Raw genomic sequence first — 117,929 nt, 5'->3', positions numbered from 1 at the left:
TCCACCGCACCGTCTTGTACATAACAAGAGTCATCGGGGATAAATATAGAGTATAATTATCCTGCTTTGTCAGGCAGTTTGCAAAAATTAACTCACTAATTATCGCCCGTTCCAGGAAGCGATTGGGTAGTGAACAAGGACCCCACAGGCCTTCTCTCCTGAATTTTGGCCTATTTACCAGTCTTACTCCTCCTTTCCTAATAATAATAATGATGATGGTATTTGTTAAGCACTGTTCTAAGCGCTGGGGTAGATACGAGCTCATCAGGTTGGCCCACGTGGGGCTCACAGTCTTAGCTCCCATTTTGCGGATAATAATAATAATTGTGGCATTTATTAAGCACTTACTACATGCAAAGCACTGTTCTAAGCACTGGGGAGGATATGAGTTGATCAGGTTGTCCCACAAGGGGCTCACAGTCTTAATCCCCATTTCCAGATGAGGGAACTGAGGCCCAGAGAAGTGAAGTGACTTGCCCAAAATCACACAGCTGACAAGGGGCAGAGCCAGGATTAGAACCCATGACCTCTGACTCCAAAGCCCGGGCTCTTTCCACTGAGCCACGCTGCTTCTCAGGGGTTAAGGGTAACCCTTATGTTACCTCAGTTCTACATTCATATCTTATCAATCAATCAGTGGAGTTTATTGCATGTTTACTGTGCGCAGAGCACTGTACTAAGTGTTCTGGAGAGGGCAATACAATATAGTTGGAAGACACAGATCCCTGCCCTCAAGAACTTGCAATTTATTACTTCCCCCTCTTTTTTTTTTTGTGGTATTTGTTAAGAACTTACTCAACTCCGGGACAGATATCAGGTTGGACACAGTCCCTGTCCCACAGGTGGCTCACAGTCTTAATTCCCATTTTCCAGATGAGTTCACTGAGGCCCAGAGAAGTGAAATGACTCGCTCAGGGTCACCCCCCCACCCCCCCCCCAGACTGTGAGGCCGCTGTTGGGTAGGGACCGACTCTATTTGTTGCCAACTTGTACTTCCCAAGCGCTTAGTACAGTTCTCTGCACACAGTAAGCGCTCAATAAATACGATTGAATGAATGAATGAATGAGTGGCAGAGGAGGGATTAGAACCCAGGTCCTTCTGACCCCCCAGGCCCGTGCTCTATCCACTAAGCGCTCAATAAATACGATTGAATGAATAGGCCACACTGCTTCTCTAGCAGTAATTTCTACGCCTGCCTTCCCTGCTAGATTGTAAATTCCCGGGGTTGAGGAAGCAGGTTTTTGGAACTCTGCTGTACTCTCTGAAGTGCTCAGTACAGTGCTCTGTGACTCCTGCTCTGAGAATATGCAGGTCCCTTTCCCCTTCCCTTCACAGGTCCAGGAGTCCTGTGTTCCCAGAGGGTATCGTACTGGCATTTGCTAAGCGCTTAATAATAATAATAATAATAATAATGGCATTTGTTAAGCACTTACTATATGCAAAGCACTGTTCTAAGTGCTGGGGGGGATACAAGGTGATCGGGTTGTCCCTCGTGGAGCTCACAGTTTTAATCCCCATTTTACAGATGAGGTAACTGAGGCCCAGAGAAGTTAAGTGACTTGCCCAAAGTCACACAGCTGACAAGTGGCGGAGCCGGGATTAGAACCCATGACCGCTGGCTCCCAAGCCTGGGCTCTTTCCACTGAGCCACTTAGCTGTGCCAGGCACTGTACTAAGCACTGGCAAGCTAATCGGATTGGACACAGTCCGTGTCCACGAGGGGCTCACTGTCTTAACCTCCATTTTACAGATGTGATAACCGAGGCCCAGAGAAGGGAAGCGACTTTCCCAAGGTCACACGGCCGACGAGCGGCGGAGCCAGGATTAGAACCCAGGTCTTCCTCTCCCCCTCGTCCCCCTCTCCATCCCACCATCTGACCTCCTTCCCTTCCCCACAGCACCTGGATAGATGTATATATGTTTGTACATATTTATTACTCTATTTATTTTTTTATTTATTTTACTTGTACAAATCTATTCTATTTATTTTATTTTGTCAGTATGTTTGGTTTTGTTCTCTGTCTCCCCCTTTTAGCCTGTGAGCCTGCTGTTGGGTAGGGACTGTCTCTATATGTTGCCAACTTGGACTTCCCAAGCACTTAGCACAGTGCTCTGCACACATTAAGCGCTCAATCATCAATCGATAAATAAATAAATAAATAAATAATCAGCTCAATAAATACGATTGATTGATTGATTGATTGATTCTGACCTCCAGGCCCGGGCTCCTTCCCCTAGGCCATGCTACTTCCTCATCCATCAGATAGAAGAATCAATTTTCGTCTCTCCCAGACATTAGTCCAGGAAGCGCTCAATAAACTGCACTGATGAATCACAGGGGCGCGTTGCGTGAACACACCGCTCATTGCTGTGAAAGTGCTTTGGGGAGCAAAGTTCTGCCGTAAATGCGAGGGGGTTGCACTTTCTTTTTAATGATGTACTTCCAAGGATTTGACTCCACACTTTGGACTTTGTCAGGTCCTCTCTGGAAGCTGACGGAAGACAAAAATACTCAGAATCCTCCCTGATATCCTACGCCAACCCAGACCGCGCTCTCCGCTCCTCTAACGCCAGTCTAATAATAAAAATAATAATAATAATGGCATTTATTAAGCGCTTATTATGTGCAGAGCACTGTTTTAAGCGCTGACTCCACCTCAATCAATCAATCGTATTTATTGAGCGCTTACTGTGTGCAGAGCACTGGACTAAGCGCTTGGGAAGTCCAAGTTGGCAACATATAGAGACGGTCATCATCAATCGTATTTAGTGAGCACTTACTGTGTGCAGAGCACTGGACTTAAGCGCTTGGGAAGTCCAAGTTGGCAACATATAGAGACGGTCATCATCAATCGTATTTATTGAGAGCTTACTGTGTGCAGAGCACTGGACTAAGCGCTTGGGAAGTACAAGTTGGCAACATATAGAGACAGTCCCTACCCAACAGTGGGCTCACAGTCTGAAAGTAATAATGGCATTTGTTAAGCGCTTACTATGTGCAAAGCACTGTTCTAAGCGCTGGGGAGGGGAAACAAGGTAATGAGGTGGTCCCATGTGGGGCTCACAGTCTTAATCCCCATTTTACAGATGAGGTAACTGAGGCTCAGAGAAGTTAAGTGACTTACCCAAGGTCACACAGCAGACATGTGGCGGAGCCAGGATTCGAACCTATGATCTCTGACTCCAAAGCCCGAGCTCTTTCCACTGAGCCACGTCCCTACCCAACAGTGGGCTCACAGTCTAGAAGATCTCTCGTCACCGACCCGAGATCTCGATCTCGTCACCGACCTCTCGCCCACGTCCTGCCTCTGGCCTGGAATGCCCTCCTTCCTCATATAATAATAATAATAATAATGACATTTATTAAGCACTTACTACATGCAAAGCACTGTTCTAAGCGCTGGGGAGGATACAAGTTGATCAGGTTGTCCCACGAGGGGCTCTCAGTTTTAATCCCCATTTTACGGATGAGGTAACTGAGGCCCAGAGAAGTGAAGTGACTTGCCCAGAGTCACACAGCTGACAAGCAGCGGTGCAGGGATTTGAACCCATGACCTCTGACTCCAAAGCCTGTGCTCTTTCCACTGAGCCATGCTGCTCCTCATACCCCACAGACAATTCCTCTTCCCCAGTTCAAAGCTTTATTAAAGGCCCACCTCCTCCCAGAGGCCTTCCCTGACTCAGTGGAAAGAGCCCGGGCTTGGGAGTCAGAGGTCATGGGTTCTAATCCCGGCTCCACCAATTGTCAGCTGTGTGACTCTGGGCAAATCACTTCTCTGTGCCTCAGTTACCTCATCTGTAAAATGGGGATTAAGATTGTGAGCCCCACATGGGACAACCTGACCAGAGAAGCAGCGTGGCTCAGTGGAAAGAGCCCGGGCTTTGGAGTCGAAGGTCATGGGTTCAAATCCCACCTCCACCAATTGTCAGCTGTGTGACTTTGGGCAAGTCACTTCACTTCTCTGGGCTTCAGTTACCTCATCTGGAAAATGGGGATTAAGACTGTGAGCCCCCCATGGGACAAACTGATCACCTTGTATCCTCCCCAGTGCTTAGAACAGTGCTTTGCACATATTAAGCGCTTAATAAATGCCATCATCATCATTATTATTGTAACCTCCCCGGTGCTTAGAACAGTGCTTTGCACATACTAAGCGCTTAACAAATACCGAAATTATTATTATTATTATTATTTCCTCATCTCCCACTCCCTTCTGCATCCCCCCGACTCGCTTCCTTTATTCATCATCAATCGTATTTATTGAGCGCTTACTGTGTGCAGAGCACTGTACTAAGCGCTTGAGCACTGTACTAAGCGCTTCCCCATCATTCATTATTCATTATTATTCATTATTATTATTATTATTATTATTCAGTATTCGTTATTCATCATTCATTATTCATTATTATTATTACTCATCATTATCCATTATTCATCCCCCCCTCCCAGCCCCACACCACTCCTGTCCACATCTCTAATTTCTTTATTTCTGTCTCCCCCAGCTCTAGACTGTAATCTCGTTGGGGGCATTCAATGCGTCCCTTTATTGTTGCGTTGTGCTCTCCCAAGCGCTTAGTACAGTGGTCCGCACCACAGTGAGGGCTCAATAAGTACGACTGACTGACTGAATGAATGAAACCAGCATTTTCTGTGCCACCTCAACCCTTAAAGGATTTCCAACCACTCCAAACGTGTATCCACATACCTTGCGGGGGCTATTTCTTAAACTCCAATTTGTGCAACTCCCCTCTTTCCTTCCTCCTCCCACCTGCAATTTATTTCAGTGTCTTTCTCCCCGGCTAGATGGGAAACCCCTAGAAGGCAGGAATCACCCTCACTGTTGTATTGCGCTTCCCCAAATCCAAGGAGGGATCTCCAAATCAGCTTTCTCTGCCCTCAAGGAGCCTACAATCTGATGATTCTCCCTTTTATAAATCCTGAGGCATGATGATTCTCCCTTTTATAAATCCTGAGGCATGAAAAGCCCCTCCCGGCCCCTCCCTGATGGCTTTCTTTTTTAATTCATTCCACAGAATTTAAATGAATTTGCAAGCGTACACAGTAAGTACTCAGTAAACGGGCCAGGAATTGTCTGCTGTGGGCAGGGAATGTGTCTGTTATATTGTTATCTCCCCAAATAATCAATCAATCGTATTTACTCATCATCATCATCATCATCATCAATCGTATTTATTGAGCGCTTACTATGTGCAGAGCACTGTACTAAGCGCTTGGGAAGTACAAATTGGCAACATATAGAGACAGTGCTTACCCAACAGTGGGCTCACAGTCTAAAAGGGGGAGACAGAGAACAGAACCAAACATACTAACAAAATAAAATAAATAGAATAGATATGTACAAATAAAATAAATAAATTTTTGAGCACTTACTATGTGCAGAGCACTGTACTAAGCGCTTGGGAAATACAAATTGGCAACACACAGAGACAGTCCCTACCCAACAGTGGGCTCACAGTCTAAAAGGGGGTCTAAATAGTGGTACTTCTGAAGCGCTTACTATAGGCCAAGCACTATTCTAGAGAAGCAGCGTGGCTCAGTGGAAAGTGCCCGGGCTTTGGAGTCAGAGGTCATGGGTTCAAATACCACCTCCTCCGCTTGTCAGCTGTGAGACTTTGGGCAAGTCACTTCACTTCCCTGTGCCTCGGTTGCCTCATCTGTAAAATGGGGATTAAGATTGTGAGCCCCACACGGGACAACCTGATCACTTTGTATCCTGAACAGTGTTTTGCACATAGTAAGTGCTTAACAAACACCAAAATTATTATTATTATTATTACTCTAAGCGCCAGCAAATACAAGCTAAGCAGGGTGGACTTTGGGCAAGTCACTTAACTTCCCTGTGCCTCAGTTACCTCATCTGTAAAATGGGGATTAAGATTGTGAACCCCACATGGGACAACCTGATCACTCTGTATCCTCCCCAGCACTTAGAACAGTGCTTTGCACATAGTAAGCGCTTAACAAACACCAAAATTATTATTATTATTATTACCCTAAGCACCAGCAAATACAAGCTAAGCAGGGTGGACACAGTCCCTGTCCAAAAGGGGGCTCACACTCTTCATCCCCACTTTACAGATGAGGGAACTGAGGCCCAGAGAAGTGAAGTGACTTGGCCAAGGTCACACAGCAGACATGTTGGCGGGCCCGGGATTAGAACCCAGGTCGTTCTGACTCCCAAACCCTGGCTTTATCCACTAAGCCACCCTGCCTTCGGTCTCTCCCCTTAGTCTTCTGCCATCAAAGAATCTCTTTTTGTTCCCACTTACTGCTGTCTGCCAGGGTGGGGGGATCTTAGTTCCCTCATATGTAAAATGGGGATGAAGACTGTGAGCCCCACATGGGACAACCTGATCACCTTGTATCCCCCCCAGCGCTTAGAACAGTGCTCTGCACATAGTAAGTGCTTAACAAATGCCATCATTATTATTATCTTTGCTCTCTTAAGTGGATACAGCACAGGCCCTGGAGTCAGAAGGTCATGGGTTCTAATCCCGGCTCCGCCACTTAATAATAAGAAGAATGATGGTTTTTGTTAAGTGCTTACTATGTGCAAAGCCCTGTTCTAAGCGCTGGGATACAAGGTGATCGGGTTGTCTCACGTGGGGCTCACAGTCTTCATCCCCACTTTACAGATGAGGGAACTGAGGCCTAGAGAAGTGAAGCGACTTGCCCAAAGTCACATAGCTGACAAGCGGAGGAGCCGGGATTAGAACCCACGACCTCGGACTTCCAAGCCCAGGCTCTTTCCACTGAGCCCCCTCCTTCCTCTCCCCCTCTTCCCCCTCTCCATCCCCCCCGCCTTACCTCCTTCCCTACCCCACAGCACCTGGATATATGGATATATGGTTGTACGGATTTATTACTCTATTTATTTATTTTACTTGTACATATCTATTCCATTGATTTTATTTTGTTAATATGTTTGGTTTTGTTCTCTGTCTCCCCCTTCTCGACTGTGAGCCCACTGTTGGGTAGGGACCGTCTCTAGATGTTGCCAACTTGGACTTCCCAAGCGCTTAGTCCAGTGCTCTGCACACCGTAAGCGCTCTATAAATACGATTGATTGATTGATTCATTCTCTGGGCCTCGGTTACCTCATCTGTAAAATGGGGACGAAGACTGTGAGCCCTCTGCGGGACAGGGACTATGCCCAACCCGATTTGCTGGTATCCACCCCAGCGCTTAGTCCAGTGCCTGGCGCATAGTAAGTGCTTAAAACAGATACTATTATTATTATTTTAGTTATTGAGCTTTTCGTATTCTGTCCCCGAACATCTTACTAGTCCTCCATTCCCCCGGCTTGCGATCGGCCCGCTCTTCACTTCCCGTGACCTTCCCGATCGTCCTTCAGGTTGCTGTTTATCCCATTCCGCATCTGGTTTCCCTCCTCCTCCTCCTCTTCCTCCTCCCATCCCTCGATCCTGTTCTTGGGATCATAGAACAAGGTGTCTGAAAAACCTCCAATTGTGCTGAATTTCCCCCCGGCCTCTCCGACTCCCTCGCCCTCTAATCCTTGCCAAGAACTTGCCACAGCCTGACTCCTCGGTGTTCATCGTCTCCAACTTGCTGGGTGATTCCCCCCCTTCTCAATAAATACGATTGAATGAATGAATGAATCATCATCAATCGTATTTATTGAGCGCTTACTATGTGCAGAGCACCGTACTAAGCACTTGGGAAGTACAAATTGGCAACATATAGAGACAGTCCCTACCCAACAGTGGGCTCACAGTCTAAAAGGGGGAGACAGAGAACAAAACCAAACATACTAACAAAATAAAATAAATAGAATAGATATGTACAAGTAAAATAAATAAATAAATAAATAAATAGAGTAATAAATATGTACAAACATATATACATATATACAGGTGCTGTGGGGAAGGGAAGGAGGTAAGATGGGGGGGATGAAGAGGGGGACGAGGGGGAGAGGAAGGAAGGGGCTCAGTCTGGGAAGGCCTGGGAATGAATATGTTTGTACGTCTGTATTACTCTATTTATTCATTTATTTTATTTGTACATATTTATTCTATGGATTTTATTTTGTTAATATGTTCTGTTTTGTTCTCTGTCTCCCCCTTCTAGACTGGGAGCCCGCTGTCGGGCAAGGACCGTCTCTATATGTCGCCAACTTGTGCTTCCCAAGCGCTTAGTCCAGTGCTCTGCACACAGTAAGCGCTCAATAAATACGATTGATTGATTGATTGATTCTCTGTATGTCCTGCCTTTCACTCATTCCTATTTACTGAGCACCTGCTGGGTGTGGGGCGGTGTATTAAACGCTTGGGAGAGGCCACTATAAGAATAAACCAGCACTTAGAACAGTGCTTTCATTCATTCATTCAATCGTATTTATTGAGCGCTTACTGTGTGCAGAGCACTGTACTAAGTGCTTGGGATGTACAAGTTGGCAACAACGTGTTGCTTTGCACATAGTAAGCGCTTAATAAATGCCATCATTATTATGATAATAAACAGACGTGTTTCCTGCCCACAGTGAGCTTACAGTCGCCGATCCTTAGCCTTTCCCTGCCTGGAATTCCCTCCCCGTCTACATCAGTAGGGCGCTCTCCATCTTCAAAGCCCTCCTCGTGGTCTACCTCCTCCAGGAAGCGCTCCCTGATTAATTTCTCTCCTCCCGAGACTAACAACAATAATAATAGAGAAGCAGCGTGGCTCAGTGGGTAGAGCCCAGGTTTCATTCATTCATTCATTCAATCAATCATATTTATTGAGCGCTTACTGTGTGCAGAGCACTGGACTAAGCGCTTGGGAAGTACAAGTTGGCAACATATACAGACGGTCCCTACCCAACAGCAGGCTCACAGTCTAGAAAGGGGAGACAGACAACAAAACAAAACATATTAACAAAATAAAATAAATAGAATAGTAAATAGGTATAAGTAAAATAAATAGAGTAATAAGGAGTCAGAGGTCACGGGTTCTAATCCCAGCTCCGCCACTTGTCCACTGGTGACCTTGGGCAAGTCGCTTCACTTCTCTGGGCCTCAGTTCCCTCATCTGTCAAATGGGGATGAAGACTGTGAACCCCACATGGGACAACCTGATCACTTTGTATCTACCCCAGTGCTTAGAACAGTGCTTGGAACATAGTAAGCGCTTACCAAATATCATCCTCATCATAATTACGGCATTTAATAATAATAATAATGGCATTTATTAAGTGCTTACTATGTGCAAAGCACTGGGGAGGTTACAAGATTATCAGGTTGTCCCTCATTGGGCTCAAAGTCTCAATCCCCAATTTAATAATAATACTAATGATGACATTTATTAAGCACTTACAATGTGCAAAGCACTGTTCTAAGTGCTGGGGAGGTTACAAGGTGATCAGGTTGATCCTGGTTGTCCCACAGGGGGCTCACAGTCTTCATCCCCATTTTACAGATGAGGTAACTGAGGCACAGAGAAGTGAAGTGACTTGCCCAAAGTCAATCAATCAATCAATCAATCAATCGTATTTATTGAGCGCTTACTATGTGCAGAGCACTGTACTAAGCGCTTGGGAAGTACAAATTGGCATCACATAGAGACAGTCCCTACCCAACAGTGGGCTCACAGTCTAAAAGGGGGAGACAGAGAACAGAACCAAACATACCAACAAAATAAAATAAGTAGGATAGAAATGTACAAGTAAAATAAATAAATAAATAGATAAATAGAGTAATAAATATGTCACACAGCTGACAAGTGGCAGAGCCGACATTTGAACCCATGACCTCTGACTCAATCAATCAAGTGTATTTATTGAGCGCTTACTGTGTGCAGAGCACTGTACTAAGCGCTTGGGAAGTACAAGTTGGGAACATACAGTGGGCAAAGCCGGGGCTCTTTCCTACTGAGCCACACTGCTTCTCATTTGCTAAGCACTTATTATGTGCCAGGCACTGTTCTAAGCACTGAGGGGGCTTAGAACAAGGTAATCAGGTTGGACACAGTCCCTGTCCCACATGCGGCTCACCCTCTTCATCCCCATCTAACAGATGCAGTAACTGAGTCTTAATCCTCATTTTACAGATGAGGGAAATGAGTCCCAGAGAAGTGCAGTGACTTACCCAGGGTCACACAGCTGACAAATGGCAGACTCAGGATTAGAATAATAATAATAATTATGGTATTTGTTAAGCGCTTACTATGTGCCAGGCACTGCACTAAGCGCTGGGGTGGATACAAGCAAACGGGTTTGGACGCAGTCCCCGTCCTACGGGGGCTCACAGTCTCAATCCCCATTTTACACTCGTCCCCCTCTCCATCCCCCCCATCTTACCTCCTTCCCTTCCCCACAGCACCTGTATAGATGTATATATGTTTGTACATATTTGTTACTCTATTTATTTATTTATTTATTTATTTATTTTACTTGTGCATATCTATTCTATTTATTTTAAGTTTGTTAGTATGTTTGGTTTTGTTCTCTGTCTCCCCCTTTTAGACTGTGAGCCCACTGTTGGGTAGGGACTGTCTCTATATGTTGCCAACTTGTACTTCCCAAGCGCTTGGTACAGTGCTCTGCACACAGTAAGCGCTCAATAAATACGATTGATGATGATGATGATGATGATTTTACAGAGGAGGGACATGAGGCCCAGAGAAGCTCAGTGACTTGCCCAAGGTCACACAGCAGACAAGAGGCAGAGCTGGAATTAGAACCCAGGTCCTTCTGACTCGCAGGCCTGGGCTCTAGCCATTAGGCTACGCTGCTTCTTGCCCATTGGAGTCAGAAGTTATGAGTTCAAATCCAGAGTGGCTCAGTGGAAAGAGCACGGGCTTTGGAGTCAGAGGTCAGGGGTTCAAATCCCTCCTCCGCCAATTGTCAGCTGTGTGACTTTGGGCAAGTCACTTCACTTCTCTGTCCCTCAGTTACCTCATCTGTAAAATGGGGATGAAGACTGTGAGCCTCCCGTGGGACAACCTGATCACCTTGTAACCTCCCCGGTGCTTAGAACAGTGCTTTGCACATAGTAAGCACTTAGTAAATACCATTATTATTATTATTATTAAATCCCCGCTCCTCCAATTGTCAGCTGTGTGACTTTGGGCAAGTCACTTCATTTCTCTGGGCCTCAGTTCCCTCATCTGTAAAATGGGGATTAAGGCTGTGAGCCCCCTGTGGGACAACCTGATCACCTTGTAACCTCCCCAGTGCTTAGAACAGTGCTTTGCACATAGTAAGCGCTTAATCAATCAATCAATCAATCGTATTTATTGAGCGCTTACTGTGTGCAGAGCACTGTACTATGCCATCATTATTATTATTCTCGCTCGAACTCTATTTTATTCATTCATTCATTCATTCATTCAATGGTATTTATTGAGCGCTTACTGTGTGCAGAGCACTGTACTATGCCATCATTATTATTATTATTCTCGCTCGAACTCTATTTTATTCATTCATTCATTCATTCATTCATTCAGTGGTATTTATTGAGCGCTTACTGTGTGCAGAGCACTGGACTAAGTGCTTGGGAAGTCCAAGTTGGCAACACCTAGAGACGGTCCCTACCCCACAGCGGGCTTACAGTGTAGAAGGGGGAGACAGAGAACAAAACAAAACATGTTAATCATCATCATCATCATCATCATCATCATCATCATCATCAATCGTATTTATTGAGCGCTTACTATGTGCAGAGCACTGTACTAAGCGCTTGGGAAGTACAAATTGGCAACATATAGAGACGGTCCCTACCCAACAGTGGGCTCACAGTCTAAGAGGGGGAGACAGAGAACAAAACCAAACATACTAACAAAATAAAATAAATAGAATAGATATGTACAAGTAAAATAAATAAATAAATAAATAAATAGAGTAATAAATATGTACAAGCATATATATATATATATGTTTGTACATATTTATGTAAACATATATATACAGGTGCTGTGGGGAAGGGAAGGAGGTAAGATGGGGGGGATGGAGAGGGGGACGAGGGGGAGAGGAAGGAAGGGGCTCAGTCTGGAAAGGCCTCCTGGAGGAGGTGAGCTCTCAGCAGGGCCTTGAATAAAATAAATAGAATAATAATAAAATAAAATAAAGCATATTAATAAAATAAATAGAATAGTATAGAAAATAAAATAGAATAGAATAGTATAGTATTTTAGCCACCCAAGAGCCTAGTTCTTTGTTCTGCAAACTGTAGGTGAGTGATAAATACTGTTCGTTGACCAAAATGGGCTGGAAAAGCTTTCTGTTGGGCTGCGGATCCTTATCTAAGGGCTTATCAAGATGTCGATCTCCAAGAAATACAGCCCAGCCCTCAGAGCAAATGGGTTTTCCTGGAACCCCCTGTTCTCATCTTCCTGTTTTCAATTTGTAGGAAGCTATCGATTCCTACCTAAGTGCTCTGGCTTTTTTATCTGTCTTATCCTCACCGTGGCTCAGAGGCAGAGCTGGAAACCCTGCGTGGGACAGACACTGGGTCTGCTCTGATTGCTCTGGATCTCCTCCAGGGCTCCGTTTGGCAGATAGGGAAACTGAGGCCCAGAGAGGTTCCGCAACCTGCCTGAGGTCACACAGCAGGCCAGGGGCAGAGCCGGGACTGGAATCGGGGTCTCTGAAACGCCCCCATCCTGACTCTGTCCTCTCTATCAATCAATAAATCAATCAATCGTATTCATTGAGCGCTGTGTGCACAGCACTGTACTATGCCATCATTATTATTATTATTCTCACTCGAACTCTATTTTATTCGTTCATTCATTCATTCATTCATTCAATGGTATTTATTGAGCGCTTACTGTGTGCAGAGCACTGTACTATGCCATCATTATTATTATTATTCTCGCTCGAACTCTATTTTATTCATTCATTGTTGGGTTGGGTCCCTACCCAACAGCGGGCTCACAGTCTAGAAGGGGGAGACAAACAGAATAAAACATATGAACAAAATAAACTAATACATATATTCATTCATTCATTCATTCAATCGTATTTATTGAGCGCTTACTGTGTGCAGAGCACTGGACTAAGCGCTTGAGAAGTCCAAGTTGGCAACATATAGAGACGGTCCCTACCCAACCGTGGGCTCACAGTCTAAAAGGGGGAGACAGAGGACAAAACCAAACATACTAACAAAATAAAATAACCAGCGCTTAGTACAGTGCTCGGCACACAGCAAGCGCTCAGTTCATTCATTCATCCAATCGTATTTATTGAGCGCTTACTGTGTGCAGAGCACTGTATTAAGCACTTGGGAAGTACAAGTTGGCAACATATAGAGATGGTCCCTACCCAACAGCGGGCTCACGGTCTAGAAATAAATACTATTGAATGAATGAATGAATGCTTTGGGGTTCGGTTTTTTTTTTTAATGGTATTTATTTATTTATTTATTTATTTTATTTGTACATATTTATTCTGTTTATTTTATTTTGTTAATATGTTTTGCTTTGTTCTCTGTCTCCCCCTTCTAGACTGTGAGCCTATTGTTGGGTAGGGACCGTCCCTAGATGTTGCCAACTTGGACTTCCCAAGTGCTTAGTACAGTGCTCTGCACACAGTAAGCGCTCAATAAATATGATTGAATGAATGAATAAATGAATTTGTTAAGCGCTTACTATGTAATAATAATAATGATGGCATTTATTAAGCACTTACTATGTGCCACACACTGTTCTAAGTGCTGGGGAGGTTACAAGGTGATCAGCTTGACAGTCTTCATCCCCATTTTCCAGATGAAATAACTGAGGCCCAGAGAAGTGAAGTGACTTGCCCAAAGTCACCCAGCTGACAGTTGGCAGAGCCAGATTTGAACCCATTACCTCTGACTCCAAAGCCCGGGCTCTTTCCACTGAGCCACGCTGCTTCTCTATGCGCCAAGCAAAGTACTAAGCACTGGGGTAGATCTAAGCTAATTAAATTAGACACGGTTCATGTCCCACACGGGGCTCACGGTTTTAATCCCCATTTTACAGATGAGGGAACCGAGGCCCAGAGAAGTGAAGTGGTTTGCCCAAGGTCAGGCAGCAAGTGAGGGGCATAGCGGGGATTAGAACCCAGGTCCTCTGATCCCCAGGCCCTGGGTTTTTTCCGCTAAACCACGTTTCTTCTCAGCCACGCTGATTCTGCCCCAGTTTTCGGTATATCAAGTATATACTAAGCATACAAGTATGTGGAGTCAGAGGTCATGGGTTCAAATCCCGGCTCCGCCAATTGTCCGCTGTGTGACTTTGGGCAAGTCACTTCGCTTCTCTGTGTCTCAGTCGCCTCATCTGTCAAATGGGGATGAAGACTGTGAGCCCCCCATGCGACAACCTGAGCACCTTGTAACCTCCCCAGCGCTTACACAGTGCTTTGCATATAGTAAGCGCTTAATAAATGTCATTATTATTATTATTATTATTATTATTATTATTGTAACCTCTCCAGCGCTTAGAACAGTGCTTTGCACATAGTAAGTGCTTAATAAAGGCCATTATTATTATTATTATTGTAACCTCCCCAGCACTTAGAACAGTGCTTTGCACATAGTAAGCGCTTAATAAATGCCATTATTATTATTATTATTGTAACCTCCCCAGCACTTAGAATAGTGCTTTTCACAAAGTGCTTAATAAATGCCATTATTATTATTATATCAAGCAGTATCAAGTTAAACAGTGTTTAACATACACTACAATTACGATCATTCTATTCATTCCTTCAATCATACTTACTGAGCACGTACTACGTTCAAAGCACTGTACTGAGCGCTTGGGAGAGTACGAGATGATCATTCCTTTTCAGAAACTAGAATGTGGGTCCCACAGCTTCCCATCTTGCAGAGAAGCAGCGAGGCTCAGTGGAAAGAGCTCGGGCTTTGGAGTCAGAGGTCATGGGTTCAAATTCCGGCTCCATCAATTGTCAGCTGTTGGACTTTGGACAAGTCACTTCACTTCTTTGGGCCTCAGTTACCTCATCTGTAAAATGGGGGTGAAGAATGTGAGCCCCCCCATGGGACAACCTGATCACCTTGTAACCTCCCCAGTGCTTAGAACAGTACTTTGCACATAGTAAGTGCTTAATAAATGCCATTATTATTATTATTATTGTAACCTCCCCAGCACTTAGAACAGTGCTTTGCACACAGTAAGCGCTTAATAAATGCTATTATTATTATTATTATATCAAGCAGTATCAAGTTAAAATGAGTGTTTAACATACACTACAATTATTCAAATCCCGGCTCCACCAATTGTCAGCTGTGTGACTTTGGGCAAGTCACTTCACTTCTCTGGGCCTCAGTTCCCTCATCTGTAAAATGGGGATGAAGACTGTGAGCTCCCCCCCAAGGGACAACCTGATCACCTTGAAACCTCCCCAGTGCTTAGTACAGTGCTTTGCACATAGTAAGCGCTTAATAAATGCCATCCTTATTATTAGATCCGGGGCCTGGGAGTCAGAAGGGCCTGGGTTCCAATCCTGACTCCGCCACGTGTCTGCTGTGTGACCTCGGGCAAGTCACTTCACCTCTCTGGACCTCAGTTAACTCATCTGCAAAATGGGGATGAAGACCCGTGACCCCCCCCCACGGGACAGGAACAGCGTCCAACCGATTAACATGTATCTACCCCAGCCCTTAGAGCAGTGCTCGGCACCAAAAAAGCGCTCAACGAGTACCATTATTGTTATTGCTATTATTTCCGGCAGTCCTATTTTTTGGACTCCTTCCCATCCCTTTATGAACTCCACCCGAGCTTGGGTCGGCCTGGGGCTCATCTCTGGAAGTCATTTCCCCTAAATTCAGGCGAGTCCGGACACATTTACCCCTGTTCATTACATTACCCAGGGAACTTGGGGTGGGGCGAAGATCGTATTTATTGAGCGCTGACTGTGTGCAGAGCACTGTACTAAGCGCTTGGGAAGTCCAAGTTGGCAACATCTAGGGACAGTCCCTACCCAACAGTGGGCTCACAGTCTAAAAGGGGGAGACAGAGAACAAAAAACCAAACATACTAACAAAATAAAACTACTGCAGGATTTGCAGAGGCCCCTTGCCCTGCCTCACCCCCCTGCTGGGTTTTTTTTTTTAAATGGTATTCATTAAGCGCTTACTACGCAGCCTGGCTCAGTGGAAAGAGCCCGGGCTTTAGAGTCAGAGGTTATGGGTTCGAATCCCGGCTCTGCCACATGTCTGCTGTGTGACCTTGGGCAACTCACTTCACTTCTCTAAGCCCCAGTTCCCTCATCTGGAAAATGGGGATTAAGATTGTGAGCCCCCCGTGGGACAGCCTGATCACCTTGTATTCCCCGGGCGCTTAGAACAGTGCTTTGCACATAGTAAGCGCTTAACAAATGCCATCATTATTATTATTATTATTAATTATGGTAATTACAGTAAAAGCATCAGACAGGAACAATGATAATAACAAATTGGAGATGCAGTAGGTCTTCCTGGGGGCCTTTCTTGCAGGGAGATGAAATAATCATAATAATTAATAATAATTATGGTATCTCTTATGCGCTTACTGTGGGTAGGGACTGTCTCTATATGCTGCCCACTTGTACTTCCCAAGTGCTTAGTCCAGTGCTCTGCACACAGTAAGCGCTCAATAAATACGATTGATTGATTGATTGATTGCCAGGCACTTTACTAAGCACTGAAGTGGATTCAAGTAAATTGGGTTGGACACCGCCCCGTCCCATGTGAGGCTCACAGCCTCGATTCCCCATTTTACAGATTCATTCAACTGTATTTATTGAGCGCTGACTGTGTGCAGAGCACTGTACTAAGCGCTTGGGAGGTACAAGTCGGCAACATATAGAGACGGTCCCTACCCAACAGCGGGCTCACAGTCTAGAAGGGGGAGACAGACAACAGAACAAAACATGTGGACAGGTGTCAAGTCGTCAGAACAAATGGAATTAAAGCTAAATAATAATAATAATGATGGTATTTGTTAAGCGCTTACTCTGTGCAAAGCACTGTTCTAAGCACTGGGGGGATACAAGGCAATCAGGTTGTCCCACATGGGGCTCACAATCTTAATCCCCATTTTACAGATGGGGTAACTGAGGCACAGAGAAGTTAAGTGACTTGCCCAAAGTCACACAGCTGACAATTGGCGGAGCCGGGATTTGAACCCATGACCTCTGACTCCAAAGCCCATGCTCTTTCCACTGAGCCACGCTGCTTCTTCCACATCACTGGAAGAAGCTAAATGCACATCGTTAACAAAATAAAATGAGATGAGGAAACTGACGCCCAGAGAAGTGAAGCGACTTGCCCAAGGTCACACGGCAGACAAGTGGTGGAGCCGGGATTAGAGAGAAGCAGCGTGGCTCAGTGGAAAGAGCCCGGGCTTTGGCGTCAGAGGTCATGGGTTCAAATCGCGGCTCCGCCAATTGTCAGCTGTGTGACTTTGGGCAAGTCACTTCACTTCTCTGTGCCTCAGTTACCTCATCTCTCAAATGGCGATTAAGATTGTGAGCCCCACGTGGGACAATCTGATCACCTTGTATCCCCCCCAGTGCTTAGAACAGTGCTTTGCACATAGTAGGCGCTTAACAAATACTATTATTATTATTATTATTATTATTATTATTATTGTTATTATTATTATTATTATCCATGCTGCCTCACTGGGGACACTTGGGGACCGAGAGGGGAGAGCCAGGGGGTGTTGGATGGTTTCAACAGAATTAGCAGAATTAGCAGACACATCCCCAGCCTACACCGAGTTTATGGACTAGAGCGGGAGACAGAAATCAATACCGATAAATAAGTAATTGATAATATATAATTTAAAGACGTTTACGCAAACGCTGTGAGGTTGGGGCGAATATCAAATATCCAAAGGCCATAGATCCAAGCGCAGGCCAAAGCCTCTGTTCCCTGGGCCAATCCTTCTCTGGATAATAATAAGAATAATGGCATTTATTAATATAATAATAATAATAATGACGGCCTTTATTAAGCGCTTACTATGTGCAAAGCACTGTTCTAAGCACTGGGGGAGGATACAAGGTGATCAGGTTGCCCTCGTGGGGCTCACAGTCTTCATCCCCATTTTACAGATGAGGGAACTGAGGCCCAGAGAAGTGAAGTGACTTGCCCAAGGTCACACAGCTGACAATTGGCAGAGTCGGGATTTGAGCATTTACTATGTGCAAAGCGCTGGGGAGGTTACAAAGTGATCAGGTTTTGGGGGGAGGGTTTTGATGGCATTTGTTAAGCGCTTACTATGTGCAGAGCACTGTTCTAAGCACTGGGATGGATACACAGTGATCAAATTGTCTCACAGTCTTAATCCCCATTTGACAGATGAGGTAACTGAGGCTCAGAGAAGTGAAGTGACTTGCCCAAGGCCACACAGCAGACATGTAGCAGAGTCGGGATTCGATCCCACGACCTCTGACTCCAAAGCCCGGGCTCTTTCCACTGAGCCATGCTGCTTCTCTTTTGTCCCATGGGGGCTCACAGTCTTCATCCCCATTTGACAGATGAGGGAACTGAGGCCCAGAGAAGTGAAGCGACTTGCCCAAAGTCACCCAGCTGACAATCGGCGGAGCCGGGATTTGAACCCGTGACCTCTGACTCCAAAGCCCGGGCTCTTTCCACTGAGCCACGTGCGCTGTTTACACAGAGCTTTAGGTTGTTATGGCAGTATAAGGGTTCAGAAGGGTGGGTGTTAGTGGGTGGAGAAAATTTATCAGGGAAGACTTCCCAGAGGAGGTAGTGGGGGAAGATGGGGGGATCTGGGATCTGAAGGGGGAGGGAATTGTAGGGAGGTGGGGGCTGGGATGGGTGACAGCTGGGAAGGCTTCCTGGAGGAGGAGGAGGAGGAGGTGGGGTTTGGGAAGGCTCTGATTCAGGCCAGAGGCAGGATGTGGGCGAGGGGTCGGACACGACGATGGAAGGACAGAGAGAAGGAGGGTCAGATCTAGATTTAGAGAAGCAGCGTGGCTCGGTGGAAAGAGCCCGGGCTTTGGAGTCGGAGATCATGGGTTCGAATCCCGGCTCCGCCACGTGTCTCCTGTGTGACCTTGGTTAAGCCAGTTAACTTCCCTGAGCTTCAGTTACCTCATCTGTAAAGTGGGGATTAAGACTGTGAGCCCCACGTGGGACAACCTCGTTACCTTCTTTCCCTTCCCCAGCGCTTAGAACAGTGCTTTGCACATAGTAAGCGCTTAACAAATGCCATCATCATCATCACCTTGTAACCTCCCCAGCGCTTAGAACAGTGCTTCGCACATAGTAAGCGCTTATAAATGCCATCACTATTATTATTATTACCAGAGGTTTTTTTTTTATAGTATTTGTTAAGTGCTTACTATGTATCAAGCACTATAATAAGCCCTGGGGCTCACATACTGAACCCCCATGGAAGCAGCGTGGCTCAGTGGAAAGAGCCCGGGCTGGGGAGCCAGAGGTCATGGGTTCGAATCCCGGCTCCGCCACTTGTCAGCTGTGTGACCTTGGGCAAGTCACTTGACTTGAGAAGCAGCATGGCTCAGTGGAAAGAGCCCGGGCTTTGGAGTCAGAGGTCATGGGTTCAAATCCCGGCTCCGCCAATTGTCAGCTGGGTGACTTTGGGCAAGTCACTTCACTTCTCGGGGCCTCAGTTACCTCATCTGTAAAATGGGGATGAAGACTGTGAGCCCCAAGTGGGACAACCTGATCACCTTGTATCCTCCCCAGCACTTAGAACAGTGCTTTGCACATAGTAAGCACTTAACAAATGCCATCATTATTATTATTCCTTGGGTCTCAGTTCCCTCATCTGTAAAATGGGGATGAAGACTGTGAGCCCCATGTGGGACAATCTGATTCCCTTGTATCTCCCCCAGTGCTTAGAACAGTGCTTGGCGCATAGTAAGCGCTTAGCAAACACCAACATTCATTTTATTTTGTAATTGGGGAAACTGAGGCTCAAAGAAGTTCAGTGATCATCCAAGGTCAAACAGCAGCCAAGTGGCGGAGACGGGATTAGAACCCAGGTCCTTCAGTAGGGCTTCATTCAGCAGGCCGTGCTGCTTCCCGCAGGTTGGCTTAGGTTGCCAACTTGTACTTCCCAAGCGCTTAGTCCAGTGCCTTGCACACAGTAAGCGCTCAATAAATACGATTGATTGATTGATTCCCCTGGGCCACTGTTGAGACAGTTATTTGGGTGGATGGACTGGCCCACAGTCAATCAGTCTAGAAGGGGGGGACAGAGAACAAAACAAAACATATTAATAAAATAAAATAAATAGAATAAATATGTACAAATTAAATAAATAAATAGTCACTTAGCTGTCAGCTGCCACCTGTCAGCTGTGTGACTTTGGGAAAGTCACTTCACTTCTCGGACTCAGTTCCCTCATCTGGAAAATGGGGATTAAGTCTGTGAGCCCCACGTGGGACAACTTGATTACCTTGTATCTACCCCAGCGCTTAGAACAGTGCTTTGCACATAGTAAGCGCTTAATAAATGCCATCATTATTATTATTATTAATCAGTCAGTGGGATTTATTGAGCATGTGAGTGCCCAGAACTGTACTAAGTGTGTGGGAGAGTACAGTAATCTGACACAATCCCTTCCCTTAGAGTTGACAAACCAGCGGGGGAGACAGACATTAAAATAAATTATAGGCAGAAGCAAATGAGTATGAAGACCTGTCCCATACGTGCTCTAGAGAGGCCTTGTAGGTTTTATAATAATAATAGGTATTTGTTAAGCGCTTACTATGTCCAAAGCACTGTTCTAAGCGCTGGGGAGGATACAGGGTGATCAGGTTGTCCCACGTGGGGCTCACAGTCTTCATCCCCATTTTACAGATGAGGGAACTGAGGCCCAGAGAAGTGAAGTGACTTGCCCAAGATCATCCAGCTGACACGTGGCGGAGTCGGGACTCGAACCCACGACCTCTGACTCCAAAGCCCGTGCTCTTTCCACTGAACCACGCTGCTTCTCTAATGGGCTGTCTATCTGCTTGGAGGATACAGTCTCAACATAGCAGTTGTCTTACAATAAAGCATATTTTTTCCTACATCGTTTGCCACCCGATTTCTGATTGTCCAAGTCTGAGTGAAAAACAAATAGCATGCTCCCTTCAAAGCCCTACCGAGAGCCCACCTCCTCCAAGAGGCCTTCCCAGCCCGAGCCCCCTTTTTCATCATCATCATCATCATCAATCGGATTTATTGAGCGCTTACTGTGTGCAAAGCACTGTACTAAGCGCTTGGGAAGTACAAATTGGCAACATATAGAGACGGTCCCTACCCAACAGTGGGCTCACAGTCTAAAAGGGGGAGACAGAGAACAAAACCAAACATACTAACAAAATAAAATAAATAGAATAGATAGGTACAAGTAAAATAAATAAATAAATAGAGTAATAAATCTGTACAAACATATATGCATATATACAGGTGCTGTGGGGAAGGGAAGGAGGTAAGATGGGGAGATGGAGAGGGGGACGAGGGGGAGAGGAAGGAAGGGGCTCAGTCTGGGAAGGCCTCCTTTTTCCTCTCCCCCTCCCCATTCCCCCCACCCTACCTCCTTCCCCTCCCCACAGCACCTGTCTATATGTTTGTACAGATTTATTAGTCTATTTGGCTTGTACATATTTACTATATTTTGTTAATGATGTGCATTTAGCTTTAATTCTACTTGTCCTGACGTCTTGACACCTGTCCACTTATTTTGTTTTGTTGTCCGTCTCCCCCTTCTAGACTGCGAGCCCACTGTTGGGTAGGGACCGTCTCTCTATGTTGCCAACTTGTGCTTCCCAAGCGCTTAGTCCAGTGCTCTGCACACAGTAAGCACTCAATAAATACGATTGATTGATTGATTGATTGATTGGGCACCAAGGATTCTTCCCTGGTGGGACTGTTGGGAGGAGAGGGATGGGGTGGAGATAGACAGAGAAGCGCCCAGTGACATTTTCCAGTTCCGGAATCGACTTTATGTAACCGGCTGGGCCGGGGTGATACCAAGGGCTGATGGAAATTTCCCACTTTCTTCCCCCCCACCGCACGACGGTTTAACTTCTTACAAAGGAAAGCAGAGCAAACCAGAGAGAAGCAGCGTGGCTCGGTGGAAAGAGCCTGGGCTTTGGAGTCGGAGGTGGTGGGTTCAAATCCAAGCTCTGCCAACTGTCAGCTGGGTGACTTTGGGCAAGTCTCTGGGGCTCACATTCTTCATCCCCATTTTACAGATGAGGGGACAACCTGATTGCTTCGTGTCCGGAACAGTGCTTTGCACATAGTAAGCGCTTAACAAATACCAAAATTATTATTATTCTCTGGGCCTCAGTTACTTCATCTGTAAAATGGGGATGAAGACTGTGAACCCCCCGTGGGACAACCTTCTAACCTCCCCAGTGCTTAGAATAGTGCTTTGCACATAGTAAGCGCTTAATCAATCAATCAATCAATCGTATTTATTGAGTGCTTACTGTGTGCAGAGCACCGTACTAAGCGCTTGGGAAGTACAAGTTGGCAACATATAGAGACGGTCCCTACCCAACAGTGGGCTCACAGTCTAGAAGGGGGAGGCAGAGAACAAAACAAAACATATTAACAAAATAATCAATCAATCAATCGTATTTATTGAGCGCTTACTGTGTGCAGAGCACTGTACTAAGCGCTTGGGAAGTCCAAGGTGGCAACACATAGAGACGGTCCCTACCCAACGGTGGGCTCACAGTCTAGAAGGGGGAGACAGAGAACAAAACAAAACATATAAACCAAATAAAATAAATAGAATAGGTATGTACACTACTAATACTAACATTTATTAAGCACTTACTATGTGCAAAGCACTGTTCTAGCACTGGGGAGGTTACAAGGTGATCAGGTTGTCCCACGGGGGGCTCACAGTCTTAATTCCCATTTTACAGATGAGGGAACTGAGGCCCAGAGAAGTGAAGTGACTTGCCCAAAGCTGACAATTGGCAGAGCCGGGATTTGAACCCGTGACCTCTGACTCCAAAGCCCGGGCTCTTTCCACTGAGCCACGCTGCTTCTCTAAGTACAAGTAAAATAAATAAATAAATAATAAATAAATGCCATCATTATTATTAAAGGAGCCCACTGACTCCCGCGGGACCCTGTCATTCGTGTAAATTCCTATCGATAAATAATAAATAAATAAATGCCATCATTATTATTAAAGGAGCCCACTGCCCCCCGCGGGACCCTGTCATTCGTCTAAATTCCTATCGATAAATAATAAATAAATAAATGCCATCATTATTATTAAAGGAGCCCACTGCCCCCCGCGGGACCCTGTCATTCGTGTAAATTCCTATCGATAAATAATAAATAAATAAATGCCATCATCATTATTAAAGGAGCCCACTGACCCCTGCGGGTTTGTTTAAATTCCTACCGAAAGGCGCCAAACTGTTTAATTCTACCACAATGCGGGCTGTCAAAAGGGTTTTCTTCCAAATTTCAACATGGGACACAATATACGGATTAAAAGCGGTTCACGGGGGCTGGCACAAGGATCACATTCCCACAGGGAGCGGGACAGCAGGGCCCAGAGGGGTTTGGGCAGATTTAGATCCCGGGATTTATTATTTATAATCCAAGGATCATTTATTGATTTATTTATTTTACTTGTACATATCTATTCTATTTATTTTATTTTGTTAATATGTTTGGTTTTGTTCTCTGTCTCCCCCTTCCAGACTGTGAGCCCACTGTTGGGTAGGGACTGTCTCTAGATGTTGCCAACTTGGACTTCCCAAGCGCCCTGCACACAGTAAGCGCTCAATAAATACGATTGATGATGATGATGATGATGACCGTCTCTATATGTTGCCAACTTGGACTTCCCAAGCGCTCTGCACACAGTAAGCGCTCAATAAATACGATTTATGATGATGATGATGATGACTGTCTCTATATGTTGCCAACTTGGACTTCCCAAGCGGTTAGTCCAGTGCTCTGCACACAGTAAGCGCTCAATAAATATGATTAAGTGATTGATTGATTGATTGATTGATTGAAGGATGAGTGTCCCTGAGGGGTCATTGGTGGGGGGAATCAGGGGTGGGGAGGGTCTGTGGTGACATCTGGAGAATCAAATTCACTCTGCGTGGGGACTGTTTCCCACCAGCTCTTCCAGGGAGGTGGGTACCTTGAGGGAAAACTTTGAGGACCCCAATCCTTTCCCTCATTTCAGAGGCCCCCCAGCCCAACTGCGACTGCTAGGGTGGGAGGGGGTTTGAAGACCCCTGGGGACCACCTCCCCCAGCCCAAAGTAGGGAGGTGGGAGTGGGGGGCTACTGGAGGAGGGACACCCAAAGGGCCATCGGCTGTGTGTGTGTGTCATCCCCAGCCCTTAATTGGGGGGCCCTCCCCCTCCCCTTCCAAGGCTCTTCCTGCCTCAGGGCCACTTGGAGGGGCTCACATATGGGGGTCCCTACGGTGGAGGGGGGTTGGGGGGGGTCTCAGAGCCAGCAGCATCCCTCCCTCCTCCCCATCCTAGGATGAGACGTGGAATTGCAGGCTTGGAATGGGCAGTCGTCTCTGCAGAGGGCCCGGTCTTGGGGGCGGGGGATGGAGGATTGGAGGGAGGGGGGGCTGCGGATCCAGTGGGCTGGGGAGGAGGGGGGTAAGGCGCTCCTTTTTTCTCCCCCCCCCGCCCCCCCAATTATTCGGTGGGTCATTCCAGGGGAGTGGGCGAGGCCTGGCTCTGCGGGGGAAATGGGCAGAGGCCTGGTGGGCTACCCGCGGCGGGGGGGGGGGGGGATTGGAAATGATCGCCCCGGTTGACCCAAATGCTCAGGGACGGACCCCTCCTCGGCTCCAAAGCCTCGCTAAGAGACAGCCCCCTCCCCACCTTGCTCAGAGACAGCCCCCTCCCCATCCTGCTCAGAGACAGCCCCTTCCCCACCTTGCTCAGAGACAGCCCCCTCTCCACCCTGCTGACAGCCCCTTCCCCACCTTGCTCAGAGACAGGCCCCTCCCCACCTTGCTCAGAGACAGCCCCCTCCCCAGCCTGCTCAGAGACAGCCCCCTCCCCACCCTGCTCAGAGACAGCCCCCTCCCCAGCCTCTCTCAGAGACAGCTCCCTCCCCATCCTGCTCAGAGACAGCCCCCTCCCCACCCTGCTGACAGCCCCTTCCCCACCTTGCTCAGAGACAGGCCCCTCCCCAGGCTGCTCAGAGACAGCCCCCTCCCCACCCTGCTGACAGCCCCTTCCCCACCTTGCTCAGAGACAGCCCTTCCCCACCTTGCTCAGAGACAGCCCCCTCCCCATCCTGCTCAGAGACAGCCCCCTCCCCACCCTGCTCAGAGACAGCCCCCTCCCCAGACTCTCTCAGAGACAGCCCCCTCCCTACCCTGCTGACAGCCCCTTCCCCACCTTGCTCAGAGACAGCCCCCTCTCCACCCTGCTGACAGCCCCTTCCCCACCTTGCTCAGAGACAGGCCCCTCCCCATCCTGCTCAGAGACAGCCCCCTCCCCAGCCTGCTCAGAGACAGCCCTCTCCCCAGCGTCTCTCAGAGACAGCCCATTCCCCACCCTGCTCAGAAACAGCCCCCTCCCCACCCTGCTCAGAGACAGCCCCCTCCCCAGCCTCTCTCAGAGACAGCTCCCTCCCCATCCTGCTCAGAGACAGCCCCCTCTCCACCCTGCTGACAGCCCCTTCCCCACCTTGCTCAGAGACAGCCCCTTCCCCACCTTGCTCAGAGACAGCCCCCTCCCCATCCTGCTCAGAGACAGTCCCCTCTCCACCCTGCTCAGAGACAGCCCCCTCCCCAGCCTCTCTCAGAGACAGCTCCCTCCCCATCCTGCTCAGAGACAGCCCCCTCCCCACCCTGCTGACAGCCCCTTCCCCACCTTGCTCAGAGACAGCCCCTTCCCCATCCTGCTCAGAGACAGCCCCCTCCTCAGCCTCTCTCAGAGACAGCCCCCTCTCCACCCTGCTCAGAGACAGCCCCCTCCCCATCCTGCTCAGAGACAGCCCCCTCCCAACCTGCTCAGACAGTCCCTTCCCCACCTGCTCAGAGACAGCCCCCTCCCCACCAAATCCCAGCAGATTCCCAGATTCAATACAGGCCGGGGCCTTGGCAATCAGTGCGTCGGCCGCCCATTCCCCTCCTCTCCCGTAGCCCCCTGAGCACGAAGCTGGGGAAGGGGCCCAGGAGACCACCCTGGGGGGGAAACTCCCCCTTCCTCGGTCCTTCCCTCCTTCCCCCTCGGCCCCTCCCAAGGGAGGCAGATGGCGGCAGCAGCCCCTCCCGTCCCTGCGCTAAAACCTCTGGTTCCTCTCCAACGCGCTTGACTCACTTTTGTGAGTTGTTTATACAGCGGAGATGGATTTTCTCACAATAGGGCCGGGGAGGAGGAAGGGAGGGGCAGGCCGTTCCCATGCAAATCCAAAAAGGCTCTCCCTTTCCTGTGGAAACCCCAAAAGACTCCCCCTTTCCCTTGGAAACCCCCAAAGGCCCTCCTTTCCTATGCAAACCTAAAAAGGCTCCCCCCTTTCCCGTGGAAATCCAAAAAGGCTCCCCTTTTCCTATGCAGACCCAAAAAGGCTCTCCCTTTCCTGTGGAAACCCCAAAAGATTCCCCCTTTCCCTTGGAAACCCAAAAAGACTCCCCCCTTTCCTATCAAGTGCTTAGTACAATGCTTAGTGCAATTAAGACTGTGAGCCCCACAGGTGGACATGGACTGTAGACTCTAGACTGTAAGCTCATTGTGGACTGGGAATGTGTCTGTTATATTGTTATATTGTACTCTATTATGTCCCATGTGGGGCTCACAGTCTTAATCCCATTTTACAGATGAGATAACTGAGGCACAGAGAAGTTTAGTGAGTCATACATCAGGCATGGGTGAAGCTGGGATTAGAACTCAGGTCCTCTGACTCCCAGGACAATGCTCTTTCCACTAGGTTACATTGCTTGTCTCCCCTCTTTCCCGTGGAAACCCAAAGAGGCTCCCCCCTTTCCTATGCAAACCCCAAAAGACTCACCTCTTTCCCGTGGAAACCCAAAGAGGCTCCCCCCTTTCCTATGCAAATCCCTAAAGGCTCCCCTCTTTCCCGTGGAAACCCAAAAAGGCTCCCCCCTTTCCTATGCAAACCCCAAAAGACTCCCCTCTTTCCCGAGGAAACCCAAAAAGGCTCCCCTCTTTCCTATGCAAATCCCAAAAGGCTCCCCTCTTTCCTGTGGAAACCCAAAAAGGCTCCCCCCTTTCCTATGCAAACCCAAAAAGGATCCCCCTTTCCCGTGGAAATCCAAAAAGGCTCTCCCTTTCCCTTGGAAACCCCAAAAGCCCCCCCTTTCCTATGCAAACCCAAAAAGGCTCCCCCCCTTTCCTATGCAAACCCAAAAAGGATCCCCCTTTCCCGTGGAAATCCCAAAAGGCTCCCCCTTTTCCTTGGAAACTCCAAAAGGTCCCCCTTTCCTATGCAAACCCAAAAAGGCTCCTCCTTTCCCATGGAAACCCAGAAAGGCTCCCTCACTCCCGTTCAAGCCCAAAATAATAATAGAAACAATGATGCTATTTGTTAAGTACTTACTATGTGCCAAGCACTGTTCTAAGCACTGGGAGAGATACAGGGTCATCAGGTTGTCCCACTTGGGGCTCACAAGTCTTGATCCCCATTTTACAGATGAGGGAACGGAGGCCCAGAGAAGTGAATTGACTTGCCCAAAGTCACACAGCAGACAAGTGGAGGAGCCGGGATTAGAACCCACGACCTCTGACTCCCAAGCCCGGCCTCTTTCCACTGAAGCACGCTGCTTCTCTGCAAACCCAAAAAGGCTCCCCCGTTCCCATGCAAACCCAAAAAGGCTCCCCCTTTCACGTGGAAATCCAAAAAGGCTCCCCCTTTTCCCATGGAAACCCCAAAAAAGGTCTCCCGTTTCCATGCCAACCCAAAAATCTCCCGTTGGCCTTCTCCCAGGCCCGGCCGGAGAAGCCACCGCTCAAAGGGTGGCAGCAGCCGGGATTGCCAGAGAACCGGGGTGGGAAGGGAAGTGGGAAATAATAATAATAATAACAATAATAATAATAATAATAATTATATAACTGTGGAATTTGTTATAATAATGATGGCATTTGTTAAGCGCTTCCTATGTGCAAAGCACTGCTCAAAGCGCTGGGAGGATACAAGGTGATCAGGTTGTTCCCACATGAGGCTCACTGCGTGGCTCAGTGGAAAGAGCTCAGGCTTGAGAGTCAGAGGTCATAAATTCTAATCCCACCACCGCTGCTTGTCAGATGTGTGACCTTGGGCAAGTCGCTTGACTTCTCTGGGCCTCAGTTCCCTCATCTGTAAAATGGTAAAAGACTGTGAGCCCCCCGTGGGACAACCTGATCATCTTGTATCCTCCCCAGCGCTTTAGAACAGTGCTTTGCACATAGATGCCATCATTATTATTCATCCCCATTTTCCAGATGAGGGAACTAAGGCCCAGTGAAGTGACTTGCCCAAAGTCACACAGCTGACAAGTGGCGGAGCCAGGATTAGAACCCACAACTTCTGACGCCCAAGCCCAGGCTCTTGCCACTGAACCACCCTGCTTCTCTAAGAGTTATGCGCTTCTCTAAATGTTATGTGCTTAAGAGAAGCAGCGTGGCTCAGTGGCAAGAGCCCGGGCTTGGGAGCCGGAGGTCATGAGTTCTAATCCCGGCTTTGCCACTTCTCAGCTGTGTGACCTTGGGCAAGTCACTTCACTTCTCTGGGCCTCAGTTCCCTCATCTGGAAAATGGGGATGAAGACTCTGAGCCCCCCGTGGGACAACCTGATCACCTTGCATCCCTCCCGGCGCTTAGAACAGTGCTTCGCACATAGTAAGCGCTTAACAAATGCCATCATCACCATTACTATGTGCCAGGCGCTGTTCTAAGTCCTGGGGTAGATACAAGATCATCGGGTTGGACAGAGTCCTTTGTCCCACGAGGGGCTCTCGGTCTTCATCCCCATTTCACAGACGAAGGAACTGAGGCCCAGAGAAGTGAAGTGACTTGCCCAAAGTCACACAGCTGACAGTTGGCGGAGCTGGGATTTGAACCCACGACCACTGACTCCAGTGCTCTTTCCACTGAGCCACGTTGCTTCTCTGTTAAGCGCTTACTATGTGCAAAACACTGAGGGACTGAGTCCAACCCAATTTGCTTGGATCCACCCCAGCGCTTAACACAGTGCTTGGCACGTAGAAAGGCTTAACAAATACCGACATTTTCCTCTAGACCGTAAGCTCGTTGTGGGTGGTGAATGTGTTTGTCCATTGTCTATCGTGTTGTACGTTCTCAAGCGCTTAGCAAAGGGCTCTGCACACAGTAAGCGCTCAATAAATATGACTGAATGAAGGGACGGAGGCCCGTAGATAGGCTCTAGACTGTGAACCTGTTGTTGGGTAGGGACCGTCTCTATATGTTGCCAACTTGTACGTCCCAAGCGCTTAGTATAGTGATCTGCACACAGTAAGCGCTCAATAAATATCATCATCATCATCAATCATATTTATTCAGCGCTTACTGTGTGCAGAGCACTGTACTAAGCACTTGGGAAGTACAAGTTGGCAACATATAGAGACAGTCCCTACCCAACAGTGGGCTCACAGTCTAAAATATGCCCGAATGAAGGGACGGAGGCCCGTAGATAGGCTCTAGACTGTGAGCTCGTTGTTGGGTAGGGACCGTCTCTATATGTTGCCAACTTGTACTTCCCAAGCGCTTAGTATAGTGATCTGCACACAGTAAGCGCTCAATAAATATGACTGAATGAAGGGACGGAGGCCCGTAGATAGGCTCTAGACTGTGAGCCATTGTTGGGTAGGGACCGTCTCTATATGTTGCCAACTTGTACGTCCCAAGCACTTAGTATAGTGATCTGCAATCAATCAATCAATCGTATTTATTGAGTGCTGACTGTGTGCAGAGCACTGTACTAAGCGCTTGGGAAGTCCAAGTTGGCAACATCTAGAGACGGTCCCTACCCAACAGTGGGCTCACAGTCTAGAAGGGGGAGACAGAGAACAGAACCAAACATATTAACACCATCCCCCCCATTTTACCTCCTTCCTTTCCCCACAGCACCAGTATATATGTATATATGTTTGTACACATTTATTACTCTATTTATTTATTTATTTATTTTACTTGTACATATCTATTCTATTTATTTTATTTTGTTAGTATGTTTGGTTTTGTTCTCTGTCTCCCCCTTTGAGACTGTGAGCCCACTGTTGGGTAGGGACTGTCTCTAGATGTTGCCAACTTGTACTTCCCAAGCGCTTGGTACAGTGCTCTGCACACAGTAAGCACTCAATAAATACGATTGATTGATTGATAAAATAAATAGAATAGATATGTACAAGCAAAATAAATAAAGTAATAAATATGTACAAACATATATCCATCTATACAGGTGCTGTGGGGAAGGGAAGGAAGTAAGGCGGCGGGGAGAAGAGTGGGAAAGGTAGGGACCGTCTCTATATGTTGCCAACTTGTACTTCCCAAGTGCTTAGTATAGTGATCTGCACACAGTAAGCGCTCAATAAATACGACTAAACGAATGAATGTGGTGTTGACAGGCCCGCGGTCATTTAATGGCCCCTTCCATCCATCCATTCATTCATTCAATCGTATTTATTGAGCGCTTACTGTGTGCACAGCACTGGACTAAGCGCTTGGGAAGTACAAGGTGGCAACATACAGAGACGGTCCCTACCCAACAGTGGGCTCACAGTCTAGAAGGGGGAGACGGACAACGAAACAAAACGTATTAACAAAGTAAAATAACATCCATTTCTGCTTCTCCCCGCCTTCCCATGTCCGGGCCCACGCCCTTCTCCGGGCCGTGCTCAGCCAAGGCTCCCGGTACAGTGGCGGGGGACAGCCCCAGAATCCCGCGCCCACGGCGAGGGCATCTGTCAGGACGCCAGCCGTCCTAGGCCGTCTCAGTCTGTCCAACTTGGACTTCCCAAGCGCTTAGTCCAGTGCTCTGCACACAGTAAGCGCTCAATACATACGATGATTGATTGATTGATTGTCCAGGCCGGAAGGGCTCCCAAATATTAGGCCAAGCCGGGAATTCCGGCCGGGATGCCGAGGGGCCCTCCAGCCGGCTCCGACTGACCGGCCCACGATGGACGGCTTCGTCCCGTCCTTCCACCCGTCCTTCGGGTGTGGCCGAAGGGAAGGGCATCCGCGGTCTCCACGGGGGCCAGTTTGGGCCGGGTCCGGCGGGGGCCCACACGGGCAAGGCCAACTCGCCCCTGACCCAAGGAGAAGGTCTGCCGGGTCAACAGACCCTTCACCCGCTCTGCTTCCTCAGTATCAATCAATCGTATTTATTGAGTGCTTACTGTGTGCAGAGCACTGTGCTAAGGGCTTGGGAAGTACAAGGTGGCAACATATAGAGACAGTGGGCTCACAGTCTAACCGGCGTGGCAAGGCCAGATCCTAAAAACCGGCCAGTTGGGCTCCCTGTAGGAGTCCAAGCCCCGCCGGGCCCCTCCGGCCCCCCAACAGTCCGGAGGCCATTCCGCCGAAGGGACGTCTGGCGATTCCGGCCCGGTCGGGACGTTGGCAAAGCCTCATCCGACTTGGTCTGGGCCCTGCGGTTGCCCAGAAAAGCAGCGAGGCGGAAGGCGGTGGGAGGGATCCCATCGGAGGACCCCCTTCCCGGGGCGGGATGGGGGGAACTTCATTCCAGGCCTAGCGTGGGATCTTCCAGGAAGAGGCCGAGACGCCAGGCCACGGCGTCCAAGTCGCCGGGGCTGCAGAACTGGAACAGGTTGTGTCCCGGCAGGAAATAGTGTCTCAGGAAGCGCTGCCTCAGACACTTGTGAAGCCGCCGTGCCAGCCTCAGGAACGCCTCGCGGAACACGCGCCAGTGTCGTGCCCGCGGGTACTTCTCGCAGGTCCAAAACAGCACCGTCTGGGAAAGGGAGAGGCGGAATAATAACAGTAATAATGATGGCATTTGCGAAGCGCTTACTACTATATCCCAGGCACTGCTCAAAGCACTGGGGTGGATGATACTAACAATAATAATGGGGTTTTTTTCATGGTATTTGTTAAGCGCTTACTATGTGCCAAGCACTGTTGTAAGCTCTGCAGGAGATACAAGGTTGTCAGGTTGTCCCAGGTGGGGCTCACAGCCTTCCTCCCCATTTTACAGATGAGGTAACAGGCACAGAGAAGTTAAGTGACTTGCCCAAAGTCACCCAGCTGACAATTGGCGGAGCTGGGACTTGAACCCATGACCACTGACTCCAAAGCCCGGGCTCTTTCCACTGAGCCACGCAATGTTGGCATTTGTTAAGCGCTTACTCTGTGCCAAGCACTGTTCTAAGCGCTGGGAGGGGATGTAAGGTAATCAGGGCTGTCCCACGTGGGGCTCACAGTCTTTTCCAAGCGCTTCGTACAGTGCTCTGCACACAGTAAGCGCGCAATAAATACGATTGATCGATTGATTGATTCATCCCCATTTGACAGATGAGGGAACCGAGGCCCAGAGAAGGGACGTGGCTTGCCCAAGGTCACACAGCAGACGAGTGGCGGACCGGGATTAGAACCGCGCTCCCAGGATCGACCTCTATCCACTAGGCCGTGCTGCTTCCTACAGCTTCTCTAATAATAATAATGATGATGATATTTGTTAAGCGCTTTACTACCTGCCAAGCACTGTTCTAAGCGCTGAGGTAATAATAATAATAATAATGACGGTATTTGTTAAGTGCTTACTATGTGCAAAGCACTGTTCTAAGTGCTGGGGAGGTGACAAGGTGATCAGGTTGTCCCCCGGGGGGCTCACAGTTTTAATCCCCATCTTACAGATGAGGGACCTGAGGCCCAGAGAAGTGAAGTGACTTGCCCAAAGTCACACAGCTGACAGTTGGCGGAGCTGGGATTTGAACCCATTACTCTATTTATTTATTTATTTATTTATTTATTTTACTTGTACATATCTATTCTATTTATTTTATTTTGTTAATACGTTTTGTTCTCTGTCTCCCCCTTCTAGACTGTGAGCCTGCTGTTGGGTTGGGACCATCTCTATATCAATCAATCAATCCATCGTATTTATTGAGTGCTTACTGTGTGCAGAGCACTGTACTAAGCGCTTGGGAAGTACAAGTTGGCAACATATAGAGACAGTCCCTACTGACTATAGACAGTCCCTCTATATGTTTGGTTTTGTTCTCTGTCTCCCCCTTTTAGACTGTGAGCCCACTGTTGGGTAGGGACTGTCTCTATATGTTGCCAATTTGTACTTCCCAAGCGCTTAGTACAGTGCTCTGCACATAGTAAGCGCTCAATAAATATGATTGATGATGATCATGATGATATGTTGCCAACTTGTACTTCCCAAGCGCTTAGTACGGTGCTCTGCACACAGTAAGCGCTCAATAAATACGATTGATTGATTGATTGATTGATTGAACCCATGACCTCTGACTCCAAAGCCCGGGCTCTTTCCGCCGAGCCGTGCTGCCAAATGTGAGCTTCTGGTAGGAAGCGCGTCCGATCGGATCAACTCGGCATCTCCGCCCGGGCTCCGGAAATACAAGAGAAGCAGCGTGGCTCGGCGGCAAGAGCCCGGGCTTTGGAGTCAGAGGTCGTGGGTTCAAATCCCGCCTCTGCCACTTGTCAGCTGTGCGGCTTTGGGCGAGTCACTTCACTTCTCTGGGCCTCAGTTCCCTACTCTGGAAAATTGGGATGAAGATGGAGAGTCCCACGTGGGGCAACCGGATTACCTTGTGTCGACCCCAGCGCTTAGAACGGTGCCTTGCACGTAGTAAGCGCTTAACAAATACCAACATTATTATTATTATTAATAATTACAGACGAGGTGGTGGATGAAGAGAGCAACCGGAGGTTCCGTCCCCCAAAGTCGCACCTGTAGGTGATGCGTGGTGACGACGGGCCTGGTGTCCGGGCACCAGTGGCCCTCCTTCAACCGTCGCAGGATCTGGAAACATTTCTCCCGGCAGCCCCCGTCTTCATCCAGCCGCTCCATCAGCAGGCTCTCCGCCCTCCCGAAATTCAGCTGCCAGTGGAAGCGGGAACGGGCCATCAGGGCGAAACCCGAAGACTGCAAGGGGCGAGAAACGGGTCGGCCGCCGACAGAAAACCGGTCTCCTCCGAGTCGACGGCACTAAGGAGGATGGTATTTAGACTGTGAGCCCACTCTTTTAGACTGTGAGCCCACTGTTGGGTAGGGACTGTCTCTATATGTTGCCAATTTGTACTTCCCAAGCGCTTAGTACAGTGCTCTGCACATAGTAAGCGCTCAATAAATCCGATTGATGAAGCAGCGTGGCTCAGTGGAAGGAGCCCCGGCTTTGGAGTCGGAGATCATGGGTTCAAATCCCGGCTCCTCCAATTGTCAGCTGTGTGACTTTGGGCAAGTCACTTCACTTCTCTGGGCCTCAGTTACCTCATCTGTAAAATGGGGATTGAGACTGTGAGCCCCCCGTGGGACAACCTGATCACCTTGTAACCTCCCCAGCACTTAGAACAGTGCTTTGCACATAGTAAGTGCTTAATAAATGCCATTATTATCTGCACTGCGCTGACTAGAGCAGCAGCGTGGCTCAGTGGAAAGAGCCCGGGCTTTGAACAGTGCTGTATATATGTATATATGTCTGTACATATTTGTTACTCTATTTATTCATTTATTTTACTTGTACAGATCTATTCTATTTATTTTATTTTGTTAGTATGTTTGGTTTTGTTCTCTGTCTCCCCCCTTTTAGACTGTGAGCCCACTGTAGGGTAGGGACTGTATATGTTGCCAAGTTGGACTTCCCAAGCACTTAGTACAGTGCTCTGCACACAGTAAGCGCTCAATAAATACGATTGATGATGATGATGATGATGATTTGCACATAGTAAGCGCTTAATAAAATGCCATTATTATTATTATTATTATGTGCCAGGCACTGTGCTGAGCAAAGCAAGCTGGACGCCGTCCCTGTCCCGCGTGAGGCTCGCGGCCTCAATCCTCATTTCACGAAGGAGGGAACTGAGGCCTTCCCAGACCGAGCCCCGTTTTTCCTCCTCCCCATCCCCATCGCCCTTGCCCTACCTCCTTCCCCTCCCCACAGCGCCTATTTATATTCATTCATTCAATCGTATTTATTGAGCACTTACTGTGTGCAGAGCACTGGACTAAGCGCTTGGGAAGTCCAAGTCGGCAACATATAGAGACGGTCCCTACCCAACAACGGGCTCACAGTCTAGAAGGGGGGGGACAAAGAACAAAACAAAAACATATTAACAAAATAAAATAAATAGAATAGATATGTACAAGTAAAGTGAATAAATAAATAGAGTAATGGGTTCAAATCCCAGCTCCGCCAGCTGTCAGCTGTGTGACTTTAGGCCAGTCACTTCACTTCTCTGGGCCTCAGTTCCCTCATCTGTCAAATGGATAAATAAATAAATGGAGTAATGGGTTCAACTCCCAGCTCCGCCAACTGTCAGCTGTGTGCCTTTGGGCCAGTCACTTCACTTCTCTGGGCCTCAGTTCCCTCATCTGTCAAATGGATAAATAAATAAATGAATAGAGTAATGGGTTCAACTCCCAGCTCCGCCAACTATCAGCTGTGTGACTTTGGGCCAGTCACTTCACTTCTCTGGGCCTCAGTTCCCTCATCTGTCAAATGGATAAATAAATAAATGAATAGAGTAATGGGTTCAACTCCCAGCTCCGCCAACTATCAGCTGTGTGACTTTGGGCCAGTCACTTCACTTCTCTGGGCCTCAGTTCCCTCATCTGTCAAATGGATAAATAAATAAATGAATAGAGGAATGGGTTCAACTCCCAGCTCCGCCAACTGTCAGCTGTGTGACTTTGGGCCAGTCACTTCACTTCTCTGGGCCTCAGTTCCCTCATCTGTCAAATGGATAAATAAATAAATGAACAGAGGAATGGGTTCAACTCCCAGCTCCGCCAACTGTCAGCTGTGTGCCTTTGGGCCAGTCACTTCACTTCTCTGGGCCTCAGTTCCCTCATCTGTCAAATGGATAAATAAATAAATGGAGTAATGGGTTCAACTCCCATCTCCGCCAACTGTCAGCTGTGTGACTTTGGGCCAGTCACTTCACTTCTCTGGGCCTCAGTTCCCTCATCCGTCAAATGGGGATTAAAACTGTGAGCCCCCCGGGGAACAACCTGATCACCTCGTCACCACCCCAGCACTTAGAACAGTGGCCTGAACATAGTAAGCGCTTAATAAATGCCATCATCATTATTATTATTATTATTATTATTTGCCAACTGTCAGCTGTGTGACTTTGGGCAAGTCACTTCACTTCTCTGGGCCTCAGTGAATAAATGCAATTGTTATTATCACTATTAAATACCCCAGTTATTGTTATTATTATCATCAGACCATGCTGCTTCTCTCGGCTTAGAACAGTGCTTTGCACATAGTAAGCGCTTAATAAATGCCATTATTATTATTATTATTATTATCTCTGAGCGAGGGTCGGCCTTCCGACGCCTCCGTCTCTCGAACCCGGGCAGTACCTTGACGAAGTCCACCCTGTCCGCAGCCGGCCAACGCTTCCGACACCGTGGCCAGCGGGCCCTCCGGGGCCAGCAGCCGGGGACCTCGACCGTCGGCGCCAACTCCACCTCCACCGGGGAGCCCGCCGTCTCCACGGCCACGCGCACCGTCTGGTCCAGGCTCTCCAGGAGGCTGACCCGGCCTGGCGGGGGAATAATAATAATAATAATGGTATTTGTTAAGCGCTTACTACGTGCAAAGCCCTGTTCTAAGCGCTGGGGTAGATACAAGGTAATCAGGTTGTCCCACGGGGGGCTCACAGTCTTCATCCCGGTTTGACAGATGAGGGAACTGAGGCCCAGAGAAGCGAAGTAATAATGATGGCATTTATGATCAATCAATCAATCAATCAATCAGTCATATTTATTGAGCGCTTACTATGTGCAGAGCACTGTACTAAGCGCTTGGGAAGTACAAATTGGCAACACATAGAGACAGTCCCTACCCGACAGTGGGCTCACAGTCTAAAAGGGGGAGACAGAGAACAAAACCAAACATACCAACAAAATAAAATAAATAGGATAGAAATGTACAAGTAAAATAAATAAATAAATAGAGTAATAAATATGTACAGCCATAATAAATATGATGGGAAGTGACTTGTCCCAAGTCACCCAGCTGACAAGTGGCGGAGCCGGGATTTGAACCCACGACCTCTTGGCTCCAAAGCCCGGGCTCTTTCCACTGACCCACCCTACCCTACTTTCCCCTCCCTTCTGCATCCCCTACGCACCTGGGTCAATCAATCAATCGATCAATCGTATTTATTGAGCGCTTACTGGGTGCAGAGCACTGTACTAAGCGCTTGGAACACATAGAGACAGTCCCTACCCAACAGCGGGCTCACAGTCTAGACTCCTTTAAGCGCTTTGATACCCCAACTTCAGACAGCACTAATGTCCATATGCTAATACTAATTAATTTTATACTGTCGGTCTCCCCATATAGACCGCAAGCTCCTTGAGGGGGGGGATTGTGTCCACCGACTTTATTGTACTCTCCCAAGCACTTAGTAGAGTGCTCTGCATACATTAAGCACGCAGTAAGCGCTCAATAAATACAATTGATTGATTGATTGATTGATTAAGCGCTCAATAAATACCACTGACTGATTGGTTTAACCACCGCACAGAGTACAGTTTTTGGAATAAATTCCCGGGAGAATATAGAAGAGAAGCAAAAAAAAAAAAAAGACAGCAGATGAAGTACAAAGATGACAATAGTAAGAATATTCATTATTTTTTTTTAAAACTGGACCTAACTTCCAGAAACCAGGCAAAGTAACCGGTTCCAAATCAAGCAATTTAGTAAGTCCAATTTAATTCCAATGTTCTGAGTAGCAAATTCTTCCTGGTAGTTTCTGCGTGAACAAAGTATAAGTCCAAAAGTCTGTGAGATAACGGTTACTTACTTTCTGTCATCATCATCATCATCAATCGTATTTATTGAGCGCTTACTATGTGCAGAGCACTGTACTAAGCGCTTGGGAAGTACAAATTGGCAACATATAGAGACAGCCCCTACCCAACAGTGGGCTCACGGTCTAAAAGGGGGAGACAGAGAACAAAACCAAACATACTAACAAAATAAAATAAATAGAATAGATATGTACAAGTAAAATAAATAGATAAATAAATAGAGTAATAAATATGTGTGTTATATATAACATATATATTATATATATGTTTGTACATATTTATTACTCTATTTATTTATTTGTTTATAAATAAATTTATAAATAAACATTTATTTATAAATATGTGTGTTATATATAACATATATTATATATATGTTTGTACATATTTATTACTCTATTTATTTATTTTACTTGTACATATCTATTCTATTTATTTGATTTTGTTAGTATGTTTGGTTTTGTTCTCTGTCTCCCCCTTTTAGACTGTGAGCCCACTGTTGGGTAGGGACTGTCTCTATATGTTGCCAATTTGTACTTCCCAAGCGCTTAGTACAGTGCTCTGCACACAGTAAGCGCTCAATAAATACAATTGATGATGATGATGATTATTATATTAATGTCCATCTCCCTCTCTAGACTGTAAACGCGCCGTGGGCAGGGAATGCGTCTGTCTATGGTTATAATAATAATAATGGCATTTGTTAAGCGCTTACTGTGTGCAAAGCACTGTTCTAAGCGCTGGGGAGGATACAAGGTGATCGGGTTGTCCCATGGGGGGCTCACAGTCTTCATCCCCATCTTACAGATGAGGTAGCTGAGGCACAGAGAAGCAAAGTGACTTGCCCAAAGTCACACAGCTGACAGTTGGCAGAGCTGGGATTTGAACCCATGACCTCAGACTCCAAAGCCCGGGCTCTTTCCACTTGAGCCACGGTTATATCGTACTCTCCCAAGTGCTTAGTTCAGAGAAGCAGCGTGGCTCAGTGGAAAGAGCCTGCGGGCTTTGGAGTCCGAGGTCATGGGTTCGAATCCCAACTCTGCCACATGTCTGCTGTGTGACCTTGGGCAAGTCCCTTAACTTCTCTGAGCCTCAGTGACCTCATCTGCAAAATGGGGGTTAAGACTGTGAGCCCCATGTGGGACAACTTGATCACCTTGTACCCCCCCAGCGCTTAGAACAGTGCTCCACACATAGTAAGCGCTTAACAAATGCCATCATCATTATTATTATTTATTTATTATATTAATGTCCGTCTCCCTCTCTAGACTGTAAACTCGCCATGGGCAGGGAATCCATCTGTCTATGGTTATATCGTACTCTCCCAAGCGCTTAGTTCAGAGAAGCAGTGTGGCCCAGTGGAAAGAGCCCGGGCTTTGGAGTCCGAGGTCATGGGTTCGAATCCCGACTCCGCCACATGTCTGCTGTGTGACCTTGGGCAAGTCCCTTAACTTCTCTGAGCCTCAGTGACCTCATCTGCAAAATGGGGGTTAAGACTGTGAGCCCCACGTGGAACAACTTGATCACCTTGTATCCCCCCCCAGAGCTTAGAACAGTGCTCCGCACATAGTAAGCGCTTAACAAATGCCATCATTATTATTATTATTATTTATTTATTATATTAATGTCCGTCTCCCTCTCTAGACTGTAAACTCGCCGTGGGCAGGGAATGTGTCTGTCTATGGTTATATCGTAGTCTCCCAAGCACTTAGTTCAGAGAAGCAGCATGACCCAGTGGAAAGAGCCCGGGCTTTGAAGTCCGAGGTCATGGGTTCGAATCCCAACTCTGCCACATGTCTGCTGTGTGACCTTGGGCAAGTCCCTTAACTTCTCTGACCCTCAGTTACCTCATCTGTAAAATGGGGATTAAGACTGTGAGCCCCACGTGGGACAACTTGATCACCTTGTATCCCCCCCCAGAGCTTAGAACAGTGCTCCGCACATAGTAAGCGCTTAACAAATGCCATCATTATTATTATTATTTATTTATTATATTAATGTCTGTCTCCCTCTCTAGACTGTAAACTCGCCATGGGCAGGGAATCCATCTGTCTATGGTTATATCGTACTCTCCCAAGCGCTTAGTTCAGAGAAGCAGTGTGGCCCAGTGGAAAGAGCCCGGGCTTTGGAGTCCGAGGTCATGGGTTCGAATCCCGACTCCGCCACATGTCTGCTGTGTGACCTTGGGCAAGTCCCTTAACTTCTCTGAGCCTCATCTGCAAAATGGGGGTTAAGACTGTGAGCCCCACGTGGGACAACTTGATCACCTTGTATCCCCCTCCCAGAGCTTAGAACAGTGCTCCGCACATAGTAAGCGCTTAACAAATGCCATCATTATTATTATTATTTATTTATTATATTAATGTCAGTCTCTTAACAAATGCCATCATTATTATTATTATTTATTTATTATATTAATGGCCGTCTCCCTCTAGACTGTAAACTCGCCGTGGGCGGGGAATGCGTCTGTCTATGGTTCTATCGTAGTTCAGTGCTCCGCACGCGGTAAGCGCCCAATTAATATTACAGCACGAACGATTGAACGGAACGCCGGGTGTCTCTCCTCGGGGCCAGGAGCTGCCTCGGGATTCTCCCACAACTCCCGCTGGGGACAACGGGAATCCCAGCAGGGCTTCCCTGTTCCGTGCCCGGCCCTGACAGGGCGGACGAGGGCACCGCCCGGCCCACCGGACTGGCACGGTACCCGGCGGGAATCACGGGCCGGGCCCGGTCGCCGCCGGCCTTCCGACCTCACCGGAAAGGTCACAGGCCGGGATGGCGTCCTCCAGCAGGCCCCGGAGCAAGGCCGTGACCTTGGCGGGCACGATGTCCCCTTCCACGTTCACGTCGGCGTCGTGCCACTGGCACAGGCTCTTGGAGAACTGGTCCGCGGCCAGCCACTGCTGCCGGGAATCCGGATCCCGCAGAGGGGTGGGCAGGCGCGGCCCTCGCAGGCTGTAGTAGCGCCAACGCCGAGGCTGGCGATCCCGGTAGCCGGCCAGGCCGTGGAGGGGCACGGGGACCAGGAATTGGCCTGGGGACAGGATCTGGAGCCGGGAGAGAGACACAGACAGAAAGGGGGAGAGAACTGGAGAGAGCCAGCGTGGGATAATAATAATAATGGCATTTATTAAGCGCTTACTATGTGCAAAGCACTGTTCTAAGCTCTGGGGAGGTTACAAAGTGATCAGGTTGTCCCACCGGGGACTCACAGTCTTTAATTCCCATTTCCTGGATGCCCAGAGAAGTGAAGTGACTTGCCCAAAGTCACCCAGCTGACAAAGTGGTGGAGCCGGGATTCGAACCCATGACCGCTGACTCCAAAGTCCGGGCTCTTTCCACTGAGCCACGCTGCTTCCGGGCCTGAGAATCAGAAGGACCTGGGTTCTAATCCTGGCTCCGCCGCTTATCTGCTGCGGGAGCTTGGGCGAGTCGTTTCACTTCTCTGGGCCTCAGTTCCCTCACCTGGAAAATGGGGGTGAAGTCTGTGAGCCATATGTGGGACAGGGACTGTTTCCAACCTGATTACCTTATATCTCACCAGCTCTTAGAATAGAGCTTGGCACATAGTCAGTGTTTAACAAATACATTTCACTTCTCTGGGCCTCAGTTCCCTCATCTGGAAAATGGGGGTGAAGACTGTGAGCCCCACGTGGGACAGGGACTGTTTCCAACCTGATTACCTTGTATCTCACCAGCTCTTAGGACAGAGCTTGGCACGTAGTCAGTGTTTAACAAATACATTTCACTTCTCTGGGCCTCAGTTCCCTCATCTGGAAAATGGGGGTGAAGACTGTGAGCCCCACGTGGGACAGGGACTGTTTCCAACCTGATTACCTTGTATCTCACCAGCTCTTAGGACAGAGCTTGGCACGTAGTCAGTGTTTAACAAATACATTTCACTTCTCTGGGCCTCAGTTCCCTCATCTGGAAAATGGGGGTGAAGACTGTGAGCCCCACGTGGGATAGGGACTGTTTCCAACCTGATTACCTTGTATCTCACCAGCTCTTAGAACAGAGCTTGGCACGTAGTCAGTGTTTAACAAGTTATGTTGCCAACTTGTACTTCCCAAGCGCTTAGTACAGTGCTCTGCACACATTAAGCGCTCAATGAATACGACTGAATGAATGAATGAAGGATCTGTTTTGGGTCATTCGGGGGAATCAGGGATGGAGAGGGGAAGACTTAGGGTTATTGGAAAGGTCCTTGCGTGGTCACTGGAGGAGAGTCAGGATGGAGAGGGGAGAGTCAGAGGTGTTGTTGGATGCTGTGTTTGGACTCATTCGTTTTATTTTTGTTATTATTATATTATTTTGTTAATATGTTTTGCTTTGTTCTCTGTCTCCCCCTTCTAGACTGTGAACCCACTGTTGGGTAGGGACCATCTCTAGATGTTGCCAACTTGGACTTCCCAAGCGCTCTGCACACAGTAAGCGCTCAATAAATACGATTGAATGAATGAATGAATGTCTCCCCCTTCTAGACTGTGAGCCCACTGTTGGCTAGGGACCGTCTCTAGATGTTGCCAACTTGGACTTCCCAAGTGCTTAGTACAGTGCCCTGTACACAGTAAGCGCTCAATAAATACGACTGAATGAATATGTTGCCAACTTGTACTTCCCAAGCGCTTACTACAGTGCCCTGCACACAGTAAGCACTCAATAAATACGATTGAATGAATGACTGGGGGATCCAACCCCTACTGAACAAGACAAGCGTTTTTGTGCCACCGTTGGCCCGAGTCCTGGGCCGGATGGATTACGGGGCTGACCCGAGGGGGACGTTACTCAGGGCCTCCCTCGTTTTCGGAGACGATCCCCTCCTCAGATGCCCAAATCCAGAAGACTGGTGCCCGTCTCGGAGCCCCATTACCTGGATGGTTTCGTTCCGGGCGTCGGTGTCGGCTTGGAAGCGCAGGTCCCTGGCTCCGATCTCCGCGGTCAGCTTCTGGATGACGCTCTGGACCTCCACCACTGCCTGCCATTCCTGGTGACATCCCAGGTCTGCCTGGGCCCGGGAAGGTTGGCAAACACACGGAAAATCAGTCCCGTCGAGCACACGGCCTCCACGAGGGAACTCTGCTCTCCCGGTGGCTTTCTGCATTTGGGTTCTTTATTCACTCCACCCTATTTATTCAATCGTACTTATTGCAAGGGAACTCTGCTCTCCCAGTGGCTTTTGACATTTGGGTTCTTTATTCACTCCATCCTATTTATTCAATCGCATTTATTGTGAGGGAACTCTGCTCTCCCGGTGGCTTTCGTCATTTGGGTTCTTTATTCACTCCACCCTATTTATTCAATCGTACTTATTGCGAGGGAACTCTGCTCTCCCAGTGGCTTTTGTCATTTGGGTTCTTCATTCACTCCACCCTATTTATTCAATCGTACTTATTGCGAGGGAACTCTGCTCTCCCGGTGGCTTTCAGCATTTGGGTTCTTTATTCACTCCAACCTATTTATTCAATCGTACTTATTGCGAGGGAACTCTGCTCTCCCAGTGGCTTTCGGCATTTGGGTTCTTTAGTCACTCCACCCTATTTATTCAGTCGTACTTATTGCGAGGGAACTCTACTCTCCCGGTGGCTTTTGTCATTTGGGTTCTTTATTCACTCCACCCTATTTATTCAATTGTACTTATTGCAAGGGAACTCTGCTCTCCCAGTGGCTTTCAGCATTTGGGTTCTTTATTCATTCCATCCTATTTATTCAATCGTATTTATTGTGAGGGGACTCTGCTCTCCCACTGGCTTTCGTCATTTGGGTTCTTTATTCACTCCTCCCTATTTATTCAATCGTACTTATTGCGAGGGAACTCTGCTCTCCCGGTGGCTTTTGTCATTTGGGTTCTTTATTCACTCCATCCTATTTATTCAATCGTATTTATTGTGAGGGAACTCTGCTCTCCCAGTGGCTTTTGTCATTTGGGTTCTTTATTCACTCCACCCTATTTATTCAATCACACTTATTACGAGGGAACTCTGCTCGCCCGGTGGCTTTTGGCATTTGGGTTCTTCATTCACTCCACCCTATTTATTCAATCGTATTTATTGAGAACCTACTGTGTGAAGAGCACTGTACTAAGCACTTGGGAGAGGACAATAGAACAAGAGAAACGTACAGGGAATGTGTTTATTGTTATAAACACATTCCCTGTACGTTTCTCTTACCTATTTCTGGCACTCTCCATTTCCTTAGTTTGTGTAACCATCCACACACACGCGCCCATGCTCAGCGTTACCACAGCTGTTATTTATCTATTTATGTTAACGCCTGTCTCACCCTTTATTCATAATAATAATAATAATAATAATAATGATGGCATTTGTTAAGCGCTTACTATGTGCAGAACACTGTTCTAAGCACTAGGGGGGATACAAGGTGATCAAGTTGACCCACATGGGGCTCACAGTCTTAATCCCCATTTTACAGATGAGGCCCAGAGGAGTGAAGTGACTTGCCCAAGGTCACACAGCAGACATGTGGTGGAGTCGGAATTCGAACCCATGACCTTTGACTCCAAAGCCCTTGCTCTTTCCACTGAGCCACGTCATTCAATCGTATTTGTTGAGCGCTTACTGTGTGCAGAGCACTGTACTAAGTGCTTGGGAAGTACAAGCTGGCAACGTATAGGGACGGTCCCTTCCCAACAATGGGCTCACGGTCTAGAAGACCTTTAGATGGTAAGCTCACTGTGGGCAGGGAACACGTCTACCGACTCCACTGTATTATACTCTGAACCCACTGAGTGCTCTGCTGTGTGACCTTGGACAAGTCACTTCACTTCTCTGTGCTTCAGTTCCCTCACCTATAAAATGGGGATTGAGACTGGGAGTCCCAAGTGGGACATGGACTCCAACCTGATTTGCTTTGATCTACCCTAGTGCTTAGTACAGTGCCTGGCACATAGTAAGCACTTAACAATCAATCAATCAATCGTATTTATTGAGCGCTTACTGTGTGCAGAGCACTGTACTAAGCGCTTGGGAAGTACAAGTTGGCAACATATAGAGACAGTCCCTACCCAACAGTGGGCTCACAGTCTAAAAGGGGGAGACAGGGAACAAAACCAAACATACTAACAAAATAAAATAAATAGAATAGATATGTACAAGTAAAATAAATAAATAGAGCAATAAATATGTACAGACATATATACATATATACAGGTGCTGTGGGGAAGGGAAGGAGGTAAGATGGGGGATGGAGGGGGGACGAGGGGGAGAGGAAGGAAGCGGCTCAGTCTGGGAAGGCCTGCTGGAGGAGGTGAGCTCTCAGTAGGGCCTTGAAGGGAGGAAGAGAGCGAGCTTGGCGGATGAGCAGAGGGAGGGCATTCCAGGCTCAGGGTATGACGTGGGCCGGGAGTCGATGGCGGGACAGGCGAGAACGAGGTACAGTGAGGAGATTAGCAGCAGAGGAGCGGAGGGTGCGGGCTGGGCTGGAGAAGGAGAGAAGGGAGGTGAGGTAGGAGGGGGCGAGGGGATGGATGGACAGCCTGGAAGCCCAGGGTGAGGAGTTTCTGCCTGATGCGCAGATTGATTGGTAGCCACTGGAGATTTTTGAGGAGGGGAGTAATATGCCCAGAGCGTATCTGGACAAAGATAATCCGGGCAGCAGCAGGAAGTATGGATTGAAGTGGGGAGAGACACGAGGTTGGGAGATCAGAGAGAAGGCTGATGCAGTAGTCCAGACTGGATAGGATGAGAGCTTGAATGAGCAGGGTAGCGGTTGGGATGGAGAGGAAAGGGCGGATCTTGGCGATGTTGCGGAGGTGAGACCGGCAGGTTTTGGTGATGGCTTGGATGTGAGGGGTGAATGAGAGTGGAGTCGAGGATGACACCAAGGTTGTTTAGTATGTTTGGTTTTGTTCTCTGTCTCCCCCTTTTAGACTGTGAGCCCACTGTTGGGTAGGGACCGTCTCTAGATGTTGCCAACTTGGACTTCCCAAGCGCTTAGTACAGTGCTCTGCACACAGTAAGCGCTCAATAAATACAATTGATTGATTGATTGATTGAATGAATGACGAGCCCTTCTAGCCTGTGAGCCCACTGTTGGGTAGGGACCGTCTCTAGATGTTGCCAACTTGGACTTCCCAAGCGCTTAGTTCAGTGCTCTGCACACGGTAAGCGCTCAATAAATACGATTGATTGATTGGATTGATTGATTGATGATTGATTGAGCCCCTCAAGGCCCTGCCCTTCCCAGCGGGACTTGGCGGCCGGCGGTCCCCTCGGCGCCCCCTGGCGGCAGGGCGCCTGACGTTTACCGTATTCACCGTATCAGTCACGCCCAAAAATATTCCGCAGGCGCGCGCGCGCGCTCAGGGCTTCCCCGCCGCCCGGTAGTTGGGGAGTGCGGACTGCGGCTGCGCGAGACCGTCCTGGCGGGCCCCGAAGGCGGCGAGGGACGGCTCTGCGCATGCGCAGGCCGCCCCCCCCACCCGCCCCGTGATGTGCGCATGCGCCCTCAGAGCGCGGGCTTTTTAGCTCGCCTCACAGGTGGGGGGGCAGGGCGGGCCTCGTCTGTGGTGAGGGCCGAGGCGCTTAGTACAGCGCCTCGCGCTCAGGGGCGTTCAATAAACCTCCCTCCCCTTACTAGCAACCCCCACTATTGCTGTTTATTGCCCATTTTGTTCCCCTTTCTGGAATCATCATCATCAATCGTATTTATTGAGCGCTTACTGTGTGCAGAGCACTGTACTAAGCGCTTGGGAAGTGCAAGTTGGCAACATATAGAGACAGTCATCGAGGCGGAGAAGAGAATAATAATAATAATAATAATGGCATTTATTAAGCGCTTACTATGTGCGAAGCACTGTTCTAAGCGCTGGGAAGGTTATAAGATGATCAGGTTGTCAATCAATCAATCAAACGTATTTATTGAGCGCTCCAGTCCAGTCCAGCGCTCAGTCCAGTGCTCTGCACACAGTAAGCGCTCAATAAATACGATTGAATGAATTGGTGGAGGCGGGATTTGAACCCATAACCTCTGACTCCAAAGCCCAGGCTCTTTCCACTGAGCAACACTGCTTCTCTTCGCCTCGACTGTGGCGGTTGCCACGGTTGCAGGGTCCCCACCTACAGAACCTCGTTCTTCATAGAGAAGCAGCGTGGCTCAGTGGAAAGAGCCCGGGCTTTGGAGTCAGGGGTCGTGGGTTCAAATCCCGGCTCCGCCACTTGTCAGCTGGGTGACTTCGGGCAAGTCACTTCACTTCTGTGTGCCTCACTTCCCTCATCTGGAAAATGGGGATGAAGACTGTGAGCCCCTTGGGGGACAACCTGATTACCTTGTATCTACCCCAGCGCTTAGAACAGTGCTTGGCACATAATAATAATAATGGCATTTGTTAAGCGCTTACTATGTGCACAGCACTGTTCTAAGTGCTGGGATACAATGGGATCAAGTTGTCCCACATGGGGCTCACAGTGTTAATCCTCATTTTACAGATGAGGTAACTGAGGCTCAGAGAAGTGACTTGCCCAATAAGCGCTTAATACCAACATTATTATTAGATGAGGGAACTGAGGCCCAGAGAAGTGACGTGACTGGCCCAAAGTCACACAGCCGGCAATTGGCGGAGCCAGGATTTGAACCCACGACCCCGGGCTCTTTCCACTGAGTCACGCTGCTTCTCTGTACAGTGCTCTGCGCACAGTAAGTGCTCAAAACGTACGACCGACTGACCCCCGTCCTTCCCCTCCCATCGGGAAAGGGTCGGCCCACTGTTGGGTAGGGACTGTCTCTATATGTCACCAACTTGTGCTTCCCAAGCGCTCAGTCCAGTGCTCTGCACACAGTAAGCGCTCAATAAATACGATTGATTGATTAGTCCGGTGCTCTGCACTCAGTAAGCGTTCAATAAATACGATTGAATAAATGACCTCTGACTCCAAAGCCCACGCTCTTTCCACTGAGCCACACAGCTATCAAGCTAGGTATTTAAAGAGAGTTTACTGAGTGCCGAGCACCGTACTAAACGACTGTGACTAAATGACTATACGTTGCCGACTTGTACTTCCCAAGCGCTTACTCCAGTGCTCTGCACATAGTAAGCGCTCAATAAATACGATTGAAATAAATGACCTCTGACTCCAAAGCCCATGCCCTTTCCACTGAGCCACACAGCTATCAGGCTAGGTATCTAAAGGGCGTTTACTACGTGCCGAGCACCGGACTAAACGACTGTGACTAAATGACTATATGTTGCCGACTTGTACTTCCCAAGCGCTCAGTCCAGTGCCCTGCACACAGTAAGCGCTCAATAAATACGATTGATTGATTAGTCCGGTGCTCTGCACACAGTAAGCGCTCAATAAATACGATTGAATAAATGACCTCTGACTCCAAAGCCCACGCCCTTTCCACTGAGCCACACAGCTATCAAGCTAGGTATCTAAATTATAATAATAATAATTGGCATTTGTTAAGCGCTGACTATGTGCAAAGCACTGTTCTAAGCGCTGGGGAGGATACAGGGTGATCAGGTTGCCCCACGTGGGGCTCACAGTCTTCATCCCCATTTTACAAATGAGGCTAACTGAGGCTCAGAGAAGTTAAGTGACTTGCCCAAGATCACACAGCAGACACGTGGCAGAGCCGGGATTCGAACCCATGACCTCTGACTCCAAAGCCCGGGCTCTTTCCACTGAGCCACGCTGCTTCTCTGTTTACTGCGTGCCGAGCACCGTACTAAACAACTGTGACTAAATGACTATACGTTGCCAACTTGTACTTCCCAAGCGCTCAGTCCGGTGCTCTGCACACAGTAAGCGCTCAATAAATACGATTGAATAAATGCCCTCTGACTCCAAAGCCCATGCCCTTTCCACTGAGCCACACAGCTATCAAGCTAGGTATTTAAGGGGTGTTTACCGCGTGCCAAGCACCGGACTAATCGACTGTGACTAAATGACTATACATTGCCAACTTGTACTTCCCAAGCGCTCAGTCCAGTGCTCTGCACACAGTAAGCGCTCAATAAATACGATTGAATGAATGATCTCTGACTCCAAAGCCCATGCTCTTTCCACTGAGCCACACAGCTATCAAACTAGGTATTTAAAGAGCGTTTACTGAGTCCCGAGCACCGTACTAAACGATTGTGACTAAATGACTATACATTGCCAACTTGTACTTCCCAAGCGCTCAGTCCAGTGCTCTGCACACAGTAAGCGCTCAATAAATACGATTGATTGATTAGTCCGGTGCTCTGCACACAGTAAGCGCTCAATAAATACGATTGAATAAATGACCTCTGACTCCAAAGCCCATGCTCTTTCCACTGAGCCACACAGCTATCAAACTAGGTATTTAAAGAGCGTTTACTGAGTCCCGAGCACCATACTAAACGATTGTGACTAAATGACTATACATTGCCAACTTGTACTTCCCAAGCGCTCAGTCCAGTGCTCTGCACACAGTAAGCGCTCAATAAATACGATTGATTGATTAGTCCGGTGCTCTGCACACAGTAAGCGCTCACTAAATACGATTGAATGAATGACCTCTGACTCCAAAGCCCATGCTCTTTCCACTGAGCCACACAGCTATCAAGCTAGGTATTTAACGGGCGTTTACCGCGTGCCGAGCACCGTACTAAACGACTGTGACTAAATGACTATATGTTGCCGACTTGTACTTCCCAAGCGCTCAGTCCAGTGCTCTGCACACAGTAAGCGCTCAATAAATACGATTGAATAAATGACCTCTGACTCCAAAGCCCACGCTCTTTCCACTGAGCCACACAGCTATCAAGCTAGGTATTTAACGGGCGTTTACCGCATGCCGAGCACCGTACTAAACGACTGTGACTAAATGACTATATGTTGCCGACTTGTACTTCCCAAGTGCTCAGTCCAGTGCTCTGCACACAGTAAGCGCTCAATAAATACGATTGATTGATTAGTCCGGTGCTCTGCACACAGTAAGCACTCAATAAATACGATTGAATGAATGACCTCTGACTCCAAAGCCCACGCCCTTTCCACTGAGCCACACAGCTATCAAGCTAGGTATCTAAATTATAATAATAATAATTGGCATTTGTTAAGCGCTGACTATGTGCAAAGCACTGTTCTAAGCGCTGGGGAGGATACAGGGTGATCAGGTTGCCCCACGTGGGGCTCACAGTTTTCATCCCCATTTTACAGATGACGCTGAGGCTCACAGAAGTTAAGTGACTTGCCCAAGATCACACAGCAGACACGTGGCAGAGCCGGGATTCGAACCCATGACCTCTGACTCCAAAGCCCGGGCTCTTTCCACTGAGCCACGCTGCTTCTCTGTTTACTGCGTGCCGAGCACCGTACTAAACAACTGTGACTAAATGACTATACGTTGCCAACTTGTACTTCCCAAGCGCTCAGTCCGGTGCTCTGCACACAGTAAGCGCTCAATAAATACGATTGAATAAATGACCTCTGACTCCAAAGCCCATGCCCTTTCCACTGAGCCACACAGCTATCAAGCTAGGTATTTAAGGAGTGTTTACCGCGTGCCAAGCACCGGACTAATCGACTGTGACTAAATGACTATACATTGCCAACTTGTACTTCCCAAGCGCTCAGTCCAGTGCTCCGCACACAGTAAGCACTCAATAAATACGATTGATTGATTAGTCCGGTGCTCTGCACACAGTAAGCGCTCAATAAATACGATTGAATAAATGACCTCTGACTCCAAAGCCCATGCTCTTTCCACTGAGCCACACAGCTATCAAACTAGGTATTTAAAGAGCGTTTACTGAGTCCCGAGCACCGTACTAAACGATTGTGACTAAATGACTATACATTGCCAACTTGTACTTCCCAAGCGCTCAGTCCAGTGCTCTGCACACAGTAAGCACTCAATAAATACGATTGAAATAAATGACCTCTGACTCCAAAGCCCATGCCCTTTCCACTGAGCCACACAGCTATCAGGCTAGGTATCTAAAGGGCGTTTACTACGTGCCGAGCACCGGACTAAACGACTGTGACTAAATGACTATATGTTGCCGACTTGTACTTCCCAAGCGCTCAGTCCAGTGCTCTGCACACAGTAAGCGCTCAATAAATACGATTGATTGATTAGTCCGGTGCTCTGCACACAGTAAGCACTCAATAAATACGATTGAATGAATGACCTCTGACTCTAAAGCCCATGCTCTTTCCACTGATGACGATGATGATGATGGCATTTATTAAGCACTTACTATGTGCAAAGCACTGTTCTAAGTGCTAGGGAGGTTACAAGGTGATCAGGTTGTCCCACAAGGGGCTCACAGTATTAATCCCCATTTTACAGATGAGGGAACTGAGGCCCAGAGAAGTTAAGTGACTTGCCCAAAGTCACACAGCTGACAGCGGAGTCGGGATTTGAACTCATTACCTCTGACCTCAAAGCCCATGCTCTTTCCACCGAGCCACACAGCTATCAAGCAAGGTATCTAAAGGGCGTTTACGGCGTGCCGAGCACCGTACTAAACCACCGTGACTAAATGACTATATGTTGACGAATTGTACTTCCCAAGCGCTCAGTCCAGTGCTCTGCACACAGTAAGCACTCAATAAATACGATTGAAATAAATGACCTCTGACTCCAAAGCCCATGCTCTTTCCACTGAGCCACACAGCTATCAAGGTAAGTATCTAAAGAGCGTTTACCGCATGCCGAGCACCGGACTAAACGACTGTGACTAAATGATTATATGTCGCCAACTTGTACTTCCCAAGCGCTCAGTCCAGTGCTCTGCACACAGTAAGCGCTCAATAAATACCACTGAATAAATGACCTCTGACTCCAAAGCCCATGCCCTTTCCACTGAGCCACACAGCTATCAAGGTATCTAAAGAGCGTTTACCGCATGCCGAGCACCGGACTAAACGACTGTGACTAAATGATTATATGTCGCCAACTTGTACTTCCCAAGCGCTCAGTCCAGTGCTCTGCACACAGTAAGCGCTCAATAAATACCATTGAATAAATGACCTCTGACTCCAAAGCCCATGCCCTTTCCAGTGAGCCACACAGCTATCAAGCTCGGTATTTAAGGGGTGTTTACCGCGTGCCGAGCACCGGACTAATCGACTGTGAACTAAATGACTACATGTCGCCGACTTGTACTTCCCAAGCGCTCAGTCCAGTGCTCTGCACACAGTAAGCGTTCAATAAATACGATCGATCGACGGATTGATAAGGTTGGGAGCGGGAAGGGTCTCACCTTCTGCCCCCTCCACGTCTCCGTCCCACCGCCCATGGGTCCGGCGGTCGGCGGGAAGAACCGGTCTCCTTGAGCAGCGGCGAGCGGCCCGGGAAGCGGCCGTCGGGCCCGACTGGCGAGGGCCGGTTTTCCTGCTGCAGAGATTTCCCCACCTTCTGCCCTCCGGGAGCCTGGAAAACGGGCTGGGCCCTTTATCGGACCATCTGGAGATGGCAAAACAACTTATTTTCGAAAGGCCCGGCGGAGGGTTTTCCCACGGGCCGCCTTTCCAGGTCGACTCCCGCCCCTTGAAATCAATCAATCGATCGATCAGTCGTATTTATTGAGCGCTGTGTGCAGAGCACTGGACTAAGCGCTTGGGAAGTCCAAGTTGGCAACATAGAGAGACGGTCCCTACCCAACAGCGGGCTCCCATGGAATGCCGCCTGCTTGGGCCGGGAACACCACGATCAGCAGAATTCACGGAGCACCTGTTGGGTGGAGGGCATTAGATTCGTTCATTCATTCAATCGTATTTATTGAGCACTTACTGTGCATAGAGCATGCATTCATTCATTCAATCGCATTTATTGAGCGCTTACCGTGTGCAGAGTGTTCATTCATTCATTCAATCGTATTTATTGAGCGCTTAGTGTGCAGAGCACTCATTCATTCAATCGCATTTATTGAGCCCTTAGTGTGCAGAGCATTCATTCATTCAATTGCATTTATTGAGCGCACTGTGTGCAGAGCATTCATTCAATCGTATTTATTGAGCGCTTACTGTGTGCATTCATTCATTCAATCGTATTTATTGGGCGCTTACTGTGTGCAGAGCATTCATTCATTCACTCAATCGTATTTATTGAGCGCTTACTGTGTGCAGAGCATTCATTCATTCATTCAATCGTACTTATTGAGCACTGTGTGCAGAACATTCATTCATTCATCCATTCGTATTTATTGAGCGCTTACTGTGTGCAGAGCATTCATTCATTCAATTGCATTTATTGAGCACACTGTGCAGAGCATTCATTCAATCGTATTTATTGAGTGCTTACTGTGTGCAGAGCATTCATTCAATCGTATTTATTGAGTGCTTACTGTGTGCAGAGCATTCATTCATTCAATCGTATTTATTGAGCATAATTAATAAAATAAATAAAATAGTAAACATGTACAAGTCAAATAAATAGAGCAGTAAATCTGTACAGATATATATTCTAGACCTTGAGTCCGCTGTTGGGTAGGGACCGTCTGTATATGTTGCCAACTTGGACTTCCCAAGCGCTCAGTACAGTGCTCTGCACACAGTAAGCGCTCAATAAATACGATTGAATGAATGAATGAATATATACAGGTGCTGTGGGGAGGGGAAGGAGGTAGGGCGGAGGGGATGGGGAGGAGGAGAGGAGGAGACACCTGTCAGCTGTGTGACTTTGGGTAAGTCACTTCACTTCTCTGAGCCTCAGTTCCCTCATCTGGAAAATGGGGATGAAGACTGGGAGCCCCACGTGAGACAGGGATCGGGTCCAACCTGATTAGCTTGTGTCCACCCCAGCGCTTAGTACAGCACCGGGCACATAATAATAATAATGATGGCATTTATTAAGCACTGACTATGTGCCAAGCACTGTTCTAAGTGCTGGGGAGGTTACAAGGTGATCAAGTGGTCCCACGGGGGGCTCCCAGTCTTCAACCCCATTTTACAGATAAGGTACCTGAGGCCCAGATAATAATAATAATGGCATTTATTAAGCACTTACTATGTGCCAAGCACTGTTCTAAGCACTAGGGAGGTTACAAGGTGATCAGGTTGTCCGGCGGGGGGCTCACAGTCTTCATCCCCATTTGACAGATGAGGGAACTGAGGCCCAGAGATAATAATAATAATGGCATTTATTAAGCACTTACTATGTGCCAAGCACTGTTCTCAGCGCTGGGGAGGTTACAAGGTGATCAGGTTGTCTCACGTGGGGCTCACAGTCTTCATCCCCATTTTACAGATAAGGTACCTGAGGCCCAGAGATATAATAATAATAATGGCATTTATTAAGTACTTCCTATTGCAAAGCACTGTTCTAAGTGCTGGGGAGGTTTCAAGGTGATCAGGTTGTCTCGCGGGGGGCTCACAGTCTTCATCCCCATTTTACAGACGAGGAAACTGAAGCCCAGAGAAATGAAGTGACTTGCCCCAAGTCACCCAGCTGACAGTTGGCGGAGCTGGGATTTGAACCCATGACCTCTGACTCCAAAGCCCGGGCTCTTTTCACTGAGCCACGCTGCTTCTCTATCAGCTGGGTGACTTTGGGCAAGTCGCTTCACTTCTCTGGGCCTCAGTGACCTCATCTGGAAAATGGGGATGAAGAGTGGGAGCCCCCCAGGGGACAAACCTGATCACCTTGTAACCTCCCCAGCGCTTCGAACAGTGCTTCGCACATAGTAAGCGCTTAATAAATGTCATCATAATTATTATTCAAGCAAAGCAATCCCCGTCCCAGTCGGGGCTCATGGTCTCAATCCCCATGAGGGAACCGAGGCCCAGAGAAGTGAAGTGACTTGCCCAGATTCACCCAGCTGACAAGTGGCGGAGCCGGGATTTGAACCCATGACCTGTGACTCCAAAGCCCGGGCTTTTTCCACTGAGCTATGCTGCTTCACTGAGTACAGTGCTTCACTGCAATTCTTCTAGACTGTGAGCCCACTGTCGGGTAGGGACCGTCTCTATATGTTGCCAACTTGGACTTCCCAAGCGCTTAGTTCAGTGCTCTGCACACAGTAAGTGCTCAATAAATACGATTGAATGAATGTTTGTACATATATATTATTTTCCTTGTACGTATTTATTTTATTTTGTTAATATGTGTTGTTTTGTTGTCTGTCCCCCCCTTCTAGACTGTGAGCCCGCTGTTGGGTAGGGACCGTCTCTAGATGTTGCCAACTTGGACTTCCCAAGCGCTTAGTCCAGTGCTCTGCACACAGTAAGCGCTCAATAAATACGATTGAATGAATGTTTGTACATATATATTACTCTATTTTCCTTGTACGTATTTATTCTATTTATTTTATTTTGTTAATATGTGTTGTTCTGTTGTCTGTCTCCCCCTTCTAGACTGTGAGCCCGCTGTTGGGTAGGGACCGTCTCTAGATGTTGCCAACTTGGAATTCCCAAGCGCTTAGTCCAGTGCTCTGCACACAGTAAGCGCTCAATAAATGCGATTGAATGAATACGTTTGTACGTATATACTACTCTTATTTTCCTTGTACATATTTATTCTATTTATTTTGTTAATATGTTTTGTTCTGTTGTCTGTCTCCCCCTTCTAGACTGTAAGCCCGCTGTTAGGTAGGGACCGTCTCTAGATGTTGCCAACTTGGACTTCCCAAGTGCTTAGTCCAGTGCTCTGCACACAGTAAGCGCTCAATAAATGCGATTGAATGAATACGTTTGTACGTATATACTACTCTTATTTTCCTTGTACATATTTATTCTATTTATTTTATTTTGTTAATATGTTTTGTTTTGTTGTCCGTCTCCCCCTTCTAGACTGTGAGCCCGCTGTCGGGTAGGGACCGGCTCTAGATGTTGCCAACTTGGACTTCCCAGGCGCTTGGTCCAGCGCTCTGCACACAGTAAGCGCTCAATAAATACGACTGATTGATTGAGTGACTCCCCCAGCCTCCTGAGGGCTTTTATTCCGGTTACACGCTGCAATACCCCGTATTGCGGTGGATTAGCGTGCCGTTACACGCCGGTCACGGCCAGCACGTGCCCGGCGGGCAGAGCCCTGGGTGTTAGAGATTCGTTTCGTGCCCCTCTAGGGGTGGCTCTGCCCTCCCCTTGCCCGCCCACCCAAGCCCCCGGCCCGACGGGCTACTACACCGCCGTCGGAAATGGGCCACTGTTCCTGGGTGTTGGGCTACGGGCTAAGGTGCGAGGACGAGTCTCTTTCTCCAAAAACCAACATTTTCCGAGCGTCCGGTCCGGCGGGAGCCACGGACCCCAGAGGTCATCGTTCACAGCAGGCCCACCCCTCCGCAGGGGCTACCGAGCGCGGCTACCGCCGGCCACCCGCCCCGCGCGAGCCGGGAAGCGGCGCGGATAACCGAGAGCGGCGGATAATCCAGCCCCGCCGCCCGGCAGTCCTCGCTCGGCCCCTCTGACGGAAACGGAGGGCGTTCTCCGGCGGCCGGCCCGTCCCGGCGAGGGGGCCGGGGGTCTTCACTTGATCATCTGGGTCTCCTCGTCGGCGTCGTAGAATTCGTCGTCGCTCTCGCTCCCCTCGGGGGTCTCCGGGCCTGTGGACTGGAAGCCCGGTGGTGGGAGGGGGCGGCGGGAGGACGGGTGTCAGGACAACAGCGCGTGGCCCCCTCCCCGCCCCCCAGATCTGTGGCGGGGACCCTCTCTATATGTTGCCGACTTCCCAAGTGCTCAGTACAATCCATCAATTGTATTTATTGAGCGCTTACTGTGTGCAGAGCACTGTACTAAGCGCTAGGGAAGTACAAGTCGGCAACACATAGAGATGGTCCCTACCCAGCAATGGGCTCACAGTCTAGAAGGGGACTAGAAGGGCACAGTGTTGAATGAATGAATGAATGAATGAATGAATGATGGAGGACTGGGAACTCTTCAAAGCCTTACTGGACGCCCCTCTCCTCCCAGAGGCCTTCCCTGACTGCGCCCCCCGCCCTCCCATTTCCTCTTCTCCCCTTCCCTTCTGCGTCACCCCGACTCGCTCCCTTTCTTCATCCAGCTCCACATCCCTCACCCGCCAATTGTCAGCTGGGTGACTTTGGGCAAGTCACTTCACTTCTCTGGGCCTCAGTTCCCTCATCTGGAAAATGGGGATGAAGACCGTGAGCCCCCTGTGGGACAACCTGATCACCTTGTCACCTTCTCCGTGCTTAGAACAGTGCTTTGCACATAGTAAGTGCTTAATAAATGCCATTATTATTATTATTTATTTATTTCTGTTCATGTCTGTCTCCCCCTCTAGACTGTCAGCTCCTTGTGGGCAGGGAATAATAATAATAATAATAATAATAATAATAATAATAATAATGGCATTTATTAAGCGCTTACTATGTGCAAAGCACTGTTCTAATGCTCTGCTTATTGTTCTACCTTCCTCTCCCAAGCGCTTAGTATGCTGCCCTACACACAGAAGGCACTCAATCGATAAAGCAGCATGGCTCAATAGAAAGAGCCCGGGCTTTGGAGTCAGAGGTCATGGGTTCAAATCCCGGCTCCGCCAACTGTCAGCTGGGTGACTTTGGGCAAGTCTTCTAGACTGTGAGCCCACTGTTGGGTAGGGACCGTCTCTATATGTTTCCAATCTGTACTTCCCAAGTGCTTAGTACAGTGCTCTGCACACAGTAAGCGCTCAATACGACTGAATGAATGAATGGAAGTCACTCAACTTCTCTGTGCCTCAGTTACCTCATCTGAAAAATGGGGATTAAAAACTGTGAGCCCCCCGTGGGACAACCTGATCACCTTATAACCTCCCCAGCACTTAGAACAGTGCTTTGCACAGAGTAAGCGCTTAACAAATACCATCATTATTATTATGATTAATTATGGCACTTGTTAGGCGCTTACTATGTGCCAAGCACTGTCTGGGTTAGACGGGCTTCGGAGTCAGAGGTCATGGGTTCAAACCCTGGCTCCGCCACACGTCTGCTGTGTGACCTTGGGCAAGTCAATTCACTTCTCTGTGCCTCAGTGACCTCATCTGGAAAATGGGGATGAAGACTGTGAGGCCCCCGTGGGGCAACCTGATCACCTTGTAACCTCCCTAGTGTTTAGTACAGTGCCTGGCACACAGGAAGCACTTTATAAATGCCATCATTATTACTATTATTCTCTGAGCCTCAGTGCCCTCATCTGGAAAATGGGGATGAAGACTGTGAGCCCCACGTGGGACAACTTAATAATAATAATGATAATAATGGCATTCGTTAAGCGCTTACTATGTCCAAGCGCTGGGGAAGATACAAGGTGATCAGGGTTCACAATCCCCACTGATCACCTTGTATCGCCCCCAGTGCTTAGAACAGTGCTTTGCATATAGTAAGTGCTTAACAAATGCCATTAATTATTATTATTATTATTATTATTATTATTATCATTATTATTAACTGAGGCCCAGAGAAGCTACGTGACTCGCCTGAGGTGGCCCAGTAGACACGTGGCGGAGCCGGGATTAGAACCCCCGCTTCTAGACTGTGAGCCCATTGTTGGGTAGGAGTCATTTCTATATGTTGTCAATTTGCACTTCCCAATAAGCGCTCAATAAATATGATTGAATGAATGAATGAACCCAACAAATGCCATTATTATTATTATTATTATTATTATTAACTGAGGCCCGGAGGAGCTATGTGACTCGCCCGAGGAGGCCCAGTAGACACGTGGCGGAGCCGGGATTAGGGGTCGTTTCTACATGTTGTCGATTTGTACTTCCCAGGCGCTTAGTCCAGTGCTCAGCACGCAATAAGCGCTCACTAAATATGACTGAATGAATGAACCCAGGTCCTTCTGATGCCCGGGCCCGGCCCGTAGGTCCGACTGAAAGAATGACGGCCTCAACGCGAGCGTACCTGGGCGTCGTCCGGGCTGCGCAGGGCCAGGGCTTGGGCGCCCAGCCTCCGGTGGGACCCGCCTTGGCGGACGTCGGCCAGGGTCTCTAGCAGGGGGCTGTGGAGCGTCTCCGGCAGGAGCAGGCTGAGCGCCCCCGAGGCCAAGCCCGTCACCCCGAACACCAGGAAGGGCAGGGACCACTGCACTCGTTTCTGGGAGAGGAGAGCGACACGGTAAACCCTCTGCCTGGGCCTGGAATGCCCTCCCTCAACATGTCGAAGACTGAGCTCCTTGTCTTCCCTCCCAAACCTTGTCCTCTCCCTGACTTTCCCATCTCTGTTGACGGCACTACCATCCTTCCCGTCTCACAAGCCCGCAACCTTGGTGTCATCCTCGACTCCGCTCTCTCATTCACCCCTCACATCCAAGCCGTCACCAATACCTGCCGGTCCCAGCTCCGCAACATTGCCAAGATCCGCCCTTTCCTCTCCATCCCAACCGCTACCCTGCTCATTCAAGCTCTCATCCTATCCCGTCTGGACTACTGCACCAGCCTTCTCTCTGATCTCCCATCCTCGTGTCTCTCTCCACTTCAATCCATACTTCATGCTGCTGCCCGGATTATCTTTGTCCAGAAACGCTCTGGGCATATCACTCCCCTCCTCAAAAATCTCCAGTGGCTACCAATCAATCTGCGCATCAGGCAGAAACTCTTCACCCCGGGCTTCATGGCTCTTCATCCCCTGGCCCCCTCCTACCTCACCTCCCTTCTGTCCTCCAGCCCAGCCCGCACCCTCCGCTCCTCCACCACTGATCTCCTCACTGTACCTCGCTCTCGCCTGTCCCACCATCGACCCCCGGCCCACGTCATCCCCCGGGCCTGGAATGCCCCCAATCCCTCTGCCCCTCCGCCAAGCTCGCTCTCTTCCTCCCTTCAAGGCCCTGCTGAGAGCTCACCTCCTCCAGGAGGCCTTCCCAGACTGAGCCCCTTCCTTCCTCTCCCCCTCGTCCCCCTCTCCATCCCCCCATCTTACCTCCTTCCCTTCCCCACAGCACCTGTATATATGTATATATGGTTGTACATATTTATTACTCTATTTATTTATTTATTTATTTATTTATTTTACTTGTACATTTCTATCCTATTTATTTTATTTTGTTGGTATGTTTGGTTCTGTTCTCTGTCTCCCCCTTTTAGACTGTGAGCCCACTGTTGGGTAGGGACTGTCTCTATGTGTTGCCAATTTGTACTTCCCAAGCGCTTAGTACAGTGCTCTGCACATAGTAAGCGCTCAATAAATACGATTGATTGATTGATTGATTGATTGATTCCCACACTCTCTTCCTTCTTCACGCCGCTGCCCGGATTGTCTTGGTCCAGAAACGCTCTGGGCATGTTACCCCCCTCCTCAAAAATCTCCAGTGGCTACCAATGCGGCAGAAACTCCTCACCCTGGGCTTCCAGGCTGTCCATCCCCTCGCCCCCTCCTACCTCACCTCCCTTCTCTCCTTCTCCATCGCAGCCCGCACCCTCCGCTCCTCTGCCGCTAATCTCCTCACCGGGCCTCGTTCTCACCTGTCCCGTACATTTTCCTTGTACGTATTTATTCTATTTATTTTATTTTGTTAATATGTTTTTGTTTTGTCCTCTGTCTCCCCCTTCTAGACTGTGAGCCCGCTGTTGGGTAGGGACCGTCTCTATATGTTGCCAACTTGGACTTCCCAAGCGCTTAGTACAGTGCTCTGCACACAGTAAGCGCTCAATAAATATGATTGATTGATTCCTCCCTTCAAGGCCCTACTGAGCGCTCACCTCCTCCAGGAGGCCTTCCCACACTCAGCCCCCTCCTTCCTCTCCCCCTCTCCATCCCCCCCGCCTTACCTCCTTCCCCTCCCCACAGCACCCGTATATATGTATGTATGGATTTATTACTCTATTTTATTTGTACATATTCTATTTATTATACTTTATTAATATGTTTTGTTTTGTTGTCCGTCTCCCCCTTCTAGACTGTGAGCCCGCTGTTAGGTAGGAACCGTCTCTAGATGTTGCCAACTTGGACTTCCCAAGCGCTTAGTCCAGTGCTCTGCACACTGTAAGCGCTCAATAAATACGACTGATTGATATTTATTTTACTTGTACATATTTATTCTATTTATTTTATTTTGTTAATATGTGTTGTTTTGTTGTCTGTCTCCCCCTTCTAGACTGTGAGCCCACTGTTGGGTAGGGACCGTCTCTATATGTTGCCAACTTGGACTTTCCAAGCGCTTAGTCCAGTGCTCTGCACACTGTAAGCACTCAATAAATACGATTGATTGATATTTATTTTACTTGTACATATTTATTCTATTTATTTTGTTAATATGTGTTGTTTTGTTGTCTGTCTCCCCCTTCTAGACTGTGAGCCCACTGTTGGGTAGTGACCGTCTCTAGATGTTGCCAACTTGGACTTCCCAAGCGCTTAGTCCAGTGCTCTGCACACAGTAAGCGCTCAATAAATATGGTTGAATGAATGAATGAGTATGTTTGTATGCATATATATCTATTCTATTTATTTTATTTTGTTAATATGTTTTGTTTTGTTCTCTGTCTCCCCCTTCTAGACTGTGAGCCCACTGTTGGGTAGGGACCGTCTCTATATGTTGCCAACTTGGACTTCCCAAGTGCTTAGTCCAGTGCTCTGCACACAGTAAGCGCTCAATAAATACGATTGATTGATTGATTGCTTTGACCCTTGACCCCGATGCCCTCCCCCGGGCCCCAGCGGGCACGGCACAGACCAACCAGCGAGGGGACGAAGGGGGCAATCACCCCACCGACTCTGGAGAACATGGAGCAGGTGCCCAGCCCGACGTTCCTGCGGGAGACAGAATCAATCAATCAATCAATCGTATTTATTGAGCGCTTACCGTGTGCAGAGCACTGGACTAAGCGCTTGGGAAGTCCAAGTCGGCAACACAGAGAGACGGTCCCTACCCAACAGCCGGCTCACAGTCGAGGAGGGGGAGACAGAGAACAAAACCAAACACACTGACAAAATAAGATAAACAGAATAGATATGTACAAGATAAATAAATAGATAGATAAATAAATAAATAGATAAATAGATAGATAGATAGATAGATAAATAAATAGAGTAATAAATATGTACAAACATATATCCATATATACAGGTGCTGTGGGGAAGGGAAGGAGGAAAGATGGGGGAGATGGAGAGGGGGACGAGGGGGAGAGGAAGGAAGGGGCTCGTCAGCTCGTCGTGGGCAGGGAATGGGTCTGTCTGGGGTTGGGCTGGGCTCTCCCGAGCGCTCAGTACAGTGCTCCGCACGCAGTAAAGGCTCAATAAATACCACTGAGTGACAGGCCGGACTCTGCCGGGCGGCCGCCATCTCCGTGTTGGGTTTCGTCGTCCGTCTCCCCCTTCTAGCCCGAGAGCCCGCTGTTGGGTAGGGGCCGTCTCTCGATGCTGCCCGCGCTCAGTACAGTGCTCTGCACACAGCAAGCGCTCAATAGATACGATTGAATGGATGAATGATAGATATGCCGGAATGAATGGACGGACGAGTCGGAGGGCCACCGGGGTTACGGGAGAAGACGGCGGGGGCGACTGTCTCCCCCTTTTAGACCGTAAGCCCGCTGTTGGGTAGGGACCGTCTCTATACGTGGCCAACTTGGACTTCCCAGGCGCTTAGTCCAGTGCTCTGCACCCAGGGAGCGCTCAATAAATACGACTGATCGATTGATTGACTTGCCTGATGACGGTGGGGTAGATCTCGGCTGTGTAGATGTAGACGACGTTGAAGGCCGCGCTGATGGTCAGCTTCCCCAGCAGGGACAGGGAGCGGCCGTTGACCACTGCCAGCAGGCCCGTGTCTGGGGGAGAGGAAACAACAGGGTGGGGGACACGACACACGCCACGGGACCCCCCACCAGGGGCAGAGGCAGGATTAGAACCCAGGCCCGCCGCTTAATAATAAAGAATAATGATAATGACGGCATTTATTAAGCGCTCACTATGCGCGAAGCACTGTTCTAAGTGCTGGGGACAAGGTGATCAGGTTGTCCCACGGGGGCGGAACACACTCCATGGGACCCCGCCAGGGGCAGAGTCCGGATTAGAACCCAGGCCCGCCGCTTAATAATAAAGAATAATGATAATGACGGCATTTATTAAGTGCTTACTATGCGCAAAGCACTGTTCTAAGCGCTGGGGACAAGGTGATCAGGTTGTCCCACGGGGGGCAGGGGGAACACACGCCATGGGACCCCCACCCAGGGGCAGAGGCAGGATTAGAACCCAGGCCCGCCGCTTAATAATAAAGAATAATGATAATGACGGCATTTATTAAGCGCTCACTATGCGCAAAGCACTGTTCTAAGCGCTGGGGACAAGGTGATCAGGTTGTCCCACGGGGGGCAGGGGGAACACACGCCATGGGACCTCCCCCACCCAGGGGGCAGAGGCAGGATTAGAACCCAGGCCCACCGCTTAATAATAAAGAATAATGATAATGACGGCATTTATTAAGCGCTCACTATGCGCGAAGCACTGTTCTAAGCGCTGGGGACAAGGTGATCAGGTTGTCCCACGGGGGGTGGAACACACGCCATGGGACCCCCCCCCACCCAGGGGCAGAGGCAGGATTAGAACCCAGGCCCGCTGCTTAATAATAAAGAGTAATGATAATGACGGCATTTATTAAGCGCTTACTATGCGCGAAGCACTGTTCTAAGCGGTGGGGACAAGGTGATCAGGTTGTCCCACGGGGGGCAGGGGGAACACACGCCATGGGACCTCCCCCACCCAGGGGCAGAGGCAGGATTAGAACCCAGGCCCGCCGCTTAATAATAAAGAATAATGATAATGACGGCATTTATTAAGTGCTTACTATGCGCAAAGCACTGTTCTAAGCGCTGGGGACAAGGTGATCAGGTTGTCCCACGGGGGGCAGGGGGAACACACGCCATGGGACCCCCACCCAGGGGCAGAGGCAGGATTAGAACCCAGGCCCGCCGCTTAATAATAAAGAATAATGATAATGACGGCATTTATTAAGCGCTCACTATGCGCAAAGCACTGTTCTAAGCGCTGGGGACAAGGTGATCAGGTTGTCCCACGGGGGGCAGGGGGAACACACGCCATGGGACCTCCCCCACCCAGGGGGCAGAGGCAGGATTAGAACCCAGGCCCACCGCTTAATAATAAAGAATAATGATAATGACGGCATTTATTAAGCGCTCACTATGCGCGAAGCACTGTTCTAAGCGCTGGGGACAAGGTGATCAGGTTGTCCCACGGGGGGTGGAACACACGCCATGGGACCCCCCCCACCCAGGGGCAGAGGCAGGATTAGAACCCAGGCCCGCTGCTTAATAATAAAGAGTAATGATAATGACGGCATTTATTAAGCGCTTACTATGCGCGAAGCACTGTTCTAAGCGGTGGGGACAAGGTGATCAGGTTGTCCCACGGGGGGCAGGGGGAACACACGCCATGGGACCTCCCCCACCCAGGGGCAGAGGCAGGATTAGAACCCAGGCCCGCCGCTTAATAATAAAGAATAATGATAATGACGGCATTTATTAAGTGCTTACTATGCGCAAAGCACTGTTCTAAGCGCTGGGGACAAGGTGATCAGGTTGTCCCACGGGGGGCAGGGGGAACACACGCCATGGGACCTCCCCCACCCAGGGGGCAGAGGCAGGATTAGAACCCAGGCCCACCGCTTAATAATAAAGAATAATGATAATGACGGCATTTATTAAGCGCTCACTATGCGCGAAGCACTGTTCTAAGCGCTGGGGACAAGGTGATCAGGTTGTCCCACGGGGGGTGGAACACACGCCATGGGACCCCCCCCACCCAGGGGCAGAGGCAGGATTAGAACCCAGGCCCGCTGCTTAATAATAAAGAGTAATGATAATGACGGCATTTATTAAGCGCTTACTATGCGCGAAGCACTGTTCTAAGCGGTGGGGACAAGGTGATCAGGTTGTCCCACGGGGGGCAGGGGGAACACACGCCATGGGACCTCCCCCACCCAGGGGCAGAGGCAGGATTAGAACCCAGGCCCGCCGCTTAATAATAAAGAATAATGATAATGACGGCATTTATTAAGCCCTTACTATGCGCAAAGCACTGTTCTAAGCGCTGGGGACAAGGTGATCAGGTTGTCCCACGGGGGGCAGGGGGAACACACGCCATGGGACCCCCCCCACACAGGGGCAGAGGCAGGATTAGAACCCAGGCCTGCCGCTTAATAATAAAGAATAATGATAATGATGGCATTTATTAAGCGCTTACTATGCGCGAAGCACTGTTCTAAGCGGTGGGGACAAGGTGATCAGGTTTTCCCACGGGGGGCAGGGGGAACACACGCCATGGGACCCCCCCAGGGGCAGAGTCCAGATTAGAACCCAGGCCCGCTGCTTAATAATAAAGAATAATAATAATGACGGCATTTATTAAGTGCTTACTATGCGCAAAGCACTGTTCTAAGCGCTGGGGACAAGGTGATCAGGTTGTCCCACGGGGGGCAGGGGAACACACGCCATGGGACCCCCCCTGAGGGGCAGAATCAGGATTAGAACCCCGGCCCACCACTTAATAATGAAGAATAATAATAATGAAGGCATTTATTAAGCGCTTACTATGTGCAAAGCACAGTTCTAAGCGCTGGGGAGGATACAAGGTGATCAGGTTGTCCCGCGGGGGGCTCACAGTCTTCATCCCCATTTTCCAGATGAGGTCACTGAGGCCCAGAGCGGTGAAGTGACTGGCCCAAGGTCACCCAGCTGACAAGTGGCGGAGCCGGGATTTGAACCCGCGACCTCTGACTCCAAAGCCCGGGCTCTTTCCACGGAGCCACGCCACCCAGCTGACAATTGGAGGAGCCGGGATTTGAACCCATGACCTCCGACTCCAAAGCCCGGGCTCTTTCCACTGAGCCACGCCGCTTCCAGGCCCTGGCCCGGAAGAAGTTACATTCTAGGGAAACTGAGCCAAGGAGAGAGGGAGAGAGCGCGGTTCCCTTCAGTCAGACGTACATACTGAGCGCTTTCTGTGTGCAGAGCACTGTACTAAGCGCCGGGGAGAGTAACTTATCGACGTGGGGGATGGATTTTACCTTTCTTCTCAGGGAGGAACATGACAACGAGGCAGGCCAGGCCCCCAACGAACAGAAACGCCGCCAACGTCCGCCGGCGGCCGCACCTCGAAAAACCAAAGCAGCGGTCGGTGAGCCCGGCCCGCCCCAAATCCCTCCCTCCCCTCAGTCGCCTCATCTGTAAAATGGGGATGAGGACCGCGAGCCCCGGGTGGGACTGCGACGGTGTCCAACCCGATTATCTTGTAGCTACCCCAGCGCTTAGAACGGTTCGTTCATTCATTCATTCATTCAATCGTATTTCTGGAGCGCTGACTGTGTGCAGAGCACTGGACTAAGCGCTTGGGAAGTCCAAGTTGGCGACATCTAGAGATGGTCCCTACCCAGCAGCGGGCTCACAGTCTAGAAGGGGGAGACGGACAACAAAACAAAACATACTAACAAAATAAAATCAATAGAATAAATATGTACAGGTAAAATAAATATCAATCAATCGTATTTATGGAGCGCTGACTGTGTGCAGAGCACTGTACTAAGCGCTTTGGAAGTCCAGGTTGGCGACATATAGAGACGGTCCCTACCCAGCAGCGGGCTCACAGTCTAGAAGGGGGAGGCAGAGAACAAAACAAAACATACTAACAAAATAAAATCGATAGAATAAATATGTACAAGTAAAATAAATATCAATCAATCGTATTTATTGAGCGCTTACTGTGTGCAGAGCACCGTACTAAGCGCTTTGGAAGTCCAAGTTGGCGACATAGAGAGACGGTCCCTACCCAGCAGCGGGCTCACAGTCTAGAAGGGGGAGACAGAGAACAAAACAAAACATACTAACAAAATAAAATAAATAGAATAAATATGTACAAATAAAATAGAGTAGTATAGATGTACAAACATATTCATTCATTCAATCAATTGTATTTATTGAGCACTGACTGTGTGCAGAGCACTGGACTAAGCGCTTGGGAAGTCCAAGTTGGCAACATCTAGAGATGGTCCCTACCCAACAGCGGGCTCACAGTCTAGAAAGGGGAGACGGACAACAAAACAAAACATATTCGCAAAATAAAATAAATAGAATATGTACAAATAAAATAAATAGAGCAATATATACGTACAAACATATTCATTCATTCATTCAATTGTATTTATGGAATGCTTACTGTGTGCAGAGCACTAGACTAAGCGCTGGGGAGGTTACAAGGTGATCGGGTTGTCCCACGGGGGGCTCACAGTCTTCATCCCCATTTTACAGATGAGGGAACTGAGGCCCAGAGAAGTGCCTTGCCCAAAGTCACCCAGCTGACAGTCGGCGGAGCCGGGATTAGAACCCACGACCTCTGACGCCAAAGCCCGTGCTCTTTCCACTGAGCCACGCTGAATAATAATAACGGTATTAAGCGCTTACTATGTGCAAAGCACCGTTCTAAGCGCTGGGGAGGTTACAAGGTGATCGGGTTGTCCCACGGGGGGGCTCACAATCGTCATCCCCATTTTCCAGATGAGGGAACCGAGGCCCACAGAAGTGAAGTGCCTTGCCCAAAGTCACCCAGCTGGCAGTCGGCGGAGCCGGGATTTGAACCCACGACCTCTGACGCCAAAGCCCGGGCTCTTTCCGCTGAGCCGCGCTGCTTTTCCAGGGGAAGGGGTCCATTCGGCAGCCCCAGAGGGAGGCCCCGTCTCCGGGCCCGGGCCCACTGACCATTTTTGGTTGATCAGGTAGATGCAGACGGGATAGGAGGGGATCTCCACCAGCCCGGAGAGGGCCAGGTTGGTGTAGACGCTCCCGCCGAGGTCTCCCGCGCTGAGGGTCAGGCCGTAGTACACCAGGCTGCACACGAACCTGCCAGGGAGACACAGACGGAGGACGATAACCCCCCGCGAGCGGGGAGGCCCAATCATCATCATGATTAATAATAATGATGGCATTTGTTAAGCGCTTACTATGTGCCAAGCACTGTTCTAAGCGCTGGGGGGATACAAGGCGATCAGGTTGTCCCACGGAGGGGCTCACAGTCTTAATCCCCATTTGACAGATGAGGGAACTGAGGCCCGGAGAAGTGACGTGACTTGCCCAAAGTCACCCAGCTGACAAGTGGCGGAGCCGGGATTCGAACCCATGACCTCTTGATTCCCAAGTCCGGGCTCTTTCCACTGAGCCACGCTGCTTCTCATGCAGCAATCATCTCCTCCTCCCCGGGCCCACCATTCATTCATTCATTCATTCAATCGTAATTATTGAGCGCTTACTGTACTAGGCGCTTGGGAAGTACAAGTCGGCAACATATAGAGACGGTCCCTAACAGCGGGCTCATTCATTCATTCAATCGTATTTATTGAGCGCTTACTTTGAGCAGAGTGCTTGGGAAGTACAAGTTGGTAACGTATACAGATGGTCCCTACTCAACAGCGGGCTCATTCATTCATTCATTCATTCACTTGTATCTATTGAGCGCTTACTGTGTGCAGAGCACTGGACTAAGCGCCTGGGAATTACAAGTTGGCAACGTATAGAGACGGTCCCTACCCAACAGCGGGCTCATTCATTAATTCAATCGTATTTATTGAGCACGTACTGTGTGCAGAGCGCTGTACTAAGCACTGGGGAAGTACAAGTTGGCAACATATAGAGACGGTCCCTACCCAACAGCAGGCTCATTCATTCATTCATTCAATCGTGTTTATTGAGCGCTTACTGTGTGCAGAGCACTGTACTAAGCGCTTGGGAAGTACAAGTTGGCAATGTATAGAGACGGTCCCTACCCAATAACGGGCTCATTCATTCACTCATTCAATCATATTTATTGGGCGCTTACTGTGAGCAGAGCTCTTGGGAAGTACAAGTTGGCAACGTATAGAGACGGTCCCTACCCAACAGCGGGCTCATTCATTCATTCAATCGTATTTATTGAGCGCTTACTGTGTGTACAGCACTTGGGAAGTACAAGTTGGCAACATATAGAGACGGTCCCTACCCAACAGCGGGCTCACTCATTCATTCAGTTGTATTTATTGAGCGCTTACTGTGTGCACAGCGCTGTACTAAACGCTTGGGAAGTACAAGTCGGCAACATATAGAGATGGTCCCTACCCAACAACGGGCTCATTCATTCATTCATTCAATCGTATTTATTGAGCGCTTACTGTGTGCAGAGCGCTTGGGAAGTACAAGTTGGCAACATATAGAGACGGTCCCTACCCAACAGTGGGCTCATTCATTCATTCATTCAATCGTATTTATTGAGCGCTTACTGTGTGCAGAGCGCTTGGGAAGTACAAGTTGGCAACATATAGAGACGGTCCCTACCCAACAGTCAGCTCATTCATTCATTCAATCGCATTTATTGAGCACTTACTATGTGCAGAGCACTTGGGAAGTACAAGTTGGCAACATATAGAGACGGTCCCTACCCAACAGCGGGCTGATTCATTCATTCTATTATATTTATTGAGCACTTACTGTGTGCGGAGCGCTGTACTAAGCGCTTGGGAAGTACACGTTGGCAACATATAGAGACGGTCCCTACCCAACAACGGGCTCACAGTCGAGAAGGGGGAGACGGACAACGAAACAAAACAGATTAACAAAATAAAATAAATAGAATAGTAAATATGTACAAGTAAAATAGTGCCGGACAACTAGCGAAGAAATATGGACCGCTGGCGGAACTGATTAAATAGCCTAGTGAATCAGGTTCGAATCCCGGCTCCGCCACCTAATAATAATGATGGCGTTTATTAGCAGACAATAATAATAATAATAATGGAATTTATTAAGTGCTTACTATGTGCCAAGCACTGTTCTAAGCGCTGGGGAGATTACAAGGTCATCAGGTTGTCCCCCGTGGGGGGTCACAGTCTTCACCCCCATTTTCCAGATGAGGGAACTGAGGTCCAGAGAAGTGAAGAGACTTGCCCAAAGTCACCCAGCTGACAAGTGGCGGCACCGGCATTTGAACCCATGACCTCGGACTCCAAAGCCCGGGCTCTTTCCACGGAGCCACGCTTGGGCAAATCGCTTCGCTTCTCTGGGCCTCGGTTACCTCATCTGTAAAATGGGGATGAAGACCGTGAGCCCCGTGAGGGACGGGGACTGGGTCCAAATTGCGTATCTTCTATCTCCCTCGGCACTTAGAACGGCGCTTGACGGTGAAAGCGCTTAACAAATACCATCATCATTATTATTATTTAACTTCTCTGGGCCTCAGTTCCCTCATCTGTCAAATGGGGATGACGACTGTGAGCCCCATGAGGGACGGGGACTGTGTCCAAACTATCTCGTATCTAACCCAGCGCTTAGAACAGCGCTTGACAAAGTAAGCGCTTAACAAATACCATTATTATTATTTTATTATTATTAATTCACTTCTCTGGGCCTCAATTCCCTCCCCTGTCAAACGGGGACTAAGACCGTGAGCCCCACGTGGGACGGGGACTCGGCCCAACCCCATTTGCTCGCATCCACCCCGGCGCTTAGTACAGTGCCTGGCACAGTAAGTGCTTAACAAATACCATTATTATTATTTTATTATTATTAAACGCTTGACATAGTAACCACTTAACAAATATCATTAAGATTATTATTAATTCACTTCTCTGGGCCTCAGTTCCCTCCCCTGTCAAACGGGGATTAAGACCGTGAGCCCCACGTGGGACGGGGACTCGGCCCAACCCCATTTGCTCGCCTCCACCCTGGCGCTTAGTACAGCGCCCGGCACAGTACACGCTCAACAAATACCATTATTCCTATTATTATCATTATTAACTAACTTCTCAGGGCCTCAATTCCCTCTGCCAGCTGTGTGGTTTGGGCGAGTCACTTAACTTCTCTAGGCCTCAATTCCCTCATCTGTAAAATGGGGATGAAGACTGGGAGCCCCCTGAGGGGCAACCTGATCACCTTGGAACGTCCCCAGCACTTAGAACAGTGCTTGGCATGTAGTAAGCACTTAATAAATGCCATTATTATTATTATTATTATTATTATTATTAATAATAATAATAATAATAAATAGCCCAGCGATTGTTACTGTTAGGTCGGGGGGCTCCCGCGGCCCCATTCCGTACGAACCAGACGAAGACCATGACCAGCGTGTGTCCCAGGAGGACCTTGGAGCGGAAGAGGTCAAGGAATCCGGCCGATTCCCTGGAATCGCGGTCTTCCAGGAGCGTCAGGGAAAAGGTGCATCTTGGGGAGCGGTTCCTCCGGGCGATGAGGTAGAGGACGTCCTCCGCTTCGCTCAGCCGGCCCTGCGCGTACAGCCAGCGCGGGGATTCGGGGATGAACCTGAAATGCATTCAATCATTTCAATATTTATCTATTATTATTTTATTGGTACCCATTTATTCTCTTTATTCTATTTTGTGAATATGTTTCGCCTTGTTGCATTTATTAATTTTATTGTATGTGTACCTATTTCTTCTCTTTATTCCATTTTGTGAATATGTTTCATCTTGTTGCATTTATTAATTTTATTGGATGTGTACCTGTTTATTCTCTTTATTCTATTTTGTGAATGTTTCGTCCTGTTGTATTTATTAATTTTATTGTATGTGTACCTATTTATTCTATTTATTTCATTTTGTGAATATGTTTTGTATTGTTGCATTTATTCATTTTATTGTATGCGTACCTATTTATTCTATTTATTGCATTTTGTGAATATGTTTCGTCTTGTTGCATTCATTCATTTTATTGTATGCGTACCTATTCTCTATTCTATTTTGTGAATATGTTTCGTCTTGTTGCATTTATTAATTTTATTGTATGTGTACCTATTTATTCTCTTTATTTCATTTTGTGAATATGTTTCGTCTTGTTGCATTTATTAATTTTATTGTACATGTACCTACTTATTCTCTTTATTCTATTTTGTGAATGTTTCGTCCTGTTGTATTTATTAATTTTATTGTATGTGTACCTATTTATTCTATTTATTTCATTTTGTGAATATGTTTTGTCTTGTTGCATTTATTCATTTTATTGTATGTGTACCTATTTATTCTATTTATTGCATTTTGTGAATAGGTTTTGTCTTGTTGCATTTATTCATTTTATTGTATGTGTACCTATTTATTCTATTTATTGCATTTTGTGAATAGGTTTTGTCTTGTTGCATTTATTCATTTTATTGTATGCGTACCTATTCTCTATTCTATTTTGTGAATATGTTTCGTCTTGTTGCATTTATTAATTTTATTGTATGTGTACCTATTTATTCTCTTTATTTCATTTTGTGAATGTGTTTGGTCTTGTATTTATTAATTTTATTGTATGTGTACCTATTTATTCTCTTTATTCTATTTTGTGAATATGTTTTGTCTTGTTGTATTTATTAATTTTATTGTATGTGTACTTATTTATTCTCTTTTGTGAATATGATTCATCTTGTATTTATTAATTCTATTTTATGTGCACCTATTTATTATCTTTATTCTATTTTGTGAATATGTTTCTTGTTGCATTTATTAATTTTATTGTATGTGTACCTATTTATTCTCTTTATTCTATTTTGTGAATGTTTCGTCCTGTTGTATTTATTTTATTGTATGTGTACCTACTTATTCTCTTTTGTGAATGTTTCGTCCTGTTGTATTTATTTTATTGTATGTGTACCTACTTATTCTCTTTTGTGAATGTTTCGTCTTGTTGTATTTATTAATTTTATTTTACGTGTACCTATTTATTCTCTTTAGTGAATATGTTTTGTCTTGTATTTATTAATTTTATTGTATGTGTACCTATTTATTCTCTTTATTCTATTTTGTGAATATGTTTCATCTTGTTGTATTTATTAATTTTATTCTATGTGTACCTATTTATTCTCTTTTGTGAATGTTCCGTCTTGTATTTATTAATTTTATTGTATGTGTACCTATTTATTCTTTTTATTCTATTTTGTGAATGTGTTTTGTCTTGTATTTATTAATTTTATTGTATGTGTACCAATTTATTCTCTTTATTCTATTTTGTGAATATGCTTCATCTTGTTCTATTTATTAATTTTATTGTATGTGTACCTATTTATTCTCTTTATTCTGTTTTGTGAATATGTTTTGTCTTGTATTTATTAATTTTATTGTATGTGTACCTATTTATTCTTTTTTTTGTTTTGTGAATGTTTCATCTTGTATTAATTTTATTGTATGTGTACCTATTAATTCTCTTCATTCTATTTTGTGAATATGTTTCGTCCTGTTGTATTAATTTTATTGTATGTGTACCTATTTATTCTCTTTATTTCATTTTGTGACTATGTTTTGTCTTGTATTTATTAATTTTATTTTATTTGTACCTATTTATTCTCTTTATTTTATTTTGTGAGTATGTTTTGTCTTGTATTTATTAGTTTTATTGTATGTGTACCTACTTATTCTCTTTATCTTATTTCGTCAATGTTTCATCTTGTATTTATTAATTTTATTGTATGTGTACCTATTTATTCTCTTTATTCTATTTTGTGAATATGTGAATATGTTTTGTCTTGTATTTATTAATTTTATTGTATGTGTACCTATTTATTCTCTTTATTTCTTTTTGTGAATGTTTTGTTTTCTTGTATTTATTAATTTTATTTTATGTGTACCTATTTATTCTCTTTATTTTGTGAATGTTTTGTCTTGTATTTATTAATTTTATTTTATGTGTACACATTTATTCCCTTTATTTTATTTTGTGAATATGTTTTGTCTTGTATATATTAATTTTATTGTATTTGTACCTATTTATTCTGTTTATTTTATTTTGTGAATGTTTTGTCTTGTTGCATTTATTAATTTTATTTAATTTGTACCTATTTATTCTCTTTATTTTATTTTGTGAATGTTTTGTCTTGTATTTATTACTTTTATTGTATGTGTACCTATTTATTCTCTTTATTCTATTTTGTGAATATGTTTCATCTTGTATTTATTAATTTTATTGTATGTGTACCTATTTATTCTCTTTATTTCATTTTGTGAATATGTTTAGTCTTGTTGTATTTATTAATTTTATTGTATGTGTACCTATTTATTCTCTTTATTTCATATTGTGAATGTTTCATCTTGTTGCATTTATTAATTTTATTGTATGTGTACCTATTCTCTTTATTCTATTTTGTGAATGTTTCGTCTTGTATTTATTAATTTTATTGTATGTGTACCTATTTATTCTCTTCATTTCATTTTGTGAATATGTTGTCTTGTATTTATTAATTTTATTGTATTTGTACCTATTTATTCTCTTTATTTCATTTTGTGAATATGTTTTGTCTTGTAGTTATTAATTTTATTGTGTTTGCACCTATTTATTCTCTTTATTTTATTTTGTGAATATGTTTCGTCTTGTTGCATTTATTAATTTTATTGTATGTGTACCTATTTATTCTCTTTATTTTATTTTGTGAATATGTTTCGTCTTTTTTTTTTTTGGATGGCATTTGTTAAGCGCTTACTATGTGCAAAGCACTAAGCGCTGGGGAGTTTACAAGGTGATCAGGTTGTCCCACGGGGGGGGCTCCCAGTTTTAATCCCCATTTTCCAGGTGAGGGAACTGAGGCCCAGAGAAGTGAAGTGTTACTCTATTTATTTATTTATTACTCTATTTATTTATTTATTTATTTTATTTGTACATATCTATTCTATTTATTTTATTTTGTTAGTATGTTTGGTTTTGTTCTCTGTCTCCCCCTTTTAGACTGTGAGCCCACTGTTGGGTAGGGACTGTCTCTAGATGTTGCCAATTTCTACTTCCCAAGCGCTTAGTACAGTGCTCTGCACATAGTAAGCGCTCAATAAATACGATTGATGATGATGATGATGATGAAGTGACTTGCCCAAAGTCACCCAGCTGGCAGTTGGCGGAGCTGGGATTTGAATCAATCAATCAATCAATCAATCGTATTTATTGAGCGCTTACTATGTGCAGAGCACTGGACTAAGCGCTTGGGAAGTACAAATTGGCATCACATAGAGACAGTCCCTACCCAACAGTGGGCTCACAGTCTAAAAGGGGGAGACAGAGAACAGAACCAAACATACCAACAAAATAAAATAAGTAGGATAGAAATGTACAAGTAAAATAAATAAATAGAGTAATAAATATGTACAACCATATATACATATATATGTCAGAGGTCATGAACCCATGACCTCTGACTCTTTTAGACTGTGAGCCCACTGTTGGGTAGGGACTGTCTCTAGATGTTGCCAACTTGGACTTCCCAAGCGCTTAGTCCAGTGCTCTGCACACAGTAAGCGCTCAATAAATACGATTGATTGATTAATTGATTGACTCCAAAGCCCGGGCTCTTTCCACTGAGCCACGCTGTGTCCCATTTGTCCGGGTCGTCCAACCGAGCGGACGGCTCGGAAGACCGGAGGGGACGGGGGAGGCCTGTGCGTGCGTGTTTGTGTGTTTGTGGGCACGTTTAACAACGGCTGCTTTATTGCAGCAACAAAGGGTCATCGGATCCTGGGAATTTTTGACGGAGGCTACACGCGGAAAGAGATCGAAGATCAATAGATCAAAAGGGATCCGAAATACCGTCCGGGAACAAATCCAACAGGTTATGCAGAGCGGCCGGGCGGAGGCTCTTGCCACGCGGTGGCTTTGCAGCCCAGCTGCAAGGAAATTAATCGATTACACTGCATTTCATTCATAATAATAATAATAATAATGGCATTTAAGTGCTTAACAAATGCCATTATTATTATTATTATGAATCATCATCATCAATCGTATTTATTGAGCGCTTACTATGTGCAGAGCACTGTACTAAGCGCTTGGGAAGTACCAATTGGCAACATATAGAGACAGTCCCTACCCAACAGTGGGATGAATGAGAAGAGGGAAGAAGGGCGCAGTCAGGGAAGGCCTCCTGGAGGAGACGGGCCTTCGATAATAATAATAATAATAATAATGATAGCATTTATTAAGCGCTTACTATGTGCAAAGCACTGTTCTAAGCGCTGGGGAGGTTACAAGGTGATCGGGTTATCCCACGGGGGGCTCACAGTCTTCATCCCCATTTTACAGGTGAGGGAACTGAGGCACAGGGAAGTGACTTGCCCAAAGTCACACAGCTGACAATTGGCGGAGCCGGGATTTGAACCCATGACCTCTGACTCTAAAGCCCGGGCCCTTTTCCACTGAGCCACGCTGCTTCTCTGAAGGGAAGGGAGAGTCTGTCCGTTGGAAGGAATGATGATGATGGCATTTATTAAGCGCTTACTATGTGCACAGCACTGCTCTAAGCGCTTGGGAGGTTACAAGGTGATCAGGTTGTCCCACGGGGGGCTCCCAGCCTTCACCCCCATTTTCCAGATGAGGGAACCGAGGCCCGGAGCGGTGAACTGACTTGCCCAAAGTCGCCCAGCTGCCAAGTGGCGGAGCCGGGATTCGAACCCCTGACTTCGGACTCCAAAGCCCGGGCTCTTCCCACTGAGCCACGCTGCTTCTCCAGGAAGGACGGTCAGTTCATTCGTTCGTTCACCGGCTGGACCGAGGGTGAACTGGACTGTACTAAGCGCTTGGGCAGGCCAAGTCGGCAACGGGTGGAGGCGGTCCCTACCCGACGACGGGCTCGCGGTCTAGAAGCGGGGGAGACGGACGACAAAACCGAACAGGTTCCTTCAGCGCTTAGAACAGTGCTTTGCACATAGTAAGCGCTTACTAAACGCCGTCGTGATTATTCCGGCCGGCGGCGAGGCCCACTTACAGCGACAGGAGGAACACCACCGTTCCCTGCAGGTTGACCACGGCGGCCAGGGTTCTCCAGGAGCGGATCAAGTATCCCAACAGCGCGAACTGGGCGATCCCCACCGCGAAAAACAGGCCGCCCATGGACCCTGCCACAGCCGGGGAGAGAACACGGCGCGCGGTCAGGACCCCTCTAATAATAATACTAATAAAAATGGCATTGGTTAAGCGCTTACTACGTGCCAAGCACTGTTCTAAGCGCTGGGAGGGATACAAGGTGACCAGGTTGTCCCACGCGGGGCTCACAGTCTTCATCTTCTAGACTGTGAGCCCACTGTTGGGTAGGGACCGTCTCTATATGTTGCCCAAGCGCTTAGTCCAGTGCTCTGCACACGGTAAGCGCTCAATAAATACGATTGAATGAATGAATGAAGCACTGTTCTAAGCGCTGGAGGGGGACACGAGGTGACCAGGTTGTCCCGCGTGGGGCTCACAGTCTTCATCTTCTAGACTGTGAGCCCACTGTTGGGTCGGGACTATCTCTATATGTTGCCAACTTGGACTTCCCAAGCGCTTAGTCCAGTGCTCTGCACAGGTAAGAGCTCAATAAATACCATTGAATGAATGAATGATTATTATTATTATTGCTAATAAGCCCGCTGTCGGGTAGGGACCGTCTCTATATGTTGCCAACTTGGACTTCCCAAGCGCTTAGTCCAGTGCTCTGCACACGGTAAGCGCTCAATAAATACGATTGAATGAATGAATGAAGCACTGTTCTAAGCGCTGGAGGGGGACACGAGGTGACCAGGTTGTCCCGCGTGGGGCTCACAGTCTTCATCTTCTAGACTGTGAGCCCACTGTTGGGTCGGGACTATCTCTATATGTTGCCAACTTGGACTTCCCAAGCGCTTAGTCCAGTGCTCTGCACAGGTAAGAGCTCAATAAATACCATTGAATGAATGAATGATTATTATTATTATTGCTAATAAGCCCGCTGTCGGGTAGGGACCGTCTCTATATGTTGCCAACTTGGACTTCCCAAGTGCTTAGTCCAGTGCTCTGCACACAGTAAGCGCTCAATAAATACCACTGAATGAATGAATCATTATTATTATTATTGTTAATAAGCCCGCTGTCAGGTAGGGACCATCTCTAGATGTTGCCAACTTGGACTTCCCAAGCGCTTAGTCCTGTGCTCTGCACACAGTAAGTGCTCAATAAATACGACTGAATGAATGAATCATTATTATTATTATTATTGTTAATAAGCCCGCTGACAGGTAGGGACCATCTCTATATGTTGCCAACTTGGACTTCCCAAGCACTTAGTCCAGTGCTCTGCATACGGTAAGCGCTCAATAAATACCATTGAATGAATGAATCATTATTATTATTATTGTTAATGAGCCCGCTGTCGGGTAGGGACCGTCTCTATATGTTGCCAACTTGGACTTCCCAAGCACTTAGTCCAGTGCTCTGCATATGGTAAGCGCTCAATAAATACCATTGAATGAATGAATCATTATTATTATTATTGTTAATGAGCCCGCTGTCGGGTAGGGACCGTCTCTATATGTTGCCAACTTGGACTTCCCAAGCGCTTAGTCCAGTGCTCTGCACATGGTAAGAGCTCAATAAATACCACTGAATGAATGAATTAATCATTATTATTATTATTGTTAATAAGCCCGCTGTCGGGTAGGGACCGTCTCTATATGTTGCTAACTTGGACTTCCCAAGCACTTAGTACAGTGCTCTGCATACAGTAAGTGCTCAATAAATACCACTGAATGAATGAATCATTATTATTATTATTGTTAATGAGCCCGCTATCAGGTAGGGACCGTCTCTATATGTTGCCAACTTGGACTTCCCAAGCGCTTAGTCCAGTGCTCTGCACACAGTAGGCACTCAATAAATACAATTGAATGAATCAATGAATGAATCCCCATTGTACAGATGAGGGAACCGAGGCCCAGAGAAGTGCCCAAAGTCACCCAGCTGACAAGCAATAATAATAATAATAATAATGATGGCATTTATTCAGCGCTTACTATGTGCAAAGCACTGTTCTAAGTGCTGGGGGGGGGATACAAGGTGATCAGGTTGTCCCGCGTGGGGCTCACGGCCTTCATCCCCATTGTACAGATGAGGGAACTGAGGCCCAGAGAAGTGCCCAAAGTCACCCAGCTGACAAGTAATAATAATAATAATGATGGCATTTATTAAGCGCTTACTATGTGCAAAGCACTGTTCTAAGCGCTGGGGAGGTTACAAGGTGATCAGGATGTCCCATGGGGGGCTCACAGTCTTCATCCCCATTTTACAGATGAGGGAACTGAGGCCCAGAGAAGTGCCCAAAGTCAACCAGCTGACAAGTAATAATAATAATAATAATAATAATAATAATAATAATAATGATAATAATAGTATTTATTAAGCGCTTACTATGTGCAAAGCACTGTTCTAAGCGCTGGGGAGGTTACAAGGTGATCAGGATGTCCCATGGGGGGCTCAGTCTTCACCCCCATTTTCCAGATGAGGGAACTGAGGCCCAGAGAAGTGAAGTGACTTGCCCAAAGTCACCCAGCTGACAAGTGGCAGAGCCGGGATTAGAACCCATGACCTCTGACTCCAAAGCCCGGGCTCTTTCCACTGAGTCACGCGGCTTTTCTAGCCTCCTCCTCGCCCTTGACGCTGACCCCCTGGAGGCCCCCCTCCGGAATCCTCAGCTCCGGGCGCTTCCCAGTCTCATTCATTCATTTCGTTCAATCGCATTTATTGAGCGCTTACCGTGCACAGAGCACTGTACTAAGCGCTTGGGAAGTCCAAGTTGGCAACATATAGAGACGGTCCCTACCCAACAGCGGGCTCACGGGCTAGAAGACTAGAAGTCTCCCCTGCCCTCCGGCGAGGGCCCGCCACCCTCAGTGGAAACAGAAAATGAAGACTGTGAGCCCCACGGGGGACAACTGGATTACCTTGTATGCTCCCCCAGCGCTTAGAAGACTGTGACCCCCCCGGTGGGACCACCTCATGACCTTGTATCCCCCCCCAGCGCTTAGAACAGTGCTTGGCACATAGTAAGCGCTTAACAAATGCCATCATTACTATCCTTCTGATTCCCAGGCCCGGGCTCTATCAACCAATCAATCAATCAATCAATCAATCGTATTTATTGAGCGCTTTCTATGTGCAGAGCACTGTACTAAGCGCTTGGGAAGTACAAATTGGCAACACATAGAGACAGTCCCTACCCAACAGTGGGCTCACAGTCTAAAACCAACCGATCGATCGTATCTATTGAGCGCTTACTGTGTGCAGAGCACTGTACTAAGCGCTTGGGAAGTCCAAGTTGGCAATGTAGAGAGACAGTCATCATCGTCATCATCAATCGTATTTATTGAGCGCTTACTGTGTGCAGGGCACTGTACTAAGCGCTTGGGAAGTCCAAGATGGCAATGTAGAGAGACAGTCATCATCATCATCATCAATCGCATTTATTGAGCGCTTACTGTGTGCAGGGCACTGTACTAAGCGCTTGGGAAGTCCAAGCTGGCAACGTAGAGAGGCAGTCATCATCGTCATCATCAGTCGTATTTATTGAGCGCTTACTGTGTGCAGGGCACTGTACTAAGCGCTTGGGAAGTCCAAGATGGCAACGTAGAGAGAGAGTCATCATCATCATCATCATCAATCGTATTTATTGAGCGCTTACTGTGTGCAGAGCACTGTACTAAGCGCTTGGGAAGTCCAAGTTGGCAATGTAGAGAGACAGTCATCATCATCATCATCAATCGCATTTATTGAGCGCTTACGTGTGCAGGGCACTGTACTAAGCGCTTGGGAAGTCCAAGTTGGCAATGTAGAGAGACAGTCATCATCATCATCATCAGTCGTATTTATTGAGCGCTTACTGTGCGCAGGGCACTGTACTAAGCGCTCGGGAAGTCCAATTTGGCAGCATATAGAGATAGTCCCTACCCAACAGTGGGCTCACGGTCTAGAAGAGTGGGCTCACAGTCTACCCCCTAGGCCTCCGGTCCCCCCCGCCCCGAGGGCGAGACCCCCCGCCTCCGGACCCCCCCGAGGGACCAACCTGCCAGGGCCCAATAGGCAGCGCCCACGCACTCGTTGAGCAGGACGAAGGCGACGAGGGACATCCCGCCGTTCATGATTCCCACCAGGAAGCGCGACAGGGCGAACAGCTCGTAGGAGGGGGCCAGCCCGTTGCCCACGGCGCATACGAGGTCCAAGGCGAAACCTGGAAAACACAACGGGGAGGCGCCCGCGCCGGGATGGGCGGACGGGGGCCGCTGCCCTGACCTCCCGGGGCTCCACTGAGAGCTCACCTCATTCAAGTGCTTTGCACATAGTAAGCGCTTAATAAATGCCATCATTATTATTATTATTCATTCATTCATTCCATCGTATTTATTGAGCGCTTACTGTGTGCAGAGCACTGGACTAAGCGCTTGGGAAGTCCAAGTCGGCAACATCTAGAGACGGTCCCTACCCAACGGTGGGCTCACAGTAAACACATATACATATATGTATATGGAAGACCTCCTCCAAGATGCCTTCCCGGACTGAGCCCCCTTTTTCCTCTCCTCCTCCCCATCCCCCCCCGCCCTACCTCCTTCCCCTCCCCACAGCACCTGTATATATAATAATAATAATAATGATGGTATTTGTTAAGCGCTTACTATGTGCAAAGCACTGTTCTAAGTGCCTGTTTCCCATCCTTCCCCCTTTTAGACTGTGAGCCCACTGTTGGGTAGGGACTGTCTCTATATGTTGCCAATTTGTACTTCCCAAGCGCTTAGTACAGTGCTCTGCACATAGTAAGCGCTCAATAAATACGATTGATGATGATGATGATCCTTCCACTCTGTTCCCTCCGCAAGGCTCCCCGGAGAACTCCCTTCCTCCATCCCCCGGCCCATCCCGGCCTCTCCATTCCCGTTGGCCGTTCTTCCCTACAGGGGCACCCCCCACCCCGGGAATCGGCCGCCTCTTGCTGGTCCAGAGGCCCCGGGGGTGTGGCGAAGGCAGGGTTACCTGTGAGGAAAACTTTCTTCCTGCCGTAGCGGTCCGAGAGCTGGCCGAAGGACAGCACGCCCACAAACACGCCGCTGAAGAAACACGAGCTGGCCGCGCTGACCTTATAGGACCGGTCGGCGATCAGGTACCACTGGTGCCGGGCGACCACCCGGGCAGGACGGAGGGGAGGGCGAGGCGAGGGCGACGGCCGGGGTGATGGGGAGAGGACGGAGGAGAGGAGGAGGGTTGGAGGAGAAGGGGTGAAAGGGAAGAGGGGAGGAGGAGGGGGAGAAAGAGAAGGGAAAGGAGGAGGAGGTGCGAGGAGGAGGATGAAGAGGATAAGGAAGAGGAGGGAAAGGAGGAAGGAAAGGAGGAGGGAAAGGTGGAGGGAGAGGGGAGGAGGAGGAGGAAGAGGTGGGAAAGGAAGAGGAGGGGGGAGAAAGAGAAGGGAAAGGAGGAAGAAGAGAAGGAAGAGGAGGGGGGAAGGGAGAGGAGGAAGAGGAGGAGGAGGAGATGCGAGGAGGATGACGAAGAGGAGAAGGAAGAGGAGGGAAAGGAGGAGAAGAGGAGGGGGAGGAGGAAGAGGTGGGAAAGGAAGAGGAAGGGGGAGAAAGAGAAGGGAATGGAGGAGGAGGAGGAAGAGAAGGAAGGGGGGGAGAAAGAGAAGGGAAAGGAGGAAGAGGAGGAGGAGGAGATGCGAGGAGGAGGATGAAGAGGAGAAGGAAGAGGAGGGAAAGGAGGAGAAGAGGAGGGGGAGGAGGAAGAGGTGGGAAAGGAAGAGGAAGGGGGAAGAAAGAGAAGGGAAAGGAGGAAGAGGAGGAGGAAGAAATGGAAAAGGAGAAGGACAAAGGAGAAGGAAGAGGAGGGGAAGGAGGACGATGAAGAGGAGAAGGAAGAGGAGGGAAATGAGGAAGAAGAGGAGCGGGGGGAGGAGGAAGAGGAATAGGTGGTAAAGGAAGAGGAAGGGGGAGAAAGAGAAGGGAAAGGAGGCAGAGGAGGAGGAGGGAGAGAAGGAAGAGGAGGGGGAGAAAGAAGAGGTGGAAGAGATGGGAAAGGAGGAGGAAGAAGAGGAGAAGGACAAGGAGGGGGAGGAGGAGGAAGAAGAGGAGAAGGAAGAGGAGGGGAGGAGGAAGGGGAGGAGGAAAAGGTGGGAAAGGAGGAGGAAGAAAAGGAGAAGGAAGAGGGAAAGGAAGAGGAAGAGGAGGGGACGAGGTGAGAAAGGAGAAGGAGGAGGAAGAAGAAGAGAGGAAGGGGAGAGGGAGGAGGAAGAGGAGGAAGAAGAGGTGGGAAAGGAGGAGATGGAGGAGAGCAGGAAGAAGAGGAGAAAGAAGAGGAGGGAAAGGAGGAGGAGGAAGAAGAGAAGGAAGAGGAGGAGAGGCAGAAGGGGAGGAGGAGAAAGAGCGGGGAAAGAAGGGAAAGGAGGAGGAGGAGGAGGAAGGGGGAGAAAGAGAAGGGAAAGGAGGCAGAGGAGGAGGAGGGAGAGAAGGAAGAGGAGGGGGAGAAAGAAGAGGTGGAAGAGATGGGAAAGGAGGAGGAAGAAGAGGAGAAGGACAAGGAGGGGGGAGGAGGAGGAAGAAGAGGAGAAGGAAGAGGAGGGGAGGAGGAAGGGGAGGAGGAAAAGGTGGGAAAGGAGGAGGAAGAAAAGGAGAAGGAAGAGGGAAAGGAAGAGGAAGAGGAGGGGACGAGGTGAGAAAGGAGAAGGAGGAGGAAGAAGAAGAGAGGAAGGGGAGAGGGAGGAGGAAGAGGAGGAAGAAGAGGTGGGAAAGGAGGAGATGGAGGAGAGCAGGAAGAAGAGGAGAAAGAAGAGGAGGGAAAGGAGGAGGAGGAAGAAGAGAAGGAAGAGGAGGAGAGGCAGAAGGGGAGGAGGAGAAAGAGCGGGGAAAGAAGGGAAAGGAGGAGGAGGAGGAGGAAGGGGGAGAAAGAGAAGGGAAAGGAGGCAGAGGAGGAGGAGGGAGAGAAGGAAGAGGAGGGGGAGAAAGAAGAGGTGGAAGAGATGGGAAAGGAGGAGGAAGAAGAGGAGAAGGACAAGGAGGGGGAGGAGGAGGAAGAAGAGGAGAAGGAAGAGGAGGGGAGGAGGAAGGGGAGGAGGAAAAGGTGGGAAAGGAGGAGGAAGAAAAGGAGAAGGAAGAGGGAAAGGAAGAGGAAGAGGAGGGGACGAGGTGAGAAAGGAGAAGGAGGAGGAAGAAGAAGAGAGGAACGGGAGAGGGAGGAGGAAGAGGAGGAAGAAGAGGTGGGAAAGGAGGAGATGGAGGAGAGCAGGAAGAAGAGGAGAAAGAAGAGGAGGGAAAGGAGGAGGAGGAAGAAGAGAAGGAAGAGGAGGAGAGGCAGAAGGGGAGGAGGAGAAAGAGCGGGGAAAGAAGGGAAAGGAGGAGGAGGAGGAGGAAGGGGAAGAACAGGAAGGAGAAGGAAGGGGGAGAGAACGTGAGGCAGGGAGGGGGAGGTGACCGCAGCCAAGCTGGCCCCAAGCGGGCCGAGAGGTGACTGCTGGAACCCCCTAAGGGGTCGGGGCCCCCTCCAGGCCGCCCACCGCCCCGGGGGCCACAGCCCCGGCTCCTCCACTCCCACCCCCCCCCCGACCCTCCTCCCTTCCCCCCTACCCCGACCCCTGCCAACCCCAGGACAGGCGGGAGGCACCTCGACTCCCAACAGGGACCCCGCCGACGGCCTGGAGGGGCTGGGGACCACCCGGCGCCTCCTCGCCCACTGCTCTGGGCCTCGGTTGCCTCATCTGCAAAATGGGGATGAGGATCGTGAGCCCCACACATAATAAGCACTAGAGAAGCAGCATGGCTCAGTGGGAAGAGCCCGGGTTTTGGAGTCAGAGGTCATGGGTTCAAATCCCGGCTCCCCCAACCGTCAGCTGTGTGACTTTGGGCAAGTCACTTCACTTCACTGGGCCTCAGTTCCCTCATCTGTACAATGGGGATGAAGACTGTGAGCCCCCCGTGGGACAATCTGATCACCCTGTGATCTCCTCAGCGCTTAGAACAGTGCTTTGCACATAGTAAGCGCTTAATAAATGTCATTATTATTATTATTATTATTAACGCATCCCGCACACTTTGCTCCTCTAATGCAGCCTGGCTCAGTGGAAAGAGCCTGGGCTTTGGAGTCAGAGGTCATGGGTTCAAATCCCGGCTCCCCTAACTTGTCAGCTGGGTGACTTTGGGCAAGTCACTTCACTTCTCTGGGCCTCTGTTCCCTCATCTGTACAATGGGGATGAAGACTGTGAGCCCCCCGTGGGACAATCTGATCACCCTGTGACCTCCTCAGCGCTTGGCACATAGTAAGGGCTTAATAAACGCCATCATTTATTATTACCCTATTTATTTATTTTACTTGTACCTATCTATTCTATTTATTTTATTTTGTTCGTATGTTTGGTTTTGTTCTCTGTCTCCCCCTTTTAGACTGTGAGCCCACTGTTGGGTAGGGACCGTCTCTAGATGTTGCCGACTTGGACTTCCCAAGCGCTTAGTCCAGTGCTCTGCACACAGTAAGCGCTCAATAAATACGATTGATTGATTGATCATTATTATTACAAATACCGCAATCATTATCAGTATCCCCCCGATCGTCTGCATCGCTTGCAACGGGCGGGAGCCGCCGGGCTGCCCCCCGGCCCTGACTCCTCCGGGGGCAACCCCGCGTTACCTCGGAGGCGATGGAGGTGAAACTGCCGCTGAAGTGGACGTGCTTGCGGAGCTCGCTGCCGTTGGCCCCGCGGAACCAGTCGCCGAAGGCCCGGTCCTGGCCGGCGGACCGGTTGGCGAGGCTCTCGTTGGCCACCGGCCCACCCAGGTCCCAGCGATACGGAGGGGTGGCTCCCACCAGGGCGATGAGGATGGCTTCCGTGGCAACGTACAGCTGGAAGGCCGGAGGGCGGCACGGTCAGCGCGGGCGGTCCACAGTGGGGGCAACCCAACCCAACAAATCGGCGTGGCTCAATGGGAAAACCCCATTGAGAATCGGAGGTCACGGGTTCAAATCCCACCTCCCCCAACTGTCAGCTGGGTGACTTTGGGCAAGTCACCTCGCTCCTCTGGGCCTCAGTTCCCTCATCGGGAAAATGAGGATTGACTGTGAGCCCGCTGTGGGCAACCTGATCTCCTTTTGCACGCTCAGAACAGTGCTTTGCACATAGTAAGCGCTTAATAAATGCCATTATTATTATTATTATTATTGTTGTTATTATTATTATTATTATTACGGCCCATGCAAATACGGAGGGGTGGCGCCCACCAGGGCGATGACGATGGCTTCCGTGGCAACGTACAGCTGGAAGGCCGGGCGGCACGGTCAGTGAGGGCGGTCCACGCCGGGGCACCGATGGGGGCAACACAACACAACAAATCGGCGTGGCTCAATGGGAAAAGCCCATTGAGAGTCGGAGGTCACGGGTTCAAATCCCACCTCCGCCAACTGTCAGCTGGGTGACTTTGGGCAAGTCACCTCGCTCCTCTGGGCCTCAGTTCCCTCATCGGGAAAATGAGGATTGACTGTGAGCCCCCTGTGGGACAACCTGATTACCTTTTTTACGCTTAGAACAGTGCTTTGCACACAGTAAGCGCTTAATAAATGCCATTATTATTATTATTATCATTATTATTATTATTATTACTATTACAGCCCGTGCAAATACGGAGGGGTGGAGCCCACCAGGGCGATGAGGATGGCTTCTGTGGCAACGTACAGCTGGAAGGCCGGCGGGCAGCATGGTCAGCGCGGGCGGTCCACACCGGGGCAGGGGGTGGGGGCAACACAACCCAACAAATCGGCGTGGCTCAATGGGAAAAGCCCATTGAGAGTCGGAGGTCATGGGTTCAAATCCCACCTCCGCCAACTGTCAGCTGGGTGACTTTGGGCAAGTCACCTCCCTCCTCTGGGCCTCAGTTCCCTCACTGGGAAAATGAGGATTGACTGTGAGCCTGCTGTGGGCAACCTGATCTCCTTTTTCACGCTTAGAACAGTGCTTTGCACATAGTAAGCGCTTAATAAATTCCATTATTATTATTATTATTATTATTATTACGGCCCGTGCAAATACGGAGGGGTGGCACCCACCAGGGCAATGAGGATGGCTTCCGTGGCCACACACAGCTTAAAGGCCGGCGGGCGGCACGGTCAGCGCGGGCAGTCCACGCCGGGGCACGGTGGGGGCTACACAACCCAACAAAGCGGCGTGGCTCAATGGGAAGAGCCCGGCCTTTAGAGTCGGAGGTCACGGGTTCAAATCCCGGCTCCACCAACTGTCAGCTGGGTGACTTTGGGCAAGTCACCTCGCTCCTCTGGGCCTCAGTTTCCTCACTGGGAAAATGAGGATTGACTGTGAGCCCCCTGTGGGACAACCTGATCACCTTTTTCGCGCTCAGAACAGTGCTTTGCACATAGTAAGCGCTTAATAAATGCCATTATTATTATTATTATTACAGCCCGTGCCTGGGAGTCAAAAGGATCTGGGTTCTAATCCCGGCTCTGTCCCTTAATAATAATAATAATGGCACTTATTAAGCGCTTATTATGTGTCAAGCACCGTTCTAAGCGCTGGGGAGGTCACAAGGTGATCAGGTTGTCCCAAGGGGGGCTCACAGTCTTCCTCCCCATTTTACAGATGAGGGAACTGAGGGCCAGAGAATAATAATAATAATGATGGCATTTATTAAGCGCTTACTATGTGCAAAGCACCGTTCTAAGCGCTAGGGAGGTTACAAGGTGATCAGGTTGTCCCATGGGGGGCTCACAGTCTTCATCCCCATTTTACAGATGAGGGAACTGAGGCCCAGAGAATAATAATAATAGTAATAATGATGGCATTTATTAAGCACTTACTATGTGCCAAGCACTGTTCTAAGCGCTGGGGAGGTCACAAGGTGATCAGGTTGTCCCACAGGGGGCTCACAGTCAATCCCCATTTTACAGATGAGGGAACTGAGGCCCAGAGAAGTTAAGTGACTTGCCCAAAGTCACACAGCTGACAATTGGCAAGTGAAATGACTTGCTCCAAGTCACACAGCGGACAAGTGGCGGAACCGTAATTTGAACCCATGACCTCTGACTCCAAAGCCCGGGCTCTTTCCACTGAGCCACGCTGCTTCCACTGAGCCTTGTCTGCTGTGTGACCGTGGGCAAGTCACTTCACTTCTCTGTGCTCCGGTTCCCTCCTCTGTAAAATGGGGATGAAGACTGTGAGCCCCACGGGGGACAGGGATTCATTCATTCATTCATTCATTCAATCGTATTTATTGAGCGCTTACTGTGTGCAGAGCACTGTACTAAGCGCTTGGGAAGTACAAGTTGGCAATATATAGAGACGGTCCCTACCCAACAGTGGGCTCACAGTCTAGAAGGGATTGCGTCCAGCCTGATTAACGCAAGCATGGCTCAGTGGAAAGAACACAGACTTGAGAGTCATCGGTCGTGGGTTCTAATCCCGGCTCCACTGCTCATCTGCTCTGTGACTTTGGGCAAGTCCCTTAACTTCTCTGGGCCTCAGTTTCCTCATCTGCAAAATGGTGATGAAGACCGTGAGCCCCAAGTGGGACAACCTGATCACCTTGTACCTCCCCCAGCGCTTAGAACGCTGCTTGGCACATAGTAAGCGCTTAACAAATACAATCATTATTATTATTAACTTGCATCTGGTCAGGAGAAGCAGCGTGGCTCAGTGGAAAGAGCCCGGGCTTTGGAGTCAGAGGTCATGGGTTCAAATCCCGGCTCTGCCAATTGTCAGCTGTGTGACTTTGGGCAAGTCACTTCACTTCTCTGGGCCTCAGTTACCTCACCTGTAAAATGGGGATGAAGACTGTGAGCCCCATGTGGGACAACCTGATTACCCTGTATTCCCCCGGGCGCTTAGAACAGTGCTTGGCACATAGTAAGCGCTTAACAAACGCCATCATTACTATACAAGCAAATCAGGTCGGACACAGTCCCCTGTCCTACATGGGGCTCCCAGTCTTCATCCCCATTTTCCAGATGACTTTGTGTGTGACTTGTGTGACTTTGGGCAAGTCACTTCACTTCTCTGGGCCTCGGTTCCCTCATCTGTAAAGTGGGGATTAAGACTGTGAGCCCCCCCATGGGACAACCTGATCACCTTGTAACCTCCCCAGCGCTTAGAACAGTGCTTTGCACATAGTAAGCGCTTAACAAATACCAGCATTATTATTATTATTCTTTATTAAGCACTTACTATGTGCAAAGCACTGTTCTAAGCGCTGGGGGGAACACAAGGAGATGAGGTTGTCCCATGTGGGGCTCACAGTCTTAATCCCCCTTTAGAGAAGCAGCATGGCTCGGTGGAAAGAGCACAGGCTTTGGAGTCAGTAGTCATGGGTTCAAATCCTGGCTCCGCCAACTGTCAGCTGTGTGACCTTGGGCAAGTCACTTAACTTCTCTGGGCCTCAGTTACCTCATCTGTAAAATGGGGATTGACTGTGAGCCCCCCGTGGGACAACCTGATCACCTTGCATCGCCCCAGCGCTTAGAACAGTGCTTTGCACATAGTAAGCGCTTAATAAATGCCATTATTATTATTATTATTTTACAGATGAGGGAACTGAGGCACAGAGAAGTGAAGTGATAAATGCCATCGTTTATTATTATTTTTTTTAATCATCCACCCACTAGGCCACGCCCCTTCTCTACCATACCATGCGTTGGTGATAGCTGCAATCCCCCACATCCTCTTGAAAATACTTCCTCAAACCCAAGGCCAAAGTGCAGAACGCTTCGGGGTTTCCTCTTTCCCAAGCGGAGGGAGGAAAAAGGCAAGTTGAAAAAGAAAGCCCAAGGCCACTTTTTTCTAGCCCAGGATCCCAGGGAATATCCTACTTAAAGACTGTGAGTCCCACGTGGGACAACCTGATTACCTTGTATCTCCCCCAGCGGTTAGAACAGTGCTTGGCACATAGTAAGCGCTTAACAAATACCAACATTATTATTATTACTTAAAAGAAATCGACCAGCGGTATTGAGGGCTGTGAGCCCCACGTGGGACAACCTGGTCACCTTGTAACCTCCCCAGCGCTTAGAACAGTGCTTGGCACGTAGTAAGCGCTTAACAGATGCCGTCATTATTATTCTCGGTGCCTCAGTTCCCTCATCTGGAAAACGGGGATGAAGACTGAGAGCCCCCCGTGGGACAACCTGGTCACCTTGTAACCTCCCCAGCGCTTAGAACAGGGCTTTGCACGTAGTAAGCGCTTAACAGATGCCATCATTATTATTCTCAGTGCCTCAGTTCCCTCATCTGGAAAATGGGGATGAAGACTGAGAGCCCCCCGTGGGACAACCTGGTCACCTTGTAACCTCCCCAGCGCTTAGAACAGTGCTTGGCACGTAGTAAGCACTTAACAAATGCCATCATTACTATTCTCTGTGCCTCAGTTCCCTCATCTGGAAAATGGGGATGAAGACTGTGAGCCCCCCGTGGGACAACCTGGTCACCTTATAACCTCCCCAGCGCTTAGAACAGTGCTTTGTACGTAGTAAGCGCTTAACAGATGCCATCATTATTATTCTCTGTGCCTCAGTTCCCTCATCTGGAAAACGGGGATGAAGACTGAGAGCCCCCCGTGGGACAACCTGGTCACCTTGTAACCTCCCCAGCGCTTAGAACAGTGCTTGGCACGTAGTAAGCACTTAACAAATGCCATCATTACTATTCTCTGTGCCTCAGTTCCCTCATCTGGAAAATGGGGATGAAGACTGTGAGCCCCCCGTGGGACAACCTGGTCACCTTATAACCTCCCCAGCGCTTAGAACAGTGCTTTGTACGTAGTAAGCGCTTAACAGATGCCATCATTATTATTCTCTGTGCCTCAGTTCCCTCATCTGGAAAACGGGGATGAAGACTGAGAGTCCCCCGTGGGACAACCTGGTCACCTTGTAACCTCCCCAGCGCTTAGAACAGTGCTTGGCACGTAGTAAGCACTTAACAAATGCCATCATTACTATTCTCTGTGCCTCAGTTCCCTCATCTGGAAAATGGGGATGAAGACTGTGAGCCCCCCGTGGGACAACCTGGTCACCTTATAACCTCCCCAGCGCTTAGAACAGTGCTTTGTACGTAGTAAGCGCTTAACAGATGCCATCATTATTATTCTCTGTGCCTCAGTTCCCTCATCTGGAAAACGGGGATGAAGACTGAGAGCCCCCCGTGGGACAACCTGGTCACCTTGTAACCTCCCCAGCGCTTAGAACAGTGCTTGGCACGTAGTAAGCACTTAACAAATGCCATCATTACTATTCTCTGTGCCTCAGTTCCCTCATCTGGAAAATGGGGATGAAGACTGTGAGCCCCCCGTGGGACAACCTGGTCACCTTGTAACCTCCCCAGCGCTTAGTACAGTGCTTGGCACGTAGTAAGCGCTTAACAAATGCCATCATTATTATTCTCTGTGCCTCAGTTCCCTCATCTGTAAAACGGGGATGAAGACTGTGAGCCCCCCGTGGGACAACCTGATCACCTTGTAACCTCCCCAGCGCTTAGAACAGTGCTTGGCACGTAGTAAGCGCTTAACAAGTGCCATTATTATTATTATTAGAGCAGTTCTTGGCACATAGTAAGCGCTTAACAAATGCCATCATCATTATTACTATTATTATTGCCGAACTGTACATTCTCCCAAGCTCTTAGTCCGGGGCTCTGCACCCAGTCGGCGCTCAGTAAATAGGACTGACTGAATGAATGAATGAATGAGTGGGTGCTCAGTAAAACAGGACTGAATGAGTGACTGATGGGATGAGCGCTCAGTAAATAGGACAGAATGAGTGACTGATGGGATGAAGGGATGTGGGGGGCGGGTACCTCACCTGCAGCAGCACGGCCAGCAGGAAGCAGAGGTACATTTGATAGACGCCCATCTCCCCCACAGACCTGAAGGCCTCCTCCACCTCCATGGCGGCCCGGGCCGCCCCTCCCCCCGCCCCCACCCGTCGCGCGCCGGCGGGGCCAGGCGCTCCGCGCATGCGTGCCGCGGCCAGGGGGCGGGGCCAACCCGGGGGCCGCCGCGCGGGAGCCAATAGGGAGCGCCGGGGGCGCCGCGCGGGCCTATCGGAGAAGGAGGTTACCTGGGGGCGGGGCTACGGAGGGAGGGGAGCAGGAGGGGGCGGGGCCAGAGGGAGGGAGGAGGAGGGGCGGGGCCAGATGGAGGGGCGGGACCATAGTGACGTTGAGGTGGGCGGGGCTAGATTAAAAGGGGCCAATAGGGAGCGTCGGGGGCGCCGCGCGGGCCAATCGGAGAAGGAGGTAACCTGAGGGGCGGGGCTACGGCAGGGGAGCAGGAGGGGGCGGGGCCAGAGGGAGGGGCGGCACTACAGTGACGTAGCAGGTGGGGCGGGGCTAGATTAAAAGGGGCGGGGCTGCAGTGAGGGGGAGGAAGGGGAAGAGCCAGAGTAAAGGGAAGGGGCTACAGGGAGGGGCAGTAAGAGGGCGGGGCCAGAGTAAAAGAGGCGGGGCTACCATGAGGGAGCAGGAGGGGCGGGGCCAGAGGGAGAAGGCTGGAGGGGCGGGGCTACAGTGAGGGAGCAGGAGGGGCGGGGCTAGAGGGAGGGGGATTACAGGGACGTGAAGGGGCGGGGCTAGATTAAAAGGGGCGGGACTGCAGAGAGGGGCGGGAGGGCGGGGCCAGAGTTAAGGGGCGGGGCTACAGTGAGGGGTGTAGAATGGGCGGGGCCACAGCGAGGAACCCCCCCAGGGGGCGGGGCCGAAATCAAAGGGGCGGGACTACGTGAGGGGTGGGGTGGGCGGGGCAACAGAGAAAGGGGAGGGGCCACAGTGAGGGTTCTAAAAGGGGCGGGGCAACATCAAAGGGGCGGGGCTGCACGAGGAGCGGCGTGGGCGGGGCCACAGAGAAAGGGGCGGGGCTATAGCTAGGGTCCCCCAAAGGGAGCGGGGCCAAAATAAAAGGGGCGGGACTACGTGAGGGGCAGGGTCGGCGGGGCCATGGCAAAAGGGGCGGGGCCACAGCGAGGGACCAAACGGGGCGGGGCCAAACTAAAAGGGGCGGTGCTACGTGAGGGGAAGAGTGGGCGGGGCCACAGAGAAGGGGGCGGGACCAAAATCAAAGGGGGCGGGACCACGTGAGTGCAGAGTGGGCGGGGCATGGCGAAAGGGGCGGGGCTACAGCGAGGGACCCCCCAAAGGGGCGGGGCCAAACTAAAAGGGGGCGGTGCTATGTGAGGGGAAGAGTGGGCGGTGCCACAAAGAGGGGGTGGGGCCAAAATTAAAGGGGCGGGGTCACAGACACGGGAGGGGCAGCAGTGAGGGACCAAAAGGGGCGGGGCCAAATGAAAGGGGCGGGGCAGCGCGAGTTGCAGAGTGGGCGGGGCCACAGAGAAAGGGGCGGGGCTACGATGAGGGGACCCCCCCGAGGGGCGGGGCCAAAATAAACGGGGCGGGGCGACATGAGCCCGTCGTTGGGTAGGGATTGGCGCTCAGTACAGTGTTCTGCACACAGTAAGCGCTCAATAAGAGCTGGGGTAGATACAAGGTAATCAGAGGGGCTCACAGTCTTCATCCCCATTTTCCAGATGAGGTCACTGAGGCTCAGAGAATAATAATAATAATAATGGCATTTATTAAGCGCTTACTGTTGTAATAATAATAATAATAATGATGGCATTTATTAAGCGCTTACTATGTGCAGAGCATTGTTGTAAGCGCTCGGGAGGTTACAATGTGATCACGTTGTCCCACGGGGGGCTCACAGTCTTAATCCCCATTTGACAGATGAGGGAAGTGAGGCCCAGAGAAGTGAAGTGACTTGCCCAAAGTCACACAGCTGACAATTGGCAGGGCCGGGACTTGAACCCATGACCTCTGACTCCAAAGCCCGGGCTCTTTCCACTGAGCCACGCTGCTTCTCAAGCTAATCTAGACTGTGAGCCCACTGTTGGGTAGGGACTGTCTCTATATGTTGCCAACTTGTACTTCCCAAGCGCTTAGTCCATCATATATATATATATATATATATATGTATATATGTTTGTACATATTTATTACTCTATTTATTTTACTTGTACATATTCTATTTATTTTATTTTGTTCATATGTTTTGTTTTGTCGTCTGTTTCCCCCTTCTAGACTGTGAGCCCGCCGTTGGGTAGGCACCGTCTCTATATGTTGCCGACTTGTACTTCCCAAGCGCTTAGTCCAGTGCTCTGCACACAGTAAGCGCTCGATAAATACGATTGATGATGATGATAAATACGATTGAATGAATGAATGAATGGTCTCTGTTGCCAAACTGGACTTTCCAAGCGCTTAGTTCAGTGCTCTGCACACAGTAAGCGCTCAATAAATACGATTCAATGAATGAAGGAATGAATGGAGACGAGAAGGGGACCCAGAACTGTGGCTCGAGGGACTCCCCTCAGTTAGTGGGTGGGAGGCCGAGGAGGAGCTCAAGAAAGAGACGGAGAGTGAACGTCGGGAGAGATGGGAGGAGAACCAGTCACTTCACTTCTCTGTGCCTCAGTTACCTCATCTGTAAAATGGGGATTAAGACTGTGAGCCCTTTTAGACTGTGAGCCCACTGTTGGGTAGGGACTGTCTCTATGTGTTGCCAATTTGTACTTCCCAAGCGCTTAGTACAGTGCTCTGCACATAGTAAGCGCTCAATAAATACGATTGATTGATTGATTGATTGATTGAGCCCCACGTGGGACAACCTGATCACCTTGTAACCTCCCCAGCGCTTGGAACGGGGCTTTGCACATAGTAAGCGCTTAATAAATGCCATTATTATTATTATTAACCAGGAGAGGACAGTGTCAGGGGAGCCAAGGTTGGAAGAAGAAGGTCCTTGGAAATGGGAGGAGATGGTCATCACAGAGTCCGGGGTATTTGCAGGGAAATTACTTCCCGTCCTCCAGTTTTACGGTCTCCTCTTCTGGCTGGGGAAAAGACAGGGAAGCGGCCCACAACGACAGCAGGTTTACCTCTTGATTACTGTGCCAGGGAGCATATGGCTAATTACAATTTACACCGCCTAAGTGCTCCGTCAAACAATCCACCAAAGACTGTTTTGTCTCTTTGGTTTACCGTGGGTTGCACTTTCTGCAGACGGAGCAGTAAACAATTCTTTGGAGGTGGCTTTTCATTTTAAATGGTGATCAAGGACGCTGATTTTCTGCCTGGGGTGTGAGCTCTGTTCTGTCGGAGCTGGAAGAGTCTGCTGGCTTCCCGAGGACGCCTGGGAGCCGGGGCTCGCTAGGCCTGGCGAAGGGAGCGGGGATGGGGGCCGGGGATGGTTGCACCCCTTCCTCCATCCTCCCTCCCTTCTCCTCCTCCTCCTCCTCTTCCCTTCCTTGTCTCCCCACCTTCCAAGGCTACCCGTCCTCCTCCTTCCCTTCTCCCCTTCCACCCTCCTTTTTTCCTTCCTTCTCCTCTTCCTCCTCCCTCCCTTTTTCTCCCCTCCTTCCTCCTCTCTCCCTCCCTCCCTCCCTCATTCTTCCCTCCCTTTTTCCTTCCCCCCTCTTTTTCTTCCTCTCTCCCTTTCCCCCTTCTTCCTTCCTTTTCTTCCTTCCTCTTCCCTTCTCTTCCTCTCTCCTCCTTTTCCTTCCCCTCCACCCCCTTTGCCTTTTTTCTTCCTTCCTTTTCCCTCTTCTTCCTCTCTCTCCTCCTCCTCCCTCCTTTGCTTCTCCTTTTCTTCCTCTTCCCTCCTCTTCTCTCTCTCCTCCTCCTCCCTTTGCTACTCCTTTTCTTTCTCCTCTTCTCTCCTCTTCATCTCTCCCCCTCCTCCTTCTCGTCCTCCCTCTCCTCCTCCTTCTCCTCCTCCCCACCTTTGCTTCTCCTCCTCCTCTTCTCCCTTCTCCTCCTTCTTCCCCCTCCCCTTTGCTTCTTCTCCTCCTCCTCTTCCTCCTCCTTCTCCTCCTCCCCACCTTTGCTTTTCCTCCTCCTCCTCTTTCTCTTCCTCCTCTTCCTCCCCCTTTGCTTCTCCTTGTATTTCTTCCTCTTCCCTCCTCTCGCCTCCTCCTTTCTCTTCCTCCTTCTCTTTCTCTTTCTCCTCCTCTTCCTTCTCCTCCTCCTCCTCCCCACCTTTGCTTCTTCTCCTCCTCCTCTTCTCCCTTCTCCTCCTTTTTCCCCCTCCCCTTTGCTTCTTCTCCTCCTCCTCCCCACCTTTGCTTTTCCTCCTCCTCTTTCTCTTCCTCCTCTTCCTTCTCCTCCTCTTCCTCCCCACCTTTGTTTCTTCTCCTCCTCCTCCTCCCCACCTTTGTTTCTTCTCCTCCTCCTCCTCTTCTCCCTTCTCCTCCTTCTTCCCCCTCCCCTTTGCTTCATCTCCTCCTCCTCTTCCTCCCCTTCTCCTCCTCCTTCCCACCTTTGCTCTTCCTCCTCCTCCTCTTTCTCTTCCTCCTCTTCCTCCCCCTTTGCTTCTCCTTTTATTTCTTCCTCTTCCCTTCTCTCTCCTCCTCCTCTCTTCCTCCTTCTCTTTCTCTTTCTCCTACTCTTCCTTCTCCTCCTCCCCACTTTTGCGTCTTCTCCTCCTCCTCTTCTCCCTTCTCCTCCTTCCTCCCCCTTCCCTTTGCTTCTTCTCCTCCTCCTCTTCCTCCCCCCCTCTCCTTCTCCTTCCCACCTTTGCTTTTCCTCCTCCTCTTTCTCTTCCTCCTCTTCCTCCCCCCTTTGCTTCTCCTTTTATTTCTTCCTCTTCCCTCCTCTCTCCTCCTCCTTTCTCTTCCTCCTTCTCTTTCTCTTTCTCCTCCTCTTCCTCCTCCTCCTCCTCCTCACCTTTGCTTCTTCCCCTCCTCCTCCTCTTCCCCCTCCTCTTCTTTTCCCCTTCATTTCTCTTCCTCCTCCTCCTCTTCTTCCTTCTTCTCCTCTCCCTTCTCCGCTTCCTCCTCCCCACCTTTGTTTCTCCTCTTCCTCCTCCTCTTCCCCTCTCCTCCTCCTCTTCCCCTCTCCTCCTCTTTCTTCCTCCTCCTCCTTCCTCCTCCTCTTCCCTCCTCATCTCCCCGACCTCCCTCCACACGAAGCCATCCTCTATTTTCACAACTTCTTATGCTGTCGTCCCCTGGGAGCCCCTCCCCCCCCCCCCGCTCCCGATCTCCCTCGCCCCCTCCCTACATAATAATAATAATAATGATGGCATTTATTAAGCGCTTACTATGTGCAAAGCACTGTTCTAAGCGCTGGGGAGGTTACAAGTTGATCAGGTTGTCCCACGGGGGGCTCACAGTCTTAATCCCCATTTTACAGATGAGGGAACTGAGGCCCAGAGAAGTTTAGTGACTTGCCCAAAGTCACACAGCTGACAGTTGGTGGAGCCGGGATTTGAACCCTTGACCTCTGACTTCAAAGCCCGGGCTCTTTCCACTGAGCCACGCTACTTCTGCATCTCATTCATTCATTCAGTCGTATTTATTGAATGCTTTCTGTGTGCAGAACACTGTACTAAGCGCTTGGAAAGTACAATTCGGCAACAGATAGAGACAATCCCCACCCAACAATGTATATACAATGTATATATGTATATGTATATATGTATACATATATATGCATGTATACAAAATGTGTACATTTTTGTATACATGCATACAAAAGGTATATATGTTTGTACATATTTATTACTCTATTTATTTATTTACTTATTTTACTTGTACATATCTATTCTATTTATTTTATTTTGTTAGTATGTTTGGTTTTGTTCTCTGTCTCCCCCTTTTAGACTGTGAGCCCACTGTTGGGTAGGGACTGTCTCTACGTGTTGCCAACTTGGACTTCCCAAGCGCTTAGTCCAGTGCTCTGCACACAGTAAGCGCTCAATAAATACGATTGATTGATTGATTGATTGATTGATGAATAAATGAACGAATGAATGAATTCCCCCTCCGCACGTACAGACCCACGTGACTCAGGACGGCGCCCGGCAGACCGGCAGCGTCCCCTGCTGGCCCGCGGCGGCAGCGACGGCTCCAGAGCGGCCAGCAGGGGGCGCTGCCGCCCGCCCGATCCCCCCCCAGCCGCTCATTCATTCATCCATCCATCCATCCATCCGTCCATCCATCAATTCATCATCATCATAAGTAATAATAATGATGGCATTTATTAAGCACTTGCTATGTGCAAAGCACTGTTAGAGAAGCAGCGTGGCTCGGTGGAAACAGCCCTGGTTTAGGATCCATCCATCCATCAAGTCATCATCATCACAGTAATAATAATGATGGCATTTATTAAGCACTTACTATTTGCAAAGCACTGTTAGAGAAGCAGCGTGGCTCGGTGGAAAGAGCCCGGGTTTAGGATCCATCCATCCATCAAGTCATCATCATCACAGTAATAATAATGATGGCATTTATTAAGCACTTAATATGTGCAAAGCACTGTTAGGGAAGCAGCGTGACTCGGTGGAAAGAGCCCGGGTTTTGGATCCGTCCATCCATCAATTCATCATCATCACAGTAATAATAATGATGGCATTTATTAAGCACTTACTATGTGCAGAGCACTGCTAGAGAAGCAGCGTGACTCGGTGGAAAGAGCCCGGGTTTTGGATCCGTCCATCCATCAATTCATCATCATCACAATAATTATAATGATGACATTTATTAAGCACTTACTATGTGCAAAGCACTGTTAAAGAAGCAGCGTGGCTCGGTGGAAAGAGCCCGGGTTTTGGATCCATCCATCCATCAATTCATCATCATCACAGTAATAATAATGATGGCATTTATTAAGCACTCACTATGTGCAAAGCACTGTTAGAGAAGCAGCCTCAGTGGAAAGAGCCCGGGTTTTGGATCCGTCCATCCATCAATTCATCATCATCACAGTAATAATAATGATGGCATTTATTAAGCATTTACTATGTGCAAAGCACTGTTAGAGAAGCGGCGTGGCTCAGTGGAAAGAGCCCGGGTTTTGGAACCATCCATCCATCAATTCATCATCATCATAGTAGTAATAATGATGGCATTTATTAAGCACTTACTCTGTGCAAAGCACTGCTAGAGAAGCAGCGTGGCTCAGTGGAAAGAGCCCGGGTTTTGGATCCATCCATCCATCCATCAATTCATCATTGTCACAGTAATAATAATGATGGCATTTATTAAGCACTTACTATGTGCAAATCACTGTTAGAGAAGCAGCGTGGCTCAGTGGAAAGAGCCTGGGTTTTGGATCCGTCCATCCATCACGTCATCATCATCACAGTAATAATAATGATGGCATTTATTAAGCACTTACTATGTGCAAAGCACTGTTAGAGAAGCAGCATGGCTCAGTGGAAAGAGCCCGGGTTTCGGATCCATCCATCCTTCAATTCATCCATCCATCCATCCATCCCCCCCTTCTAGACTGTGAGCCCACTGTTGGGTAAGGACTGTCTCTATATGTTGCCAATTTGTACTTCCCAAGCGCTTAGTACAGTGCTCTGCACCCAGTAAGCGCTCAATAAATATGATTGATTGGTTGATTGATTGATGTGAAAAGCACTGCTAGAGAAGTAGCGTGGCTCAGTGGAAAGAGCCCGGGTTTTGGATCCGTCCATCCATCAATTCATCATCATCACAGTAATAATAATGATGGCATTTATTAAGCACTTACTATGTGCAAAGCACTGTTAGAGAAGCAGCGTGGCTCAGTGGAAAGAGCCCGGGCTTTGGAGTCAGAGGTTGTGGGTTCAAATCCCAGCTCCGCCAACTGTCTGCTGTGTGACTTTGGGCAAGTCACTTCACTTCTCTGGGCCTCAGTTACCTCATCTGTAAAATGGGGACTAAGACTGTGAGCCCCCTGTGGGACAACCTGATCACCTTGTAACCTCCCCAGCGCTTAGAACAGTGCTTTGCACATAGTAAGCGCTTAATAAATGCCATCATCACTGTTCTAAGCGCTGGAGGGGGATACAAGGTGATCAGGTTGTCCCACTTGGGGCTCAGAGTCTTCATCCCCATTTGACAGATGAGGGAACTGAGGCCCAGAGAATAATAATAATAATAATGATGGCATTTATTAAGTGCTTACTACGTGTAAAAGCACTGTTCTAAGCGCTGGAGGGGGATACAAGGTTTTCCCCACGTGGGGCTCACTGTCTCCATCCGCATTTGACAGATGAGGGAACTGAGGCCCAGAGAAGTGAAGTGACTTGCCCAAAGTCACACAGCTGACAATTGGTGGTGCTGGGATTTGAACCCACGACCTCTGACTCCCAAGCCTGTGCTCTTTCCATTGAGCCACGCTGCTTCTATTCATCGATCCATCCATCCATCCATTCATTCAACCGTATTGATTGAGCACTTACTACGCACAGAGCACTGTACTAACCACTCGGAAAGTCCAATTCAGCCACAAAGAGAGACAGTCCCTGCCCACAACGGGCTCACAGTCTAGAAAGGGGGAGACAGACATCAAAACAATAATAATGACGATGGTATTTGTTAAGCGCTTACTATGTGCCAATCGCTGTCCTAAGCGCTGGGGAGGTTACAAGGTGATCAAATTGTCCCATGGGGGGCTCACAGTCTTAATCCCCATTTTACAGATGAGGGGACTGAGGCCCAGAGAAGTGAAGTGATTTGCCCAAGGTGACCCAGCAGACAAGTGGTGGAACCAGGATTAGAATCCAGGCCTCACTTTCCATTCATTCATTCAGTCATATTTATTGAGCGCTTACTGTGTGCAGAGCACTGTACTAAGCGCTTGGGAAGGACAAGTTGGGAACATATAGAGACGGTCCCTACCCAACAGTGGGCTTTCCAGGCTGATCCCAAGAAGTACCGGACTTGAGAAGCAGCGTGGCTCAGTGGAAAGAGCCCGGGCTTTGGAGTCAGAGGTCATGGGTTCTAATCCCGCCTCCGCCACTTATCAGCTGGGTGACTTTGGGGAAGTCACTTCACTTCTCTGGGCCTCAGTTCCCTCACCTGGAAAACGAGGATGAAGACTGTGAGCCCCACGGGGGACAACCCGATGACCTTGTATCGACCCCAGCGCTTAGAACAGTGCTTGGCACATAATAACTACCTTCACCACTATTATTATTATTATTATTATTATTATTATTATTATTATTGTTGGCCACGGTGTTGGCAAACAAATGCTACTGCTGCAACCACGGCTCAACACGGGGAAAACCAACAGCAATCTCGAATTGCCAGTCTACAAAGAGGCAGCACCGTTTTAATTAGTCGAGTAGGGAGACTAATTAATATGCAAATGAAGAGCTTACCAATATTAATCATCTGTTTTACTAGGCCGTTTTTTCCTAAAGAGTTTCTAACGAGTTTGCAGATGAAGTTTCCAGGGCATCGGAAATCAACGAGGCGTCGGAAATCAACGAGGGGAATTTTGAGGGGAAGAACTACCGAGTTTAAGCGCTCAATAAATACGACTGAATGAATGAAAAGCGATTCAATCAATCAATCAATCAATCAATCGTATTTATTGAGCACTTACTGTGTGCAGAGCACTGGACTAAGCGCTTGGGAAGTACAAGTTGGTAACATATAGAGACAGTCCCTACCCAACAGCGGGCTCATGGTCTAAAAGGGGGAGACAGAGAACAAAACCAAACATGCTAACAAAATAAAATAAATAGAATAGATATGTACAAGTAAAATAAATAAATAGAGTAATAAATAGGTACAGACATACATACATATATACATATTCACGGTCTAAAAGGGGGAGACGGAGAACAAAACCAAACATGCTAACAAAATAAAATAAATAGAATAGATATGTACAAGTAAAATAAATAAATAGAGTAATAAATATGTACAGACATATATACATATATACATATTCCCGACTAGGTTAGCGGAACGCCGGAGCGCTGAGCCCTAAAGGACAACATTTCGGAAAGGCAGACGGCGGAGATTCCTGTCAGTCATTCAATCGTATTTATTGAGCGCTTCCTGTGTGCAGAGCACTGTACTAAGTGATTGGGAGAAGCTCTTCGAGAAGCAGCGTGGCTCAGTGGAAAGAGCCCGGGCTTGGGAGTCAGAGGTCATGGGTTCGAATCCCGGCTCGGCCACGTGTCTGCTGTGTGACTTTGGGTAAGTCCCTTCTCTGGGCCTCAGTTCCCTCATCTGGAAAATGGGGCTGGAGAGGGTGAGCCCCACGTGGGGCAACCTGATCACCTTGTATCCCCCGCAGCGTTTAGAACAGTGCTTGGCACATAGTAAGCGCTTAACTACAGGCAGGAGGGGGCCAGGGGATTGACTGCTCTAATTAATTAATTCATTCATCCCATCGTATTTATTGAACACTTACTGTGTGCAGAAACTATTTATTTATTTATTTATTTATTTTATTTGTACATATTTGTTCTATTTATTTTATTTGGTTAATATGTTTTGTTTTGTTGTCTGTCTCCCCCTTCTAGACTGTGAGCCCGCTGTTGGGTAGGGACTGTCTCTATATGTTACCGACTTGTACTTCCCAAGCGCTTAGTACAGTGCTCTCTGCACATGGTAAGCGCTCAATAAATACGATTGAGTGCTTAGTACAGTGCTCTGCACACAGTAAGCGCTCAATAAATACGATTGAGGCTCAGAGAAGTGAAGTGACTTGCCCAAAGTCACACAGCTGACAAGTGGCGGAGCTGGAATTCGAACCCACGACCTCTGACTCCAAAGCCCGGGCTCTTTCCACCGAGCCACACTGCTTCTCTTAATAAATGCCATCATTTATTATTATTATTATTATTATTAAGAAAATCATTTACTTGTACCTATCTATTCTATTTATTTTAATTTGTTAGTATGTTTGGTTTTGTTCTCGGTCTCCCCCTTTTAGACTGTGAGCCCACTGTTGGGCAGGGACTGTCTCTATATGTTGCCAATTTGTACTTCCCAAGCACTTAGTACAGTGCTCTGCACATAGTAAGCGCTCAATAAATGCGATTGATGATGATGATGATGATTGAATGAATGGATGAATGAATAAATGCGATTGAATGAATGAATGCTTAACAAATGGCATCTTGGCTACAGCCTGGGTTTGGGAGCCAGAAGGTTCTGGCCCTAATCCCGCCTCCGCCACTTGTCTGCTGGGTGACCTTGGGCAAGTCACTTCACAGCGTGGCTCAGTGGAAAGAGCCCGGGCTTGGGAGTCAGACGTCGTGGGTTCAAATCCTGGTTCCGCCACTTGTCAGCTGGGTGACTTTGGGCGAGTCGCTTCACTTCTTTGGGCCTCAGTTACCTCATCTGGAAAATGGGGATGAAGACTGGGAGCCCCCCGTGGGACAACCTGATCACCTTGTAACCTCCCCAGTGCTTAGAACAGTGCTTTGCACTTAATAAATGCCATTATTATTATTATTGTTGTTGTTGTTGTTGTTATTATTATTATTATCTGAGCCTCAGTTCCCTCATCTGTAAAATGGGGATGAAGACTGTGAGCCCCACGCGGGACAGGGACTGTGTCCAACCCGATTTGCTCATATCCACCCTAGGCCCTTGCATGTAGAAAACGCTTAACCATTACTTAGTCCAGTGCTCTGCACACAGGAAGCGCTCAATATTCATTCATTCATTCAATCGTATTTATTGAGCGCTTACTGTGTACTAAGCGCTCGGGAAGCCCAAGTTGGCGACATCTAGAGACGGTCCCTACCCAACAGGGGGCTCACAGTCTAGAAGGGGGAGACAGAGAACAAAACCTATTAACAAAATAAAATAAATAGAATAAATAGGTACAAATCAAATAGAGTAATAATAATAAAAATAATGATGGTATTTGTTAAGCGCTTACTATGTGCAGAGCACTGTTCTAAGCGCTAGGGAGGTTACAAGGTGATCAGGTTGTCCCACGGGGGGGCTTACAGTTTTAATCCCCATTTTCCAGATGAGGTAACTGAGGCCCAGAGAAGTGAAGTGACTTGTCCAAAGTCACCCAGCTGACAATTGGCGGAGCCGGGATTTGAACCCACGACCTCTGACTCCAAAGCCCCGGCTCTTTCCACTGAACCACGCTGCTTCTGTAGATACAAGCATAATGTTCCCGTCCCACATGAGGCTCATAGTCTTAATCCCCAGTTAACAGATGAGGTAACTGAGGCACAGAGAAGTAATAATAATAATAATTGCGGCATTTGTTAGGTGCTTACTATGTGCCAGGCAGTGTACTAAGCACTGGGGTGGATACAAGCAAATCAGGCTGGACTGAGTGTCTACCTTAGAGAAGCAGCGTGGCTCAGTGGAAAGAGCCCGGGCTTGGGAGTCAGAGGTCGTGGGTTCTAATCCCGACTCCGCCGCTTATCAGCTGTGTGACCTTGGGCAAGTCACTTCACTTTTCTGTGCCTCGGTTACCTCATCTGTAAAATGGGGATGAAGACTGTGAGCCCCACGTAGGACAACCTTGATGAACCTGTATCCTCCCCAGCGCTTAGAACAGTGCTTGGCACATAGTAAGCGCTTAACAAATACCAACATTATTGTTATTATTATCATCCCACATGGGGCTGAAATAAGTAATAAATAAACACCGTTGAGCGAATGGATGAATTACCCTAATTATTATTCCGAATTGTTAAATACCATAAAGAGAGGGTTCGAGCTTTGATGACGGTTCTTCCGCTCCTCAGCCTGATTTCTTTTCGCCTGGTTTCTCTCACGCCTCAGGCCCCGGGGCCCGTGATGGAGCCCGAATATCTGCATCCGTGTCCCCTTCCCACCCCCAGACTCTTAATCGCCGACCCGAGATGCGCGTGGGGGGACATAAGTGCCAGAAAACGAGTCCAAAATCCTGTGCCATCCAGGCGGTGGGCCGAGGAAGGCCGGAAAATGGGAATTGGTCTGTGGCACCTGCCCCCCGGGCACCAGAGACCCTCTTCCTTCTCTGGAGCGGTGGTCCGGTGGAGAACGGGCCTATACGTTGCCAACTTGGACTTCCCAAGCGCTTAGTATAGTGCTCTGCACACAGTAAGCGCTCAATAAATACGATTGATTGATTGATCACAGCAGGGCCGGCCACCCCATCGACGTCCAGAACGTTCTCCAGACGCTGTGAGCTACTGTGTACACGCCTGCCCGTGTGTGGATGGGCGGGATGGGTACGTGCGGCCCGCCGCGTGCGGGAGTCGCCGTTAGTCCGGCACGTTTAATAATAATGGCATTTATTAAGCACTTACTATGTGTTCTAAGTGCTGGGGAGGTTACCAGGGTGATCAGGTTGTCCCACGGGGGGCTCACAGTCTTCATCCCCATTTGACAGATGAGGTAACTGAGGCACAGAGAAGTGAAGTGACTAGCCCAAAGTCACCCAGCTGACAATTGGCAGAGCCGGGATTTGAACCCCTGACCTCTGACTCCAAAGCCTGGGCTCTTTCCACTGAGCCATGCTGCTTCTCTAATAATAATGATAATAATTTGATAATAATGATGGTATTTGTTAAGCACTTACTATGTGCGAAGCACTGTTCTAAGCGCTGGGGGGATACAAGTTGATCAGGTTGTCCCACGTGGGGCTCACAGTCTTAATGCCCATTTTACAGGTGAGGTAACTGAGCCACAGAGAAGTTAAGTGGCTCGCCCAAGGTCACACAGCTGACAAGTGGTGGAGCCAGGATTCAAACCCATTACCTCAGACTCCCAAGCCCGCACTCTTTCCACTGAGCCATGCTGCTTCACTAATAATAATGATAATAATTTGATAATAATGATGGAATTGATGGTATTTGTTAAGCACTTACTATGTGCGAAGCACTGTTCTAAGCACTGGGGGGATACAAGTTGATCAGGTTGTCCCGGGGGGGCTCACAGTCTTCATCCCCATTTGACAGATGAGGTAAATGAGGCACAGAGAAGTGAAGTGGCTTGCACAAGGTCACACAGCTGACAAGTGGCGGAGCCAGGATTCGAACCCATGACCTCAGACTCCCAAGCCCGCGCTCCTTCCACTGAGCCACGCTGCTTCTCTTACTACTACTAATTACAGCATTTGTTAAGTGCTTACTATGTGCCAGCCACTGTACTCAGCACTGGGGTGGATACAAGCAAATCAGGTTGCCATTATTATTATTTTTATGATTGCTGTGTGACCTTGAGCAAGTCACGTCACTTCTCCGGGCCTCGGTTCCCTCATCTGTCAAATGGGGATGAAGACCGTGAGCCCCACGGGGGACAGGGACTGCGTGCAACTCAATCATCTCATATCTCCCCCAGTGCTTAGAAACAGTGCTCGGCCCTTAGAAAGTGCTTCCCAAATACCGAAATTATTATTATCCCTATTAGAGCTCCCTCGATTTTCTGTCTGAATTTTCCCCTCGTCCTTCTGGGTCCGTCTGTTTAGAATGCAAATAACGGTGGTATTTGCTGAGCGCTTACCCTGTGCCAAGCACTGTGCTTAGCTCGGGGCGGGGTGGAGATCCAACATCTGATGATGTTACCATTCCCTCACGGGGCTCTCCTGGTTCATTCTGTCATTTAACTAATAATAATAAATAATAATAATAATAGCATTTATTAAGCACTATGTGCTATGTGCTATTAAGCACTATGTGCTTACTATGATCAGCACATCATTGAGAAGCAGCGTGGCTCAGTGGAAAGAGCCTGGGCTTTGGAGCCAGAGGTCATGGGTTCGAATCCTCACTCTGCCACTTGTCAGCTGGGTGACTTTGGGCAAGTCACTTCACTTCTCTGGGCCTCAGTTACCTCACCTGTAAAATGGGGGTGAAGATTGTGAGCCCCACGTGGGACAACCTCCTCCAGGAGGCCTTCCCAGACTGAGCCCCTTCCTTCCTCTCCCCCTCGTCCCCCTCTCCATCACCCCCATCTTACCTCCTTCCCTTCCCCACAGCACCTGTATATATGTTTGTACATATTTTTTACTCTATTTATTTATTTATTTGTACCTATCTATTCTATTTATTTTATTTTGTTAGTATGTTTGGTTTTGTTCTCTGTCTCCCCCTTTTAGACTGTGAGCCCACTGTTGGGTAGGGACTGTCTCTATATGTTGCCAATTTGTACTTCCCAAGCGCTTAGTACAGTGCTCTGCACATAGTAAGCGCTCAATAAATACGATTGATGATGATGATGATGACAACCTGATCACCTTGTAACCTCCCCAGCGCTTAGAACAGTGCCTTGCACACAGTAAGCGCTTAATAAATGCCATTATTATTATTATTATCAGGTTGTCCCACGTGGGGCTCACAGTCTTCATCCCCATTTTACAGATGAGGGAACTGAGGCCCAGAGAAGTGAAGTGACTTGCCCAAAGTCACCCAGCTGACAGCTGGCAGAGCCGGGGTTTGAACCCATGACCTCTGACTCCAAAGCCCGGGCTCTTTCCTGAGCCAACTGTATTTACTGAGCACTCACTGTGTGCAGAGCATCATCATCAATTGTATTTATTGAGCGCTTACTATGTGCAGAGCACTGTACTAAGCGCTTGGGAAGTACAAATTGGCAACATATAGAGACAGTCCCTACCCAGAGCACCGTACGAAGCGCTCGGGAGAGTCCAATAGACTAATATATGTTGCCAACTTGTACTTCCCAAGCACTTCGTGCGGTGCTCTGCACACAGTAAGCGCTCAATAAATACGATTGAATAATAAGGACACCCATTCCCCACCCACGACGAGCTGACATCCCCCCATCTTACCTCCTTCCCTTCCCCATAGCACCTGTATATATGTATATATGGTTGTACATATTTATTACTCTATTTATTTATTTATTTATTTATTTTACTTGTACATTTCTATCCTATTTTATTTTGTTGGTATGTTTGGTTCTGTTCTCTGTCTCCCCCTTTTAGACTGTGAGCCCACTGTTGGGTAGGGACTGTCTCTATGTGTTGCCAATTTGTACTTCCCAAGCGCTTAGTACAGTGCTCTGCACATAGTAAGCACTCAATAAATACGATTGATTGATTGATTGAAAAGGGGGAAGACATGCCCATCCACACACGTGCATGCATGTACACGGCCACGCGAACCGGGCGTTCATCGATGGTTACCAACGCGCAAATCGCGGAGACGGTCGGACGGGCGTTCATTGACGATAATCAACGAACAAATTCCAGAGACGGTCGGAGTAAGTTTAGAATCACCCGGCGGAGGAGGAGGAGGAGGGAGAGAAAGGTTTCTGCCATTTTAATTCCTTTGTTAATGTCTTTATGAGTGCAATTAATCCTCCGTTCACGGTCCTTTGTTCCCAGAACTTGGCTTTCCGTGGTTTATCCTGGGCCTCTCTCCCCAGAGACGGCCTTCGCTCGCTCAGCTGCGATGCCGGGCCCCGACAAACTCGATTTATGGACGGCGGGCCGCGGTTGACGCCGCTCCATTGCGGACAAGGGCCCCGTTCCTCTCCGCCGCTCGTCGGGAAGAGCCGGTTGGGTCGCCGATCAATCAATCAATCAATCAATCGTATTTATTGAGCGCTTACTGTGTGCAGGGCACTGGACTAAGCGCTTGGGAAGTCCAAGTCGGGAACACGTAGAGACGGTCCCTACCCGACAGCGGGCTCACAGGCTAGAAGGGGGAGACGGAGAACAAAACCAAACATGCTAACAAAATAAAATAAATAGAATGCTTTGGGGGGAAAAAGAGACAGAGGCGGAGAGACGGAGGGAGAGCTAATCGATAGCCAGTGAGCTATTGCAGCTCAAAATCACACACTAATAATAACAACAATAATAATGACGGTATTTGTTAAGCGCTTACTATGTGGAAAGCACTGGAGAAACAGCGTGGCTCAGTGGAAAGAGCCCGGGCTTTGGAGTCAGAAATCATGGGTTCAAATTCCGGCTCTGCCCCTTATTTTGCTTGTACATATCTATTCTATTTATTTTATTTTGTTAATATGTTTGGTTTTGTTCTCTGTCTCCCCCTTCTAGACTGTGAGCCCACTGCTGGGTAGGGACTGTCTCTATATGTTTCCAACTTGTACTTCCCAAGTGCTTAGTACAGTGCTCTGCACACAGTAAGTGCTCAATAAATATGATTGATTGATTGATTGTCAGCTGTGTGACTTTGGGCAAGTCACTTCACTTCTCTGGGCCTCAGTTCCCTCATCTGTCAAATGGGGATGAAGACTGTGAGCCCCCCTTGGGACAACTTCATCACCTTGTAACCTCCTCAGTGCTTAGAACAGTGCTTTGCACATAGTAAGCGCTTAATAAATGCTATCATTATTATTATGATGATTATTTTAAGCGCTGGGGAGGATACAAGTTGATCAGGTTGGCCCACATGGGGCTCACAGTCCTGTTCCCCATTTTCCAGATGAGGTCACTGAGGCCCAGAGAAGTGAAGTGGCTTGCCCAAAGTCACACAGCTGACAACTGGCGGAGCTGGGATTAGAACCCATAATAATAATAATGGCATTTATTAAGCGCTTATTATGTGCAAAGCACTGCTCTAAGCGCTGGGGAGGTTACAAGGTAATCAGGGTGTCCCACTGGGGGCTCACAGTCTTAAACCCCATTTTCCAGATGAGGTCACTGAGGCCCAGAGAAGTGAAGTGACTTGCCCAAAGTCACCCAGCTGACCATTGGCCGAGCCGGGATTAGAACCCATGACCTCTGACTCTCACGCCCAGGCTCTTTCCACTGAGCCACGCTGCTTCTCCGGCTCAGCGGAGAGAGTGGTGGGCTTGGGAGTCAGAGGACCTGGGTTCTAATCCCGGCTCCTCCGCTTACCTGCTGGATGACCAAGCCATCTCTATAGGTTGCCAACTATTAGTCCAGTGCTCTGCGCACAGTAAGCGCTCAATAAAAACGATTGAATGAATGAATGAGTCACTTCACTTCTCTGCGCCTTGGTTTCCTCATCTGTAAAGTGGGGATGCAATCCCTGTTCTCCCTCCTCACCGTACCTCGTTCTCGCCTGTCCCGCCATCGACCCCCAGCCCACGTCCTCCCCCGGGCCTGGAATGCCCCCAATCCCTCTGCCCCTCCGCCAAGCTCGCTCTCTTCCTCCCTTCAAGGCCCTGCTGAGAGCTCACCTCCCCCAGGAGGCCTTCCCACACTGAGCCCCTTCCTTCCTCTCCCCCTCGTCCCCCTCTCCATCCCCCCCATCTTACCTCCTTCCCTTCCCCACAGCAACCTGTATATATGGATATATGTTTGTACATATTTATTACTCCATTTATTTATTTATTTATTTTGCTTGTACATATCTATTCTATTTATTTTATTTTGTTAGTGTGTTTGGTTTTGTTCTCTGTCTCCCCCTTTTAGACTGTGAGCCCAATGTTGGGTAGGGACTGTCTCTATATGTTGCCAAATTGTACTTCCAAAGCGCTTAGTACAGTGCTCTGCACATAGTAAGCACTCAATAAATACAATTGATGATGATGATGATGATGATGACTGTGAGTCCCATGTGGGACCTCCTTATCTTGTATCTACCCCTTTGTACAGGGCTTGGCACCGAGTAAACGCTTGATAAATGCCATTATTATTATTATTATTATCATTAATATGAATAATAAAGTACTCAATCACCTTGTCCCCTCCTTCCTCACTTTACAACTCTCCTATTACAATCCAGCCCCCACACTTCACTCCTCTGGTGCCAATTTTCTCACTGGGCCTCCATCTCGTCTGTCTTGCCACGGATCCCTCGCCCACATCCTGCCTCTGGCCTGGACCGCACTCCCTCCCCCTATTCATAGGAAAGCAGCGTGGCTCAGTGGAAAGAGCCTGGGCTTTGGAGTCAGAGGTCATGGGTTCGAATCCCGGATCCGCCACTTGTCAGAGCAGAGCCACTTGTCGGAGAGCCACTTGTCGGAGAAGCAGCATGGCTCAGTGGAAAGAGCCCGGGCTTTGGAGTCAGAGGTCATGGGTTTGAATCCCGGCTCCGCCACGTGTCTGCTGTGTGACCTTGGGCAAGTCACTTAACTTCTCTGAGCCTCAGTTACCTTATCTGTAAAATGGGGATTAAGACTGTGAGCCCCACGTGGGACAACCTGATCACTTTGTACCCCTCCCAGCGCTTAGAACAGTGCTTTGCACATAGTAAGTGCTTAACAAATGCCAACATTATTATTATTGTCAGCTGTGTGACTTTGGGCAAGTCACTTCACTTCTCTGCGCCTCAGTTGCCTCATCTGTAAAATGGGGACTAAGACTGTGAGCCCCTTGTGGGACAACCTTATTCATTCATTCATTCATTGTCGCATTTATTGAGCGCTTACTGTGTGCAGAGCACTGTACTAAGTGCTTGGGAAGTACAAGTTGGCAACCTTATTACCTTGTATCCTCCCCAGCGCTTAGAACAGTGCTTTGCACATAGTAAGCGCTTAACAAATACCATTATTATTATTATTTTCATGAATTCATTCATTCAATTGTATTTATTAAGCGCTTACTGTGTGCAGAGCACCGTACTAAGCACTTAGAACAGTGCTTTGCACATAGTAAGGGCTTAACAAATACCATTATTATTATTATTTCCATGAATTCATTCATTCAATTGCATTTATTAAGCGCTTACTGTGTGCAGAGCACTGTACTAAGCACTTAGAACAGTGCTTTGCACATAGTAAGCGCTTAACAAATACCATTATTGTTATTATTTTCATGAATTCATTCATTCGATTGTATTTATTAAGCACTTACTGTGTGCAGAGCACCGTACTAAGCACTTAGAACAGTGCTTTGCACATAGTAAGGGCTTAACAAATACCATTATTATTATTATTTTCATGAACTCATTCATTCAATTGTATTTATTAAGCGCTTACTGTGTGCAGAGCACTGTACTAAGCACTTAGAACAGTGCTTTGCACATAGTAAGCGCTTAACAAATACCATTATTATTATTATTTTCATGAATTCATTCATTCAATTGTATTTATTAAGCTCTTACTGTGTGCAGAGCACTGTACTAAGCACTTGGGGAGTACAATTCAGCAACAAATAGAGACAATCCCTGCCCACAACGGGCTCACAGTCTAGAAATCCCCTTCACAGCCTTAGTGAAGTCCCGTCTCCTCCAAGAGGCCTTCCCTGACTGAGCCCTCCTTTCCTCATCTCCCACTCCCTTCCGCGTCTCCCGGGTCCTCTCCCTTTATTCATCCCTCCTCCCAGCTCCGCACCATTTATGTCCAGATCTGTAATTTCTTATTTATATTTGGGATAATCGGGTCGGACACAATCCCTGTCCCACATTAGGCTCACACTCTTAATCCCCATTTTCCCAATGAGGCACGGAGGTCACACAGCAGACCAGTGGCAGTGGCAGAACCTGAATTAGAACCCATGACCTTCTGATTCCCAGGCCCGAGCTGTAGCCATTAGGCCAAATGCTTAGAGGGTACGGACCCGGTATCGGAAACCGCCAACGGAATTGCCAAACGGAGGCCAGTAAGGCCGGGAATCGGAGCCGAGAAAAGCCCCAATCTCCCCTTTCCTTTCCCAGGAATTCGGGGTTGGAGAATCAAGTCCACGCTTAATGTCTTCCAGCCAGGCGATCCCGGCATCCGACCTTCCGGGCGAGCTGGGCCCGGTGACGCCGGAGGAAGACAGAAACACGGAATGTAGGTTGGAAGAGGGTTGATATTTTCTGCTCCTCTCAGGGATGGTCTGATGGCCCCAGGCGAAAGAATGTCTCTCCCAAGTACTCTGGCACCCCGGTAACCATGGAGACCATGACGATCGATTAGATGCCATCTGATCTCCACCTCATAAAAAAAAAAACAGGCACCAGATGGTAACCAGGGCCACTGGACTCGTCTCAAGAGAGAGCGGGGCCGGGGGGAGGAGAGGGAAGAGGGAGAGAAGGAGGGAGAGGAGGAGGAGGGAAAAGGGGAGAGAAGGAGGGAAAGGAGGAGGAGGGAAAAGGAGAGACAAGGAGCTTGAAGAAGGAGAAGAAAGAAGAACAGAGGCCCCACTCATCATCATCATCAATCGTATTTATTGAGCGCTTACTATGTGCAGAGCACTGTACTAAGCACTTGGGAAGTACAAATTGGTAACATATAGAGACAGTCCCTACCCAACAGTGGGCTCACAGTCACACTCACACAAACGCACACTCAAACACACTTACGGACATCCACAAGATGGGTCCGAGACACGCAGACGCCCTCGTCTCCACACCGAGCCCAGAATAATCCAGTTTTTCCCTTCCCTAGTGACAAAGACACAGCGACAGACGCCAAGCTGTCCGGGGAATTGTCAAGGGTTCACCGTCAGACACCGGGCAGGGTCCCCGGAGGGCAGAGGTCGGCGGGATCCATAGGCATACCCCGTCAGACAGGCAGGCGCGCGTCTCCCGTGGAGGCCGGAGCCATTTCCCACTCCCAAATAGTTGGAATGGGGGAGATCTCCTGGTGGGAGACTTGTCTCGGAGGGGAGTTTAGCATGGCTCATCTGGATGCCCGGTGTTGGCGGCAGCTGGAATCCAGCTGTTTTCGGAGCCCACTTGCCAGCTGGAAAATGGGCCTGGGGCCTCTTGGGCTGGTTTCCCCCCATGCCTTGGACTGCCCCATAGTACGGCCCTGTCCCATAATAATAATAATAATGGCATTTATTAAGCGCTTACTATGTGCCAAGCATTGTTCTAAGCGCTGGGGAGGTTACAAGGTGATCGGGTTGTCCCACGGGGGGCTCACAGTCTTCATCCTCATTTTACAGATGAGGGAACTGAGGCCCAGAGAATAATAATGGTGATGGCATTTATTAAGCGCTTACTACGTGCAAAGCACCGTTCTAAGCGCTGGGGAGGTTACAAGGTGATCAGGTGGTCCCACGGGGGGCTCACAGCCTTCATCCCCATTTCACAGATGAGGGAACTGAGGCCCAGAGAAGTGAAGTGACTTGCCCAAAGTCACCCAGCTGACAATTGGCGGAGCCCGGATTTGAACTTCATCATGCGAGCCCCACGTGGGGCAACCCAATTACCTCGTATCCCCTCCAGTGCTTAGAATAGTGCTTGGCACAAAGTAAGCGTTTAACAAATACCATTATTATTATTATTATCTGATTAGCGTGAATCTTCTCCAGGGCTTAGAACAGTGCCTGGCACACGGTAAGCGCTTAACAAATGCCATTAAAAAAAAAAAATCCGAGGACGAAAGCTTCCATCTAGGGCCTCAGAAAAGGAAGAGGCAGGTTTATCATCAATTCCCAGAGCTGACAGTCTCGAAAAACTACCTTCCGCTTCACGTATTTTTGCGGTTCGTCTGTCTTTATCGTAAGGTGCGTTCATTGCTCGTCCCTACTCAAGATGCTCACGTCCTCCATCAATTAATCGATGGTATTTATTGAGCACGGACTATGTGCAGCGCGCTCTACTAAGCGTTTGGGAGAGGACAAAGCAACAGAATTCACTGCCGACTCCCTTCCCCACAGCACCTGTATATATGTATATATGTTTGTACATACTTATTACTCTATTTATTTATTTATTTATTTTACTCGAACATATCTATTCTATTCATTTTATTTTGTTAGTATGTTTGGTTTTGTTCTCCGTCTCCCCCTTTTAGACTGTGAGCCCACTGTTGGGGAGGGACTGTCTCTATATGTTGCCAACTTGTACTTCCCAAGCGCTTAGTACAGTGCTCTGCACATAGTAAGCGCTCAATAAATATGATTGATGATGATGATGATATTTATTACTCTATTTATTTTACTTGTACATATCTATTCTATTCATTTTATTTTGTTAGTATGTTTGGTTTTGTTCTCCGTCTCCCCCTTTTAGACTGTGAGCCCACTGCTGGGGAGGGACTGTCTCTATATGTTGCCAACTTGTACTTCCCAAGTGCTTAGTACAGTGCTCTGCACATAGTAAGTGCTCAATAAATACGATTGATGATGGTGATGATATTTATTACTCTATTTTACTTGTACATATCTATTCTATTCATTTTACTTTGTTAGTATGTTTGGTTTTGTTCTCCGTCTCCCCCTTTTAGACTGTGAGCCCACTGTTGGGGAGGGACTGTCTCTATATGTTGCCAACTTGTACTTCCCAAGTGCTTAGTACAGTGCTCTGCACACAGTAAGCGCTCAATAAATACGATTGATTGATTGATTGATTATGAGCTTACAGTCTAGAGGAAGCAGCCAGGGAGAGGGTGGGAGAATTAACCCAGCACGACCTTGGCTAGGGGTTGAGGATAAGCAGCATGGCTCAGTGGCTAGAACGCAGGCCTGGGAACCAGAAGGTCATGAGTTCTAATCCCAGTTCCCCCACTTGTCTGCTGTGTGATCTTGGGCGAGTCACTTCCCTCCTCCATGTATCAGTCCCCTAATCCAAAAAAATGGGGAGTCGGTGCTTGTTTTCTCTCCTACTTCGACTGTGAGTCCCGTGGGGGACCTGATTATCCTGTCTCTACCTCAGTGCTTGATTCAGTGCTTAACAAATGTCATTATTATTATTGTTAATAACTGTTATTATTGTTAATAATAATAATAATAATAATAATAAAAACAGTCTAAATTTTCCAGGGCTCTCCTATCCCCCATCCCACTGCCCCCCTTCATTTAGGCAAGGGAGAAAGTGGAGATGACGTAGTAAGGTAGGAAAGAGTTCACCAGCAGTAAGCTCACGGTTAAAAACAAAACCCAGGGCCTCGAGAGGCAGATGAGATCATGTTTCTGGGGAATTGGCTTCAGGAACAAATAATACTGGTCCGCAGATTCTCATTCATTCAGTCGTATTTACTGGGCGCTTGCTGTGGGCTAAGTGCTTTGGAAAGTGCAAGGCAACAATAAACAGTGCCATTCCCTTCATTCATTCATTCAATTGTATTTATTCATTCAATCGTATTTATTGAGCGCTTACTGTGTGCAGAGCACTGTACTAAGCGCTTGGGAAGTACAAGTCGGCAACATATGGAGACGGTCCCTACCCAACAGAGGGCTCACAGTCTAGAAGGGGGAGACAGAGAACAAAACCAAACATGTGGATAGGTGTCATGCACATCATTAACAAAATAAATAGAATAGAATAGTAAATACAATATCCCCCCCCCCCCACCGCGCTTAGAACAGTGCTTGGCACATAGTAAGAACTTAACAGATGCCATAATTATTATTCATTCATTCATTCAATAGTATTTACTGAGCGCTTACTGTGTGCAGAGCACTGTATTAAGCGCTTGGGAAGTCCAAGTTGGCAACATATAGAGACGGTCCCTATCCAACAGTGGGCTCACAGCCTAGAGGGGGGAGACAGACAACAAAACAAAGCATGTGGACAGGTGTCAAGTCATCAGAATAAAGAGAAGAAAAGCTAGATACAATCAATCAATTGTATTTATTGAGCACTTACTGTGTGCAGAGCACTGTACTAAGCGCTTGGGAAGTACAAGTTGGCAACATATAGAGACAGTCCCCACCCAACAGTGGGCTCACAGCCTAAAAGGATGCACATCATTAACAAAATAAATAGAATAATAAATAGAACATCCCCCCACCTGCGCTTAGAACAGTGCTTGGCACATAGTAAGAACTTAACAGATGCCATAATTACTCTATTTATTTTACTTGTACATATCTATTCTATTCATTTTATTTTGTTAATATGTTTGGTTTTGTTCTCTGTCTCCCCCTTCTAGACTGTGAGCCCACTGTTGGGTAGGGGCCATCTCTCTATATTGCCAACTTGGACTTCCCAAGCGCTTAGTCCAGTGCTCTGCACACAGTAAGTGCTCAATAAATACGATTGATTGATTGATTCCTCCCCCCCCCCCCCCGTGCTTAGAACAGTGCTTGGCACATAGTAAGAACTTAGATGCTATAATTATTATTCATTCATTCAATCGTATCTACTGAGCATTTACTGTGTGCAGAGCACTGTACTAAGCGCTTGGGAAATACAAGCTGGCAACCAAACATTCCCTGCCCACAATGAGCTTAGAGTACAGAGGTGGTTGGGCAACCACTGGAGTTTTTTGAGGAGAGGGGGTGACACGTCCTGGGCGTTGCAGCGTGGCTCTGTGGAAAGAGCCCGGGCTTTGGAGTCAGAGGTCATGGGTTCAAATCCCGGCTCCACCAGTTGTCAGCTGTGTGACTTTGGACAAGTCACTTCACTTCTCTGGGTCTCAGTTACCTCATCTGTAAAATGGGGATTAAGACTGTGAGCCCCCCGTGGGACAACCTGATCACTTTGTTTCCTCCCCAGCGCTTAGAGCAGTGCTTTGCACACAGTAAGCGCTTAATAAATGCCATCATCATTATTATTATTATTCTGTAGAAAAATATGGACAACAATCAGGGGAGCCAGGAGGCTGGGAGGTCAGCAAGGAGGCAGAGGCAGTAATCCAGATGGGATAGGATGAGTGACTGCATTAATTTGGGAACGGTTTGGATGGAGGGGAAAGGGAGGATTTTGGTGATGCTGTGATGATAGAACTGGAAGCATTTAGGGACAGATTGAATATTGGGGTGGAATGTCATTCTTCCGTTCATTCAATCGTATTTATTGAGCGCTGACTATGTGCAGAGCACTGGACTAAGCGCTTGGGAAGTCCAAGTCGGCAACATATAGAGACGGTCCCTACCCAACAGTGGGCTCACAGTCTAGAAGGGGATAGAGAATGATAGAGAGGAATCAAGGTGGCTTAGGAGAAGCAGTGTGGCTTAGTGGAAAGAACATGGTCTTGGGAGTCAGAGGTGGTGGGTTCTAATCCCAGCTGTGTGACTTTGGGCAAGTCACTTCACTTCTCTGGGCCTCAGTTACCTCATCTGGAATATGGGGATTAAGACCGTGAGCCCCACGTGGGACAACCTGATTACCTTGAATATACCCCAGTGCTTAGAACAGTGCTTGGAGCATAGTAAGCGCTTAACAAATACCAACATTATTATTATTATTATTAAGGATAATGCCAAAGTCTTCAGTAAGGCTTTGATGATGGGGAAAGTCGCTGTCTGTCTGACATGAAGAGGGAGGAAGATCCAGGGCAGAGGCAGGATTCATTTATTCTTTCATTCATTCATTCAATTGTATTTATTGAGCACTTACTGTATGCGAAACATGGTACTAACAGCTTGGGAGAGTACAATATAACAGCAAACAGACACATTCCTGTCCACACCGAGCTCCCAGTCTAGACGGGGTGACAGACATTAATAGAAATAAATATATAGATAAGTAAATGAATTACATATATATATATATATATATATATATATATATATATGCAAGACTTCCTTCTCTGGGCCTCAGTTACCTCATCTGGAATATGGGGATTAAGACTGTGAGCCCCACGTGGGACATCCTGATTACCTTAATATACCCCAGTGCTTAGAACAGTCCTTGGCACATAGTAAGCGCTTAACAAATACCAACATCATCATTGTTATTATTATTATTATTATTATTATTATTAAGGATAATGCCAAAGTCTTCAGTAAGGCTTTGACGATGGGGAAAGTCGCTGTCTATCTGACATGAAGAGGGAGGAAGATCCAGGGCAGAGGCAGGATTCATTTATTCTTTCATTCATTCATTCAATTGTATTTATTGAGCGCTTACTGTGTGCGAAACA

At 48.3% G+C, this 117,929-nt stretch overlaps 2 protein-coding genes across 2 annotated transcripts; both read right to left on the bottom strand.

The window, feature by feature from the left end:
- Positions 1–31,489: 31,489 nt before the first annotated feature.
- Positions 31,490–52,536, bottom strand: MAB21L3 (mab-21 like 3). Its single transcript, XM_038757845.1, has 7 exons — positions 52,519–52,536; positions 52,151–52,291; positions 42,795–42,929; positions 40,677–40,968; positions 36,467–36,648; positions 33,830–34,024; positions 31,490–31,864 (listed from the first exon to the last, which is right to left on the bottom strand). The coding sequence occupies exons 1-7, from the start codon at positions 52,534–52,536 to the stop codon at positions 31,631–31,633; spliced, it is 1,197 nt and encodes a 398-aa protein (XP_038613773.1). The 3' UTR covers positions 31,490–31,630.
- A 3,200-nt stretch (positions 52,537–55,736) lies between these two features.
- Positions 55,737–91,430, bottom strand: SLC22A15 (solute carrier family 22 member 15). Its single transcript, XM_038758087.1, has 12 exons — positions 91,344–91,430; positions 85,182–85,394; positions 81,545–81,677; positions 80,583–80,747; positions 76,500–76,629; positions 70,871–71,086; positions 67,502–67,642; positions 65,818–65,903; positions 62,443–62,563; positions 61,475–61,547; positions 58,707–58,898; positions 55,737–56,406 (listed from the first exon to the last, which is right to left on the bottom strand). Exons 1-12 carry the CDS (start codon positions 91,428–91,430, stop codon positions 56,323–56,325), a joined length of 1,641 nt encoding a protein of 546 aa, XP_038614015.1. The 3' UTR covers positions 55,737–56,322.
- Positions 91,431–117,929: the final 26,499 nt, after the last annotated feature.

The sequence above is a fragment of the Tachyglossus aculeatus genome, chromosome 16 (genome assembly GCF_015852505.1).
Source record: "Tachyglossus aculeatus isolate mTacAcu1 chromosome 16, mTacAcu1.pri, whole genome shotgun sequence".
NCBI lineage: Eukaryota > Metazoa > Chordata > Mammalia > Monotremata > Tachyglossidae > Tachyglossus > Tachyglossus aculeatus.
The sequence above is the reverse complement of the archived record's forward strand: the minus strand, read 5'-3'. Positions and strand labels throughout refer to the sequence as shown.

Bases quoted from the DNA above. Each gene is read 5' to 3' on its own strand.
- MAB21L3 (XM_038757845.1), bottom strand. The intron at 42,930-52,150 runs GTGGGACGGAGA...TCCCGGGCCCAG, and splicing joins GACCGCCGGACCCATGGGCG to GCAGACCTGGGATGTCACCA. The intron at 36,649-40,676 runs GTGAGGTCGGAA...TTCCCCCGCCAG, and splicing joins CCCGGCCTGTGACCTTTCCG to GCCGGGTCAGCCTCCTGGAG.
- SLC22A15 (XM_038758087.1), bottom strand. From the start codon at position 91,430: ATGGAGGTGGAGGAGGCCTTCAGGTCTGTGGGGGAGATGGGCGTCTAT. The intron at 85,395-91,343 runs GTGAGGTACCCG...CCGGCCTTCCAG, and splicing joins TGCTGGCCGTGCTGCTGCAG to CTGTACGTTGCCACGGAAGC. The intron at 71,087-76,499 runs GTAAGTGGGCCT...AATGCATTTCAG, and splicing joins GTGGTGTTCCTCCTGTCGCT to GTTCATCCCCGAATCCCCGC.